The sequence below is a fragment of the Schistocerca nitens genome, chromosome 1 (genome assembly GCF_023898315.1).
Source record: "Schistocerca nitens isolate TAMUIC-IGC-003100 chromosome 1, iqSchNite1.1, whole genome shotgun sequence".
In the NCBI taxonomy this organism is placed as follows: Eukaryota; Metazoa; Arthropoda; class Insecta; order Orthoptera; family Acrididae; genus Schistocerca; species Schistocerca nitens.
The window spans coordinates 117,251,489-117,395,667 of NC_064614.1; the positions used below are offsets into that span (position 1 = coordinate 117,251,489).

The window sequence follows — 144,179 nt, forward strand, 5'->3', positions numbered from 1 at the left end:
GAACGGTTAGAAACATTTTCGACACTGGTCCACACAGATACACTTCTAAAGATGAAATAAATGTTTGACCTGTGCAAGTCGGTGCGGCGGTTAGCGGGCAGCTAGGTAGCGGGCAGCACGGCACACATACAAGCACGGCTAAGGCTCACACTACATCGGCACTTTCCATCTTCTTAGCGTCGTAATCTTTCCATCTTTGTGCCCCAGAATATAGCCATGCCAAGTAGTCGTCGGAATCGGTGCATCCGAGGCTCAATGGAAACCACTTTTCTTGGGTAGCCGCCTCGGTACAGTACGTGTTCCTCTGACCGATTCACCACTCCGACTCTTACTGATGCTCGCCTACTACTGACTACTGAGCCCGTTGAGCCGAACCGCGCCCAGTGTGCGTTTTCCCGCGCTCGCCTGCCTCCACCTTTTCCCACTCCCCTACAGGTAGGGTATTCACCACAGGTTTTCTACTACACATATCCTAATGCATTACCTACGTATGGACCAAGTGTTTAAATTACAATTTCCACATTTTACAATAGTTTTAACATTAAGTACACTTTCTTTTGATTATCACATCATTTGAAATCTAACACAATTAATAATATTAATTTCAAAAGTTGCTTACAGTTTCTTTAACATCACGAAAAGAGCAAGAAATTAAATCAACCATTTTTCACACTAATTTAGAGAAATTCATAAAGAAAAAATTATTATATGTACAGTTGTCGTTACACATGCCCCTGTTTCCAGAAAATTTTGCTTAAGTCCAAATTTTATGGGAACACTTAATCTTACAATTATACAGTGGTTCTGAATCTTTACTTAAATGTCCAAAAGGTTTACACTAAATATGTCCTTCTACTCCCTGTATATAAGTTTACACTCTTTTAACACTTCCAGAATAATTATTTATCATTTACTCAAGTGCCTTTTGCACAGTCCAACTTCTCATCATAACATTACTAAAATAGTAATTTAATTAATTCTTCTAATTTTCTCAAAGAAATAATTTAAATTTTGGAATACAAACATTTAACTACAAAAACAATTGCATATTTTGTACACACTATAAGATAATTTGTCGCTGCTTGCTTTGAACAGCAGTCCATTTCCTTACTTACTAAACAAACTACACACACATATATTCAAAAAAATTAACTACACATATTTGCTGCCTATTGTGCGGATTTGGGCAGTCCTTTTCACTTCATATTATCACATCTCCTGGATCATATTTACAATTTTCCATCGACTATTTATCTGCCCTCATTGGTATTTGGCAGTCCTTCATATCATGGTTCATACACTGCCCATTTTCATTTTTGACAGTCCCATCTTTTATCTGGCTGATAGCATTTATCCTTTCATTTCAGTCCCTTTCTCCATATATTTTTACAGTTACAGTACAACTGGTAATCTGAAACTCACATAACTACATTAGCACACTTTCAAGGGTATACAGACATTTACAAAGATTAGTTACATTTAGAATAACTTGGGTTCAGCATACGATACAGCACTATTACTCGTTTCTAGGAACATACAGTTTCAGGTCCACAATATTTCTTACATCTAAAGGTCTTTTGGATTTTGGGTAGATCAGCTAGTAAGCATTGTCGTGTGGAATATTCTGTATTATATATGGTCCATTATAAATATATTTAAATTTTGAAATTTCATGGTTTAGTTCACTAGACTTTTCGTGGGTTTTTAAAAGAACATAATCCCCAATTTTAAATTTCGAAACTTTTAAATTTTTATTGTGTCTTTTAGATCTAGATTCAGCTTTTTGCTTTGCCCTTTTTATCACCAATTCTTTCTTTTGATCCAATCCCAAACTTGTACAAGGTGGAAACTCTAGTTTTTCTTCAATTAAACTTTTACTATTTCTGCCTAACAAAATTTCTTCCGGTGGAAATCCTGTAGTTTCATGATGTAATGTGTTCATGACATTCTCAAAATCCGATATAAATCTGCCCCAAACTCTAAATCAACAAAACAATAATTCACTTTCAGGTAACACTGAGATACAGTAATAATAAAGTCATGCCTAATACTAATATACAAATACAGTATCCTGCCCCCAGTCTCTTTATTAACAAGGCAGTCTTTTAGTGTTCATAAAACAGTCACTTAAGTCTGGTGGCTTTTTAGGCCTCCTATTTTCTACATCTTTCACTAAGCCATTCAGATCTAGCCAACGTTTCGTTTCATCAGGTGGCTTTTTAGGTTTTGAAATTACAAAGTCTTTAGCAAGGTACAACAGTCCCTGTTCTTCCATCATTTTATCAGGTGGTTCTTTTTGTTCCTGTAATTCACACTCCTTCAAAACATCTATTAAGGCGTGCCACAGTATAGTATCATCTGGAGGTTCCTGCAAATTATGCCCCTGTTTTACATTACTAAATAATTCATTCGGTTTTTGCCCACTTCTATTCACTGTATCTTGCTCTGGAAAATTTTCACTAATTTTCTCATAGCCTCTTTCAGTAAAAGTATATTCACTTTCGTTTACACCTGCAAATTCATCGTCACTAGAGTCATCATTACTCTCTTCCTCACCATCAGATTCACTTAAGTACGCTACTTTTGAACAATAGGGAGATCTAGTACATTCATTTTCGTCTGTATTTGCGTATCTTTCATCATCCGAACTATCGTCGGAATCCGACCATTCCGGATCGCTTTCAGGTTCTAACATAAAAGCTTTTCTGAGACAGGCACTAAGTTCCTCCTCTGTATTGTCGCCAGGCTTGGATTTCAACTCAATCTCCTCTTTTGGCAATACGGCCTCATCCTCAGCTTTATTCACATCCACTGTGACTTCATATTCGGTGTAATCCTCGTGGACTTTGATTACTTTCAGGTAATCATCTGCCCCTTCTCCACGGTGCCTCTCGGTAGCAGCTTGTACCATTGGCGGACTGTTAGCAGATGTTATTTCTTCGTCAATGCTGAGCATTTCATCCTCCAAATCCTTCCTATCCTTAATCTGCATCCTATTGGCGGCACGCGTACTTTGCGCGGCGCTATTTATTCTCTCCTCTTCCAATTCGGGCCACGTCACCTTATCGACGTCCCTATCATTTCCTTTCCTATTAACTACCTTCTTCGCCTCATACTCCTTAAAATCCTCCCACTCACATTGCTTTAGGCCCTTGTACAGATTATCGATCTGCACACGCCAATCAGTTACTTCTGCTAATTCATCCTCGCCTTTAATTTCATTGCAAACACTGCTAACCGCATCTCTCTGTGTATTCACAGTTTCCTTTATCGTTTCCTTTGCCACGGAATTATTACTCATAAAGTTTTCATTAGCTCTGACGGCTATATTCGTATCTACTGCTGCCGTATTTCTAGCGGCTTCTTTCTTAACAGATGTTCTGCTAGGCTGGGCCGTTGCCCTCTGATGCTCCACTCGCCTGTTAACCTGTAGCGTTCTGTACGGCAGAAATGACTCATTCTGGCTCGCAGCTGACGCTTGTTTCGCCACCACACGCCGCGGCGTTCCATTCCTGTCCCTAGCCTGTCTCATTACATTACGGTCGGTCCAGTATCTTTTTTCAAATCGGGGCCGATATGTATTGTCCGCTTCCGTTTGGCCCGCAACGTTCGCGGAAATTAGTTTCCCGCGTCGTTATTATTTTGCGCGGTATACTCTCTACCGCGACCTGAATAATTTCCTCTACCTCTTCCTCTGCCTCTTCCTCTCTGTATTATATTGACGCGAAATCCATCGCCGTCATTTCGTTCGTCATTATTACGATTATTACGATGACCAAAATTTTGATAATTGGCACGACTTTCGCGCCAATGGTCTTCGTCTTCGACCCTTTCTAGAAATGCTTGGAAGCTACGATGATTGCTTCCTACGTATCTCTTTGAATCTTCTGGAAGCTTTTTGTATAGCTCCCAGATAATTTCTGAATCTGATCTTCTACCTCTTAAGTGTGTCAATTTTCGGTACCAATGCTCGCAGAAATCTTTCAAAGAATTTCTGCCCCTGTTATCATGAAGCTTGGCCATGATAAATTCGCGCCATAAATGATCCTGCTTTTGTTCGGACCAATATTCTTCCGTAAATCTCTGCCTAAATTCTTCGAACGTCATTCGTTATGTATTTAAATTTATTCCCCAGCGCTTAGCATCACCTGCTAAGGCGCTAATTACAACATTTATCTTTTCCTGATCAGACAAGTGCTCAGGAAATACTCTCTCGCAATTTTTGATAAAATCCAACGGATGCCACCCGTTATGTTTCTTGGCTGGATCGAAGCGTTCCTCGCCTTCTAACAGCTTTGTAATCGGTGTGCCATTACAGACAACACCAGGCCTATCTTTAATTTTATTCTCAAGGTCAAAAATTTTGCCTTGAATTTTCGAAGAATTTTGTTCACATTCGGTAACTCTCTCGCCTAAATCTTTTTCAGTGTCTGCCCTTTTCAACTGTGAAATTCCTTGTTGACATTCGTTTACGATCTCAGTTTTGAGACCGAAAACTTTTTCGTCTACTTTTGTTTCTACCAGGGGCTCTACTTTCTCTTGTATGTTGAGAATTTCAACATCGAACCTACTGTTAATGTTAACAATTTTCCCCTGCATAGTGTACATATTTTTGTTAATGGTGTCAATTTCAAATTTCATAGTATTTACCACAGAACTTAAATTACCCACCTTTTGTTCTACCTGTTCTATTTGTTTACTAATTTTAATTCCCTGTCCTTCAACCTGTGCTGTAATCCGATCACTCTGTGTTTTGAGCTGCTCTGCAACGTGTGTTTTAAGTTGATTAACCTGATTGCTGACTTGTTTTTGAAGTTGCTCATTTTGTGTTTTGAGCTGACGTCCCTGTGTTTTGAGTTGCTCGTCAACGTGTGTTTTAAGCTGTTCATTCTGTGTTTTGAGCTGATGGCCCTGCGTTTTGAGCTACTCATCAACGTGCGTTTTAAGTTGCTCATTCTGTCCTGCAATTTGTTTGGTTAATTGTTCAAATAAGTCATTCATGCTTAAAATTTTTACACTGTTTTGTTCTACGGAATCCTTGTGTTCCGGTTCTACTTCAGAAGTTTCTTTCGGTTCTTTCTTTATCTGTGGTGAATCAAACATGTCAGTGGATTCGTTCACGTACCCACTATCATCTACCAAGTCACCCTCTACTTCCTGTTTAGTCCCTTGCTGTGTTCGAGACGATCTCGACATTTCAATCTGTTCGTTGACGTGTTCATGGTATTGTATGTACGCCAATTGTCTTCCGCTAACGCCATCTGTTATCTGGCCACATAAACTCCGGCTACTGCCAGCCGCATTCTCCATTTCGCTTGGCGCATCTACCCTGCCTACGTTCCTGTCCATATTGGATGCCCACTACACCACACTATTATACTTGACGCTCACTGTAATTTATTTTACTGAACTTTATTGCTATTCGTGCCACTGAACATCCACTGTTCGATCTTTACGTTAATTTGTAATCGACAACAACTGGATGTCCTGTCACCGGGAAGCCACGTGTAACGCTACCGCCCTTTAACGGACGTGCGTTAGCTGTATAAAGCCTGTACTGTAATAAGTTCACGGGCTTCACCTTATAATCAAGGATTTTAGTACATAAATTGGCCGCGTGTACCTAATAGAAGCAAGATCGGACTTGTAATCAGTCAATAACTACAGCGATTCATCAAGCATATGTAAAGTATAATTGCTCGTTCGCATGGACAAGAAGTATACACAGTAGATGCTACCTATAATTAATGATTCGGTCGCCAGCCTACTTAGGCAATGAGTGAGCTTTTCCTTGTACAAGTGGGTGCATGTACAAGCATAGTAACACGTAGTAATGATGCGTTATATGGCAAAGTTTGGACCCGGAAAAATCCACTGAACTAAAGCTTTCTCTTTTTGTACTAATTTGGACGAGCTAAATTCACACAACACCACACAGCAATGATTATTACGAACTGCATTTCGTATATTGATCAGACTGAAATCGGGCATAGATTTTCCTAGAGTGCACAGTTTTGAAAACACACATACAATGTCACTATTGAACTTGGGAAAACAACACTAATACACTTAGGTTCAATAAAGGACTTAAATTTACTGGTCAAATATGACCAGCACATTTCAAGGTTTGAAAGAATGAACAAGAGAAGGGGGGGGGGGGCCTGAAACTGTTATGGTCGTTATACTGAAACTGTTAAGTACTAAAAGGCAAATTAACACTCAAATTTATCAATCAATGGATAACTACTCTTTTGTCTTACTTCTGAATAATTTAACTGTCATTAGTTCTGTTTCAAGTTAATTAAATAGCATCGCTAACTCAATTCAAAAAACTCTCTTTCAGTTTAGTCATACTTTTGTCTTTTACCAACATTTGCAATAATTCACAGAACTTTTAAATTTCTTTATATCAAAAGTTTGACTGCTAATAATTCTCATTTACACTAATTATAAACTTTCAGTTCAGGATACTCGGGTTGCGCAATACGAGGTAAGGATCCTGTCTAGGTCAGTGATCAGGATAATTCACGGCTAAGGCAATTCTGGTAAAAGTCACGTTATTATTGAACGGTTAGAAACATTTTCGACACTGGTCCACACAGATACACTTCTAAAGATGAAACAAATGTTTGACCTGTGCAAGTCGGTGCGGCGGTTAGCGGGCAGCGAGGTAGCGGGCAGCACGGCACACATACAAGCGCGGCTAAGACTCACACTACATCAGCACTTTCCATCTTCTTAGCGTCGTAATCTTTCCATCTTTGTGCCCCAGAATATAGCCATGCCAAGTAGTCGTCGGAATCGGTGCATCCGAGGCTCAATGGAAACCACTTTTCCTGGGTAGCCGCCTCGGTACAGTACGTGTTCCTCTGACCGATTCACCACTCCGACTCTTACTGATGCTCGCCTACTACTGACTACTGAGCCCGTTGTGCCGAACCGCGCCCAGTGTGCGTTTTCCCGCGTTCGCCTGCCTCCACCTTTTCCCGCTCCCCTACAGGTAGGGTATTCACCACAGGTTTTCTACTACACATATCCTAATGCATTACCTACGTATGGACCAAGTGTTTAAATTACAATTTCCACATTTTACAATAGTTTTAACATTAAGTACACTTTCTTTTGATTATCACATCATTTGAAATCTAACACAATTAATAATATTAATTTCAAAAGTTGCTCACAGTTTCTTTAACATCACGAAAAGAGCAAGAAATTAAATCAACCATTTTTCACACTAATTTAGAGAAATTCATAAAGAAAAAAATTATTATATGTACAGTTGTCGTTACATAATGACTATTACAGAGACAATCAGAGAAACAGACAATGTGGGAACCAAAATAATTATTATTACGGGAGACAGAATAACGTTAGACGCAACGGTCCAGCGCGCAGTTACGATTCAGGGAGAAATTCTCCACCACTTAACCGACAAGAAAGAAACTACAGGAACTACCGACATGACGACAGACGATGTGATCGTAACGACAGACCTGAATTGCATCAGAACTGGCGGGATTTAAACAGGGCAGGGCCCTCTCGTCACGGTGAATTTGTAGAAGTTAGGTCTCCTAATCCCAATAACGACGCGCGCCATCAAAGAGACAGACAATGACTCGCACAGCAGGCAGCTGCGTGCGGCCGCTGGCTCAGGGAAAAATAACATAGACGCTAACCTTGAGAAAATTTTTAGCATTCTTTACCGATGTGCCATATACCACATGATAATTCCACTGAAGCTGAAACTCTGCGTACTAGCAAGAGTAAAGGTTTACGCCACATTTCACATGTAAAACCGTTTATTGAAAGATAATCTGCTTTTTAACTTTGTCTTTGCCATACAACTTTTCACTTCACATTACTAGTATGCTTTGTAAGAATTAGAAACTGTTAACATGCAACAATGTTTGAAGTTAAATATCCAGTCTAAAACCTAGGGAACATTTTTAAACAGAAATTACGAATGCATTGTTATTGTTAACAGACGACACAGTGTTATTGTGTGTGTGCATTCTTGCTTGTTAGTTGCACGATTACGTAACGACTATAAGGCTCACATACTTCGAGCATATACAGGTACTGCTAATGAGATTTTAATGCAACATTTTCGTTTGCTTGAAAATACATCCTTTACTTGAAGTACTTTCTGTGGGATTAAAGATGACTTAGCATTTGGTTTCTTTGACAGCTACACGATTATATCGCGACGCTACTAATGAGTGACAATTTACAATGTTGCTTTTGCGGTGTATCTGTTTTATATCTGCACAATTTTTCTGAATTCTTCTGGAAAGTAAAACATGTTTTAGTATTTAACTTTTGTGGTATAGCTACAATGAGACAGCCTTTTCCATGGCACAACAATACGTCACAGCACAGTACTTTCTTCATCACAACAATAAGCGTAATAACTAAGATATCTATACGCAAAGCATTTCACTTTTGTTTATCATGAGGTAAGTACATTGACTTCTGCAGAACTTAGCTTTCGGAGGACGATAACTACGAGACTTCCACAGAGATTATCTTACAACATGACGCACAGTTTAGCGCTACAGGACACGTATTTGAGTGATTAATTTTGTACTTAAAACATTTATTTTTAAAGATTTTTGAATTGCAAAGAAAGTTTTCCGTGATACATTTCATTCCATTGCTGTAATCTGTAACACCTGAGGGTATAATTACATTAATCCTCAGGGGGGTACACACTTACTTTGTGTATCATGTGTTTGGCAAACACAAGGAGCCCTAGCTAATATGGTATTTGCTTATACAACTTTACACATCGGTACCATATTTCTCTAACACAGAATTACACAGCTATCTGATTATTTGACAGAGAAACAAACATTCTTTTTACTACGTCAGTGACAGATGTTTACGCAATTACACAGTTGGATACCTTCACACTTATGAAATTGTATTTTGTCTGTACTTTGTAAACTGTTCATATTTTTTCAGAACCATTGTGATACTATGAGAGCTTTGAATGATGTATTTGGTATGAGATCATGATTTTTAAAGTACGTTTGAGGTAGATGACACTATTGAAATGAGCAGAGAATATTTTTTAGGGTTTTGAAATTATTGCAGAAAGCTATGACGTTTTTGAGATTTGACTGAGGTGTTATGATGTTATTTTTACGACAACGATGTGTATTATGCTGTTGAGGTATGTTTATGATCAATAAGCTGATGCTATATAAGGAATGTGATTACGTGCTTATATGTATATGAATAATGAATAGAAGTTAGGGACTATGGTTTGTGAAAAAGGTTGTTGGAAACCAAGAATCGTACTTTAAGAGTTATGAAATGTGTGTATATGCGTGAATGTATCACAATGCTGGCGAAAATTTTTTGGACGCTGTTATATTTATAGGATTTTGTTTCTACAGATTTGTAACCCAAATTCTTGACCTGTGAAATATATTTATATGAGACTGTCACTGTAGCGGAAACTGGTGTCGTAAATATTTCGGTAAGAAAGTTCAGTGACCACCTGCACGTAATGCGTCGTGGGCACCCAGCTGAGCGGCCAGGTGTGCCAGCCGCCTTGAGAAAAAGCCATTAGGTGGTAGAAAAAAAAAAGGGGAGGCCATTATCCTCGCTATTGACGTTCCTTTGTAGAAAGCATCGCAAAAACGACACGGTCGAACTTGAAAACATATGATTACACTGTGGAGCTCTTAATTTATGATATTTCCTGAAATGAAATGATGAGAAACATTTCACATCTATTGTCTTTCTAGTTGAAAGATTGTTTACGGCACTACGAAATGCCATATGGCTAGTGAATGACGTTTCACGCCTTGCTTTGCTCATTTCGTTTAATATCTAGTTTCTAGCTGCACTGCAGCATTGGTTAAAATAAAATTTTATAGATGTACTAATATAAATATTTTCTGTCTACAGATCGAGTAAATAATAATTATTTCAAAAAAAAATGAGGGAGCACAAAAAGACATTTACCTTCACAGGAACTGCAATCATAGTTTTCTTTTCAAGTACTTGGTAATTTCTTTTGTAGAATAAATTGTGATGCATCACTCTAGTGTTAAGATGTGACATAGGTATTAGACATGGCCATTTTTAGTGTAATACTTTTTCTGCTTGAACTTTGTCATGTTTAGGTATAAGTTATGCTGTTTGCCAGGAATAGTGCTACTGAATTTTAATTTGTGTTACTCTGTTAAGCCAGTTTTACTACTGATTTATTTTTCTTGTTTGCTGATCATTGCCTTATATTAGTTGTAATTTATGCTGCTTGCTTCGCCATTTGTATTTTTGATCATTGCTGTTTGTGTTAATTGTTTTGTGCTGCTGCATTGCCTCGTCCCTTAGTTTAGCATCTGAGCTCAGTAGATTTAAGTTAGCTTAAGAGGGGGTAGACTATATAAGAAACTAACTATGATGAATTGGAAGCAAAGCATTGACAAGGTATATGAAAACGTTTTGGGCCAAAATGAGTATTGTACAATGAGCCATAATTATTTTGAAAGAAATATGGTTGGAATACAAAAAGGAGGTATAGATAGGACTTTTTGGGAATAATGATGAATGAAGGGAGATCTCCAAGAACAAAAAAGGTTTTGTTCGCAAAATACTGCAGTACAAAATGTTATATTGAAAACAAACCCTGCCCTTTCCCCCTGTGTTATTATGCTATGTGTTTGTGTACCCTTGTGTATTTCTTTTCTTCCTGTCTCTGTGTACTGTTTCATAGAAATTTTTTTCTGTTCTAGTACTAAGCTACATTCACTATGATGAGGAATACTGTTATCCTCAAATATAATTTGCATTAATAATATGTTATTTTCTTTGTAAAAATGTTTATAGACATTATTTATTCTGGTTTGTTGCTCACATGTGAAGGTGATGCTTCAAAAGTTCTTCTGATCTTTATGTGTTTACTTATGTCATAATTCCTGTAACACTGATGTATATGTTATTTTGATTCTTTTGTAAAGCCTGTACTACAAATGTTATCTGTATTATTATGTTTTTAATGATGTATTTTGTACCTTTGTAATTGTATTCTCATGTTATAAAATTGTAATTGACACCAGTTTATCAAACTAAGTAACTTGTAAGCATTCATTTCACTGCACACATTTCTGTTGGTCATAGTATATGGACAATATGTGAGAAGTAGGGACTGTTAGTGTTTGAACGTGTGTTAATAATTCAGTGAGGGACTGGATAACAGCATTGCTGGTTCTAAGGACAATTCCAAAAACTTTGTGAGTGCACAAGTGGTGGTTATGGACTTGCTATATTAGCCGCAAGACTCTTCAATGGTGATTGTGCACCTGCACAGTCACAACAGATGGCTGCTGGCCATCTCTACAAGGACTACAGTGGGTCTACATCTTTGATGATCCATCAATACCATTATTTCTACAAGGACTGCAGTGGGTCTGCGCCTCTGGTGGCCCACCAATACCGTAATCTCTACCAGGACTGCAGTGGGTCTGCTCTGTGATGACCTACCTACCAATCTTCTTCAAAACGTCGAATGACTCTGCTGTGGGTTTGCTCTGTTGTGGCCCATTACCTGTCAGCATGTCAAGAGTCAGCACTGTCTTTCCGTTGGAAGGACAACACTACTTCTTCAAGACTGCATGGAAATCCACTACTTCTGTGTGCAATTTCTTTTACTAATGAGACTTTGTGAAAAAAAACTGTAATTACTATTATGATGAATGATCAGGACTATCTTTATGGACTGTGAGAAAATTTTAGCTTTTGACCAACATTGTATCAATAAGTGTGTGCATTTGATTTCTTTGTTATTGTAATTACGATTATGAAAAATTTTAACAAATATGTATTGCCCAGTGCCCAAAACAATTTGTAAAATTTTTTGTGGGGGCATGGGGGCTATGTAAGTAGGCTGTTTAGGTTTTTTTATTGGTAACGCCACCTCTGTATGAAAATCACTGGCTGTGCTGTGTGCAGTCTGTGGCTGCTTTGCATTGTTGTAATACTCGCCATTGTAGTGTTAGGCAGCTGGCTGTGAACAGCGCATAGCGTTGGGCAGTTGGAGGTGAGCCGCCAGCAGTGGTGGATGTGGGGAGAGAGATGGCGGAGTTTTGAAATTTGTCATGAACTGCTATATATATATATATGTATATGATGATATCAAGGTAAATACATTGTTTGTTCTCTATTAATATCTTTCATTTGCTAACTATCCCTATCAGTAGTTAGTGCCTTCCATAGTTTGAATCTTTTATTTAGCTGGCAGTAGTGGCGCTAGCTGTATTGCAGTAGTGGGAGTAACCAAGATTTTTGTGAGGTAAGTGATTTGTGAAAAGTACAGGTTAATGTTAGTCAGGGCCATTCTCTTGTAGAGATTATTGAAAGTCAGATTGCGTTGCGCTAAAAATATTGTGCGTCAGTTTAAGTACAGTCGTGTAAAAATTGTTCAAAAGGGGACGTTTCAAACTGACACAAATGGCCACTCCTCCCTCCAAGGACGAACTCCTTACAGTGAAGTAAGGTAAACTGCATTCATACGCAGATAGCCTTGGTATTTCTTTTCTATGTAAATGGTGCTCTGAGATAAAAATAACGTCTGTATCAGGACCTGTTAACAATTCGTCTGCTTTATCTCTAATTTTACTATTATTTTGATGAAATAAACTTACTACGTCTTCTGCGTTCTCCATTTATTGAACTAACTTCCAACATTAAAGGAACCGCCTCTAGCAGCGATACCTCCCCCCTCGATTTCAGCCTGAAAAAAGGCCAATCCTTCTGCACACTGTCACCGGAACTTGGCCTCACTCAAGGCCCAGATCCAACGACATTACCGTCAGTTCTAAGCTTCACCAACCATCCCAAACCTACGCATGTATCGGCTATGTCTAGTGCAGGTGGCACCTCCGGAATGTGTGCAATTTCAGTAGTCGTCTTACAGCACTGTCATAATGAGGTTGATTGTAACGCCGGACCAGCTGTACAACGCGAACGTTAGTGGTATGAGTAGCAACCCTGTCGGAGTCACCACCTGTAATGCAAGCCCAGTCCCTACTAAGACTAGTCCAGGCCTCTAACACTATGGCTACCTGACTCTTCAGTAAAACCCTTACGCAAAGCCCCAAGGTCTTCTCTCACCTTACTGAGCCTAGCGGTTGGTTTAAAAATACTGGCTACTTGGTACTTCGTAGCTTATGTGTCCTGTAACTGTGTGCCTACACCGCACCCATGACTGCTACCTAGTAGCCACATTCTCTCTTCCTAACCTTACTATCTGACATAGGCTACCTAACAATGTGAGGTGTCTGTTGAATCTCAGCTGCTCCTACAAATGCTGCTACCTAGTAGCCATCTTCTCTCTTCCTAACCTTACTATCTAACATAGGCTTCTAATAATGTGAGGTGTCTGTTGCATCTTAGCTGCTCCTACAAATGCTGTATGCACTCTGGCAGTTCGCTAAAGCTATTCCTAACAGTCAAAGTGAAACTAACGGAACGCATTCTCTTCCTAAGGGCTTTACAGTGAATTTCGAGTTTGTATTTTGTTAGCGTCTGTGTCCATAGCCTCTGTAGTTCTTGTCTAGAAACCACAAACTTCACCTGCATCTCCACCGTCAGTCTATTCCTGTTACATGTCCTGTAGTTGCAAGAGAGGGCCTCGCTAGATTCCCCCTAAAGCTTTCTCTCTATGTTCATCACAGTGAAACCACATGCTACGGGGAACTTCACACACAAGACACAACTCTGGAAAAAAAGAAACTAGAGGAAACACGGAAACTTCATTGGCGCTTTCAGCTTATATACACTAAAGCGTCCAAAGAACTGGTATGGGCATGCGGATTCAAATACAAGGATATGTAAACAGCCAGAATAGGGCGCTGCAGTCAGCAACGCCTACATAAGACAACACGTGTCTGGTACAGTTGTTAGATCAGTTACTGCTGCTACAATGGCAGGTTATCAAGATTTAAGTGAGTTTGAACGTGGTGTTATAGTCGGTGCACGAGCGATGGGTCACAGCATCTCCGAGGTAGCGATGAAGTGCGGGTTCTCCCGTATGGCCATTACACGAGTGTACCGTGAATATCAGGAAATCCATAAAACGTCAAATCTCAGACATCGCTGCCGCTGGAAAAAGATCCTGCAAGAACGGGACCAACGACGACTGAAGAGAATAATTGAACATGACAGAGCTGCAACCTCTCCGCAAACTGCTGCAGATTTGAATGCTGGGCCATCAACAGGTGTCAGCGCGCGAACCATTCAGCGAAACATCATCGATATTATGGAGTCCTCCCACTAATCTCTTATAGGGTGCCTAAGCGATGCTGCTTTCTCGGATAGCTATACAATTCAAACAAATCACATTAATGGTTTTTATTACAATAAAGTAGATTGACAATACTTAACTTTGGGTTTCCGATCGTGTCGCAAGCGATGGGCGACATGCAATCAACAAATGTTCTTTCGCTATACACAATGTGGTTTCTAGTTCGGGTCTGCTATTGTCCGCCTCCTACTGTCCGGCCACGGCAGGCAGGAGTGGCGCTCACATTCTCTTCATATAGAGGCCGCGCCTGTCGTGGTGCGGTCTTCGTCACCATACTACTGGCTGACGTCATCTCACAACTTTCTGGCGTTCTTCATCTTCGCGCCGGCGCTTCTCGATCCTTCGGAACACATACGGGCTTTCTGAGCCGAAGGCCCTCTCGTGTACCCTTGACGACTGCACGACACAAAGCTTTACGCCTCGCCTGGAGCAGTCAACACCGACATTGAACTGTTGACTACTGGAAACCTATTGCCTCATCGGATGAGTCTAGTTTAAAGTTGTATCGAGTGGTTGGACGTCTGCGGTTATGGAGACAACTTCATGACTCCATCGACCCAGCATGCCAGCAGGGGACTGTTGAAGCTGGTGGAGGCTCTGCAATGGTGCAGGACGTGTGCAGTTGGAGTGATATAGAACCCCTGATACGTCTAGATACTACTCTGACAGTTGATACGTACATTAGCATCCTGTCTTATCACCTGCCTCTGTTCATGTCCATTGTGCATTCCGACGGACGTGGGCAATTCCAGCAGGACAATGCGACATCCCACACCTCCAGAATTGCTGCAGAGTGGCTCCAGGAACACTCTTCTGAGTTTAAACACTTCCGCTGGCCACCGAACTCCCCAGACATGAACATTATTGACCATGTCTCCACCCCCTTTCTGATTTATGGACAGACCTGCAGGATTCATGATGTCAGTTCCCTCCAACACTACTTCAGACATTAGTCGAGTCCATGCCATGTCGTGTTGCGGCACTTGTGTGTGCTCGATGGGACCCTACACGATATTAGGCAGGTGTACCAATTTCTTTGGCTCTTCAGTGTATAAGATATTTTTTCTTTGTTAGTCTACCACTTAACAAAACTCAAATGAAAGGTCTTCTACGACTAAACTGTACTGAAAGAAACAACTAAATCCTTGGAACAGTTCTTGGCTACTGGCTATCTCCACGTGAAGTTACTCTGTGGGAAGAAGAGGTTAGCGTAACAAGAAGCTCCCTAACCTGACTGCGGTAATTGTGTGTGTGTCAATTCAGAGGTTTCAGAATGAGATATGTGTTTTGAGCTGCAACAGCACTGAATGTTCGAAAAAACGTGTGTGTGTGTTTGTGTTTATTACCTGTTTCAGTTTTGTCCTTCAACGGACACTGCGTCATATTAAATAAACATTCAGAATTCTGCGCCCGCTTCTTGACATATTGCGTGGGAACATGTGTTTCGCGCTCTTCGGCAGGTGGCAGTTTGGCAATCTGACATTTCTCCAGCACCAGTGGACGGCGTCCTCAAATCGTTACCCTCTGTTACTAGCCGCGGGCTGCGTCGTCTGTCGCTATCAGTTTAAACTCAGAGGAGCGTTGCGGCCATGGTAAGACGTGTCTTGGCCAAAGATGGAAACTACCTACGCGTAACTGATGGATAGATTTCATAACAGAACAAATCACTAAACGCACTTTTACTCTCACGTGTAATTGATATGGTTCCTAATAATGGGAAAATTCATAATTAGAGTATATAATTACACCTTAACTTGATCGACGGTAATTTTCTCGCGCTCTTGTAAGGATGACTTAACAGTGATAAGATCAATAGTGGGCCTCCATCGTCGTCGGCTGATATCTGGCTGCGATGACTGTCGTTATTAAAGACGCTGTGAATTTTCGTTATAAAAGAGGCTGTGAATGTCTTGTAGGCCTGATTAAGGACACCATGCCGCAGACAGCGTTGCTTCTGTTGCTCCTAGCAGCGTCCGTGCGGTGTGCCCCAGGTGAGATCTGTACCTGTTTACATGCACACAAGCCGGCTGCTGTGGCCGAGCGGTTCTAGGCGCTTCAGCCCGGAACCGCGCTGCTTCTGCGGTCGCAGGTTCGAATCCTGGCTCGGGCATGGATGTGTGTGATGTCCTTAGGTTAGTTAGGTTTAAGTAGTTGTAAGTCTACGGGACTGATGACCTCAGATGATAAGTCCCATAGTGCTTAGAGCCATTTGAACCATTTTTTACATGCACACACACACTCCAATTCGCTCTTAATGTGAGTTTAAGAGAATTCATTCTTTATTGTTCTGTACATTAAGATTTCTTTAATTTACATATAGGGTATGAAAGGATCGGTTCCAAGAGGTGTGTGGGTGTGTAATGGAGAACAAGGTCCCTCACCTTCAAACCCCCCCAACCCCCCTCCAAAAACAAATTTTACTAAAGGCGTTCATACTTTTATATATGCCAGTTTCCAGATTTCTCAGCGAAGTTTCGGAGAGTGAAACAACATGAACGCTAACAGCCTGTGTTAAACACAGGGTAGTCTTTTGGATTCCAGAGAAATGTAGAAACATGGGAAGCAATACTGATCGTACGACTTCTTTTGGAAAGTATATTTAGGACAGGTAAACCCACGTTTGTAGCATTTTTAGACTGAGAGAAAGTTGTTGACAGTGTCGATTGGAATACCCTCTTTAAATTTCTGAAGGTAGCAGGTGTAAAATACAGGAAGCCAAAGGCTATTTACAGTTTGTACAGAAACGAAATGACACTAACAATGGTACGGGCTATGACGAGGAAGAAATTCTTGAGAATGGGCAGAGACAAGACTGTGGCCTACCCCCGGTATTATTCAGTAAGTACATTGAGGAAACAGTAAAGAAAACAGAAGAAAATTTTGGAAATGGAATTAAAGTTCAGGGAGAAGAAATAAAATCTTAGATGTTTGGCGATGACATTGAAGTTCTGTCAGAGACAGTAAAGGACTTGGAAGAGCAGTTGGACGGAATGGACAGTGTCTCGAAAGCAGCATATAACAAGAACATCAATAAAAGTAAAACAAGCGTAATGGAATGTAGTCGGATTAAGGCAGGCAATGGTAGGGGAATTAGATTAGGAAACAAACAGTAGATGAGTTTGCTATTTGGCAATATTTATATATATTGCGTGTGAGTGAAACGTGGCGGTAAGCAACAAGTAGAAGACGGAAGCTTTTGAAATGTGATGCAATAGAAGAACGCTGAAGATTAGAAGGTAGAACACGTAACTAATGTGAAGGCATTGAATAGAACAGGGAAGAAAACATATTTGTGGCACAGTTTCTCCAAGCAATTGATAGGGAAGACACTTTCTGACAAATCAAGGGAGCACGAAAGTTAAAGAAACGGCTATTCATACAGTCGCTTCTTACGGCTCCGTATTTCAGTCTCTAAGAAATGGCAAGGATACAAGGAAGCTGCAGGCTTTATTTAGCAGAGAATACTGTCCAGCCGCCTGCCTGAGAGCCAGCTCACGCGGGCAAGCTGGTGGCCAAAACGACTGCGGAAAACATCCCAAACGGGTGCAGATTCTGTGTAATGTTGATACAGGAATTTTGCTATGCTGAAATCGGTGCTAATATACAATGAAACCGGGTTACAAGCCGTGAGCTGTCTGGGGAAGTTAATCTTGCATTACTAAGCAACTGTTTCTGCTGGTAACTAGTCTAGGTTTACCACATTACCAATCAAACTAACATTGATTATAATCTTTTACAGTCATACAACAACCGGTAATATATCTATATATAAAAAAGGAGAATTTAAATAAAAAGAAAGAAATCAGTTTATATTTGCAAATTTATTTTAAGATTGATCATTGAAATTTCAGCATATTATACGTGAGTTATACTGAGCTGGTGCCTTATTTACGATTGTGAAAATGTGAGATTGGAATTTTACGGAACACATAAAATATGGAGCCAAGATTGGGAGACTGGATACAACACTGCATTCATAAAACAACACACAAAGAACATTGAAACACATGCAAAAGAAAGTTAACCACAACCAACAGATTCAAATTTTCAGTCAAAGAAATTACGTTCGTAACACAATCCTGTCCGTCATGTAATTACCACACACTGGTATACTAAATTCATATTAACTCTTTGTGAAATCTTCCCAAGAAGAATAGCTGAGGGCTACTTTGATGATTCCACCACATGCTTCACGTGGTCAACTTGGTTTACAGAAAGCGTATAACTCCACAGTAATTTTGATAATAAAATAAATTCGATCGAAAAGCAATTGACAAAAGAAAAACCTTGAACTGGTTACTAACGTCTTACTATTAACCTGATGGGTCAAACAGTTATATAAGCACGTGGTACTGGTCTCGCAAAGTACACCCCACGTGGGTTGAACATAAAGAAAAGTTGCTATATTGAAAATATTGTTAAGACGAGACGTTATAATCACACAAGCATTCGCATTTAAGATTGATCTTAGTTAGAGTTACTGACCAACACGTGGTTCCACTTTACTCACAAAGTAATGACAAAGCAACTACCGCAAAATAATCTGAACTTGACACGAGAATTACACTACGCTGCAATTTAAGGTAACCTTAGATATTTTAGAGCTAACCCGAAATAAAAGTGATTAAATTCTCAGTTAGGCTGAACTTAACAAATTCATTGTCCTACGGACTTAGCAGACACGCGCTTAGCCGGAGATCTTACCATTTCAGACGCTCGCCACTGCCAGACTGCAACTCCCTACTGCCCAGCGTGCTTCCTGAGGGTCGCTCACAAAGACAAACGGAAGGGGCCAGAGGGGCAGCTTCCTGTACCAACATGACAAGGGACGGACCAGACCATACTAAGAATAGAAACCTCTTTGCTTTTAGGAACCGTAGCTACCTGTTCCGACGTTGGTCCCACTGTTCTCTAGCAGACAGCCTTGTCTGCTACCCTCAAGCATGCAACTACAAACACATTTGATCATTCATCCTCTCACACAGAAGGGAAGGGGGATGACAGTATCTTATCATATACTGTATATCACAGAAAGCGGATGTACGTTCCGTATGAGACTGTGTGACATGAATTACATATTAACTGTGTTTTCAAGTGTAGTAGTGTGACAGATCGTTCTTGTTTACGTGTAAAAGTAACACGTTCCACTACTCAGTCTCCTCCCAGATAGTCAGAAACGCCACAGTAAATTTAGAAGAGGAATTTATTCAATAAAAGACAACAAATTTGAGAAATTAAACATGAAAGAATCCAACAGAGACCTTTCATAACCCCAACGCTCCGGGAAAAGACTGTGCAGGGAATTTTCTGGCCATGCTAGGACATTCCCAAGCAGGCTTCTCACACCCTACTTAAACCAAAAGTGTAAAGAAAAGGCAAAAGGTCACCAGCTACTTGCTAAAACACAATAATTTCAAACATCTTTACAATCTACCAATTTCAAAGAGAGAAAAAAAACACACAATCTGTGACACCTATTTAAAAGATCGTGTAGACCTAATTCGGTCAGCAAGTAAAAACAATGGTTCCTGTGTCATTAATATGAAAACAATTTCTGGTTGTTACCCTTATGGAGTTCACCAGTATTTGCTCCTTGCAAGAGCCAACTGATCACAGGCAAATTTATGACTGTTTATTAAGAAGCAAAATTTATGAAAATAGCAAAGGTGCCACAGCAATTAAAAAAAACGTGAAATAACATCAGTATTATAAAGCAGAACATTACAATGCACAATCCGCAAAAGCAAAAAAAAAATATAAGAGAAAAAACACGTTTTACAAAGCGGTTATCGCAAAAAAAATTCTATATCTTATAAAACTAATAATCTGTAGAATTAACCTAACTATGTGGCACTAATTTAATCACTCTACAATATTTCAGTTAGTTAGCAAACAATGATCACTGTGTCGTTATACTGAAACTACAATAATTGTGTGATTGTTACCCTTAAGGGGTTCCTCACAATAAATTTGCCCCATGCAAAGGCTAATCGATCACAGTCCAATGAGAATGAATAGCAATCTGACTGATAAACGAAGCAATGCCACTGCAATGAGTTTACGAAACAAAATATCACAAATCTAATACATAATACAAGAACAAACATTGATCAATAAAACAGTACAATAGTCAACATCTAAAACAAAACACCAATAAATAAAACACCTGCAAAATACAAGAGTCAAAGTTTAAAAATAAATATAGAACTCCTGCAAAATACAAGAGTCAAAGTTTAAAAAAAATATAGAACACCTGCAAAATACAAGAGTCAGAGTTTAATAAACACCAATAAATCGAGTCCCTGCAAAACAGACGAGTCAAAGTTTCTGTGACAGAAACACACGTATATGCATTGAACTAAGAACCGTATAATCACTGTTCACTGATACACTCACTAGTTCCACTGTGTTGTCGGCCGCGCTCCCAAAGTGTCCCGGTTGACAGCGTGTCCCGCTGGGAAACCCGCCAGTTTACAACTAGTCCGGCTGCTCCCGCTGTCTCTTAAGAGTTTAGCCGGTTCGCTTTCACGTTCACAACTGCATATACAGAAATTTTTCATCATTCTTATGTGATTACACAATGTCATACATAATACCACTTAGTATTGTCTTTCACAATTTTTAAGAACAAAGTGAAACTTAATTATTTTTTTTTAGAAATAATTAGATGAATCGACAACATAAAATAAAATTTAAATGACTTGACCATGTAAAAAAAATAAAAGTGAAATGACTTGACAATGTAAAAAAATTAAAATTAAATGAACTGACAATATAATATTTAAATCCACATCACTAATGTGGTTCATTTACGTTTTAATAAATCAAGTGCTACTTATTAATTCACTAAAATGAATAGGATTATCCCTTGTGCAAGTATAGGTCAGGACAGCATAGGGTTCACATGTTATTTACACACACACATGCACACCTGTTGTCTATTCTACAAACTAACTACCCATAAACATGCATTACTCATAATTCTACTTCTATCCACTCCTAGTTAAGCCCACAAGCTACTCCAATTCTATTTCAACACCGTGTATATACCACTACAGCAATGTTCTAATTCGCCCTCTTCTTGACGCTCGCGGCATACGTCTTGTCATATAATGAATATGGAGACTTTCCTTAAACATACACATTAAAAAGAACAATGGTTATTTGCACACCAAAACATTTATACCAGTACACACACCTGAAAAGAGACTCGCAATTATACATTTATCATACTCATATATTCACACATAAAACAGTAAGAAAATTTCATCTAAAATTACGTTATCACAAGAATTAATCACACAGATGGCTCTGAGAAGGTTAAAATGTCTGCACTATACAAGTTATACTACATTTTCTTACCCATTTTGCTGCGATTTCGTTCCTTCTTTAAGTTACCTTTCGCTTCCAAATCAGTTATTTCGCCTGTGGTGGTTATTCTGGATTCATTTCTCATGAATGGCAAAATTGTGGTCACCTCTATTCTGTAAAACAGTATCATCTTAACATATTGAACTTACAACAGACACAAAAGATTCGAATCCTCCTGTAGTTTAAATGACAAATGTTTTGCTTCATCCTTATTACCTTAAACCAAGCTTTCCTTCGTTCCCATAATCAAAATTATTTAATCATCCTCTACCTTCAAGAGGGAAATTTCCTCAGTACAAATCATATAGGCTGCAGTGCATCCCGCACCAGCGAAAACAGTAGGCTGTAATGCTCACAGCATCAGCAAAACACATAAACGTCGCTTTTCTGGGACAAGTATTAACGCAGAATAAGTTTTCCAGGCTTTGGCTCAACATCAATCAAGACTACAAGAAGGATCCATATTTCCGTTCCATTCTCCATTTGCTGAAAAACTGCTCGTATTTGACTACCACAATAATATTTCAGAGCCACGTAAATTACACAAACCACAATTCTTCTTTCACCTTGAAGGGAATCAATATACTTACGAAATCCACAGACAGCACTTTACGTACTCAGCTATAAAGAACAAAAAAAGACATATATCATCAATATTAACATATCATCGCATATTGGGAAGCCAATGGTTAAACAATCGTATTATCGCATCCTGTTTTCAAGATTCCAGATTTACTCATTCCTTTCTCAGAGTTCTCCTACCTTAAAATATTCATACAGCACGCATACTATAGTAAGAGATCCTCATTTATACTGACAGATATAGAATAGTAATAGATAGATAGTAGCACTGAAAGCAGAAAATCGGAAACAAGGCTACTAACAGCTGGGGACCTGGGTTTGCCAGACCCATAATACCCACAGATCGGATATTCCCCTGAGTTTGCATTAATTCAGCAACAATCTTGCTTCTCTCAGGAGCGACTCCATTCAATTTACACACAAAAACAAAAAAAAAACATGAACAGCATTTTACTCGTTCACAAGGAACCTTTTATGTTCACATTTGAATCAAACTAAATCCTAATTGCACAAGGAGAGAAAAAAAATTAAAATATCACTTCAATCAATCACATAGAAACATCTTTATCATTAATTTTTACCAACATAGTATTCAAAATGCATTTATCACAAATGTAAACTAATCAATTCATTCTCCTCTCTATAAATCCTATGTACTCATTTGCCATGTCGCTCATTTGTTCCGATTTGGCGCCTTCTGGGCTGATCATTTGTCATTGCCGGTTTCGTTCATTCCCATTTGCCGGATTATGTCTAGGGTTGGCCGGCCGAATTTCAACATCACGTGGTGCTCCGCCTACAGTCCTATTTCCACCGTATTCATCGTAGTACCGATTCTGGTTGCCGTACCTGTAGCGTTCACGATTCTGTCCACGTCCTCGATCATTTCTGTTGTTCCACCTGTGTTCGCGACTGTTACCCCAGTTTCTATACGGCCGGTCCCGATTATTGTTCCGTTCGCGTCGCGACGACCAGTCACGTCGTTGATTAGTAATACGGCCACGACTGCGGTCGCGCTGCTGTGCCCCGTAATAACTTTGTGCCTGATTAGGCGGGCATTCTGCTGTATTGTATTCCAACTCTTGGAGAAGTGTTTTAAACGTTTCCACGTCCTCTTTGCATCGTCCCGCAAGAATGACGTGGCGCAAGTGCATCGGTAGTTTGGTGATGCATATCCTAATTAGTTCCGCAGGCGCGTATGGGTCGTATAAAAATTGATTTGCCTGCAGCATGTGGTCGAATAGGCGTGCAGGGCTGCCGAAACCAGACTGGTTCAAATTTGGCAGCATAATTATGCCATGTTTGACCCTATCTTGTGCCGCTTCCGACCAATAGGCGGAGAGAAAGGCTTGTCGAAACTCCCGAGTGGAGTTGCAGTGACGCGCTGCCGACCTCATGCGACTCGCCGGTTCGCCTTCCAAATAGCCACACATATATTCTATCTTATGTGAACTTGCCCAGTCGGGAGGAAGACAGAACTCAAATTGCTCGAGCCATGCTCGTGGATGTATGCCTTTTTGAGAATTTCGGAATATCTCAAACTTTCTTACTGTAAGGAAATGTTTGAAATCAAATCCCCGCATTTCCTCCTGGCGAGGCCCTTGTATGTTTCTATTTGTCTCATGTCTGCCCCTCAAATTACATTCTTCCCTGTCGTCAAAATCTCCCTCGTGGCCGGAGTCCCTCTCTGCATTGTTCGTACGGCTATTTTTAGTGCTATTGGCGAGTTCGGAATCACACGCCATGCGGTTTTCTAGATGCGCCACGCGTTCTTGTAATTCGCCTGTTACAGCTCTGTGTTGCCTGTTCACTTAGAATTGTCCCTTCTGAAATTTAAGAAGCGAACGCACTTCTTCGGTCTCTGCGGCCGCTACCGGTGTAGTATTGTTCTCGCTTTCCGTCAGCTTCATCGTGCCTACAATGTCCGCTAATGCCGCAATCTTATCATCTATTTGTCTCTTGTCCTCCGCCCCAGTCTGCTTCAATTGTTCAACCTGCTGTTCCAACGCGTGGATCGCTAAACTGTTGTCCGCTATTGTGTTGCTAACGGACGTGGGACAATGCGTTTCCGCCTCTTGGACCCTCGAGAGTACCTGCTGGTGTTCCCTTTGGCATTCTTCCCTCAGCTCTTGGAGATTCCTAAGTAGCCGTTCTTCGCTTTCTTTAGACTCGGCCTCGCCACTCCGCTTGCTCTGTTCTAGGGCTTGCAGACAGTCATCGATTTGTTCAAATGTACGGCCTAATTCTTTCATAATATCACTTTTTATTCCACTTGCCAGATTGTTTATTCTTTGTGAGATATCATCGGACACTCTCTGCATCGACTTGTCGACTTTATTTGTCTGCTGGATTAGTTTTTTGTCTATTTGTTCGCCTAGCTCTCGGATCGATTTTTCTGATTTATGCGTCATTTGTTCGCCTAGCTCGCGGATCGATTTTTCGGATGATTCTTTTTGTTCTCGGAACGATTTTTCTGATGCTTCTTTTTGTTCTCGGAACGATTTTTCGAATTTCTCTGTGTTTTCTTTATTTTGTTGCAATAAAGCTTTCATGAGTTCTGCCAAATCAATTTGGTTAGTTGGAGGCAAATTAATTTCTGGCTCTGATGTGAGCCCGTTCGTGCTGTTTTGCATTTCGTCTGAAGTATTCTCCATTGCATTTTCGGAACCGCCTGACGCGTTAATATTGGAAATCAAATTATCCCCTTGGTCCATGTTGCTTAAGTTGTCGGACCGCTTACTTTTAGCTTGGTTACGTGTCAGCATTAGTGCAATTTACACCCAGTACGCAACACACTAATCACAATAAATGTGTCCCCCAAAAATTACGACAGTCACACGAAAGATACTCAACCTAGTACGCACTTTTTCACACGCGAAACAAATTTTTCTCTTTGATCGAAACAGTCGAATTTACAAGCGAGAGAAAAAAAAACCACACACACACATATAAAACACACAAATATAGAAAACACACAAATATAGAAAACAAAACAAGACAAACAACGCAACGCCGATCAACAACGCCGTGAATCTTTTGAAAGTCTGCTCAGAACAACGCAGAAGCTGTTTGAGAGCTGTAGGGAAAAAAAATTAAGATTATACAACGCTCGCAATCAAACGTATCAGAGATTCCAGAGTCTAGCGGAATCACAGAACAGGGTCGCCATGTGTAATGTTGCTACAGGAATTTTGCTATGCTGAAATCGGTGCTAATATACAATGAAACCGGGTTACAAGCCGTGAGCTGTCTGGGGAAGTTAATCTTGCATTACTAAGCAACTGTTTCTGCTGGTAACTAGTCTAGGTTTACCACATTACCAATCAAACTAACATTGATTATAATCTTTTACAGTCATACAACAACCGGTAATATATCTATATATAAAAAAAGGAGAATTTAAATAAAAAGAAAGAAATCAGTTTATATTTGCAAATTTATTTTAAGATTGATCATTGAAATTTCAGCATATTATACGTGAGTTATACTGAGCTGGTGCCTTATTTACGATTGTGAAAATGTGAGATTGGAATTTTACGGAACACATAAAATATGGAGCCAAGATTGGGAGACTGGATACAACACTGCATTCATAAAACAACACACAAAGAACATTGAAACACATGCAAAAGAAAGTTAACCACAACCAACAAATTCAAATTTTCAGTCAAAGAAATTACGTTCGTAACACAATCCTGTCCGTCATGTAATTACCACACACTGGTATACTAAATTCATATTAACTCTTTGTGAAATCTTCCCAAGAAGAATAGCTGAGGGCTACTTTGATGATTCCACCACATGCTTCACGTGGTCAACTTGGTTTACAGAAAGCGTATAACTCCACAGTAATTTTGATAATAAAATAAATTCGATCGAAAAGCAATTGACAAAAGAAAAACCTTGAACTGGTTACTAACGTCTTACTATTAACCTGATGGGTCAAACAGTTATATAAGCACGTGGTACTGGTCTCGCAAAGTACACCCCACGTGGGTTGAACATAAAGAAAAGTTGCTATATTGAAAATATTGTTAAGACGAGACGTTATAATCACACAAGCATTCGCATTTAAGATTGATCTTAGAGTTACTGACCAACACGTGGTTCCACTTTACTCACAAAGTAATGACAAAGCAACTACCGCAAAATAATCTGAACTTGACACGAGAATTACACTACGCTGCAATTTAAGGTAACCTTAGATATTTTAGAGCTAACCCGAAATAAAAGTGATTAAATTCTCAGTTAGGCTGAACTTAACAAATCCATTGTCCTACGGACTTAGCAGACACGCGCTTAGCCGGAGATCTTACCATTTCAGACGCTCGCCACTGCCAGACTGCAACTCCCTACTGCCCAGCGTGCTTCCTGAGGGTCGCTCACAAAGACAAACGGAAGGGGCCAGAGGGGCAGCTTCCTATACCAACATGACAAGGGACGGACCGGACCATACTAAGAATAGAAACCTCTTTGCTTTTAGGAACCGTAGCTACCTGTTCCGACGTTGGTCCCACTGTTCTCTAGCAGACAGCCTTGTCTGCTACCCTCAAGCATGCAACTACAAACACATTTGATCATTCATCCTCTCACACAGAAGGGAAGGGGGATGACAGTATCTTATCATATACTGTATATCACAGAAAGCGGATGTACGTTCCGTATGAGACTGTGTGACATGAATTACATATTAACTGTGTTTTCAAGTGTAGTAGTGTGATAGATCGTTCTTGTTTACGTGTAAAAGTAACACGTTCCACTACTCAGTCTCCTCCCAGATAGTCAGAAACGCCACAGTAAATTTAGAAGAGGAATTTATTCCATAAAAGACAACAAATTTGAGAAATTAAACATGAAAGGAATCCAACAGAGACCTTTCATCTGTCCTGGCCCCGCCTTCTCGCAGCGACCAAACCTATACGCTTCCTGATTCCACCGTCAGAACCGGCAACTCTCAGCAACCTGAGCAAGGCTAGGCACAAAGGGAGGGATCCGAGGAGCAAAAAAAAAAAGCTGCGCCGGATTAGCCGAGCGGTCTGGGCGCTGCAGTCACGGACTGTGCGGCTGGTCCCGGCGGAGGTTCGAGTCCTCCCTCGGGCATGGGTGTGTGTGTTTGTCCTTAGGATAATTTAGGCTAAGTAGTGTGTAAGCTTAGGGATTGATGACCTTAGCAGTTGAGTCCCATAAGATTTCACACACATTTTATTTCGAGGTGAAAAAAATAACAAACAGTGATTTTGTCAAACGTAGGCCAAAAATGCTCAAAGTAGTGGCGTTCCCTTCCTTTACGACTCGCTTAATTACAGATTACATATCTATGTTTACTATGGTAGAGCTTAGTGGAATGCTAATTAAGTTGTCGCAGTTGTGACGGTTTGTTGCTATTATAGTTCTTAAATTAACTGCATGACACATGGAAATTATATGTTTCGTACGAACCCTATCTTCATATTACGCATTTCTCTGAATTGTACTTAATTTAAAGTAAATTACTAAGTACCAATCTGAATGGATCTTGTTGAATCACATGTGCTTTTAGATTAGTTTCCCAGATCTCTTATATGGCTGTCATTCTCTGTGCGTGGACTGTTTCCTTTCTTCTGTCCCCTTGGTTTCTACTTTCTTCATTTTTTATTTATTTATTTATTTATTAGCAACCTTATTTTATTTATTTATTAGCAACCTTATTCTCTGGCTGTACTGCCCAACAGTTGACCTTCTGAACGAACAGTTTACTCTCACCTACTTCTTCCATTGCATCCATCTCGGCTCTGTCAAGTAGTTTTTAACTTGTTGAATCCATGGTACATTCTTTAATTTTCCTCTATAAGATAAAATATTCTGCGTAAACCTTGTTGAAGTGAGTTTTTAAAAACGGCCACAAACTTCAGGTCTGTTGCCAGATTTATTGACTTGCCTGTTACTTCGCAGGTTTGCACTTTGTATCCGGCCTCCATTTCCTCCTGAGCCAGGAATTGGCTTCATAATCCTTCGATATTCCTTTAGGCTGTTTTCCAGATCGCAGCTTCTGTTGATAATTGAAGTTTCGCTTGCATACAGGACTTCAGGTTTGGTCACCGTGTTGTAGTGTCTAACCTTTGTACGTATAACCATTCACTCACGTCACGTGAGTTTCTGCAGCAGATGTCTCAGTTCTTCCTTCTCTAGCCCCGTTACTTCTATGATCTCACCGACACAATTGAAGTGCCTGACCCTCTTGATCTGCCAGTACTTCCGAAAGCTAAATTTAAAGCAGATGAATTCAGTTTCTACAGACCAGATTGCAGTTCAGTGTTTTCGCCGCATTGTTTGAATTCCGCAAATTTACTGTCCCCTAGTATTACTAAATCGCCTGAGAAAGTCAAGCAAGTGAATTTGATGTCAGCTTCAGTCCGTCCGACGTGAGTAGGCTTTCAGAGATTTTGTTTTTGATTCTTTTTCCGATTCCCTAACTACGTTATATAGGATGAGATCGAAGAGGATTGGTGACTGTGCATCTACTAGGCGACAATCGGTTTTAATTCCAAAGAGCTCCGATAATCGACTTTACGTCTGCGAGTGCTTGGTTTACGAGGCTTACTGTCTTTGGGTCTAAGCCCTCCTCTCCTAGGACGTCAAAGAGAGTCGGTAAATCTGGTCTTTTATTATTATTGTTACATCAAAACAATGTATATATTCTACTGTTATTGTTATTAAAATCAGACCCCTAGCAAAATCTGAAACCCACGTCCCCCCTCCCCTCCCTCACTCCACCCTCGCCAGAAACTGGCACCGGACTTGCGTCTGTGAAGGATTCGAACCTGCGACCGTAGCAGCTGCGCGGTTCCGGACTGAAGCGCCTAGAACCGCTGGGCCACAGTGGCCGGCTCTTTCCCGTGTCTTAATCTCAGAGTAGCACTTGCAAATACGTCCTCAATTACTTGTCTCTGTCTTCCTCTACAGTTTTTACCCTCTACAGTTCCTTCTAGTACCATGGAGGTTATTACCTGAGGTCTTAACAGATGTCCTATCATCCTCATTGTTTTCCATATATCCCATTCCTTGCCGATTCTAGGTAGAACCTCCTCATTCCTTGCCTTAGCAGGCCATCTAATTTTTAAAATTCTTCTGTAGCAACACACCCCAAAGGCTTTGATTCTCATCTGTTTCCGTTTTCCCACAGTCCGTGTCTCACTACCATACAGTACTGCAGCCGGTCGTTGTGGCCGAGCGGTTCGAGGCGCTTCAGTCTGGAACCGCGCGACCGCTACGGTCGCAGGTTCGAATCCTGCCTCAGGCAAGGATGTGCGTGATGTCCTTAGGTTAGTTAGGTTTAAGTAGTTCTACGTCTAGGGGACTGATGATCTCAGATGTTAAGTCCCATAGGGTTCAAAGCCATTTTAACCATTTTTACAATACTACGCTCCAATTTGTTCCTCAGATTAAGGCCTATATTTGAAACTAGTGGACTTCTCTCGGTCAGGAATGACCTTTTTTCCAGTGTTAGTCTGCTGTTAATGTTCTTCTTCCCCTGACCGTTGTCAGTTATTTTGCTGCCTAGGTGGCAGAATTCTTTAAATTGGTCTACTTCGTGATCCCCAATTCTGATAAGTTTCTCGCTGTTCTCATTTGTGCTACTGCTCATTACTTCCGTCTTTCTTCGATTCACTCTCAGCCCACATTTTGTACTCATTAGAATCTTCATTACAGTAAACAGTTTCTGTAACTCTTCTTCACTCCCACTGTGTACAGCAATGTCATCAGCGAATCTTAGCTCTGATATCCTTTTACCCTGTATTTTAACGCCGCTCCTGAACTTTCTTTTATATCCATCATTGCTTCTTCGATGTACAAAGACTACACTCCTGGAAATTGAAATAAGAACACCGTGAATTCATTGTCCCAGGAAGGGGAAACTTTATTGACACATTCCTGGGGTCAGATACATCACATGATCAAACTGACAGAACCACAGGCACATAGACACAGGCAACAGAGCATGCACAATGTCAGCACTAGTACAGTGTATATCCACCTTTCGCAGCAATGCAGGCTGCTATTCTCCCATGGAGACGATCGTAGAGATGATGGATGTAGTCCTGTGGAACGGCTTGCCACGCCATTTCCACCTGGCGCCTCAGTTGGACCAGCGTTCGTGCTGGACGTGCAGACCGCGTGAGACGACGCTTCATCCAGTCCCAAACATGCTCAATGGGGGACAGATCCGGAGATCTTGCTGGCCAGGGTAGTTGACTTACACCTTCTAGAGCACGTTGGGTGGCACGGGGTACATGCGGACGTGCATTGTCCTGTTGGAACAGCAAGTTCCCTTGCCGGTCTAGGAATGGTAGAACGATGGGTTCGATGACGGTTTGGATGTACCGTGCACTATTCAGTGTCCCCTCGACGATCACCAGTGGTGTACGGCCAGTGTAGGAGATCGCTCCCCACACCATGATGCCGGGTGTTGGCCCTGTGTGCCTCGGTCGTATGCAGTCCTGATTGTGGCGATCACCTGCACGGCGCCAAACACGCATACGACCATCATTGGCACCAAGGCAGAAGCGACTCTCATCGCTGAAGACGACACGTCTCCATTCGTCCCTCCATTCACGCCTGTCGCGACACCACTGGAGGCGGGCTGCACGATGTTGGGGCGTGAGCGGAAGACGGCCTAACGGTGTGCGGGACCGTAGCCCAGCTTCATGGAGACGGTTGCGAATGGTCCTCGCCGATACCCCAGGAGCAACAGTGTCCCTAATTTGCTGGGAAGTGGCGGTGCGGTCCCCTACGGCACTGCATAGGATCCTACGGTCTTGGCGTGCATCCGTGCGTCGCTGCGGTCCGGGCCAAGGTCGACAGGCACGTGCACCTTCCGCCGACCACTGGCGACAACATCGATGTACTGTGGAGACCTCACGCCCCACGTGTTGAGCAATTCGGCGGTACGTCCACCCGGCCTCCCGCATGCCCATTATACGCCCTCGCTCAATGTCCGTCAACTGCACATACGGTTCACGTCCACGCTGTCGCGGCATGCTACCAGTGTTAAAGACTGCGATGGAGCTCCGTATGCCACGGCAAACTGGCTGACACTGACGGCGGCGGTGCACAAATGCTGCGCAGCTAGCGCCATTCGACGGCCAACACCGCGGTTCCTGGTGTGTCCGCTGTGCCGTGCGTGTGATCATTGCTTGTACAGCCCTCTCGCAGTGTCCGGAGCAAGTATGGTGGGTCTGACACACCGGTGTCAATGTGTTCTTTTTTCCATTTCCAGGAGTGTATATCCCTTCTTATGCCATTTTTAATCTGAGCATCTCGTTCTGGGTCTGCCACTCTAATTGTATCCTGTTGGCTCTTCTATATATTGTATAATACCCGTTTTACCTATAGCTTACCCCAATTTTTCTCAGAATTTCGAACACGTTATACCACTTGATGTAGCAGAACGTTCTTTCCAGGTCGACAAATCCTATGAATATGTCTTGATTTTTCTTTAGTCTTGCTTCCGTTATCAATCCCCAAGTCAGAGCTGCCTCTCTGATCCCCTTTACCCTTCCTAAAGCCAAACTGATCGTCATCTAACAAATCCTCGATCTTCTTTTCCATTCTTCTGTATATTAATCATGTCAGCAACTTGTAAGCACGAGCCGTTCAGCTTATTGTGCAATAATTTTCGCACTTGTCGGCTCCTGAAATATCCGGAATTGGGTGGATGATGTTTTTCCGAAAGCCTGATAGTATAACGCCAGTCTCATACATTCTACATAGCAACGAGAATAGTCGTTTTGTTGCCACGTCCCCCAATTATTTCAGAAATTCAGATGGGATGTTATTTATCCCTTCTGCCGTAATCGACCTTAAGTCATCCAAAGCTCTTTTAAATTCTTCTTCTAACTCTGGATCTCTTGACTCTCCTGTTTCGTCTTCTATCGCGTTAGCAGAGAAGTGTTTCTCCTCATAGAGGACTCCTACGTACTATTGCCACCTATCCACTCTCTCCTCTGCATTAAATAGTGGAATTCCCGCTGCATTTTTAATGTTGTGGTGACTTTTCTATATGCTGAGTCCACCATTCCGACGAACATTTCTTTTTCAATTTCTTCACATTTTTCGTGTAGCTGAGTTCCTGCACTTCCCATTTCTTCCAAAAAAATTCAAAAACACAAAAATTACTTTAACGGAACAGAAGAAGAGTTGAAATCACACAACTTTTAGGCCGTAGTGCTAAATACAGCAAACGACACTAAAGCTTCCGCAACCCAAGCTCTGTAAAACACGTCGGCGCAAGACACCAACCTACGACAGTGGTCAGATGCTCGCTGAGCATGTTTACGTTTGATGATACTGTCTGCGTCTTGATACACTCCGAAGATGTCTGCAGTATTGCGAAAGAGAAACGTTAGGCATTCGAATAACAAAAATTGCCAAGGATTAGTCATGATAACCAGACAGACGCTAGACTTCTACTTCTCCTGAAACCACTCTACTTTGTAGTTTGATCAGTAATTCTGGATGAAGTTGGATTCCAATTAACATTTGCACTCTTGTCACTTATATAATCAAAATTTCCACTATGGAGAATGGGGCAAATCATCTTTGTGTGTGTGTTTTTTCAACCTCAGTAAACTTCACAATTCTCATTCAATTACATTTTCCTCTAACAACTTCATCAGTTTATCTTACCAAGAAGAATTTAAATGCTAGTGCCGACTTCTTGATTAGAAAACCTTCGGTTTTCGTAAATACCAATTTAGGTCCTTAATTATGGGTATATTGCATCCCCCATCCCTAACTTCCAACAATTAATTTCGTGTTATAAACTTTAAAATGCAGTATAACATCAAAAGCTACAAAACCAACATCTTAAGGTGAACGTGGCATAGTTTATTTCTATAGCGTTGCTTTAGTATCAGAATGATATCTTACATTAGAACAGATCTTAAATGAGAAAAGTGACCAACTGATGTACATTATGTCAAAAAAAAAAGAAAAATTTAGAAGGTAAATGTAATAATTTCTGGAGATAAATTTCTGAACGAAAGACAAAAGAACTTAAATGTGTCGGCAATGAAGTCAGGTATTTAGATTTCCATATTACTCTAATGAACAAAATACACTACATACGATACAAAATGGAAACAAAAGAATCATTGGAAAGTTAACTACTTACTGCAGATGGAAGAGACTGCTTTAAATCTGATGTTATCAAAAGTAATCCTGTGCTTTATATAAACCACTGAAGACGTTATTAAAAGTAATCGTGTGCTTTATATAAACCGCTGAATACACGTCATTACAATATTAATAACGTTTATAATTTCATAAATAATTGCGAACGTTACCAGATGCCATGAAACATTAGTCTCATCGTGTTTATTAGAAACAGACTTTATTTAAGGAGGTGAATTTGAAAAATAATGGATCTTTGCTGGGAAAGACAGAGAGATATTCCATTTAAATGGCTTCGAGGACTACATAGCACCTAAACCATTATGGTCGAAGTTGTTTGGCCTACATTTTCCACACTATATACACAGGGGTGACAAAATCCATGAGATACTTCGTAGTATCATGCCGGACTTCCTTTTCTCCGGCAGAGTGCAGCAACTCCACAAGACATGAACTCAGCAATTCGTCAGAAGCGCCCTTCAGAAATAGTGAGCCATGTTGTCTCTACAGCTATCCGTAACTGCGAAAGTGTTGCGCTTGTAGGATTTTGTGAATGAACTGACCTCTAGATTATGTTCCATAAATGTTCAATGGGATTCTTGTCGGGCCGTCTGGATGGCCTAATCACCCGCTCAAACCGCCCAGAATGTTCTTCAAAACCACCATTAACAACTGTGGCCCGGTAACGTGGCACATTGTCATCCATAACAATTTGATCCTTGTTTGGGAACGTGAAATCCACGAATGGCTTCAAATGGTATTCATGCAGCCGAACACAACCATTTCCAGTCAATGATTGGTTCACTCAACAGGACGCACTTAATTCCAAGTGAACGCAGCCCACACCATTACTGAGCCACCACTAGCTTGCAGAATGCCTTGTTGGCAACTTGAATCCATGGCTTCTTGGTGTCTGCACCACGCTTGAACCCTACCATCCGGTCCTACCAAATCGGCAAATCGGGACTCTTCTGACCAGGCGACGGTTTTGCAGTCGTCTGGGATCCAACCCACGCGGTCACGGACCCAGGGGAGGCGCTGCAGGCGATAATGCGCTGTTGGCAAGGGAACTCGTTTCGGTCGGCTGGTCCCATAACCCGTTAAAGCCAAATTTCGCTGCAGGTTCATCGTACCTCCAATATTGATTTCTGCGGTTATTTCACGCAGTGTTGCTTCTCTGTTAACACTGACAACCCTACGCAAACGCCGCTGCTCTCGGTCGTTCAGTGAAGGTTGTCGGCCACTGCGTTGTCCGTGGTGAGAGGTAATGTCTGAAATTTGCTATTCTCGGTACACTCTTGACATCGTGGATTACTGAATGCTGAATTCCCTAACGGTTTCCGAACTGGAATGTCCCATGCATCTAGATCCAACTACCATCCCGCTTTCAGAGTGTGTTAATAATCGCCGTGAGGCCATAATCACGTCGGAAACCTTTTCACATGAATCACTTATGACTGCCCTTTTACACCTTGTGCGCAATATACTACCATTATCTATATATGTGCATATCACGTGATTTTTGTCGATTTAGTGACTGCACCATAGGTACGGAAGAAGGATCGGCAAAAAGTTGTATAATTATGATCGTAAATTGGTAGTAGATATCTCACAGTGTGGAGCAGTGTCGGAGAAATGTTTTTAAAACGCAGTTTCATTAACAAGACATACTTATCGATGCACAAGTAGAATACAGAATAAACGTCCAGTATTAGTAATGAACACTGCACCTGTGATTGCCAATAATGCCTGTATCTTCATTGTGTGAAGCACACACGGTAAAAGTACAATCCGTTGCAGGTGGCGCACTACTGCGGAAGGCGTCGGTACTACAGGGACGCATAGTTAACGGTGTCGAAGCGGAACCTGGGGAGTTTCCTTATCAAGTGAGTACTGATACATAAATAGCCACAAAAATGCTTTACAGTGTAAACTGCAAGTGCTGAAACGAAGATACACTCCTGGAAATGGAAAAAAGAACACATTGACACCGGTGTGTCAGACCCACCATACTTGCTCCGGACACTGCGAGAGGGCTGTACAAGCAATGATCACACGCACGGCACAGCGGACACACCAGGAACCGCGGTGTTGGCCGTCGAATGGCGCTAGCTGCGCAGCATTTGTGCACCGCCGCCGTCAGTGTCAGCCAGTTTGCCGTGGCATACGGAGCTCCATCGCAGTCTTTAACACTGGTAGCATGCCGCGACAGCGTGGACGTGAACCGTATGTGCAGTTGACGGACATTGAGCGAGGGCGTATAGTGGGCATGCGGGAGGCCGGGTGGACGTACCGCCGAATTGCTCAACACGTGGGGCGTGAGGTCTCCACAGTACATCGATGTTGTCGCCAGTGGTCGGCGGAAGGTGCACGTGCCCGTCGACCTTGGACCGGACCGCAGCGACGCACGGATGCACGCCAAGACCGTAGGATCCTACGCAGTGCCGTAGGGAACCGCACCGCCACTTCCCAGCAAATTAGGGACACTGTTGCTCCTTTGGTATCGGCGAGGACCATTCGCAACCGTCTCCATGAAGCTGGGCTACGGTCCCGCACACCGTTAGGCCGTCTTCCGCTCACGCCCCAACATCGTGCAGCCCGCCTCCAGTGGTGTCGCGACAGGCGTGAATGGAGGGACGAATGGAGACGTGTCGTCTTCAGCGATGAGAGTCGCTTCTGCCTTGGTGCCAATGATGGTCGTATGCGTGTTTGGCGCCGTGCAGGTGATCGCCACAATCAGGACTGCATACGACCGAGGCACACAAGGCCAACACCCGGCATCATGGTGTGGGGAGCGATCTCCTACACTGGCCGTACACCACTGGTGATCGTCGAGGGGACACTGAATAGTGCACGGTACATCCAAACCGTCATCGAACCCATCGTTCTACCATTCCTAGACCGGCAAGGGAACTTGCTGTTCCAACAGGACAATGCACGTCCGCATGTATCCCGTGCCACCCAACGTGCTCTAGAAGGTGTAAGTCAACTACCCTGGCCAGCAAGATCTCCGGATCTGTCCCCCATTGGGCATGTTTGGGACTGGATGAAGCGTCGTCTCACGCGGTCTGCACGTCCAGCACGAACGCTGGTCCAGCTGAGGCGCCAGGTGGAAATGGCATGGCAAGCCGTTCCACAGGACTACATCCATCATCTCTACGATTGTCTCCATGGGAGAATAGCAGCCTGTATTGCTGCGAAAGGTGGATATACACTGTACTAGTGCTGACATTGTGCATGCTCTGTTGCCTGTGTCTATGTGCCTGTGGTTCTGTTAGTGTGATCATGTGATGTATCTGACCCCAGGAATGTGTCAATAAAGTTTCCCCTTCCTGGGACAATGAATTCACGGTGTTCTTATTTCAATTTCCAGGAGTGTATTTCGATCATGTTTCGATTGCAGAAGATAATTGTTGCTATTGGTAATTACTTTGCTGCAGTACAACTCCCTAGTAACACTACTATCCAATAATGAATCTCTATTTTACTCAGAAAGGAGTAATAAATGTTTGAAGTACCTGCATCTGTACATCTTCCGCAGCAAAATCTGTTTGGAACTTCAATATTCGCCGCTATGTTAATATGCTCTGTCCGACCCGATAACTGAGTGGTCAGAGCGGTGATCTGTCCAGCCAAGGGGCCCGGGTTCGATTCCCGGCTGGGTTGGAGATTTTCTCCGCTCAGGAACTGGGTGTTGTTGTTGTCGTCATTATCATTTCATCATCACCGGTGGAAGGCAACGGGAAATCACCGCTTGAATCACTTCCCTAGACGCTCATGCAGTGGACCACTCTGACGAGGCTTTCCCCATGACAAGACCTGTCGTAAGGCAGAACACAAAGTCTTTTTTAGATATGCTCTGAAGATGACAAACTAATGTATGTAGGAAAATAACTGGAAACAGTTGGCAGAGACTAAGGTTTAATACATTCTAACAATGATGAAATAGAATCCAAGGGGCTAGGAATTTTTCCTTGCTCATAGATGTTTGTCACTATTAGTGATACAGACAGAGCTTCTGTTGTGAATTTTCAGGCTTTCCCAATGCATCTGTTACAATACATTTCAGAATATTTCGTCGGCACGAATCTTCGACATCCTCAGGTGGTGCTATACCTGCAACGCGCTGCATTGCATCGGAAATTTTCTGCCTTTCGTCCCATGGTCTAGGCAGGATATCTCTGAATGTCTTTAAGAAGACGATGGGGTGTGTGGATTTCTTTTCAGGCGAGTATACCCGAAACTGGGATACTTCACCAAGCTTTCTTCTAGAAGAATCGCCACTATGGTGGGTGTTCCCTGCACTCCGGATGGGAACTTACGGGCCCTACCTCATTTCAGAATGTTCGGGGATAATGATCACCCGACACATACAAGCTGCTGCAGGCGCGTCGCGATGTGGCGGTTTCTTATTCACCATAACCTCACAGTGCAAGTCCGTGACCTGAGCTGACACATGACACGCCACTCAGAAATGTAATGTCAGTACATGATTTATGTCTGCAAGCTCATATGGAGTGGCTTTCGAGTGTTGTTGTTGTTGTGGTCTTCAGTCCTGAGACTGGTTTGATGCAGCTCTCCATGCTACTCTATCCTGTGCAAGCTTCTTCATCTCCCAGTACCTACTGCAACCTACATCCTTCTGAATCTGCTTAGTGTATTCATCTCTTGGTCTCCCTCTACGATTTTTACCCTCCACGCTGTCCTCCAATGCTAAATTTGTGATCCCTTGATGCCTCAGAACATGTCCTACCAACCGATCCCTTCTTCTTGTCAAGTTGTGCCACAAACTCCTCTTCTCCCCAATCCTATTCAATACCTTCTCATTAGTTACGTGATCTACCCACCTCATCTTCAGCATTTTTCTGTAGCACCACATTTCGAAAGCTTCTATTCTCTTCTTGTCTAAACTATTTATTGTCCACGTTTCACTTCCATACATGGCTACGCTCCATACAAATACTTTCAGAAACGACTTCCTGACATCTAAATCTATACTCGATGTTAACAAATTTTTCTTCTTCAGAAACTCTTTCCTTGCCATTGCCAGTCTACATTTTATATCCTCTCTACTTCGACCATCATCAGTTATTTTGCTCCCCAAATAGCAAAACTCCTTTACTACTTTAAGCGTCTCATTTCCTAATCTAATACCCTCAGCATCACCCGACTTAATTCGGCTACATTCCATTATCCTCGTTTTGCTTTTGTTGATGTTCATCTTATATCCTCCTTTCAAGACACTGTCCATTCCGTTCAACTGCTCTTCCAAATCCTTTGCTGTCTCTGACAGAATTACAATGTCATCGGCGAACCTCAAAGTTTTTACTTCTTCTCCATGAATTTTAATACCTACTCCGAATTTTTCTTTTGTTTCCTTTAATGCTTGCCCAATATACAGATTGAATAACATCGGGGAGAGGCTACAACCCAGTCTCACTCCTTTCCCAACCACTGCTTACCTTTCATGCCCCTCGACTCTTATAACTGCCATCTGGTTTCTGTACAAATTGTAAATAGCCTTTCGCTCCCTGTATTTTACCCCTGCCACCTTCAGAATTTGAAAGAGAGTATTCCAGTTAACGTTGTCAAAAGCTTTCTCTAAGTCTACAAATGCTAGAAACGTAGGTTTGCCTTTTCTTAATCTTTCTTCTAAGATAAGTCGTAAGGTTAGTATTGCCTCACGTGTTCCAACATTTCTATGGAATCCAAACTGATCTTCCCCGAGGTCCGCTTCTACCAGTTATTCCATTTGTCTGTAAAGAATAAGCGTTAGTATTTTGCAGCTGTGACTTATTAAACTGATAGTTCGGTAATTTTCACATCTGTCAACACTTGCTTTCTTTGGTACTGGAATTATTATATTCTTCTTGAAGTCTGTGGGTATTTCGCCTGTCTCATACATCTTGCTCACCAGATGGTAGAGTTCTGTCAGGACTGGCTCTCCCAAGGCCATCAGTAGTTCTAATGGAATGTTGTCTACTCCCGGGGCCTTGTTTCGACTCAGGTCTTTCAGTGCTCTGTCAAACTCTTCACGCAGTATCGTATCTCCCATTTCATCTTCATCTACATCCTCTTCCATTTCCATAATACTGTCCTCAAGTACATCGCCCTTGTATAAACCCTCTATATACTCCTTCCACCTTTCTGCCTTCCCTTCTTTGCTTAGAACTGGGTTGCCATCTGAGCTCTTGATATTCATACATCCTTACATTTGTCCTCTAGCCATCCCTGCTTAGCCATTTTGCACTTTCTGTCGATCTCATTTTTGAGACGTTTGTATTCCCTTTTGCCTGCTTCATTTACTGCATTTTTATATTTCCTCCTTTCATCAATTAAATTCAATATTTCTTCTGTTACCCAAGGATTTCTATTAGCCCTCGTCTTTTTACCTACTTGATCCTCTGCTGCCTTCACTACTTCATCCCTCAGAGCTACCCATTCTTCTTCTACTGTATTTCTTTCCCTCATTCCTGTCAATTGTTCCCTTATGCTCTCCCTGAAACTCTCTACAACCTCTGGTTCTTTCAGTTTATCCAGGTCCCATCTCCTTAAATTCCCACCTTTTTGCAGTTTCTTCAGTTTCAATCTGCAGTTCATAACCAATAGATTGTGGTCAGAATCCACATCTGCCCCTGGAAATGTCTTACAATTTAAAACCTGGTTCCTAAATCTCTGTCTTACCATTATATAATCTATCTGATACCTATTAGTATCTCCAGGATTCTTCCAGGTATACAACCTTCTTTTATGATTCTTGAACCAAGTGTTAGCTATGATTAAGTTATGCTCTGTGCAAAATTCTACAAGGCGGCTTCCTCTTTCATTTCTTCCCCCCAATCCATATTCACCTACTATGTTTCCTTCTCTCCATTTTCCTACTGACGAATTCCAGTCACCCATGACTATTAAATTTTCGTCTCCCTTCACTACCTGAATAATCTCTTTTATCTCGTCATACATTTCATCAATTTCTTCATCATCTGCAGAGCTAGTTGGCATATAAACTTGTACTACTGTAGTAGGCATGGGCTTTGTGTCTATCTTGGCCACAATAATGCGTTCACTATGCTGTTTGTAGTAGCTAACCCGCACTCCTATTTTTTTATTCATTATTAAACCTACTCCTGCATTACCCCTATTTGATTTTGTATTTATAACCCTGTAATCACCTGACCAAAAGTCTTGTTCCTCCTGCCACCGAACTTCACTAATTCCCACTATATCTAACTTTAACCTATCCATTTCCCTTTTGAAATTTTCTAACCTGCCTGCCCGATTAAGGGATCTGACATTCCACGCTCCGATCCGTAGAATGCCAGTTTTCTTTCTCCTGATAACGACGTCCTCTTGAGTAGTCCCCGCCCGGAGATCCGAATGGGGGACTATTTTACCTCCGGAATATTTTACCCAAGAGGACGCCATCATCATTTAATCATACAGTAAAGCTGCATGTCCTCGGGAAAAATTACGGCTGTAGTTTCCCCTTGCTTTCAGCCGTTCGCAGTACCAGCACAGCAAGGCCGTTTTGGTTAATGTTACAAGGCCAGATCAGTCAATCATCCAGACTGTTGCCCCTGCAACTACTGAAAAGGCTGCTGCCCCTCTTCAGGAACCACATGTTTGTCTGTTAAATGCAATCTTCCATTAATCACAATCGTGTCTTCTGTAGAAACAAGAACTGGTTTTCTAATTATGCATTATTACATTACATTAGCAGTTGAGAGAATAAAAACTGGCGAAAAAAATGAGTCATCATATGAAACATTTTAAGTTTCACTATTATCAAATGCTTGAAAATATTACCATCACTAAAATCAAATGATTTTTCCGTACATTTCAAACAAGCTTCACATAAACTTATAACATTACCCATACTTTTCCTCTGTTTTCTTTCCCTGCCTGCAGAATTAATAGACCAGTAAGAATTCTGTTCCTTAAAATACTCACTAATTGTTATTTTCCTCTAATTTGAGAATCATTTTGTCAGGCAATTGGTAAAATTTAATGAAAAAAAGAAGAAAGATCTTAATAACGCATTCTATAGAACCACCACTTTGGAAACACTGTCAAGATAATCTGAACACTCTTTAACTTTTGACATATCTTGAAAGTGCGTCAGAGTCATCCAACAGTCTTGTGAGTATTAACAGTGATCATTAGTTTTAAACATTACATTTGCTGTGTCTACATAAATAATATCACAAGAGTTTTTAGAATAGTTATGGATCGCTTTATGTGGTGTTACTTCATCATTGCCCAATAACATTACCATCTATTCATTAGTAAATTCGGTATTCTGCAGCATGAGGAGGGAAATATAATAGGACACATAGATTAGGGATAGTGACTGTTATAAAATTGGAATATGTCTGTCATCAATAGCTTTCATTAAATCGGTGTTCAATTTCTATATCCATTTCAAAAATCACAGCAGAAAAAATAAGCTTTCCTTCACATAATAATTACCACGCACACTAACATGGACTAGGCATTACTGTAAGTAGTCCCATAATTCACAACACTTCTTTATCCAGCCCTTACATTTCTCTACTACACCACGTCCAGCTTGTAACTGACTGCTTTTCTAAGTCCAACTGCAAAGGTAGTTAATTTGTACTTATTAATGCATCACATCTGGACTATACACTAATAATTACATTCACAACTAGTACATGGTTAACAATACTGCTAAGAAAACTCAGCCACGTGGGGTAGCCGCGAGGTCGGAAGCGCCTTGTTACATTCGCGCAGCTCCCCCGTCGGAGGTTCGAGTCCTCCCTCGAGCATGGGTGTGTGTTTTGTCCTTAGCGTTAGTCAGTTTAATTTAGATTAAATAGTGTGTAAGCCTAGGGACCGATGACATCAGCAATTTGGTCCCATAGGCACTTACCAAAAATTTCAAATTTCAAACAAAACTTATTCCTTTAAACCTGGAATCTGTAAAGTACTTAGAAACATATTAAAAAGGTATTCAGTAGTACTCTTTTTCCAGACACGGAACACACGTTATGCCTCCTTTGATTTCTTCCTCACATTGTAGACATTATATATTCATAGCTCATCAACATTATGAACTCCTTTCATCTCTATTGTTCATTGATAATTACCCTACAGATTTTTTTTTCTTTTTTTTTGTGGTTACTCTACGAGATCTCATGATTCATTAAACTTGTGAAAGTATTTCTTTAAATGTTTATTATTCTTGGAATTCTATCCACGCACCTTTACCATTACAAACTCACCACCTTGGAATCCCACCCACCATTCAAGTGTTGAGTCGGAGGCTGATATCTCACTGTTAAGCACTTCATTCTGCCAGCCATTACCTTTGCTATCGTAAGAGGTTCTAAAGTTTAATTTCACCTTTCCTCCTCTAGACACCAATCTTACAAATCTGCATTACTGTCATTATTATAATTACCTTTAATATCCTTAGAGCCGCGCGGAGTGTCAGCGCGGCTAGAGGCACCTTGTCACTAAATCGTGCAGTCCCTCCCGCCGGAGGTTCGATTCCTCCCTCGCGCATGGGTGTGAGCATTGTCCTTAGCGTTAAGTTGGTTAAAGTAGTGTGTAAGTCTACGGACCGATGACCTCAGCAGTTTGGTTCCTTAGGAATGCACACACTCTGTTTTGTCCTTAGTAATTACTTCCAAGTCATCTCTCAGAGCATTAAACTTATTTTCATGTTGGTGTTCGCACTGCGTTTCCATTTCGGTATGTCCACACTGATGCCAGTTAAGTCATTAATTAGGAATTCAGTTTACAGTTTTTAAGATCCACACTTACCTTGCATTTTAACATTTCAGATTCATATCTCAGGTCTTTAATTTTGTACGCAAAATTAAATTTTAGTGCTTGGTACTCTGTGAGTTTCAATTTTTTCAATTGAATTGTCATGTTCGTTCAAAACAAGGTCACCATTTCTACTATTTCAGCTTTATGTTCGTCTCTGACCTGAGTTTTTTTCCCTGTGATTCCTCGATTTGTCTCTCAATTTTTGATTGTCTGCCTAAATATCCAACAGCCTATTAACAACTTTTTTAACTTACTGTTTTGTTGCTCAAATTTACGATCTAAATCTGTCTTCAATCAGTTTTCAGCTGACCAGATCTACAACTCTGCTGATCAATTTTACATTTTAAATACTGTAAGAATTCCATTGACACTTTATCTCCTTATATCTCACTTTAGAAAATTGTACACTATAAATCTTTTCTCCACAACTATTTTTAAGGTGCAGCTAACGGAAGTGGTAAAGGCTGCCAGTCTTGCTTGCAAGATGAAAGCACAGCTGACCATTTGCAGCATAGTGGAAAGGGCCGATTGTGCACCTCTGGTACAGAGCCGACTTGACGACCTAAATCAGAAGCTCAGGCGGTTCTGCGACCGTGTAGGCTGCAGATTTCTCGACTTGCGACAAAAGGGTGGTTGGGTTTCCGGTTCCGCTGAATAGGTCGGGTGTCCACTATATGGCTGTGTGGCGTGGACTGGGCGGTTTTTATAGGTTAGAGGGTCTCGGGAAAACCGAAGAAGGGCTTCAGCCACAAAGGGTGCAGGCCGAACACAGGAGAAACGTAGATACGGGAACCATCGGTATAACACTTGTAAATTGTTGTAGCTGTGTTGGGAAAGGTCCAGAGCTCCAAGCGCTAATATAAAGCACTGATGCTCAAATCGCTATAGGCACTGAAAGCTGGCTAAAGCCGGATATAAGCTCAGCCGAAATTTTTGCGAAGAACCTAACGGTGTTGCGAAAGGATAGGCTAAACACGGTTGGCGGTGGTGTGTTTGTTGCTGTTAGAAGTAGTTTATCTTGTCGCAAAATTACAGTAGATAGTTTCTGTCAGTTAGTATGGGCAGATGTCAATGTTGGCAACCGTAATAAAATAATAATTGGATACTTTTACCGGCCTCCCAATTCAGATAATACAGTTGCTAAAAGGTTCAAAGAAAAGTTGAGAGTTTGATTTCAAACACATACCCGACTCATATGATTATAGTTGGTGATGACTTTAATTTACCCTCGATATGTTGGCGCATAAAAAATCATTCGAAATTGTGCTACACGCATTCTCTGAAAATTATTTCCAGTGATTAGATCATGAGCCCACGCGAATAGTAAACGCATGTGAAAACACACTTGACCTCTTAGCTACAAACAATCCTGAGTTAACAAGGAGCATCAAAACGGATACAGGGAATGGTGAACACAGGGTTGTCGTAGCGAGATTGAATATTGTAAGCACCAAATGCTGCAAAAATAAAGAAAATATACCTATTCAAAAAAGCAGATAAAAATTCACTTGACGCCTTCCTGAGAGACAATCTCCACTCCTTACAAATTAATAATATAAGTGTAGACCAGATGTGGCTTGAATTCAAAGAAACAGTATCGACAGCAATTGAGAGATTTACACCAAATAAATTAACAAAGGACGGAGCTGATCTTCCTTGGTACACAAAATGGGTCAGAACAGTGTTGCAGAAATCACGAAACAAACATGCCAAATTTAAACACACGCAAAATATTGGTGGTCTTTTACAGAAGCTCGAAATTTAGCGCGGACTTCAGTGCAAGATGATTATAATAGTTTCCACAAGGAAAGGTTTTTCTTGAAACCTGGAAGAAAATCTAAAGAGATTCCGGTCGTATGTGAAATATGTTAGCGGCAAGAAACAATCAATGCCTTCTCTGCGCGATAGCAATGGAGATACTGTCGAAGACAGTGCTGCCAAAGCACAGTTTCTTAACACAGCCTTCCGAAATGCCTTCACAAAAGAAGCAGAAGTTAATATTCCAGAATTCAAACCAAGAACAGCTGCCAACATGGGTAACGTAGAATTACATATCCTCAGACTAGTGAAGCAACTTAAATCACTTAATAAAAGCAAGTCTTCTGGTCCAGACTGTATACCAATCAGGTTCCCTCCGGAGTATGCTGATGCATTAGCTCCATACTTAACAATCATATACAACCGTTCGCTCGACGAAGGATCCGTGCACAAAGACTGGGAAGTTGCACAGGTCACACCAATATTCAAGAAAGGTAGGAGTAATCCACTTAATTACAGGCCCATATCATTAACGTCGATATGCAGCAGGATCTTGGAACATATACTGTGTTAGAACACTATGAATTATCTCGAAGAAAACTGTCTATTGACTCACAGTCAACATGAATTTAGAAAACATCGTTCTTGTGAAACACAACTAGCTCTTTATTCGCATGAAGTGTTAAGTGCTATTGGAAAGGGATTTCAGATCGATTCCGTATTTCTGGATTTCGGGAAGGCTTTTGATACTGTAACACACAAGTGGCTTGTAGTGAAATTGCGTGCATATGGAATATCGTCTTAGTTACGTGACTGGATTTGTGATTTCCTGTCAGAGAGGTCACAGTTCGTAGTAACAGACGAAAGGTCATCGAGTGAAACAGAAGTGATTTCTGGCGTTCCCCAAGATTGTGTTATAGGCCCTTTGCTGTTCCTTATATCGATTAACGATTTGGGAGACAATCTGAGCAGCCGTCGTTGGCTGTTTGCAGATGACACTGTCGTTAATCGACTAATAAAGTCATCAGAAGATCAAAACAAATTGCAAAACGATATGGATTATAAACGATGGGGCAAGAATGGGAAGAGTGAGGATGAGATGGTGAGACTGGAACAAGCCCTAGGCCTAATCCTGGAGTGGCACGAGAAGAAAAAGGAGATTATTATCATTTTGCTACAATATGTTAAAACTCATCTTTTTACCAAAGTTCAGATTGGCTGAATATGAAGCCAAACTGACTGAAGATAGGTGAAATCATTAAATGCATTTTTAAATGTTTAGACAAATGCTGGACGCTAATTCATCAACCTCTCTACTTGCATCCAGAGCAAAAAAAAATCATCACCAAATAACTGTCACAAACACAACACTCGCACTGGCCAAGACATTCACAGCAGAGCACTGGGAAAACTAGTCAACGTTCATTGGTTGTCGGAGGATGACGTCATCACGGATGCGCAGAACGAGCCTAAACTCGATCACCATCGTTCATGGCTCCAACAATAGTGATACAAGAAGTTTCCCCCTCCACATACCGTAAAGTGGCTTGCGGAGTGTAGCTGTAGATGCTGAAGGTAATGGTGACGGTACGGCCTGTACAGTTCGACGCTGTACCCGATGTTCGGAGCCACTACACCTCTTTGTGTTTCAGGTGTCGCTGCAGAAGAACGCAACACACTGGTGCGGCGCCACCATCTTGAACCAAGACTGGGCACTCACTGCAGCTCACTGTGTCGAAGTGTGAGTATCTTTCTATGTGAAATATATGAAATAGTGGCAAATTTTGCGCCTTAATGTGCACTAACGCTCCCTGAGACGAGATTCAGCACTGAACAACGTTGGGCGATGCACAGCACTATTTAAAATTGTGGCTCGATACAGTCATACTGGAACTGAGCTTACACTTCTGCTTTCACGCACAGAAGCTGCACTTGCCGCAAGAAATAGTTGTGTAACTTGTGCTCCTTCAGTCTGGTAATCCAAACATTCGCATGTAATGCGAATTTTGTAAATTAAAACAGGTTGTAACGAAATAACATTGATGAAACAGGTGTTGTATTTCGCAGAATAACTGATGTACTTTACATGGCACTAAATGGATTAAGTTGAATTTACTCAGTCAGTCAGAGCAATGAAATCTTAAAAACGGTAGTACTACAAAAATTTACTTGAATATGAAAATAAAATTATAAGAATAATCAAATGTTGTAACGTTTACTTGAATGCGAAATTATAACGATAACAGATTCTCCAAATGCTGTCTAAACACCACTGGTACGCGAAAACAGAGCCACCTTTTGTTAAACTAAACGCAAAAAACTTTCTCCACCTCTTAAATACATAAAATCCTCTATGCTGTTCAGCATGCTAAAATTCTCTGAATTCTTCGTCGATTCCCACACTCCATCCAGTAATTATTGTAAAATACAACCGGAATAAGTTAAAGCTCGGTACAGCACATCATGTAACGCTCGCTAAATGTTAAAGTCAGACTCAGCTCTTGGTAATGAAGTCTCACTTGGCTCAGACTTTTTCCAAGTACGAACGAATATTAAAGTGCCTGTGGGGTTGCTTTCCGCCTAAAATCTGTCGCTTATACACGTCTCAAACCACTCTATCGGCTCCGCAACACGTTAGCTCAAGACCGATCAATACAGACGGATCGCCAGACGCATGCTGCCCAGAATGACCACTCGACTCAGAATGACCACGAGTGACCATTCGCTGGCATTTTCAGACCTTCGGTTCCCCCTCCAAAATTCACGACGAGCTTAAAACATAGAAAATGGACCCACAATTGAAAACAGACATAAGTTAGAAATACGTCCTACATGTGGAAACGAAAGGTCTTACTTTGACAGTCCCCTGCAGACCACACACATAGGTATATACATAAAAGTTTAAGCGTAATTAGTTAAAACTTATTTTTGCACAGACACGCTTACGACAAAATAGTAACAGATAAAGTCGTTGAAACATGGAAAACAATAAAGTTGGCCTTCTCAATAGATACATCTTCTCATGCTCTAGTCAGTGATGATATCAAATCATATATGCAAACTACCACTTTCAAAAGGCGAGTGTTTTAATACAGGCCGAATGAACATTCAATTAAATAAATTAGAAATTAAGTAAGACTCTACACATTTATTACATGGCTAACTAGATAGAGGCATGCAAGTTGCGATGCTACATTCATTTGATATGTAGCTTTGAAGAATACGTTGACGTGACATATTTATATAATTAAAAGGATATAAAAACCTTAGTAACCTGATAGATGAAATATGTAAAAACGTGTGTGTCTCAGTCTGGTTTCATAAGATCTCATGAAGCGTTCAACTGCTTTAATTGCAATTTTCTAATTTAATATTATTTGTTTATTGCGGGTACTTGTATAGTTTTTGTCATGTTCATAATATCTATATATGAATACATGCAGTGCAGTCCCATGTATATCCTGATGTGATTATTTTTGTGTTACAATGAAACTGTGAATTATTATTGAATTTCGAAATATTTCAGAGTAGTGATATTCTGCCGGCAGTTGCTTGGCTTTCTGTCACAGACCACTTGGCATCCCTTCACATTGGCCTCAGCAACCGAACCAACACGCAAAGTACCACGAATTGATAACATTTACTTGGCTGATAGCTTGCCAGCATATGCGCTATGTTACCACTTTCGCACACTGGAGACAGGATGATGTGAGACCATACTCTCTGTTTCTCAACATTATTATTATTTTACCAAATTGCTGAAACAGATTAGTGTTTTCACCTACATAACAGAGAAATACTTCACCGTTCTGTTGCAGTACCACAGACTGATCATTGTGTAGATTCTACAAGACTGTTTTATGTAGCATAACTAGATGATTGACATATATATAATTACTCTGCAATTCACAGTTGGGTTTTAGCTGAGGGTACCTAAAACTAATTTCAAATTATATCTCTGCTGTTCCACTCTTGAAAAGAACATGCAAAAATGTGCACTTAAATATTTTTTGCGAGCTATGGCTTTTCTTATTTTATCACCTTGTACTCGTCTTAGTGGGAGTAAACAAAATATTCCGGCATTCGAAGGAGAAAGTTGGTGATCGTAATTATCATATTTGGGACAGTATCTCCCCTATTTCTTAATAATAGGACACGAGCTGCCCTTCTTTGAACTTCTTCGATGCCTCAGATTGTCTTATCTGGTAAGGATCCCATACTGCGAAGAAGTACGTACTATAAAAGAGAATGGACAAATGAAGTGTAAGGAGTCTAGTAGGTTTATTGCACCTCCTGACAGACAACCAATAAACCATGATATTTCAATTTAAGTTGTTCGTAATTGTAATTTCCAGGGATTTATTTAGTGAATCGACAACCGTGATTTATCATGTAACCGAAATCTAACAGACTTTCATATGTATACATATTGAGCACCTATCAAATTTTATTGGTCAGAATTAACTGTCAATTTTCACACCATCCACATAGCTTATCTGAATTAATTTGTAACTCGTTTTGATCTTCTAATGACTTCACTAGATCATAAACGATGACATCTTCTACAGACAATCTAAAAGGGATGTTCACATCGCCTCTAAATTTTTTATATGCATTAACAAAATCAGAGGGCGTAAAATGTTCCTTGGAGAACCACAGCTATGATTTCGTTGTAATTAGATGACTCCCCATCAGTTACTATGATCTGTGATCTTGCTGACAGAACCACATCTCCATTCACACAGCTGAGACGGTACTCAGTACGTGTGCAGCTGAACAGAAGCCGCTTGTCAGAAATGGTGTCAAATTCCTCCTGAAAATCTAGAAATTTGTTACCCACTTGCGATCCATTGTCAGTAGCACTCATAACCAAGAGTGAATAAAGAGCCAGTTGTGTTCCACAAGAACGATATTTTCTGAATCCGTCCTGTTCACGGGTCTACAGACGGTGTTTTTCGAGGTATTTCATAATAATGGAACACAGTTTGTAGTCTACTTCACCTTGTCCGTTAATGATTATGCATCGATTTTTAACTGATAGGAGAAAAGTACAGAAAACACGCAATGTCACTGCAGCCATAACTGGCAGGAATAACAGGCCCACAGGATCTAACTCTAAAGTGGCCCTACTTGATGCTTTTACAGTTCGGTCCGGATGAGGATAGTTGGCCACCTGCATTGCCTGGTCGGCACTCTCTCTGACGTTGCGCTCCCGCTGGTGCTAAATACACAGCCTTTGAATGAAATTATGCACCTCTGAATAGGATGGTTGACCAGCAAATAAATATCTAACGGATCTAGTAAAAACAAAACTATATTGTCAAGGTCATGCCTCTTCCAATTCAGAACTATATTGTCAAGGTCATGCCTCTTCCAATTCAGTAGGTGTACATCGGTAACAGTTCCAAATCAAAGAGAAAAACATCTTGCCAGAGAATTTACCGATGCTTCACACCGTAGCTTTTACGATCTAGCGACCCCGGGCCGGTACCAAATAAAATGAGCTTCATGAAGGACTTTGTAGCAGAAGCACCATGATAGTTCTAGTACGGCTTACCATCTACACTACTACCGAATTATCTGCTACAACACTGAGTATATGCACAGTGACATAATAAGCAGAGTCCTACTTAGCAGTACTAATGTGAGACGCTAAGTATGCCTGACATAAGCTATGTTCCTCTGATCTATCCAGGTGTAAAACTGTAGTGACTGACACAGGGAGAAGTATCGTTTTAAATCAGCAATTAAAGTCATTTCCCACGAGACTGTTCATAGTTATTCACTGCAGACGTCTGGTGATCTAACAAAATAGGGTAATGTGTCGCGGAGCCTGAGCTACTATTAGCTGAAGTTCTGTCTTCAGTCAACACGCTTCGTGATCTGCCGAGAATAATGAGACGCTACCTCTATTTATAACTTTTTGTGGGATTGTGACGTCAGAAACATCACTCTTCCTTATATCCATAATTTAACTGCTGTGACAAGCCGCACCAGTAACTAAAACTTAAACTCACTGGGGAATCTTTTTTCTAAGAGTTTGCTTCAGGCCCAGAGCGAAGTCCCTACAGCTGCAGCAGAAGGGTGTCTTCTCACTAAAATTGCGTCTTACTTTTCAGTTTTAACGGAAGTATCCCTATGCCAAGTATCCAGAATGTTTCAGACGCCTCGGTTTATCCCTTCTACGTGAGTCATGCAGCCGACTCATGCCTTCTTCCTCACAACCCTTGTGTGACAATGGTCCAACATGGCTACCAATTCCCTCCATGAATTCTGATGCGCTATTCATTTTAAATTCAAGCGACTCTTGAACGACCCATCGGATATAGATGCGGTTTGCATCAAACAACTGCAAAATTGACAAAGCATATATCTAGGGCATGATCTAGAAGGTATTCCGTACTTCAACTTAAGAATTTTTGTGATGATGTGGTCGGAAATGAATGTAATTTGGGGAAAAACATGTCCCTGCTCAACTCACTCTGCATCCATTGCTCTTAAACCTGATATAGTCTTGGAAACTAATGCACAAATACAGACTTCATATGTAAGCTTAAATTTTTTAAAGTAACCACAAAATCGTATTCTCAAAGAAGTTTTTTCACCCCGTAGTGATGGTGCATTTCGAATTTTCCCTAACTTCACTTACACTGCACAGTTTTGGTCGTATCAAGTGGCACTTATCCAATTGCTATACAGATAAATAATATACACAAGATGTAATAGTTTACGGTGTGATGCACTGCATATACAATCTGTCACTTAGTGGGATATATGTCAGTTTTACCTTCCAAATAATTTTCAGTCGCCGTTCTTGAAGCCGAATGCGGTAAGGAACTGGTATGCAGTGCCACCAAACCATGCCGTGTTACTTTTTCTCCTTTTACAGTTGGGCAGGTGTTGGAAGAGAGCCCTCATATATTTCAGCTAAAGTAACGTCGTAATCAGGTTCCCGTTAAATCTTCTGGATTAAAACGACAACGTTTCCACAGCACAGCTAGTTTTACATCGGCAGATGATGCCGATGGCTCGTAAGCTGTAGCTCACAATAGATCGTAACATGTTTGTGTACGCTGGTTTCCAAAATTAAAGCAGCAAACCGCTACTTCCCAATCCTGTGTCTAATTCACGTTATAATCATACAAACTGACAACAGATGTCCGTACTATCGTATTCTGCACGAACACGGTCAACGGAAAACCACGCCAACGATGATGTCAGGGCACCTGTCAATCGGAGTAGTGTTTGATAGGTAGTCCCACATCCACAATCGCTGTGTACACAGTCACAGACGGTGCAATATGGCACACAGAAGGCGCCTACCAGAGCCCCTGCGGAGGAGGACCACAGGAAGAATGGAATTAGCCAGAATATGCCCATGCATGGCTGCCCTATCGCCACCATCTACCTATTCATGTGACAATATTTGGTCGCGGCCTATACCAGTTACACTTTTTCTAGGCTTTCCTATGCTTGCTCTTACTGCGAAAACTTGGGAAGCCTTTCCACCCTATTTACAACCTTCTTAATAGTCCTAGCAGAGTTCCATCGAAAGTAGCACCTGCGAAAGGGGTTCGGCCACTGCGATCACAGTCCTGAAAGAATTCCTTGGTAAAAGGGAGGATGCCCAAATTGTATACATACTGCAGCAAGGTCACAGCTAACTTCCGTGCACGTTGGTTCGAGACTGAAATTTACAGATCAGATGCCCGAGGCAGTTTGGTACGAGCGCTACTGTGAGACTGGTACGGGAGTTGCTGTTAGATACCACTGGTTGACAATGTAGTTTTCTTTCGTTTCACATAATACTTGGCATTATGGAACAATTTATGAAAGCCTTACCAAAAGATGATGTTAAGTTTGCGACAAGTTAAGTTTACGCAGCTGTCAGAAGCTAATCGAATAGGAATTTTCGTCGGTCCTGACATTCGGAAACTAACGAAAGACGCAACATTCGAAGACAAAATTAAATTCACGGGAAGGTCTGCTTGTATATCCTTTAAAGAAGTTGTGAACAAGTGTTTCAGCAACTACAAAGGCTCTAATTACGAGAATATGGCAAGAAAAGGAGGGAAAGTTATGGTTTAACGTATCGTCGATATCTAGGTCTTTACAGACGAACCAAAAGCTCGGAATGAGTCAAGAGTGGGGAACGAAATCGGCTGCACCCAGTCAGAGGAACTATCCTGGCATTTAGGGAAATAACTAAAAACCATTATCAGATGGCCGGACGCAGGTCTGAACCGTCGTCCTCCCGAATGCAAGTCCAGGGAGGTAACCACTGCGCCTCCTCACTCGGTGAGAAAACAGAAAGAACCGTGCTGGATAATTACAAACCATTAGGTGCCTCATTGAGCTGGAAACCGCGATTCCTGTAATCTCCCGAAGCTTTTCCCGTACAGTCTGTGTGCTGTGAGTGACAGACAGGGAAATGGTTCCATCAAAATACTAAAGAAATGGAACTGATCTTCCAGGGCCGATGGGATGGCGCAATGACATATGGCTACTGCTGGATGCTGCGCAGAAAGTAGCCTCAGGCAGTAGCCAAAAGGAAAAAAAAAGTTACAAACAGAGACATTCTTCTTAGTGCAGAAGATTAAGATAATTCATTATAATCTTTGGAGTACCTTAATTGTCAAGTTTCCTTAATAATATTTTTTAATGTACACGTTTCGTATAATTTTCTGTCTCGTTAGAATCACTTTGCGAAAAAGCCTTATGCAGCAACCGAAACCCTTTGCAATTCTGAACTTAATGTATCAAAAATATTACGATCCATTTAGATAGTCAAGGGAATGCAAAGTGTAAATTCCTGGAGTTGCCTGAGGCTGTCTGAGACGTGGAATCGTTTGTTAGCTACCTGAGGTGGACTTTGCCAGTCCGTACAACATTGTTGCAGATAATCAGACTCGCCAAGAAGAGACGAATATTGTAGTACTACCGTTTCACAGCTCTAGTTGAACAAAATATCGTTTTACAGATTGTACCATTTATCTGATCACCTCCTTTGCGGCGCAGTAGATGCCGGGCAGCGAGCGCAAAGTTGACCGTGAGATCAGAGCCCGGCTGGGCGGTGTGGCCGTGCGGTTCTAGGCGCGTCAGTCTGGAACCGCGAGACCGCTACGGTCGCAGGTTCGAATCCTGCCTCGGGCATGGATGTGTGTGATGTCCTTAGGTTAGTTAGGTTTAAGTAGTTCTAAGTTCTAGGTGACTGATGACCTTAGCTGTTAAGTCCCATAGAGCTCAGAGCCATTTGAACCATTTTTGAACCATCAGAGCCCGTGGCTCCCGTCTACTGCTACGGTACGACACGATAACATTTGAAATATAAGCAAATAAATTTTGTACTTACCCATGTCACGCAAGGAGATGCTGCAACTGCCTGCCATTATTTTCCACGCATTTCTGACATCTACCCAAGAAATTATTGTTCACATGATGTAATTCTCACTGAGATTTTGAATTAATTGACTCACAGGTGGCCAGCCAGAATGGCCGAGCGGTTCTAGGCGCTACATTGTGGAACCGCGAAACCGATACGGTCGCAGGTACGAATCCTGCCTCGGGCATGGATGTGTGTGATTTCCTTAGGTTAGTTAGGTTTAAGTAGTTCTAAGTTCTAGGGGACTGACGACCTCAGATGTTAAGTCCCATTGTGCTCAGAGCCATTTGAACCATTTGACTCATAGATGTTATTCTTGAGTTCCTGTATCGTGTGAGGACTTGTTGTGTGCATTTTGTCCTTCGGTGCACCCCACAAATAAAAAAACTTCTAACGGGCAAGGTATTGTTACTAATCACTCTTTCATCGAACATATCATGAATAGCGAACAAAGAAACATTTGCCATATGAGCCCCTGCCGAATCCTGTTGAAAAAATGCGAAACTTCGTTGTCTTTGACTCAGTTTATTTAAAAAAGTTCGCAAAATGTTTTCCACATATCTTTCACTTGTAACTGTATCATTAAAAAAACAAAACTGGACTTACTATTCTGTCACCACTAACTGGGCACCACACCCCTATTTTCTGATAATCGAGGGGTTCTTCATGATGCACAACAGGTCTATCTGCGCTCCATAGTCGACAGTTTTGGGAATTAACATACCCTTGAAAATGGAACCAAGCTTCATCTAAAAAAAAGAATGAGATAAGGATCCATTTCACCGACATGCACTTGTTTTTAAACCCATTCGCAAAACTTAACCCGTTGCACAGAATCACCAGGTCGAAGTTCTTGTGCTGCTGACACTTATTAGGGACCAACTCAGCACCTCTTTGTACAGATGTGCACGATATTTCTGTTAGCTGTTGAAGAATAACAAGGAGAAGGCCTCAGACACGGCCAACCGATTCGGCTCAAATTTGGCAGGTCGCTTGTGTACAACCTAAAACGAAAAAATCTCAGATATTTTGAGTCAACACCCCCGCAATTTTGAGAAAATCACCCCTAAATGTTATGACAACCAATCAACTAATAATTGGAGGGATCGATAGATAATTGTATATAGAACATTTTTCGTCATCAAGTATGGGGTCCGCAAACGCAAACTTTTCTAGAAATCGAGAAAAGAAACTTTTACAATTGCCGCTTCTGTATCCACAAGGTGAACGCTTTCAGCCGACAGCATCGATAGTGCAACGGGCAAGGTAATTGGCTGGGAATAGGAAAACCTGGGTTGGAATATGGACGAAACCTAGCGGATGTTATTCTTTTCGTTTGTCTTTTTCCATATCTCTATTTATAGGAATAGGAGGGTTAATAAGGTAAGTAAATCAATAAGGAATGATAACAATAAGGTAGGCAAACTAATTTCCGAAACGCTGTGAGTTAGTAAAGTATTAAACTTTTAAGCCTTGTCACATGAAAACAACTCCGAGTAAGAGTGCTGCGAATTCCTCATGAGGGATCACAGATAGCCAACCGCGCGACAACTTGTTTACAGCGAGGCACGGGACAGAATGCACGAAGAATTGCCTCTTCGTCATGTCATAGTTGTGAAACTGGAAGAGAGAAGGTGTCCAGCACGAGCCTTATAGAAGTCAATCGGAAAGAGTTGTTTTCCGCCATTAGGCTGTGCGAACCTCGAGAATACATGTAGTGATTTTTCCATCGTTAATGCGTCAAATGAAATACGTTTTGTGAATGAATACAGTGCCTGCCGTGTGATGTTTATTTCTATCGCTATGTTAAAAAATTTATTTCCAGGCTTCAGAATTGCAGTTTGCTTCTGGAAACCCAGCGAGAATTGCACAACCTCACAGATGTAATAACTATTCACAGCATAATTCATAATCAACTTTCAGCACCGATTTTTCAGGCAATGATATCGTATGCGTGGTACGCATCAAAATTAATTCACGAAAAAGATATATTTTTAAATGTAAACCAAGTTCGTTTTCCGCCAACTCTTCGGAAGGAATAGTGTAGCTGTCGAAAGATTGCATTCATTAGATGTTCTTGGTGCTGAGTATATTTGTTTCGAATGTTTATATGCCAAGTACCATCCATCTAGATGTTCGAACAAAAGTGAGGACACGTAACAGTGACTGGAAGAGCCATTGTAAAGTGACCTGGGGTAAGATTTTAATTGTTTACTATCCTAAGAGGTTTGAGAAATTTATTTGCCTACCTTTTTATTATCATTCCTTATTGATTTATTTACCTTATTAACCCTCCTTTCCCTATTAATTGAGATATGGGAAACTACAAATGAAAAGAATAACATCCGTTACGTTTCTTCCAGATTCGAACCCGGGATCTCCGATTCCCAGCCAGTCACCTTGGCCGTTGCGCTATCGGCGCTGTCGGCGAATAGCGTTGACCTTGTGGTTACAGACGCGGCAGTTGTAAACGTTTTTACCTCGACTTCTGGAAAAGTATGCGTTTGCGGACCCCATACCTGATGATGAAAAATGCTCTATTTACAATTATCTGTCAATCCCGCCAATTTCAGTCCATTGCTCGTCATAACCTTTAGGGGTGATTTTCTCAAAAACGCGGGGGTGTTGACCCAAAATATCTTAGATTCCTTCGATTTAGGTTGAGCACAAGCGACCTGCCAAATTTGAGCCGAATCGGTTGGCCCCTTGTAAGAGACATTTAGGGGAATTTTCCAGGCGGTATGCAATGTTATCGACACTAGCTTCTGTGAGCACTGTACGTCGTCATTTATGCTTCTTGTCTTGAACACTTCCTGTTTCACGAAATTTATTCACTAATTTGTGAGCTGCATCATGGTTCAAATGGTTCAAATGGCTCTGAGCACTATGGGACTCAACTGCTGTGGTCATAAGTCCCCTAGAACTTAGAACTACTTAAACCTAACTAACCTAAGGACATCACACACATCCATGCCCGAGGCAGGATTCGAACCTGCGACCGTAGCAGTCGCACGGTTCCGGACTGCGCGCCTAGAACCGCGAGACCACCGCGGCCGGCAGCTGCATCATGACTCGGAACTCGAATACCTGGAAACTTCTGTTCAAACAATATTCGAACAGTACGAGCGGACTGTGCGCACATACAAATCGTAAATAAACACTTGTGGAATTGAATAATTCGCTTTTGCCATGGTTGTGTTCGCAAGCTTGACTATTTCAATCGTCACGCCTGTTTCATTGCTCGAATGACACTGACCGACATGGCGCGTATCTTTGTACGACCTTCAGGCTAAAAACCCACAAAAAAAGGGAGGGGGGATAGTGTGGTCCCCCGGGACCCATTCGACCGGCAGGCGCGGCTTCAGTGGCAATACCCCGTGCAGGCGGTTATCAGATAAATGGAACACCCTGTACTTTTTACTAGCGACTTATTCGTAATCTCACGTCTGAAACTGTTCCAGTACAAAATAGATACATTTCGTTCGAAGAACGCAGGGATCTGTTTCGGATTTAGCAGTTTATAACCACAACTGCACTAAAGAAAAATGCCATCTTGCTTGTGGTCTGCTTCCAAGTTGAACTGTTGGTCCCCTCATAATTGGCAACGAAAATTTATATGGTAAGAGCATAGCACCTCCAATATGCCCTTGCCTAGTAAATGTCTGTGGTGTTCTAACGAACTATCGAGTTAAAGCCCACATTAGTCTTGCGTAATTTTTGTATAACACATTTACCTGCAATCCTGCGCATAACATAATCCTACAACACACACTGTGTGATTAAAAGTACCTGAATACCTAGTTGAAAACGTTCGTGGCACCCTCCATCGGTAATGTTGGAATTCAATATGGTGTTGGCCCACCATTAACCTGCCTTGATGACAGATTCCACTCTCACAGGCATATGTTCAATCAGATGATGGAAGGATTCTTGGGGAGTGGCACCCCATTCTTCACGGAGTGCTGCACTGCGTAGAGGTATTGGCGTCGATCGGTGAGGCCTGGCACGAAGTCGGCGTTCCAAAACATCCCAAAGGTGTTCTATAGGATTCAGCTCAGGACTGTGCAGGCCAGTCCACTACAGAGATGTTATTGTCGTGTAACCACTCAGCCACAGGCTGTGAATTATGAACAGCTGCTCGATCGTGTTGAAAGATGCAGTCGCCATCCCTGAATTGCTCTTCAACAGTGGGAAGCAAGAAGGTGCTTCAAACATCGATGTAGGCCTGTGCTGTGATAGTGCCACGCAAAACAATAAGAGGTGCAAAGCCTCTCCATGAAAAGCACGTCTACACCATAACACCACTGCCTCCGAATTTTACTGGTAGCACTACACTCACTGGCAGATGACGTTCACTAGGCATTCGCCAAACCCACACCCTGCCGTCGGATTGCCACGTTGTGTACTGTGAGTCGTCACTCCACACAACGTTTTTCCACTGTTCAGTCGTCCAATGTTTACGATCCTTACATCAAGCGAGGTGTCATTTCGCATTTACCAGTGTGATGTGTGGCTTATGAGCAGCCGCTCGACCATGAAATCCAAGTTTTCTCACCTCCCGCCTAACTGTCATAGTACTTGCAGTGGATCCTGATGTAGTTTGGAATTCCTGTGTGATGGTCTGGATAGATGTGTGCCTATTACACATTACGACCCTCTTCAACTGTCGGCGGTCTCTGTCAGTCAACAGGCGAGGTCGGCCTTTACGCTTTTCTTCTCTACGTGTACCTTCACGTTTCCACTTCATATCACACCGGAAACAGTGGACCTAGGAATGTTTAGGAGTGTGGAAATCTCGCGTACAAACGTATGACACAAGTGACACCGAATGACCTGACCACGTTCGAAGTCCGCCCTATTCTGCTCTCTCACGATATCTAATGACTACTGAGGTCGCTGATATGGAGTACCTGGCAGTAGGTGGCAGCACAATGGACCAAATATGAAAAGATATGTTTTTGGGGTTGTCCGGATACTTTTGATCACGTAGTGTACCTCACTAAGCGCTGTCCAACTGAAAATAGCTCTGTCTAACTGTACCAGGTTACACCTAGTTCTCTTCTGCAAAGATGTGACGCACTCTTGGTTCTTTTTGGCAGCAGCGAGGACACGTACGAGGTGCTAGCTGGTACCAACAGCGTCATCGAAGGGGGTACCAGACACACAGTGACAGACATCATTTCTCACGAGGGATACAACGCCAGTGATTCCTGGGTCAACGACATCGCCGTATTGAAGGTTAGTATTCCGAGTATTTTGTAATGTGGATTCATGCCGAGGGAGCTCATTAATGTTCGACAAAGGCTAAGCTACAATGATATAAACATTCAGTGCACAAATGAGACGGAGGAGGGTGGAAACTAAAAGGCGACTGCGGCCTTGCAGTAGAGACAACCAACAGAAGGACGGAGTAACTAATGAGAAGAGGACATGAGAGACAGCAGCGGACAGAGTTAGAAGCACACCAAAGTAATGTTACTGACAATAATAAAATCGTTACAACTTGGCTTCCAAATACGTGAGTTCATGTCTTCAGAGATCGATATCCAAAATTTATTGTTTTTACTTATTGAAATTTTCCTCTATACAAAGATTTTTCTCCAACATAAATACCCGGAAATAATTTCATATTTTACATAGGACCTTAATGTATCTCCTCAGGATGTCCTTCCAGGTGTTTTGATCTTGTATATCTTCTTCTCTTGCGCCAAGTCTTCTCACTGTCAATCGTACATTTTGGAGCCAGGTGGTCATAGGGTATCCTCTTATTTCCCTCTGGTTCCCATTCCAGAATCATTTTCTGAATTCTGGCTTCCTCCATCCTTCTTACATGCCTGTACCATTCCATCAATCCATCACGTCATGTATTCTTTCCCTTACTTCCATTCTCTTTATTATTTCGTCTTTTCTTACTTTCTCTTTTCTAGAAATCTTGCTGATCTTTTCAGAAGTCCACTTCTACTGCTTGCAGTTTTTTTTAGGTGTTTCAGATTTGTAGTCCAAGTCTCTGCTCCATAAATAACTACGCTCTCTAGTATCGATTTGTATATGATTTTTTTGGTTCGGTTTACTATATTCCTGGTCCATAAAATTGAGTTGCGCACCCCAATTATCTTTCTTCCACTGCTGATTCTTTTACTAATTTCTACCTCAGATTTTCCCTGCAACTCTAAAATTCATCCCAAATAGCAGAAAGTACTGACCTTCTTAATTTTCTTTCCGTCTATGCGTAAGTCATTTGGATCGTTAGTGAGGTATTCTGTTTCCTGGTAATTAATCCCCAGTTTCTGTATTCCATTACTAATTGGTTACACATAGAATTTGCATCTTCCCCGTCTTATGCTATAACTAACCAAAAACTATCCACAAAATAATGTCACATCGAGAGACTCCGTATTGCAAGTACCTAGGTGAAATCATCAACTCTACTGAGAGGGAAAATTCACCTATAGAAACTCAAGAGAGGCTACGGAAGAACACACTGTATCTATGACAAAAAATATCTTTCGACGCACACAAATATCAAGTATTACAATATTGTCATCAGACGAGGAGACCTGTATACGAAGATCTCAAAGCGAAAGAAAATCTCTATGCGAGCAAAAATCTCATGCTTCAGACAAAAAGCGACACCGAAAATATCCTAAAGAAAGGAACTCAGGATTACGAGAAAGATTTTCGGCCCGAACAGCAGTCTAAATCTCCGCTAAACAACAGAAAAATGGTTTAACCTCATGGTACATTTTCGAAAAATGAGATTAAAATTGGTGGCTACATCCAATGATTCTCATCGCCAGGACTTAACATACGGAACGACTGAAATTTAGTTCTGGACTCAGAAGAATTAGGAAGAGCACAGATAAATTTCTTGGATATTTTAGTCAAAAACTCATACATGCACAAAAACTGACAAACAGAAAGTGTGTCCAGAGAACTAAACTATGAAGATAGGAACAAAACTAACTGAAGGAAATATAGAGACTTGTGGCTATTTGGAGTCCCATCAACAAAATACGAACCAATTATACGCTTCTTGAAAACCCGCACCACACGTTGCCAAACAAAAATCTTGTTATTACTCTTCTCTCGGCCAGCAGGGGATTTCCAGCGGACCAATAGTGCGTATTATGAAGGCTGATTTGTCCATGATTTGTGGACGTGCGTTATCCTGTTCGGTTGTCTCTTTATTAGTTTTAGCTTCTAGTGCGCAACGTTAACACCGGTGAAGTTTCGAACCGTTCTGGCAGATGGCACAGCCGTAGTACAGCGTCAAAATGGCGTCTACACACGACTCACGTTACAAGCAGCGCGCTGTTGTTGAATTCTTGTATGCAGAAAAAGAAACCGTGGTGAACATCCATAAACGTTTGCGCGCAGTGAATGGCGATGCTGCACTTGATAACCCAGGAAATGCAGAAACAAAGCTCCATGATCAGCCATGCTCGGGAGTTCCTGTCACACCCACTGCTCCAGACATGCTAAATCGTGCAGATGCCATTATTCGTGCCGACCGGCGCATCACAACTCGACAATTGGCTCTACAGTCATTGCCAGCCGGTGTGGCCGTGCGGTCTAGGCGCTTCAGTCTGGAACCGCGTGACCGCTCCGGTCGCAGGTTCGAATCCTGCCTCGGGCATGGGTGTGTGTGATGTCCTTAGGTTAGTTAGGTTTAAGTAGTTCTGAGTTCTAGGGGACTGATGACCACAGATGTTAAGTCCCATAGTGCTCAGAGCCATTTGAACCATTTTTTTTCTACAGTCATTGGTCAGCATTGGAAGTTCGTCTGAAATGATCGAGACTCGGATATTCAATGAAGCGTTCACGATGGGTTCGACGAATGGTCACTGTGGACCACAAGATTTAAAGAAAGGCCATTTAATCTGAACTTTTGGAGCGTTTTGAGGCCGACGGACAGGCCTTTCTGTCACGGATCGTTACGGGGGATGAATACTGTTTCAATAACACGAGCACGCTGAGGATCTTTTGCAAACGCGTCGGTATTTGTACAAAATCGATGCAGTAAAATGAGAAAGAACCTAATCTTCGTGGTTAAAGATATTCTTTCTTTGAAGACGTTCTTGTCTGACAGAGAAGTGTCCTAAGAGAACTATCTCGTTAATTTTCTTTTATGCTACATAAATGGCTGAGACTAAGTTACTATTTAAATTTGTTGCAAATATGTGGGTATTTTCTATGCTTTTTATTCTGAGTGTAGCCTTGTTTTACCAGATGACCAACGTGGTTTGAATATTTTCTCCCATTCTACATGTTTCATGTTTAATTTGCAAATTATCAACAATGAGAACTCACTCCTGAGGCCGGTCGCTGTGGCCGAGCGGTTCTGGGCGCTTCAGTCCGGAACCGCGCGACTGCTACGGTCGCAGGTTCGAATCCTGCCTCGGGCATGGATGTGTGTGCTGTCCTTAGGTTAGTTAGGTTTAAGTAGTTCTAAGTTCTAGCGGACTGATGACTTCAGATGTTCAGTCGCATAGTGCTCAGAGCCATTTTTTTCACTCCTGAGTGAGCGCTCTTATTTGTACATAACATCGAATATTACAGAACATACTTCTATTAAGTTTCAAGGAAGTCACAGGATCTTCCGAAAAAGAGAAAAAAATACAAAAATAAATTGCAAGGCGCGAACCAGCAATCACATGTCTTTCACATCACAATTGCACAACCACTAGACAATGATGATGTTGCGGAATTTTTGAGTCGATGCTGTAGTTTACACCTCGCACAGGTGTAAGCGTTACGAGTGTACTACTCGCATACTAACTCTCACTGCCTCGCGGGGCAGTGATCGTAATTTACAGAGTCAGAGATGTTACGCTGCCACATGCTCTATTTTGATATTAATTCACTCTGTAAAACAGTCTTTCTACAGTCACTGCTTTCATATTTGTCCACGATACCTCAGTCACGATAAAAGCTTCATCGACACATTGGAATTTTAACTCAGCAGTTCGCATGCTGTAGCTTACACCTCGCACACGTGTAAGCGTTACGAGTGTACTACTCGCATACTAACTCTCACTGCCTCGCGGGGCAGTGATCGTAATTTACAGAGTCAGAGATGTTACGCTGCCACATGCTCTATTTCGATATTAATTCACTCTGTAAAACAGTCTTTCTACAGTCACTGCTTTCATATTTGTCCACGATACCTCAGTCACGATAAAAGCTCTATCGACACATTGGAATTTTAACTCAGCAGTTCGCATGCTGTAGCTTACACCTCGCACACGTGTAAGCGTTACGAGTGTACTACTCGCATACTAACTCTCACTGCCTCGTGGGGCAGTGATCGTAATTTACAGAGTCAGAGATGTTACGCTGCCACATACTCTATTTTGATATTAATTCACTCTGTAAAACAGTCTTTCTACAGTCACTGCTTTCATATTTGTCCACAATACCTCAGTCACGATAAAAGCTTCATCGACACATTGGAATTTTAACTCAGCAGTTCGCATGCTGTAGCTTACACCTCGCACACGTGTAAGCGTTACGAGTGTACTACTCGCATACTAACTCTCACTGCCTCGCGGGGCAGTGATCGTAATTTACAGAGTCAGAGATGTTACGCTGCCACATACTCTATTTTGATATTAATTCACTCTGTAAAACAGTCTTTCTACAGTCACTGCTTTCATATTTGTCCACGATACCTCAGTCACGATAAAAGCTTCATCGACACATTGGGATTTTAACTCAGCAGTTCGCATGCTGTAGCTTACACCTCGCACACGTGTAAGCGTTACGAGTGTACTACTCGCATACTAACTCTCACTGCCTCGCGGGGCAGTGATCGTAATTTACAGAGTCAGAGATGTTACGCTGCCACATGCTCTATTTTGATTTTAATTCACTCTGTAAAACAGTCTTTCTACAGTCACTGCTTTCATATTTGCCCACGATACGTCAGTCACGATAAAAGCTTCATCGTCACATTGGAATTTTAACTCAGCAGTTCGCATTGTGCTTCGTAAACTGTCCTGATAGTGAACATGTCTCTCCACTATTCCAATGTAGCACTCTTTATACCTCTGCGCGGAAGATTAATCCAAGACACGTAACATTTACATATGCTTTGTTCACTGTTTACACACTCAATAATACAACGGTAAACAGACTATGTGTCTGCTATTATAAACGTCGCTATGCATGCCCACGTACCAGTCGACAACCAACCTACATGTAGTCATGTTGAAAGTCGCTATTTATCGATACACATTCCGAGATTGCAGAATATAGTTACAGTTAAATCTTATTAAACATTTTACATTTTAAACATATGCAAATGTATTTCAAAATAAACAAACAATACTAAAATTTTTTAAAGAGAAACTGTAAATACTGCAAAAGGATAACGATTCAGTTTCTGACAGATGCAGAAAATATACAAACTGTGATGCATTAGAATATACGCAAATATAACATACATATATTGGGTTTCATATTATCTTCACAACATATATTTATGTTACATGTAAGGAAATTGCCGGCCGGAGTGGCCGTGCGGTTCTAGGCGCTGCAGTCTGGAACCGAGCGACCGCTGCGGTCGCAGGCTCGAATCCTGCCTCGGGCATGGATGTTTGTGATGTCCTTAGGTTAGTTAGGTTTAATTAGTTCTAAGTTCTAGGCGACTGATGACCTCAGAAGTTAAGTCGCATAGTGCTCAGAGCCATTTGAACCATTTGTAAGGAAATTGGTTAGTTGGTTGATTTGGGGGAGGGGACCAAACAGCGAGGTCATCGGTCCCATCTGATTACGAAAAAATGGGGAAGGAAGTCGGCCGTGCCCTTTCGAAGGAACAATCCCGGCATTTGCCTAAAGCGATGAAGGGAAACATGGAAAACCTAAAACATGATGGCCAGAAGCCGGTCTGAACCGTCGTCCTCCCGAGTGTGAGTCTAGTGTGTTAACCACTGCGCCACCTCACTCGGGAAGGAAATTTTTCTTGCTCAAAACGCTTTTCTTGCCATTGGCAGTCTACATTTTACACCCACTTTACTTTCGCAAACTTCAGTTACTTTGCTGCCAAGACAGCAAACCTCAACTAATACTTTTAGTGTCTCATTATTTAACTCCGCAGCTCATGGTCTTGTGGTAGCGTTCTCGCTTCTCGCGCCCGGGTTCGATTCCCGGGGTCGCATCGTCCCCTACGCTCCTCGGAGCATGGGACCTCATCATCTCATTATTTGATTAATTTTTTCTGGCTCATTCGTAACTTGATCGAGACCATACAATGAATTATAGTAATGAATATCGAATAGATATCAATTAAGTTTACGGATCGGTAAAGTATATTTTATACAGACTCTCGGCGCTTGAGCACGACATTTTCGTTAAAGGTCCGTTCATGTATTTTTATCCGCGTTTCTTCTGTCTGTGTTTTCACTAAAATCGGACTTCGTTATCAAACAGCACCCGAAGATGACGGTGGATCGAGCTGGACGACTTTTTGTTTAAAAGTACAGAACCTTTTGCCATGCCAAGTCACCCAACAATCTTACAGTGACTAAAGGCACAAAATAAAACTTACATAGGTTAATAATAATAATAATACATTCTGAAATAAAAACACAATTAAATTACTGCACTTACATTGTGACTTGAATTACGTGTGCCGTTTGGTTGCAACTCGTGAATATATAAATAAAATAATGTAGCATTAATGGCGGTGTGTCACATATGCCCGACCTGGATAAGGCCTAGAAAACAAAAGGTGCCTGTTAACCATCTGACTATCAAAAATCTTCAAATGTTTCCAGTGGCTGCATACAATATTTATACAGCCGTCGACTATATCTATGGCTCAAATTAATTCTTTTTTTTTATTACTTTTAATTACGTTTTCTGCTAAGAAAAGCTCAGCATGTAAATGTGCCTTTAAAATTACCTAGTTTAATTTAGTTCCACTAAATTCAGTCACCCTTGTTTACAAAAAAAAAAAAAAAAAAAAAAAAAAAAAAAACTTATGAACTAAGTACTGTTCATGCCTCCGCAGGTATCTCCAGCTTTTCCAATTGATGGCGTCACGGTGGCGCCAATTCAGCTCCCGGAGCAGGGAGAGGAGGTTCCAGATAGCGCCACCGTCACGGTCGTCGGGTGGGGAAAACTGTGGGTAAGAGCCCTTGTAACCTCCCCGCAGAAATAAAAGAGAAATTTATATTTAAATGTTAATGGACATCGTGTTAAACGTAACCTCCCAGCAGATTTTTGCAAGACAATATAAGTGTTAATGTGAATAGAGCCAAGTGTAATCTCCCCACAAATAATGTAAATGACCACAATTTTTTCGTAAATAATGTAAATGACTATAATTGAATGTTAATCGGAATAGAGCCAAATGTTGTTGAGCTCCCACAAAACATCGTTAAATTGAAATAAAACCAACTGTACCTTCGCTACAAAAATTTTGAAGAACAATGTCCCAATGTAAACTCGACACAAAAATTGAGAAAATAACATTAATCATTAAACCCACAATAATAGGGCAGCATCGCTGACCTTAGCCCCTGTGCAATAATTAATCTGATAAATTGATTCTGGGAGGAAAAGCATAGGAAATATTGTTTCAATTGGAATGATTCTTTTCTTAAAAACGATTGCTTTGAAAACAAAATTATTATTGGGGCATTTCTTGAACAAATTAATTACAATTAACATACATTACATTATCAGATATGCGCAATGCTGCTTCATTACCTTATTTAACAATATACCTCGTCCCGAACCTTGACCAGACATGTAAAGGGCGCACGCCGCCGACCCATGCCGACGCCCGCTCAGTACTACCGTCCACTCGCTACTACAATCGGCTGACTACTACCGACTCATTGCAGCTCGCAACTTCCTACTCGCTCTGCCGACTCCACACACACTACTTCCGACCGAGTCCAACTCGCAACTGAACTCTCGTGCGGTCAAGCGCAGACTAGCAACGATAAACAACTCTCTGGTCAGAGATTCTGTCATGCCTCGCCATCGCTGGTACTGAATACATACGCGTTTCATAACCCTCCACTGGGGGGGGGGGGGGGGGGCAAAAATTTGGCAGCGATGGTGAGTCATTTGGACTTGCCATGAGCAACAAATTTTTTCTTAACTAATTAACTTTACAATCACAGAATATTCAGATGTAGAACATGAAGTAAATGTGGTGCACATGCACCGAGTACAAAACATATTAGGCAATAACAAAATGTGAGTACAAAACATATTAACAAATGACATAAGTGCACATGCACTGTAAAATTCTTCAACGTTTTCACAACAAATAAACATAATGAGTACAAATCTCATTGACAAATGACATAAGTGCACATGTACTGTAGTTCAGAACATATCAGCAAATCAAAATGCACATACAATGAGTATAAATCATGTTAGAAAAATGACAAAAGTGCACACGCACTGAAAACCTCTTTAGCATTTTCACAACAAATAAACGTAATGGCAAAAAAATCATGTTGACAAGTGACATAAGTGCACATGTACTATAGTTCAGAACATATCAGCAAATCACAAAATGAATGTACGATAAGTAGAAATCATGTTAGAAAAATGACAAAAGTGCACACGCACTGAAATTCAGAATATATCAGCAAATCGAAAAAAATGTATAGGCCATGAATACAAATGATGTTAGCAAAAAAATGATTTTCGCTATGTTACAAGAATTAGGATAGGAAAGGGAAGGATTGCATCATGGTTGTAGCACTTTAGGTTGCACGCAGCTGCACTGAAAGTCCATATCTTTCCACAGAAGTACAACACCAAGTGAGACAATCTGAAGTTCTTTTCCCAGAAGTGTTTATCAGCGTAGCCAAGACACTGAAATGTCGTAGTAATATTCCATGTTATCATTTTGGCAGTACATCAGGTACACCAAACAGTGGGACCATAATAACGTCTCCATCGCTCACGGTGGTGGACAGCATGTCGTGTCAACACCACGCTCTTACAAGGCACAGCAACGTAGAATTAGTACAAAAACCAAATATAGTGCTCCATGATCAAGAGGATATACAGGACAAATGGATATTGCAGTAATTCAAGGTAGTTAGGTCAGAAGGTGAAGGACATTAAGTCACATACTAGTCTTCATTGGGAATTACATTAGTAGTTTACGGCAGTCATAGCCCAGTTATTGAACATTTCTGTACCATGTATGTAGTATTACAGAAAAATGTTCATTAATTGTTTTACAGAGAACATTGGCACTCATTCTCTAATTACAAATCATCAGAAGTCATTACTTAAAACAGGAGGTAGTCAATAACATAGTATTACAGAATAATGTTGATAATTAATCATTGGTCATCCCAATACAGTAATCAGTAGCATTCATTTCCCAGTTACAAAGCATTATTAATTAATCATTGGTCATCTCAATACAGTAATCAGTAGCATTCATTTCCCAGTTACAAAGCATTATTAATTAATCATTGGTCATCCCAATACAGTAATCAGTAGCATTCATTTCCCAGTTACAAAGCATTATTAATTAATCATTGGACATCTCAATACAGTAATCAGTAGCATTCATTTCCCAGTTACAAAGCATTATTAATTAATCATTGGTCATCTCAATACAGTAATCAGTAGCATTCATTTCCCAGTTACAAAGCATTATTAATTAATCATTGGTCATCCCAATACAGTAATCAGTAGCATTCATTTCCCTGTTACAAAGCATTATTAATTAATCATTGGTCATCTCAATACAGTAATCAGTAGCATTCATTTCCCAGTTACAAAGCATTATTAATTAATCATTGGTCATCTCAATACAGTAATCAGTAGCATTCATTTCCCAGTTACAAAGCATTATTAATTAATCATTGGTCATCTCAATTCAGTAATCAGTAGCATTCATTTCCCAGTTACAAAGCATTATTAATTAATCATTGGTCATCCCAATACAGTAATCAGTAGCATTCATTTCCCAGTTACAAAGCATTATTAATTAATCATTGGTCATCTCAATACAGTAATCAGTAGCATTCATTTCCCAGTTACAAAGCATTATTAATTAATCATTGGTCATCCCAATACAGTAATCAGTAGCATTCATTTCCCAGTTACAAAGAATTATTAATTAATCATTGGTCATCTCAATAGAGTAATGAAATTATGCACATAGTATTTATGCATTAATTATTCAAGTGACATACTATTCAGAGCTAATCAGTATTACTGAGAACTCTCTTAAACGGGTGTCATTATTTGGGACTGGTAGTACATTTTTTTGTTAGCAATGCATTGCTTTGGGTAATTATAGGGGAAAGCAAGAAGAGAAAAAAAAATTGCTTCTGGGTTGTTCCTGTAAATGAAAATGTGTAACGTCATTTGTCATGAGTCAGCTGTAGCAAGGTTATGAAACAAGTAGAGTATATGTAATCACATTCATAAATGACATAGATTTAATGAACAACTGCTTATAGCACATTAATTTCATAAATAATTTCTCCTGGAAAAATATATAAAAAAATGGATTATTAAGCTGAAAGAAGAAACGCATTTCATGCCGAAAAGTCGTGAACTTCGAATTAACAGGTAGTGAAATGTGTATAAAGATGTGTTCCATAGCTGTCCTTTCCAAAACCTTCAGTCATTATACTATGCAATATAACACCTGCTGTCAAAGCGAACTGCAACAAATACTTAAATAACTACATAGCATGAATACATAACTTCCACATTATCCTCATCTGTAAAGAAAAACTTCATTATCCATCACTTCATTATCTATATTATCATAACTCCATTATTATCATCACCTGTAAAGAAAAACTTCATTATCCATAGTAGCATTATTCTTCATCATTATTCATCAGCATTCATTATCATCTGCAAAAAATCACTTAATTACTCATTATACAACTATTCCTTATTTCTATCATATTTCATCACTAAAACTAAGATGTGTAGTTCTGTCTGACAGCCTGCATCAATCGCCTCGTATTCTGAAAGAAAAAATTAGTTAAGACTGCTATTCTACGATGTGTATAGTATATTCTTGTTAATGCTTGTTAATTCTGATCCATTTACTCTTCATCACGAAGTATTGCATTCTCTTTCGTTCATTCCGAAGGTGAAATTCCCATTTTATTTAATTTATTTCTTTCACGCATCATTTCTTTCTGAATTTGATGAACAAAGATTAATATCTTGCATTTACATCATATACTCACTAAATAATGACTGGTTTATGGTAACATAATTAAGCATACAGCATAACATGACAAAAAACGTAATATGTGAAAAAACATAGATAGTGTTCAGAGGCAAAAATGTACCCAGTGTATCACAATGTAGCAGTAAAGTAGTCACGATGTTGAGATATCATAAGGCAAAATGTCAAAGTCAACTGGTGTTTGCTATATTTTAACTATTTCATAGTGCATACAAACAAAATATGAAACAATCGTACATACATAAAAAATGGAAAATGTGCACAGTCTGATGTGTAACAACAAGAAATGCCTCTCTTTTTTCAGCTTGTATGTTGTGTAGTTAATAGAGGCGAGAATTAAAGACTTTAATGGATAGAAAATTTAATAAAATTAATATGTCACTAGATAACATTGCATAATTATTCATAAGATACGTAAGTTTCTCTGGAAAAAATGTGCACAGTCTGATATGTAACGACAAGAAGAGCGACCTGCTAACCTTACCTTGCCGGGCACTTGCCAAGAAAAAATACGATAATCATTAATAAGTAGTCACATAAATATAATTGCATAAGTGGTCATAAAATGTGTAAATTCATCTGGAAAAATATGCACGGTCTGATATGTAACGACAAGAAGAGCGACCTGCTAACCTTACCTTGCCGGGCACTTGCCAAGAAAAAATACGATAATCATTAATAAGTACTCACATAAATATAATTGCATAAGTGGTCATAAAATGTGTACATTCATCTGGAAAAATATGCATGGTCTGATGTGTCACGACAAGAAGAGCGACCTGCTAACCTTACCTTGCCGGGCACTTGCCAAGAAAGAATACGATAATCATCAATAATTAGTCATGTGAATATAATTGCATAAGTGATCATAAAATTAGCAAAATGGCATTATAGCATGTTAAATCATAAAGTGTCTTCATTCAATAAAAGGTTTGATGTTTGACTAATGGTGGTTGCCTTTGGATTTTCTGGTTCTCAAATTTTCGACGTGTACTACATTGGGGTGAGGAATGCTGCGAATCCGATATGGACCTGCGTATAAAAGTTCAAATTTACTGCACCTACCTTTTCCTTTGTTGGATAAATAGTGTGTACGTACTAATATTTTCTGTCCAATGTAAAAGTCACGGCGTGTACAAACCTGTTTTTGCTGTCTTCTCCGGCGCTCTGCGGCACGTTTGATGTTGTTCAGCGCAATGTCGATTATTTCGTGGTGTCGTAATCGACGAGATGTAGGAAAGTTTACTAATTCTGTAATTTTGTTAGGTGGTTCAACATTTTTCAGTATAACAGACGGAGATAGCATAGTGGATTCATTTGGAATGGAATTAATTACATCTTGGAATGAGAATATGTGTGTGTCCCAATCATTATGTCTTTTGTGGCAGTATATTCTACACAGTTTACCAATTTCTTTCATTAATCGTTCACAAGGGTTCGAAGAAGCATGGTACTTGGATATATAGATCGGAGAAATGTTTCTAGCTCGTAACATACGTGTCCATATAGCAGAACGAAATTGTGATCCATTGTCGGAAATTACTTTCAGCACATGCCCTACATGAAATAGAAAATGCTTTACAAATGCTTTCGAAACGGTTTTAGCAGTAGCTTTGCGTAACGGAGTGAAAGTAATAAATTTTGAAGTGAGTTCAACAGCGACAAAGATGTAGCAAAAACCTCTATTAGTTCTGGGAATCGGACCCAAAATGTCTACAGCGGCCATATGTCGTAATTTAACAGGTACAATGGGATATAATGGAGGAATATGTGAAGTTGTGTCTGACTTAGCTTTCTGGTAGATTTTACATGACGCTAAAACTCGTCGTATACGTTTCTCCATGTTGGCAAAATAACAGTTCTGTCTCAGTATAAGAAAACATTTTCTAGCTCCGTAATGTGCGTAACTTAAATGAGTATACCAGATTAATTTGTTAACAAGCTCGTCAGGAATGCATAATAACCAACTGTTGCTGTCAGGATCAGAGCGGCGAAATAGAATGTCATTGCGTACAGTGTAATGGTTTCTAATGGTAACATTATTCCTATCTTGCTAGAGGTGTTTAATTTCTTTCCACACGTTGTCTTTATTTTGCTCTTTTGCTATGTCCTGTAATGACGACGAAATGAAATTTTCAAATGCAACTTGTTGAATGTACATGACGCTGAAATTTGCTTTGCAGAAGTTGGTTGCGATGTCTTGCTGATTGTTGCTGAGAGAACGAGATAGTGCGTCTGCTACAATATTTTGTGTGCCGGGAATGTGAACTATTGTAAAATTAAATTCCTGTAAATAAAGCTTCCATCTGCTTAATCTGGCGTGTGAAAATTTAGCTAAGTAAAAATTGTATCGCTCTGTGATCTGTGTAAACGGTGGTGTGTCTTCCATAAAGAAAATGCCTAAATCTCGTAAATGCCCATACAACACATAACGTTTCCAGTTCTGTAACAGAATAATTTCGTTCAGCAGGTGACAGAATGCGACTTGCAAATGCGATGTTTTTAATTATTGTAGAGCCATCTTCTTCAATTTCCTGAAAAATATGTACGCCTAAAGCGGTGTTGGAACTGTCGGTGGCAATGGAAAAATTTCTGGTAAGATCTGGGTGCGATAAAAGTGGTGCATTCAACAAAGCATGTTTCAGGTTCATAAATTCAGAATGTGCTTGCTTATCCCACGACCAAATAGTGTTTTTACCTGTCAATTGGCATAATCTAGGTGTGTCTAAAGCAGAGTGATGAATAAATTTACGAAAAAAGTTAATTAAACCGAAAAAGCTGCGTAATTGTTTTTTGTCGTAGGAACAGTAATGTCACGTAGAGCTTCAAGTTTTTCCGGATCAGGCGCAATGCCTTCTGCTGAAATTACGTGTCCAAGAAATTTTATAGAAGTTTTGCCAAAGTGCGATTTACTGAGATTAACTGTAAGTCCTTGTGCATGAAAAGTTTGTAACAGTTGTTCTAGAATCAGATTGTGTTCAGTCCAGTTAGCTTCTGCAATAAGAATGTCGTCTACGTACGTTGTAATTCTGTCTTTAAGCTCTGGCGGAAGTATTGTGTTCAACCCTCGAATAAAAGCTGCAGAAGAAATAGTTAAACCAAATGGTAATTTACAAAATTGATAACAGTCACCAAAACAGAGAAAAGCTGTATACTTTCTGCAATTCGGATGAAGCTGAATTTGCCAAAATCCCGATTTCAAATCTAGTGTGGAATAAATAGCCGTACCATGAAATTTCTGTAGTAGTTCTTCTAGTGTCTGTGGTCGATCTGTTTCATCAATAATAATGTCATTAATGTGACGCGAATCAAGTACAAGGAGAAGTGAGCCATCCTTTTTCTTGACAATATGTAGCGGGTTTATGTACGGACTAACTGCCGGTTCTATAATTCCTTGGTCGAGCATATCTTGCAACTCTTTTTTAACTTGTTCTCTGTGGATATATGGAATGGGATAATGCTTTGCTTTAAATGTGTCGTGCTGTTTGACTTGAAATTCATACATAAAACCGGACATAGTACCAGGAATGTTGTCGAAAACTGGAGCTTGCTGTAAAAGAATTTTGTGTAGTTGCATGCGTTCGTCGTCTGTATTTGCACTGCTTTGTTTAACTTTATCAGAAATCATCTGCATTACGTCGTAGTCAGCTTCGTCTGGAGTCTTATAGTTATGTACGTACGTATCCGTGAACAATGTGGAATTACAGTCTATGCCACGTGATACGGAAATGACCTCTGTGCGATTAATTGTCTGTTCTTCTGCAGATAATGAGTGCTGAAATTCCAAAGCCAATTGTACATTCTCGTCCTTCAACATTAAATAGGAATTTTGAAAATCAATAACTGCGTCGTGTTGTACCAGAAAATTAGTACCTAAAATAACGTCTGTTGTCAATAAAGGAACAATCCAAAAATTTGAGTGAAAAGTATGACCTGCAATACAAAATGATAAATGCGTCTGTAATTTAACATTTACTCCTTTACTCGATACTGCTCCTTTTACTTTCCTTTTGCCTAATGGTAATGTAGGATAGGTATTCTCTTTGTTACACTCGTTGAAAGTTTCTTCATTTATTACTGACATAGGTGATCCGGAATCGATTACTGCTGAAAATTTCGATGAACCAATTTTAATTTCGATAACAGGGTGTGAAATGGTTTTCTGAACAACTGGTCTTTCCTGCAATAGAGTGTCTCGGATGTCGTCAAAAGTAATAACATTTTCGTGAACAACATTCTCCGTGTCTAAAGTAGTGCTTGTGTTACTGGAAGATGCGATCTGTACAGTATCTAGTCAGATTCTATCTGACGTGTTATTATTTTCAGGACAATTCTGTGGCATTTCGACTATTTGAACTGTTCTGTTATTTCTTCCAGACGTATTACGTTCTGGATGATACCTACTGTCGGGTTCATTCATGAGAATATGTTGTTGCTGATCATTTTGCTGTTGGTAAGACCGACTGTTATTATATGTACGCTGAAAATTTTGCTCATTATTTTTACGTCTGTCGTGATAGTCATTCCTATATGGTGCATTGCGATAGGAATTGAAGTACTGTGTTTTCTGCACGTAGTTATTTCCTTCCTGCCGTGCGTTACTATTTGTTGTACCAGGGACTATACGTCCACGCGGCGAAACATTAAAGTTTGGTTGACCTTGTGCATTACATTGTTGGTTAGGTATGCTAACCGGCTGGTTTTGTTGCCGTTGTTGTGAAAAACCTCTATTGTTACTAAAATATGGTTCCTGCTGCTGATAATTTTGACAATATTGATAATTAAAATTTTGTCTGCTATTAAAGTTCTGGTGGTTGTCGTTCCTAAAGCGTCTGTTACTTTTACTATTGAAATTATGTGGTTGATCGTAATTACTGTAAGTTTGTTGGCCTTGGTTATTATATGAAAAATTTTTGTTTATAAAGGAATAATCCGATTGCTGTACTTCCAGAAGCTGTAACAGATCTCTTAATGCCGAAATGTTTTCCTTTTGCTGACCCGTTAGAAGTGACACTCTTAATGATCGTGGTAATTTAGAGATACATAATTGAATAAGTGCAGATTCACTGTAAGGTTCACTTAGGTACTGGTTTTGTTGGACCATGTGCTCAAAAAATTGCGTGACAGTAGAAAAATTTGAGTTCTCATAATTTGGTAAACTAATTAATTGATCTTTAATTCCGCGCTGTGTCGTCTTCGACCAATACGCTGACAGAAAAGCATTCTGAAACTCTTCTACCGAATAGCATTGCCTCGCGATCGGTCTCATATGAGTTGCCGGTTCGCCTTCCAAAAAACTGCAAATAAATTCAAGTTTATGTGTTACGGGCCAAGTCGGTGGAAAAGCAAAGCTAAATTGTTGTATCCAATCTAGCGGGTGAATCTGTGTTCTGTCATTTTTAAATACTTTGAATTTTCTCACTGATAGAAAATGTTTGTAATCAAAATTATCGTCTCTGTATGTCGGAACCGGTTCAGGATTAAATGAAAATCTATTTGACTGGGACTGTTTGGAATCTAACTCACGTACTCTTTGTAGATTACCTAAATTATATGCGCTGCGTGAGTCTGACAAATGTTCACAAAGTGGTGTCTGCTGTGATGTGTTATTAACTGAAACATTTTTCATCTCTGTTACTTCTTGCTGTAAACCTGACAACTTTCTACGTAATGTATTATTAGATGAATCGATCTCATTGATTGTCTGTTGTAGATTTTGGAATTCAGATGTTTGATGAAATGAAAGCGGTGAAGTATCGTCTGATTTGCTGTAATTATTACTTTCAATAACGTCAATACGACTGGCCAATTCATCATATTTTTCAGTCAGTATTTTTACCTGATCATCGTTCTTAGTGTCAGAAGCATTAATCTGTTTTTGTATTCTACGTGTGGTTTCGTTCAATTTTTTAACGTCTGCTTTAATGACATCAGAATCATGTGTTAGTTCTAATTGTTCGAGTCTGTCTGTCACTGTCTGAAAGTCTGTTGTGTGTGTGTCTGTTTTCGATTTAAGATCGGAAATTTCGTCACGTATTTCTGTGTTCGACTGTTTGATGGTATTAATTTCATCGGACACTGAAGCAATATTGTTGTCTACGTATGTTTTTGCTTTCGCGAACAATTTACGTTTATCTTCTTGTCTCTGTGCAGTGATTGTTTCCATGACTTGACGTTTTACTTTATTTTGATCCTGTATAAATTTGCGGAAACGCGTATCACTATTTTGTAGGTGAAGATTAAAACGTTCGTCAATTTGAGTGTTCCGTTGGTCGAATTTCGCGTCTATCTTTGCATCCATTGTGCGCGAAAGTTCTGCTGTCATTAATTTAAACTCGTCGTGTAATTGTGTTGCTTTTTCAGAGCATTGTTTAGCGACTCCGCTAATTTCGTCTCTAAGTGTTTCTGTTGTAGCTGTTTGCATTTCCCTTAATTCTTGAGCAACAGATCTAATTTCTTCGCTACTTTTTCTTGAACAAGCCTCAATTTCTTCACGTAACTGTTCCTTATTGTCATGACACTGTGCAGCAACGGCTCTAATTTGTTCACTAAGCTGTCTGGAATTGTTGTCTAATTTTTCATTAAAGTATTGTTTGAGTTTTTCATTATCTTGTTTGCTATCTTCACTCTGTTGTCTGACCTGTTCACTAAGTTGTTTGTGATTTTCATTATTATTGTCTAGTTTTTCATTAATTTCATCAAGTTGTTTGAATTTTTCACTCTGTTGTAGCAATATTGCCATAATTTGATCCAAGCCATTATTACCTACTCTATTATCTGTGCTGTCTGATTGCGTACCTGCAATTGTCACGTTTTGTGTGACCATTTGGTCATTCTGTAATTTACAAAAAGGTTTGCCAGTCGAATGTACAATGTCAGTCACTATTTCGGAATTAAATAAATCCGTCCTACTTTGAGTATCCTGTTCATTTTCAATAGAAAGATTTGTCTGTTCATCACGTGAATTTAGCAGACCGGTTGTGTTAAGCTGGGCAGTGCTCATTGCAACAGAGCGCCCCGCGTCATCAACTGTCGTCAAATTAACAGAGGAGCCAATTGAGTTCGTTTGTTCATCATTAAGATAAAAATCATCATTAGTGGTTGGAACGCACTGATTGTCAGTGAACAGAGGATTGTCATCATTACATTGCGTGTCACAATTACTATCGGTCAAGTTGTTTAATTCGGTTATTTCACTCATTATACCTCGCGATGCACTATTAATAGTCTTTCGCGGCATTTTTACACTAGTCACAATTATTCACAAATGAGACAAAGACAATGCAAAATCCAACAAATACAAATACAGCAAAAAGCAACGAATTGCCGATGATCTGAGGAAAGAAAGTCACAAAATTAGTAAAAGCGTTGCGCCAAATCCTAATTATATTTAAGTATATAAGAGCAGATATCTGACTGTTTCTTAGAAGATTCACAAAGAAATACGATCCTGGCAGGGTCGCCAAGTGTAACCTCCCCGCAGAAATAAAAGAGAAATTTATATTTAAATGTTAATGGACATCGTGCTAAATGTAACCTCCCAGCAGATTTTTGCAAGACAATATAAGTGTTAATGTGAATAGAGCCAAGTGTAATCTCCACACAAATAATGTAAATGACAACAATTTTTCCGCAAATAATGTAAATGACTATAATTGAATGTTAATCGGAATAGAGCCAAATGTTGTTGAGCTCCCACAAAACATCGTTAAATTGAAATAAAACCAACTGTACCTTCGCTACAAAAATATTGAAAAACAATGTCCCAATGTAAACTCGACACAAAAATTGAGAAAATAACATTAATCATTAAACCCACAATAATAGGGCAGCATCGCTGACCTTAGCCCCTGTGCAATAATTAATCTGATAAATTGATTCTGGGAGGAAAAGCATAGGAAATATTGTTTCAATTGGAATGATTCTTTTCTTAAAAACGATTGCTTTGAAAACAAAATTATTATTGGGGCATTTCTTGAACAAATTAATTACAATTAACATACATTACATTATCAGATATGCGCAATGCTGCTTCATTACTTTATTTAACAATATACCTCGTCCCGAACCTTGACCAGAGATGTAAAGGGCGCACGCCGCCGACCCATGCCGACGCCCGCTCAGTACTACCGTCCACTCGCTACTACAATCGGCTGACTACTACCGACTCATTGCAGCTCGCAACTTCCTACTCGCTCTGCCGACTCCACACACACTACTTCCGACCGAGTCCAACTCGCAACTGAACTCTCGTGCGGTCAAGCGCAGACTAGCAACGATAAACAACTCTCTGGTCAGAGATTCTGTCATGCCTCGCCATCGCTGGTACTGAATACATACGCGTTTCACCCTCCACCTAATATCTAATTTCTGCAATCAATTTCTCATAAAGACCAACACCTTCCACACTTAAACTGCCACTTCGAGCTTGAGCTGTATTCTCCTGTATTCTCTATCTGCATATAAGCAGATAGATTTAAGGAAGTCGTTCGACATTGTACCACATTTCCGGATAATGACCAAGATTCAATCAGTCTGAGGTCTTCTTAGATACGTTTTCGGATCTAGAAACGTTTGACTAATAAACCCCAGCACTATGTACTGGGCGCCGAATGTTCAACGGTAACGGGTGTGATACAAGGAGGCGTAATAGGACCGTTATGCGCTCAGCATTCGGAAACTATTTATTAAACAAGGTCAGCAATGATATCAGACTGTTCACTGACAGTGGCGTTGTCTACAGAAAAATGTTGTCATTGGCCGATAGCACGAAAATGCAGATACAAGGTATAACACTTCAGCAGCAAACCGGTAATGGTACTCCAGTGAGAGGATTTTAAATTGACCCATGATTCGAACCCAGATTCTATTAGTTATTAATAAACTGCAGTTACATAAAAGAGAACCTTCGCCAGCCTAATTATGCAAAGTACTAACACTGTTCACGAAGAAAGTTAACTATTGCGATTGATTTACCTTATGCAGAAACTCTGTTTTGGAAATAAAGTAGAAGACAGTAGCACACTTTAGGAAGCAATGCAATAGTAGTTGATCATGAACAACAGTACAGGAACATTAATCGTTTTTCCAACAAATGCCTCTGATTGACACTTAGACTCTGTATAACAAAGCAGCAAATAAGTGTTCATTACTATTATATGAATGCGTGGTCGCTGTTTTTTTTTGTTGTTTTTTTTTTTTTTTTTTTTTTTTTTTTTTTTTGCATTGATATATCAGCTGCATCAGGACTTAATGCAGAATCAGTGGCGACGATTGAAAATGGGTGCCACATTGGAGGTCGAATCCAGGATTCCCTTCTTACTAGGCAATTGCGCTAGTCACTGCGTCACCCGTAGACAGTGGACGTCGCAGTTGCGCAGAGTATCTACGTACGCCTCCTGGCCGACCCACATACTCACCTAACGCCACCTGTTCATAGTCCCTGTCCGTGTTCCCCGTGCTCTGCTTTGAGATTCCCACAGGAGGTCAGACTTTATTGTGCTGAAAGTTATTTGCTCTGACTCGTTCGCTCATGAGCGTTAAAATCTTTGGCCGGCTTTTACTCAAAACCGAGTTTACTGTCCTCTTATGTCATGAAAAGGTTGAACTAAAATTATTATTACAAACAGTATGTCTCAGTGCACACATTTACATAAGGACAAAACTAACTGGCGTCCACTGCACAGGAAATAAAATCAAAACTGTTACTCAAAGACAACTACCAAAATCAAACTGTGCACTGCTAAAAAAAATTGAAACACTGGAATTACGTAGCAATACTGTGAAACGCCCACTGTTTACTGCCCCATTAAAAATCTAAATTACATAGAAAATGCTTAGAATTAGCGCAATGGAAACTTGAGATGAGGAACGAAAGAACCAGCAAAAATACGAAAAGAATCTCACCTTAAAAATTACGGCATATTCAGCAGCAACAGCACAGCATGAACAAATCGCGCCAGCTAAAATATGCTAAAGTAAATCTAAATTATCAGGAGAAAGTTTCGGATGATTTTCTCATACTAAAACAAACTTCTTACTTGAAACGAAAATACTAATCCGTTCATGACAATGACAATTCTGTATTTAAAACTCTTATGTCACAAGAACATAAAACTCGCACAAGCCATAGAAACTTTACTTTCTTTATAAAAGTCTTGCAAGGCAATGCTTTTAATATTATACCATTTGAAATGAATTAAACTGAAATAACCTAAATTGAGGTGCGGAGGTGGACTTTTCTATTGCAAGAATCGCTAACAATATCAGTAAGTGCCAGAAAATATTATTACCTTAAGAACATATCCATAATGCAAATCAATTTTCTCTGTTCCATAAATGATGCGTTGTAAGTTCTTCCATCAGATTAACAATTCGTAACAACTTTCTTCAGCAAAATCCTCCTCCAATATGCACTACACTCAAAACTTCTGCCAGTTTATTCCATGTCCAACAATGAACTGCTCTCTGCTCTACAACAGAACCAAAGATACACAATTTCAGAGATAATACTGTCAGTGCCATAAGTCGATTATTCCACAGATGTTACAGGCAACTGCTTCGCTCTCATAGCATGAAATTTCCACTCACTGTAAGGTTTTGGCAGATAAATGTCCAATCCGCCTATATACGTCCAAATTTCAGGGTATTCGCACTGGAAGTGGTGGATCATTGTCCATCGAGGCGAGTCGATTACGTGAATGTGTGGTATCCGTTCTTTTGGACATATTCACTCGTCGCCGCTGATTCTAAATAAAGCCCGAATGCAGCTGATATCAGTATTCCCCGTCACTGAAATAGTTTTCAGACGATTACGTTATTTTTACCAATTTTTATTTGTATTCCGAAGGATCATTCATTTCTTCACACTCTTTAGCTGAAATGGAAAGGTTGGTACTGGGATCTAGTACAGTTGCTCTTTATAGCAGAAAAATGATAGAGACTGACAAGTTCACTTCATTAATACTATAGGTGTAATGTGAAATTTAAATCTGGCTCAATAGTTAGCTGCCGGCCGATGTGGCCGAGCGGTTCCAGGCGCTTCAGTCTGGAACCGCGCGACCGCTACGGTCGCAGGTTCGAATCCTGCCTCGGGCATGGATTTGTGTGATGTCCTTAGGTTAGTTAGGTTTCAGTAGTTCTAAGTTCTAGGGGACTGATGACCTCAGATATTAAGTCCCATAGCGCTCAGAGCCATTTGAACCATTATGACTAAATAATTAGCCTGGGGAACCAGGACGTAATCAGCCACTAGGCTCAGATCATGGCTGAATTTTTTAGTGACAACACACTATGAGAAGAACCATTAACCATACACATATAAAATTATAAACACTGTTACTTCTAAACCAACACAACATTCAATCCTTCTGCTGGGCCTTGCCGGCCGGGGTGGCCGAGCGGTTCTAGGCGCTACAGTCTGGAACCGCGCGACCGCTACGTTCGCAGGTTCGAATCCTGCCTCGGGCATGGATGTTTGTGATGTCCTTAGGTTAGTTAGGTTTAAGTAGTTCTAAGTTCTAGGGGACTTATGACCTCAGCAGTTGAGTCCCATAGTGCTCAGAGCCATTTGAGCCATTTGCTGGACCTTCAAGTCTGTTACCCAGTAACTATTATGAACCATCACAGTGTTTTCAGGTAATTGTAATACTGAAATGAGATTTTAGTAGGAAGAATACTTTAAATAATCTCTTTTTGGTGGTGCTTTGGTGAAACTTTAACTATCCTTCCAAGAACATCACTTGGGGTACGTCAGACATAACGCTCACTGAATAATTATGAACTGTGGCATTCCACAATGTTTATTAATTGTAGTGGAAGAAATTTCCTGGCAGCTTAAAACTGTGTGCCAGATTGAGATTCGAACTCGGAAATTTTATCTTTCCCAGACAAGTGCTCTACAGGTTGAAGTAAAGTTGTGGGGACGGATCGTCAATGATGCTGGGCAGCTCATCAGTAGAGCACTTGCCCGTGAATGACAAAGGTCCCGAGTCTGAGTCCCAGTCTGGCGCACAGTTTCAATCTGCCGGGAAATTTCTTATCAGTGAGTACAGTGCAGAGTGAAAATTTCATTCCGTAGTGAAAGACAGTTGTTTCTCAGTTCAATAAAATCACAGCACTTGGATTGGGCCACAGTCTACATAAATGACTCAGGTTAAAATACGTGTGCACAACACGAAGTTTAAAGTACACAAACTTATTTATGAATAAAAAACCGCCTAACTGGTTCATGCAGTTGTATAGTACTGAACTGATCCTTTGAAATGAAGTTAGCGGCAGTGCACATCTCCGCTGGCTATTCAAAAAAATGGCTGCGAAAGTATCCGTGCCTCTCACTGTGTAACAAACTCTGAAAATTCTCTTCTTAAATCTGATTTTCGTTGTTGAGAGCTAACCAAAGTATCTCTTCAATAGTAAGCCAAATTAATTCCATAGTGACGGCTATATTATATAATCTTGTTGCTCTAATTGCTTCGTTCAGTTCACAAGATGGGAACACTTTGCCAGCTAACCACCACCTGATTCTTGCCACTTTCCAATTACCGCTAAGCCAGTTTCACTGCACAGGGATTTCCTCGAAGTTTTACACATTACAAGCCTTAATGCCCTATGCATGAACCAGTATTACAAGTAAAGTTGTAAAATTTATGTTTTTGTAGAACATTACTTTTGAAATTACATCCATGGAGTAAATGGACATAAATAATGAATGAAACATTTACCTAGATTATACTAATGAATGGTGTCTGTCCTTTCCGATATGTCGAAAAGAACGAACACATGCATTCATAATTGATTCGCTAGACTCAGTGTGAATACACAATTATGTCCAACCTCCTGTGGGAATCTTACAGTAGCGAGTATGGATGACATGGACGGCGACTGTGGATAGGTGGTGATAGGAGGGAATGTGGGTCGGCCGAGTGGTGTGTCGATATACTCCGCGCAGCTGCGATAAACCTTGAGTCTTGGTGGCGCAGCGGTTAAAGTAACTGCCTCGTAAGCAGACGATCCCGGGTTCAAATCCCAGTTTGGCACATTTTCCACTCGTCACCATTTATGTTGCATAAAGTCCTGATACAGCTGATGTCCATAGTCCCTTTCCTTATTACTTGGAAAGTAATTTACAAAGTATACATAGATGGAAACAGAAACTCCACTTCGTAGAAATAATCGCAGTTCTGATTAGATACATACAAATATAAGATAATGCACATACCAACGAACTGAAACTGAGGATAATCGATTTCAAGATTGGTGATAAGTGTCTGGAGTTTATTTCACCATTTAAACATTCATGACTAATACTAAGAAGCAATATGAGATGAGGAGAGAAACCAATAATGGGAATGGCACGTAGGAGACAGGTTTGTTGCAAGGATGCTGAGAAAGAGCGTTGCTGCTGTGAAACAAAACGCGTGGAGAATGCCAGTGCGACCCAATCTAGGCTACTATTGCAGTGTCAGTCGTCTTTGTGAAGCAGGCATGACAACAGATATCGAATGAATTCGGAGGTGCACTGCTAGGATTGTTAACAGCTCGGTACACACCATGTGTTAGTGTGACAGAGGTGCTCGGGGAACTTGACTGTGTCTTTTGGAAGGAAGATGACGTAGTTCTCGCAAATCTGTGTTGCGATGATTTAGACAACCAGCTTTCGAGTAAGACTGTGCGACCATTTTACTGCCGCAGTCGTGTATCTTACGCAGGGACCCTGAGAATGAGGCAAGAGAGCAAGATGCGTACACAGGCACGTAGACAGCCGTTTTATTTTTTAATAGAAAATCACTAATATTGGTACAGAGTACTGTCTGCCATTCACGGTTCAGTGGTTCGTGAAGTATATATATTGATAAAGACGTACACTGTTAAAGTGTGGTTGCTAATTTGAGCCATCTGATTGGAAACTCAGGTATTTCCACATATGTTAAATTTTGAGCAACAACAAAAGCTGTGGAATAAGTGAATAAAATATTTTTTATTTTACCCAAACACGTTTTAGCGCTCGCGGTGTTCATTTCACTGTTCAATTTACTTTTTTTCTGAGAACTGTTAGTACGTGTTAGCAGCTTGTGGAGGTTACATGAATTTCGGTTTGTAGCCGTTTAGATACACAAAGGACAGATGATTAGGCGTCAAATATTCCGTTAATTTACAAATACAGGTAAACAGACATGTCAAGGTTTGCCGCTTGTACGCCTATGTTAAGCTGAAAACTACGCCTAGAGTACTAATTTGGGAGAAAGCATTGTCATACCATTATTCACGTAAATCACAGGACGACATTAGTTATTCATGTTGGCAGTTTTATATCTCCCATCTATTCTGCAGCATGTCATCTACAAATAACGATTTTTTTTCTTTTCTGTTTTTCACTTACTTCAGACATGAAGTTGTTGTATTAAATTGCATTATTTAGTGATTTACTTTGGCTTTTTGAGTCTGTTGTTTTGATACTCTTATTTTTATAAATTTGACATAAAGAGATCCATGAGGCAGGCGAAGATTACTACAATTATCAGTAGTCTGCGAATGTTTGTTTCACACACAACTGGAGACACTGTATCTACGTGCAGCAATGGCTCCTGCATATCTAAGGATCGGTAAATTCCGAAACACATCATGTGAGCAATGAAGTGATTCCTTACCCGATCTTTGACTTTTACCATTGCGATCCAGTTAGCCTGAATGTAGAACTACTGATTATTACTTTTATTTTAGATCTTTTGAAACACTAACTTGTTTTGATATTGTTTTTTTTTCTTTTTTTTTTGCTTTTACGCATGCAATTAATGCACTTAATTAGAAAAATACCAGATTTGTCACCATTGTATGTACGTGTTGTTGTGGTTATATTATGCTCATTTGTTTCTCTGCCTGCTTGTTTGGAGAGTGACGTACAATTAACGCAGCGGTCACCGTCCTGCATACGGTTAAAGTCTGCCAGGAAGTTTCACAACAAAGAAGCACACTGACGAAAAAAAAGCTGCTACACCAAGAAGGAGCTCTGCAACATAAGGGAAAGTTGGTAGGTGTTTTTCTGCATCTGAAAGACAACGTCTATTCAGATTACGAGCCAGTCGTGTAAGAGTGGCGCTCGTAGTGTCATTATGAAGATGCAAATGAAGTTTGCTTTACATACGAGCTAGAACGGTCGTGAATGTTGGTTAACTTAGGGACTGGGCGTGGTGAGTGGACGATAGTCAAGAACGCACTTAAGGCGACAAAGAGCCCCATTGTCAACACCTCACTGAGTCTGAACGAAGTTGTGTAACAGGGCTACGAGAAGGTAGATGGCCGGCCGGTGTGTCCGTGCGGTTCTAGGCGCTTTAGTCTGGAACCGCGTGACCGCTGCGGTAGCAGGTTCGAATCTTGTCTCGGGCATGCATGTGTGTGATGTCCTTAGATTAGTTAGGTTTAGGTAGTTCTAATTTCTAGGGGACTGATGACCACAGATGTTAAGTCCCATAGTGCTCAGAGCCATTTGAAGGTAGATATTCCTTTTGTGATAATGCAGAAAGACTTGGCAGAAATGTACCCACTGTACGTGACTGGTGGCAGCGGTGGTAACGAGAATGTACGGTCTCAAGAACACCCATCCCGGACGGTCACGTAGTACTACCGAGTGAGAAGACCATTTCGTTCGGCGTATGACGCTGGCGCATCATACCGCACCTGAAGCAATAATTTGGGCAGCATTTGGCACCACGGTGACGCAACGAACTGTTACAAATCGATTACGTAAGGAACAGCTCTGAGCCAGACGTCTTGTAGTATGCATTCCACTGACCACAAAGCATGGGCATTTGCGACTTCAGTGGTGCCAACTGAGACCTCATTGGAGGGCGTGGTGGTGGTCTGTTGTATTTTCTTATGAAATCCGGTTCTGCCTCGGTGGCAATGATGGCCGTGTGTTAATTGGGAGAAGGCCAATTGAGGGCCTGCAACCAATCTGCCTGCATGCTAGACAGACCGGCCTACACCCGGAGCTGTGGTTTGGAGTGCGATTTCGTAAGACGGCGAGAGCGCTCTCGTGTTTATCTCGCGCACCCAGACTGCAAATATGTACATCGCTCTGGTGATTCCAGCTATTGTGCTGCCATTTGTAAACAGCATTCCGGAGGGGTGTCTTCCAGCAGGACAACACTCGCCCACATAGGGCTGTTGTAAACCAACATTCTCTACAGAGTGTCGACATGCTGCATTGGCCTCCTCGATCACCAGATCTGTCTCTGATGGAGCACATAAGGAACATCATTGGACTACAACTGCAGCGTCATCCACAAACAGCATTAACCGTCCTTGTATTGACCCTCCACGGGCATCAGGTACGAAACTTCGATACACAAACTGGCATACGTTACCTGTACAGCACAATGCACGCACGTTTGCATTCAACAATCTGACGGTTACACTGGTTATTGATGTACCAACATTCCACATTGGCACATCTCAAGCTTACGTTAACGGGCGATCTTGCAACATAAATCACTTAATATGTTACCTGGATAAGCGTACATTAAACTGAGATCTTGTAACATAACTTAAATATGTCTCTGGACTGAAAACCACAACAACAACAGATAAATATATTCCATAAATTTCTTTACATTAATTATTTTTTGGTATCGCAATATTTTTCCATCAGCGTAATTACTACCGTCAGACACATCATTATGAGTGTCCCTCAGTCATTTGAATACATGTGAATAGGTCACATAGGCAGCATCTTTGTAATAGGTATAAGTCGTAACTCAGATGTACAAAAATGATTTGGTCCATTCCATGTGCAGGAATTAGGAAAGGATGTAGATTTAAAATACTTTGATTAAAACCGGATCATGATGCCCCTGTGGTTGGGAACCAGTGCCACAGAAAATGCGGCCAGCCTCTGATGTTCAGATGTTGCTGTCAAATCATCTACCCTAAGTAGACGGATACCGTTGTAACCACTCCTAACGATGAAATGTTACACATTCGTAGCTTATTCGAGAACCTCATCTTCGTAAGCTTACTCACTGTGAAATACAAAGCAGGTGGAAATCTCACAAGCAACTAATATCGAAGTAAAATCGTGAGTAAGTGATCGCGCACTGCAGAAAATGGAACTCAGCGGCACCCAAATACTATTTTTGATTCTAATAGTTTGACAGGTACAACAGGAGCTTGCGTTGCATGCTTAGATATGTCAAGCTTCTAGTTACACCTTTGAGATGGTTCTTACATATGATTCCTTGTGTTTGTGTCATGGGTCCTGTAGAAAGAACGTGGTGCAGATATACAGGGCGTTCAAGATAGACTGCTCAGTGTTTACGGATGACAGGAATGAACATTAGAAACAAAAAAGTGTAGTAAACATGGGCTCTAAAACGAATACTTTGAGAGCTACGAGTAATTCTTGATATTCGATACTGTGAAACAAACCTCATCTACTGCAAGCCCTTTCTTTCCATATTTTGGGATGTGGTAGTGTGGACCAAAAAAAGAAAAAATTTCCCGTAAACATGTGCTCTAAAATGCATACCTTAAAAGTTACGAGCACTTGTTCCTTTGAAGACTTGTGTTTCAAAGTAGCGAAAATGAACAAGTGCTCATAACTTTTAAGGTATATATTTTAGAGCACATGTTTACTGGACTTTTTTTTTGTTTTGGTCCATACTACCGCTTCCCAAAATACTGAAAGCAACGAGTTTACAGTAGAAGAGATTTGACTTTCGGTATCGAAGATTCAGAATTGCTCATGGCTCAGAAGGTATGAGTTTTAGAGCTCGTGTTTACTTACCTACAAGGTCTACAACTTTTCTTCTGCCTTTTTTTTTCTCGAAGTTCGAGACTTTATTGTGAAAAACTTACAAAAAATTTACGATTCAAGGTATTGGCCTGGGTTGGCCACTGTTTTCTCCTAGCCTTAGGGCAGCATACGAATCCAGCAGTGTATAAACTCTGCATCTTTTCAGGGGAACAATGAATCGATCCAATTTTGCACTTGTTCATATGACCGCAAGTGCTAGTCAGCTTGGACGTGCGTCATAGATCGAGAAAGCTGGCAGTCAGAGGGTGGAATATCTAGAGAATACAGCGGGTGGGGTAGATCTTTCCATTGCGACGTTTCAAAGTATGTTTTGACCTGGATCTTCAGCTTGGAATCGTGCACTGTCATGTTGCAAAATCATTTTTTCGTGTGTATCGCTGTAGTGCGGCCGTTTGTCTTTCAGTGCTCGGCTCAAACACATCAGTTGCTTTCGATAACGACCTCCTGTGATTGTTCCCATCGCTTGCAGTAGCATCGAAAGCTTTCTCTCTTTCACAACCGTGCCGGTCTTCAACGTCAAAACCACCATTCTTGAAGCATGGAAACTATTCTCTGCGAAGGTCTGTCACTAACAGGCATCTCATCATAGGTCTTACCCAGATTTTTATGAGCCTCAGCCGCAGATTTCTTCATATCAAAGCAGAAAATTTAAACCTCCCGCAGATGACCAGAATTGGGCTCATAAGTTGACGTATTCAGTCATGAATAACTTTATGATGCAATCAAAAATCGACTGATATTTTGATGGCGTTATGTTATCAAATGTCTAAGTTTACTGTATGACACTTAAGTCGAACGACTTGCACTACTACTTTCCACTACTACCGTCTATTGCAAAACGGCGGAAGAGTAGTTGTAAACGTTATATTTTGTTTCGAATAATCATTCCTGTCACACCTCTGAATACTGTGTTTCCTCCTGGAACACCCTGCATTCAACGTCGAAGATTCGTATGACCTGTGGTTTATTATTGAAGACACCATTAAAGTACTCGACATCTAGGCTACGGATACCGTTATAAATGTAGTTCTTGTAGGCCGAAGAAGGATTTAGTTAGTCGTAATTTTCTTAAAGGAATCTGAGAAAGATTAGAAAACGAGGGCAATGTAATTTGGATGTCCGGAATCAAGTTTGAACCCGCTGTATCGAGTGTGAACCCGCTCTATCCTCCCACAGAGAAACACCTCAACACTATTACAACTCTCTTGATGTCAACTAATTTACATTGCCTCTTAAATTAATTGGCATTTGACAGCGAAGGGGGATCCCAACAATAAACCAATGGGAGCTGTACAAGCATCGTTGGCTCACACTCCGTTGCCACTTCCACTCCTCAAAGCATCGCACATTGCAGTTCTCAAGTAGAACACTTTCTAGACGCGCAAAGTTTCGCCTATGACAAGGAAAAACGCTTAACTCGAGCAGTACATCTACATCTTCATCTACATCCATACTCCGCAAGCCACCTGACGGTGTGTGGCGGAGGATACCCTGAGTACCTCTATCGGTTCTCCCTTCTATTCCAGTCTCGTATTGTTCGTGGAAAGAAGGATTGTCGGTATGCTTCTGTGTGGGCTCTAATCTCTCTGATTTTATCCTCATGGTCTCTTCGCGAGATATACGTAGGCGGGAGCAATATACTGCTTGACTCTTCGGTGAAGGTATGTTCTCGAAACTTTTAACAAAAGCCCGTACCGAGCTACTGAGCGTCTCTCCTGCAGAGTCTTCCACTGGAGTTTATCTATCATCTCCGTAACGCTTTCGCGATTACTAAATGATCCTGTAACGAAGCGCGCTGCTCTCCGTTGGATCTTCTCTACCTCTTCTATCAACCCTATCTGGTACGGATCCCACACTGCTGAGCAGTATTCAAGCAGTGGGCGAACAAGCGTACTGTAACCTACTTCCTTTGTTTTCGGATTGCATTTCCTTAGTATTCTTCCAATGAATCTCAGTCTGGCATCTGCTTTACCGACGATCAACTTTATATGATCATTCCATTTTAAATCACTCCTAATGCGTACTCCCAGATAATTTATGGAATTAACTGCTTCCAGTTGCAGACCTGCTATTTTGTAGCTAAATGATAAGGGATCTATCTTTCTATCTATTCGCAGCACATTACACTTGTCTACATTGAGATTCAATTGCCATTCCCTGCACCACGCGTCAATTCGCTGCAGATCCTCCTGCATTTCAGTACAATTTTCCATTGTTACCACCTCTCGATACATCACAGCATCATCTGCAAAAAGCCTCAGTAAACTTCCGATGTCATCCACCAGGTTATTTATGTATATTGTGAATAGCAACGGTCCTATGACACTCCCCTGCGGCACACCTGAAATCACTCTTACTTCGGAAGACTTCTCTCCATTGAGAATGACATGCTGCGTTCTGTTATCTAGGAACTCCTCAATCCAATCACACAATTGGTCTGATAGTCCATATGCTCTTACTTTGTTCATTAAACGACTGTGGGGAACTGTATCGAACGCCTTGCGGAAGTCAAGAAACACGGCATCTACCTGTGAACCCGTGTCTATGGCAGTAACTGAAGTTCATGACAGACTTCAGACATGTTTGTAGATTTCACAGAAATCTATGCCGTATGTGAATTTCATAACTTTTACGTAGTTACAGCAGGAGATAAGACTTTAAACTTCATAAAAAAGTACGTTAAATACTGATTTAAAAAATCTGAAGTTTTGCGTACCAAACGGAATGCGATACGAAATTTTGGATCACTCAGTCGCCGAGAGAGGTATTTTGGTACTCAATGAAAGTAAAAGCTATTTCAATGAGTTCAATAGTTTTCTAGATTATGTGCTATGTTTCAAATTGTGTGTGGAAGCGAAAATCTCCTTCTTTTTCAAAAACGTTAACGTAACTCCGATCCTAATTAAAATTAGAAACAGGTACTTGAGACGTTTAAAGAAGTTATAAACATGTATTCCACTCATGAATTTCAGAAATCTTAGGTCATTTTTGTCGGTGATAGAGATTTTAAGCTGTGCGGGATTAACCGAGTGGTGTAGGCGCTGCAGTCATGGACTGTGCGGCTGGTCCCGGCGGAGATTCGAGTCCTCCCTCGGGCATGGATGTGTGTGTTTGTCCTTAGGATAATTTAGGTTAAATAGTGTGTTAGCTTAGGGACTGATGACCTTAGGAATTAAGTCCCATAAGATTTCACACACATTTGAACTTTTTTTTTTTCTTGAGAGATTTTAAAGCTTTTTTGTATCGCTGTGGAGTGTGGAGCAACGTGTTGGCTCTCCGCAAAACTGCCACAACGTTCAAACTTCGAAACTAACATGTGAGATGACAACTAATTTAAATTGGACTGTAAGTCATGATGTCCTTTATTATTTACTTCTATGTTGCATTAAAAATTTAGCTTTGCTAATGGAAGGGATGTTATATGAAATTCGTGAAATAGATTTTCGTGCATAAATCCTAAGTTTTGAAAACTGGAACATATTACCAAGTCTCTGGTGTAAGAGAAGTCTGTTTTTTTCCACAGTACTTTGGACCGTATCCATATGGCCTGCTCAAAGTGAATGTACGAACTTGGGCGCAATGGCTGTGCGAGTCTGTGTACGCTGACATCAACTACAGCATCTACCCTACACAGATCTGTGCAATTCTTTTCGAGGACAGGAAGTACTACGACGCCTGCAGTGTAAGTAAACGGCAAGCTGGTGGTGAAAAGTACGTATGGGCGAGGAAGGGCCATTATTCTGTATGACTGACTTTTGTAGTGTGGGGGAGAGTGTTGTGTCTGGAGGATAGTGTACCTAGGAACACATCATGTTTCCTGGTTAGTGTTTCAATGTAGCGACTGATTCTAGAGTCACTTGAAGAAATGTGTACTACAAACATCCATAAGCAGTTTCTGGGACTTCCTATTATTTTTGTTGTTTCTGCGACATGAGGTTGTGTTTTGTGTAGGTTTCGTAAATTTTATGTGTTTCACAATTTTGAGCGCTCTTTAATGGATATCAAAGTTATTTGGTGGATATTGTTAATTCTTAAGTTACAGAATTCTGTGTTGGGTAAAATTCCTTGCATTTTTAAAGCTAGTTACATAACATGTGAAGTCACACTTTGTCGGTTGTGAACCATTTTATATCTTGCAACAAAAGAAGACCTTCAACGACAGAACTTGATATTTGCAAAGGGATCGACGCCAGAGGTCACATTTTCCCAACCACTGCACCAGGCCCACACTCTGAAACGCCTGTTGGTGGCAGCGGAAGGAGGCGGGAGAGAGGATACCAAGCGACAAACAGCAGATAGCTGGTGAGCTGTACGCACCTGGAAAATCGGTCATGTTTGCTGTTTTAAGAACGAAAGCAAAGTGTCGTGTCAGTGTGCATGCGCCATGAACAAAGCAAGACGTAGAAAGCATGAGAGGACAAGTGTGAGCAAAGGCACATTGGTGACACGACCTGAGGAGCCAACCAAGGGCAAAATGTTGGAAGACGAATTGGGAATCCCCAATAGCAACGAGCTCGTAATTGACACCCCCATCACCTCCAAAGAGGACGAACAGAAGACCAACGATCACATGACAACACAGCATACCATCTATGTTCTGGCTCTATCTATTTTCATCCAGTATCAGGACAGAGACTGGTGGGACTTCTTCGGCACCCTCGGAGACACTGTGAAGGGTGAAATCAGCACCAAATACCTTGACAATGACGCTGTACCAGATGTATGTACGAATTCTGCTCTAGCTATGAGTCTGTCAAGCCTCTTCTTGTCAAAACGACTTTTCTGGCACCAGAGAAGACGCGACCAAAGAAGAGAATGACAGCAGTCAAAGCGTTCTTCAGGGGGCTACTGTGGCTGTACAATGAAGACATAATCTGCAGACGGCTAAACTGCTGGGTTTGGAGAGGTGGTCATAAGGCTACATAACAGGACCAATAAGAAGAGGCGACCACTCTTGGACTTGGCTGTAGACTTAGCTGAGAACCAGCAAAAAAGGGAGCCAAACAAGTCTGTGAGCTGAACAAGTTGAGACTCTCCTGGTGGGACTCGACACTAAGCCACGTTGCTATAAGTGCCAAGAAGAGGGCGATATGGTCAAATACTGCCGTAGTCAGCGAATGTGTGTCAAGTGCGCAGACAAGCACGCCAGTCAGGCTTGCCCACATAAGGAAGTACACCAGCCAACTGCATTCGGGAGGACGACGGTTCAATCCCGCGTCCGGCCATCCTGATTTAGGTTTTCCGTGATTTCCCTAAATCACTCCAGGCAAATGCCGGGATGGTTCCTTTCAAAGGGCACGGCCGACTTCCTTCCCCGTCCTTCCTTAATCCGATGAGACCGATGACCTCGCTGTCTGGTCTCCTTCCCCGAAACAACCAACCAACCAACCAGCCAACTTGCCTCCACTGCGGTGGGACACATGTCGCAAGCTTTTGCGGCTGCAGAGTGTGTGCAGCCCGAGACAACGCCAGTGAGATGCAATAGAGGAAGGAGACATCCCAGGACAGCTCGGCAAACACTGACCACACCAAGAAGTGCTATAGGAAGTGAAAACGGCCCAAGAGCAGACTGGAGGCGAGGTGGAAGTGTACTCCCTTCCCACGCGGTCGGATGCGCCCCCCCCCCCCCCTCCTACCAGTGAGAGTGGCGAAGGGGGAAGGTAACTGCGCGAAATAGAGTGGAGGCAGTCGACCAGACTCCTGAGAAGTCAAAGTCGCTGTAGCCTCGCAACAACTGTCTGCAAGAAGGACGACCCACGGTACAACATCGACGACGCCCTACACGAGGCTTTAGGATTATGCTCAACAAGGATATGGAAGCGGTCTTCCTCCTGTTGAGAGAGGCTTACCATCGCCACTCACACGTGGAGACATGAGCAGCATAGACAGGTGCACAAACTTACCTCGCTGCAGCCCACCATCACTACAACACCAAGAGATGCAGATTCCCCTGCTGGACGTGAAGAAGCATCAGCTTGAGACATGAGACAGGATGAAAGAGATGGTGACCAACTGTGAAACACAAAAGCCGGAAGTCAACAGAAAAGACAGCACCTCAGTTACCGAAACCGAGAAACTGATCAAGTAGTGCAAACCATTTAATTCATCAACAGCTATAACTGTCTAATAGACATAGAATGGCAGAAGATTCAATCCCAAACGAAGAGGAACAGGGTTACAAACGGCAGCGTAAGAGGAGCTGGTCTATGAATAGCAACATAGCTGGCTGCCACTACAAGGAGGAGGGCAACGCCCAGCAGCGTAAATCCACAACAAGTAGGTGACTTTGCTGAAGCAAGCTGATGACCCTTAAAAACTGGAGCGCTACAAAACCAACAAAACATGGTCAAAACACCACAGCACCCCAACAGGTGGAAACCCCAACAGTTATAGCCAAGGTTTTCGGAGGCTTCCCCTTGGCTTTAAGTCGAATGACAGAAGTATCCATTGCAACTCCTCCTACAGTCTCAATTGGGAGACAGTAGTGAGTATAACCCCACCTCCTCTCAAATATATATTAAAAATGAAGAAATTCCTCCAGCTGTGTTTAAGGTGTAGATTTTATTAGTTTCAACGTTGTAACAACGTCATCTTCAGGTACGTACACTTGTTGACGTCAGCTGTGTGCAGCTGATACTAGAAGTCAGTGGTGAGATACGGACATGCTCCGTATGGAAGGTGGTTAGTAACTGACTTCTAGTCAACTTCTGACGTCAACAAGTTAGTAACAACCTTCCACACGAAGCACGTCCGTATCTCACCACTGACTTCTAGTATCAGCCGCACGCAGTTGACGTCAAAAATGTATGGGCCTGAAGATGACGTTGTTACAACGTTGAAATTAGTTGCCAAAATAAAATCGACACCTTAAATACAGCTGGAAGAATTTCTTCATTTTTAATATAAATTTGTACCAGCTAACGTCCCACGGTCCTTCATTTCAACTATGGATGTACGTAGAGCCTCTAAAATACTCCTACTGGAGTCACCGCAAACAAAATAAATATGGAAACAGAACAACCTTATTTAAGACATTCGCCGTGAAAATGCGGATTTGGATACACTAGTAAGGCGTCCTCCATAAGAGGAAGGAATGAAATGTGCCAGAAAAAAAGTCTGTATCACCCAGAGTCTCACACTGGCAATGGTAGCACTCGCTTCGCTCGATCGTCGGTGCAAGGGCCGCCTAAGGCTGTATCTCTTTTTGAGAAACAAAAACGGAATTGTTGTCTCGCCGGTGGAGAGGGTTGTCAGTGGTGGTGTCATCACCAACATAGTCACCGTCAGTGTCGTCACCGGTGCAGCGTGTGCCGACCCTGTGTACCATAGGCAACTGCGTTTGCCACTAGCTGACACATGCACACGAAGTAGGTGCTATAGCATATTAAGTTACTCTGATCCAGAAAATTGTCGCTGAAAGCAGTCTGTAGTGTTTTTACGAACGGAGCTCGCTATGCCAGACAATGAGAGGCCTGGACAATGCCGACACAAACTACAGTTCAAGAAGAATTGGTACACATAAATGTGTCCTATATGATCATAACCCACTTGGTCATCTCCAGAGATGTAGATAAAGTCCCGTGAGACCAACAATCCTGTACTCGCCTCAGAGAAATCCACCAACTGCGGTAACACTCTGCATCCAGTCCTCTTGGTGAAGTATCCAGGGGATAAGTCGTGGGAAAAACTAGAAGGTGCTGTCACAGAAATCGCATGAGGAGATTACTGCGCAAAGGCATTGAACTTTGACTTCCAAGGAGCGCATGATGTGGTCACGAAGTTCCTGACTGTACACTTCGTAGCTGAGACTGCACCCAGGGACCCCAGATGGCGTGAGACTGTGATGGAGACTAAATGTGACTTTTCCTTGCTCGTGATGACATGGGAAGTTACTGAGCTGCTGAGCAATCTCGGGTTCTATGGAGTGGGAGGCTTTCGCAAGGCGACAGACAGGAACCAGTCACTGGTCTAACTGCTAGCTGTTTGTAGGCCTAATCTGGCACAGAGAGAACAAAGACATAGTGCTTGTCTGGAGGCTGACGCGATTCAAGCTAGAAGTTCCCCAGACAAGGAAAGAACTGTAGAATGTTTCACTGCCAGGAGCTAGGCCACTTGGTGAAGTACAGCCGACACGCTGAGGCATGTGTCAAGTGCACGCAAGCACATGACTCATGCATCTGGTCCCACCCACACGTCGCTGCACTGGTATGTGTCAGCTGTGGCAGCAAATAAACGTCCATGGTTCACAGCTGCCCACCTGTTAGTGCTGTGAAAAGAAACCAAGATGAAGGCGTGAAAAGAAGACCCACATCACCAGAACTCCGTCTCTGCTCCACTATGAAGACTACGAGTGCTCGCTACATAAGCAGGCGAAGCCAGTGACACCATGGAACACACAGCCCTCAGCGAGAGGACGGCAGAAACAATAAGACTGCTGTTGGAGCAGCTCAAATCTGCCCTGATGGCAGCATGGAGGAAACACTCCATCTGATGTCTCCCTTCACCACTGTGGCTTCACCACCCCCTGCTACCATTACAAGATGTGAGAAGTTGCAAATATAAGAAGAATGCGGCGAGCAATGTCAGCCCTTGCAAAATTGCACCGAGCTGATGAGGCTGCTACATAGCCTCCAATGGACGCCTCTACACCAGTCCATGCCAAAAGGTCAACAGGAGAGTCATTGTGAGACGCTTCCAGTGATGCCCATGCCGCAAAGCCACAACTCTTCTCATGTGCGTCCAGACACAGAGGGGTAGTGTTAAAAAGATGTGCCATTCAAACGCAGCCTATGACACCAGAGAACAGGGAAACGGTGGGTCCCATAAATGTTCAGCCCCAGGCAGGTCTTCCCTCAGGAGAGGGTGAAGGATGCCACATCCAAGTCACCTGCTTCCTCAGTCACACCACACTGAGAGGCTGGGATGAACCACAGCATCAAGAGAAAGTAATACAGGGCGAGATGGATACCATCTGCAGATTCTACGATCCTGGAGGCTGACCTGGCACGCCATGATACCCCAAAAGCGAAAGAAAAAAGCAAGTATAGAACACTACCTAGAGACAGCTGGCTGGCGAATTTCCATGTTCGAAGACAATCACAGCCATGTCCCCCAAAAACAAATAAATTGTGTCCCAATAACCCATCTAAAGCCAACTTAGACACCAGGACATGGGGCACCGGCGAAACCGATAGTCCCATTCAACAGCACATAAAAAAATCACTTACTTACTAGGAACCCCTGAAGATGGCAAGAAACTAGCTTGCTGAAATATCGCACCCTTTGGACGACAGCACCCACCCATATACCTGAGAACTGTTCAAAATTGAAAATGTAACAGCAACAGTCTAGGCCATATAGAATACTTTATTTTAAAGAACTGTGATCGGTTTCGATCAATGTCCGATCATCCTCACATTGTGACATTCTCATTGCTGGAGTTGGTGGCACGACCCACATGACTGTCTGGTGTAAAGAGCACTTGTTCCATAATAACGATGGATTATAGCAGGAAATTGAGTATTTAAATATCGCGTTTTGTTTGGTATCTTTAATCCTCCTCCACTTTTCAGTTAGGTGGGTAAATACACTGGCAGAAAAAAATTACTACACCTGGAAACACGATGTCGATTTTGATCCGATGTCAGCATATGCCGTCTGGGGGGGCGGGGGGGGGGGGGGTAGCAGATGTACTGATAATGGTTTCATCATTGTCCACTAACAAAGTGGTATAGTTACCAGAGACCACCTATGTCTACGCTGTAATTGGGAATGTTCACAGCCAGAAGACTCATAGTGTAAACGTGTGAAACCAGCAGGCAACCATGTTCGGGAGACACGCTCGTGCTTCCTGCAGCCATCTGAGCGAGTTTGTAAGGGGTCAAATTGTGGCCTACCGAGTGGCAGGATGGTTCTTTCGGAGAACTGCCACCCAGTTGGACATGCTGCATCAGTAGCGCAACAATGCTGTTATCAGTGGTCGCGTGAACATTCTCACACCTGTAGACGCGGTTCTGGATGTCCACGCAGCACAGACGAGAAACGGCGCAATGTAAGGACAGATGCCACTTCACAGACAAAAGGGCTTGTGAGCCCATAGCGTCAGCACGAACAGTTGCGAAGTGGTTATTAGCAGAGAGACTATGGGCATGCACACCTCTAACCTGGCTTCCACTATCGCCTCAGCATCGATGTACTCGGTTCAGCTGGTACCCTCAGAATATTATATGGCGCGCTGTCGTCTTCAGTGATGAAAGCAGATACTGCCTGCAAACAATTGGTGGTCGTTCGTGTGTATGACATAGACGTGGTGAGAGCTGTCTCGTAGAGCGTATTCATCTAAGACACACTGGCCCCACCCTAGGTCTAACGGCCTGGGATGCAATAAGCTGCACCTCTTGTTCACCTTTGGTGTTTCTAGTGGGGACGCCAGCCAGTGCTCGGTAATGCAGAATGTTGTTAAACCCGTTCTTTTGCGATTCGTGCAAAAGGAAGGTGATGGGTTCTTCCACACCCTCCCTGTGAAAATCAGTGTACCCTACAAGGTGAGCAGCAATTTACTTCCCCAGCACGATCTACGTACTTGTCTCTAATCGAACACATATTGGATATGATGGCACGAGAAGTGACTTGTGTGACTCGTCAACCAACAACTCCTACAGAACTAAGTGAACATGTCGAGAATGCGTGACAGGATGTATCCCAGGACAGTGTTGGCCATCTGTATGACCAAATGGATGTTAGAGTCAGCATCTGCATTGCCACCTGTGGAGACTACACCATGTTCTAATATGGGGGTTAAGCATGGATCAATACCTGATACCTCAGAACCACTTGTGCTATTGATCTGTAAAAGTAATCGTTTCATTTATTCCACACATACTGTTCGAAAAATGAATCTTGAGTGAACTGTATATCTCTAAAAGTTTGTACTAATTTTATTTTTCCTGGCAGTGTATGTAAAGATATGAGAAATATTACAATGTATGAATGCTCTTTATATAACTGCATAATTAATTACATTTACGCTTTGTAGTCATTGGAGAAATACGTTTCAGTATGCGTTACTAATACATAATAAAATCTAAAACAGGCTAATAACTTGGAACTTTGAGTTTCATCTTTCCTTTCAAATGTGACAAACGAAAATTTCAGTACATATGAAATCGAAGTATAATCAGGCGATGTAAATATCATCAATTGATTTGAAAAATGAATTTATGCAGAAGTAAGCTCAAATTTCTTTCAGGAATGTGTAGATTACCAGTTTTATTCGAGTCAATAATGTTAGATACTTTTAATTTTTGGACTATTCTATGTTTCGACTGTAATCATTATCTTGATTGAAATACTGAGATTTATATTTAGGGAAGTGAATAACATTTGATCCCAATCACTAAAATTTTTACATTGACTGGAAATAAATGTGTATTACGTTAAGAATGGTCAGAATATACCTTTTTAAAACATAATTTTTTAAACATGCTTAGGTAACTTTATCAGGTTATCTTTGCAGGGTGATGAACATGCTTAGGTAACTTTATCAGGTTATCTTTGCAGGGTGATGGAGGGGGTCCGCTGCTCTACGAAGGAAAGGTTGTGGGGCTGGTGTCTTGGGGATACTACTGTGGTGAGCCTCCCTACCCCTCAGTCTACACACGTGTCTCCAGCTATGTGGACTGGATCACTGAGAGGACAAATGGCTTACAGCTGTATCACTAGCGACGTAGGATTTGTACTTGTTGCAGTTCTTAAATACTGATAAATATAATGTTGCAGGTTATTTTATAACAATATGTTATCAAAGATAAGTCCGTTAGCAGGTGACAATAAAATTTCATCCGAAGTTTTGTTTGCAGCTATCTTGTATTCAGTCTGTGACACTGGGTCAAGCTCATTCACATTCGTAAAACTTATCCGTATATTGTAATATATATCGTTCAGTGCTCACCTTGCTCTTATAATGCCCTACCTTACTTATTTGTCCATATATTACCGAGAATAACTATTAAGCTATAATAACTATTTCATAGTTTAAACAACGTTAAAATTTGCAGAAATATCCAGTGCATTATATTTACAGATAAATAGTACTTATCTTGCAAAGTTGGTCCCAGTATCTGTAATGGTTCCTTTGTTCCTGTTTAACCTGCCGAAAAGATTTCGACCAGTGTCGTTCAAATGACAAGTTACTGGAACATTAGTTTGCTTTTAACCATTTTCTTCTTCTTGTTCTTCTTCTTCTTCTTCTTACTTCTAGAAACAAATTGTATCATCTCGTATTTCACGCTTTTCAAACATACATTGTGCAACTTTCTTGAGCCATACAAGGAACATAATCGATCAAAGCGCAACATTTACCAAACTCAACAGATGTTACGCCCATTCCACCCTAACTTATCGAACTCTAAAGCTATCAGAAGCAACTCTTAGGCACTTGGCGCCAAAAATATATTATATATTATGAAACTGGCTTCCAGTACCTTCTGGAACAGGACATAGTCCAAGTTTGTATAAACACAACTGTCCTAAGTGATACTGTTTTTCAGATTTTATTTATACATTGTTTTTTAGACATCATTATTTAAATACAAATTTATAGGCCTCATGATCAATAACAAAGGCTGCAAATTTTGACTATAAGAAAAATAGTAGCTTCCTGTTATTTTATAAAATCGATTTCATTTTTGATGGTAAAATAAGAAATATTATAAATGAAGACATAAATTGTGTTTGAATGAAAACCGAAGAGTAACAATATTATATTTACTGTAAATTTGTTTTTGCTAGTGTAATTGTGATTAATTATTTTCAAGGTACAAGATCGATATTATTAAATATGTCGATATCAATAATAAAAAGCACAATAACAGGAAAGTAGTTATTTGGTAACCAGATATGTTGGAAAACATCTATACATGATAAGTATATAATTTAAGTAAGAAAATTAACCCAAGCACAACCAAAATTTATACTGACTCAAACATTACAGTTAACATATGAAAGTTCCGAGGAGACTAGGTTCACTACACATTGTAACATGGAAACAATTAGAGGGTTAGCCATCAAGTTACAGTCATCACCTCGAAAAATTCGATGATGTGAACATGAAACTTTGTGAAGGTGTTAGTTCATCTGTACATGTTCATCCTTCAGTGAGAGACATTTTTCACAACGATGAATGTCGTGGCAGAGACCTTGGTTGTAGATGGATGCATTTGGATTCTACAGAAAACATTGTCATTGTGGAAATATCTATAACGCAGTTCTTCCCTGGCTGTAGAGAGAGGAGGACGTCAGTGGTTGCAACGTCAGGAGAATACGGGAAGTGAAACAACATGTGACAGCACAAAGAATCAGTGGGCGTGACTGAGTCCTACTTAACACGCACTTGGTTTTACACAGAAATTAAAACTGAGATATGCCTTGCCTGTTTTAGATCTATCAGGGTCAAGGAAAGCAGAAAGAAAGCTGTGACCAAAGAAGTGGACAATGCAAAGAACAAAGTTCATCGGCAATTTGTTACTTCAGGAGGTGGGACCCAATGATTTTTGTAATTACCCTTTTTTTTGGGGTCACCAGTCTTCTGAATGGTTTGATGCTGTCCAATACGAATTCCTCTCCTGTGCCAACCTCTTAATCTCAGAGTAGAACTTGCAACCTATGTCCTTAATTATTTGCTCGATGTATTCCAATCTCTGTCTTTCTCTACAGTTTTGCCCTCTACAGCTCGCTCTAGTACCATGGAAGTCATTGTCCAATGTCTTAACAGATGTCCTATCATCTTGTCCCTTCTCCTTATTAGTGTCTTCCACATATTCCTTTCCTCTCCGATTCCGCGCCGTACCTCCTCATTCCTTACATTATCAGCCCACCTAATTTTCAACATTCATCTGTAGCACTACATGTCAAATGCTTCGATTCTCTTCTGTTCCAGTTTTCCCACAGTCCTTGTTTCACTATCATACAATGCTGTACTCAAGACATACATTCTCAGAAATTTCTTCCTCAAATGACGGCCTATGTTTGATACTAGTAGACTTCTTTTGGCCAGGAATGCCCTTTTTGTCATTGATACTCTGCTTTTGATATCCTCTGTAGTGGGAAGAGGTAGAAGGCACTGTGTTAAGACTCGTCTGAGCTTTCCAAGTAATTTATTGTTTCCAACTACAATGCTGCTGTTCCTCTTGGACAGCATCACTGGGTCCTGCAATGCTGAGGACACCACTTTGCTGTCTGTGAAACAGCTTGGCATGGAATGGCTGCCTCAGCGACCCGTGCGCGCACTGCTCTGTGTCGGCCTTGTACCGCAGCGGAGTTGTGGTGTTGTAAGGATGCCGGCAGTTGACTCCGTCCCTGCTGATTTAGCGCCGCTCGGTGTGAGCCGCAGGCAGCCAGCCGCGTGCTTCTCGCCGGCGTGGCTGAGATCGCGGCGACAACAAGCGCCCGTTATCCGGAGTCCGAATCTGCGGCCCTCACCTCAAGATGACTCTGGCGTGTGTGGAAGCCAGGGCGACTGCCCATGGTAGTGAGCCATGGAGTGGCCCGCCGCTGGCTGGCTATGGATCCCACATCGGCCTCAGAGAGTCGAACCAGCGACCCGCCGTAGGCTGGAGCGCTGGCGCCCCGTCTGCTGCTGCGTGTAGCTGGTGGTGTGACACACACCGCTGTCCAGGAGAGCTGCCACACTTCAATGAATGCCATTAGAAACCCGCACCTATTTATATGCAGCTGTGTGCCTCTGTTTTGCCATACGCGCTGCTTCACCTCACGTACTCATAACACGCTAGGTTGGCGGAGTGGGCACCTTCTGCCTGTGGATTGTGACATGAAAAACCACTATGTATACTCTTTCAGCCTCTATTCTACTTCGCAACTCACTGCAATCCAGCCCGCACCTGGCTGTAACTTGTGCTCAGAATATTGCACAAAACTAACTTTCCCTATCCTAAATGATGGTGCCGCTACACCCCCTTCCACTGTCAGTCATTGGTTATTTTGCTGCCTAGGAAGCAGAATTCCTTAACATTATCTACTTCATGAACATCAATTCTGATGTTAAGTTTCTAACTGTTCTCATTTCTGCTACTTCTCATTACTTTCGTCTTTCTTCGATGTACTCTCAATCCATATTCTGTACTCATTAGACTCTTCATTCCATTCAGGTGATCATGTAATTCTTCTTCACTTTCACTCTGTACAGCAATGTCATCAGTGAATCGTATCACTGATATCCTTTCACCTTGAATTTTAAATCCACTACTAACACTTTCTTTTAGTTTCATCATTGCTTCTTCGATGTACAGATTGAACAGTAGGAGCAAAAGACTACATCCATGTCTTACATCCTTTCTAATCCGAGCACTTCGTTCTTGGAAGTCCACTGTTATTATTCCCTCTTGGGTCTTGTAAATATTGCTATAATACCTGTCCCTCATAGCTTACCCCTATTTTTCTCAGAATTTCGAATATCTTGCACCATTTCACAACATCGAACGCTTTTTACTGGTCGACAAAGCCTATGAAAGTGTGTTGATTTCTCTTTAGTCTTGCATCCATTATCAACCGAAACGTCAGAATTGCCCCTCTGGTGCCTTTAACTTTTCTAAAGCCAAACTGATCGTCATCTAGCACATCCTCAATTTTGTTTTCCATTCTTCTGTACATTATTCTTGTCTGCAACTTGGATGCATGAGCTGTTAAGCTGATTGTGCGATACTTCTCGCAGTGTTCTGAATTCTGTGGATGATATTTTTCCGAAAGTCAGATTCTATGTCGCCAGACTCATACATTCTACACACCAACGTGAATAGTCGTTCTGTTGCTACTTCCTCCAATGATTTTAGAAATTCTGATGGAATGTTATCTGTCCATTCTGCCTTATTTGATCTTAAGTCCTCCAAAGCTCTTTTAAATTCTGATTCTAATACTGGATCTCCTATGTCTTCTAAATCGACTCCTTTTTCTTCTTCTGTCACGTTAGGTAAATCTTCCCCCTCATAGAGGCTTTCAATGTGTTCTTTCCATCTATCGGCTCTCTCCTCTGCATTTGAAAGTGGAAATCACGTTGCACTTTTAGTGTTACCTCACTTGCTCTTAATGTTACTAAAGGTTGTTTTGACTTTCTGTGTGCTGAGTCACTGTCTGACAATAATTCCTTTTTCGATTTCTTCACATTTTTTGTGCAGTCTCTTTATTTAGTTTCCCTGCACAATCTATTTATTTAATTTCTCAGCGACTTGTATTTTTGTATTCCTGAAGTTATCTTAACATTTTTCTACTTTCTTCTTTCATCGATCAACTGAAGTATTTCTTCTGTTTCCAATGGTTTCTTCGCAGTTACCTTCTTTTGTACCTATATTTTTCGTCCCAGCTTCGTTGATTGTCCTTTTGGGATGTGTCCACTTGCTGTATCTATAGCCTTAGCGAACTTCATGCGTATCTTGTCATCCTTTAGTACTTCCGTATCCCAGTTCTTTACCTATTGATTCTTCCCAATGTCTTAAATTTCAGCCTACTCTTCATCACTACTAAATTGTTATCTGGATCTGTAACTGCTCCTGGGTACGCCTTACAATCCAGTAAGTAATTTCGGAATCTCTGCCAGATCAAGATGTAATCCGACTGAAATCTTCCTGTATCACCGGGCCTTTTCCAAGTATACCTCCTCACTTGTGATTCTCGAACAGACTATTCGCTATTACTAGCTGAAATTTATTACAGAACTCAATTAATCTTTCTCCTCTCTCAATCCTTGTCCCAAGCCCATATTCTGCTGTAACTATTTCTTCTACTCCTTTCTCTACAGCTGCATTCCAGTCCCCCATGACCATTAGATTTTCATCTCTCTTTGCATACTTGGTTACTCTTTCAGTATCCTCATATAGTTTCTCTATCTCTTCATCTGCAGCTTACGACGTCGGCATGTATAATTTAACTATGCTGTCGGTGTCGATTTCCTGTCGATTCTGATAAGGACAACCATATCACTGAACTGTGCACAGTGACACACTCTCTGTCCTATCTTCCTGTTCATAACGAATCCTACGCCAGTCACAGGATTTTCTGCTGCTGTTGATATTATCCTATACTCATCTGAGAAGAAATCATTGTCTTCTTTCCATTTCACTTCACTGACTCCCACTACATCCAGATTGAGGCTATCCATTTCCCTTTTCAGACTTTCTAGCTTCCCTACCACGCTTAAACGCCTGACATTACATGTCCGGGACTCGTATAACATTATCCACATGTTGGTTACTCAGTCTTTTTCTAGTTGTCAACTGGAAGTCGACAGTACCATCCCAGAGATCCGAATGGGGATCTATTCCGGAATCTTTTGCCAATGGAGGGTGCAGCACGCTGCTTGGAGCGCGCTGATTCGCCCACTTCTGCAGATTATTGAGGCCGTTGTCTATGTCACAGCTACTCACATAACACTGACACCATACAGGGCATTAGACGGCAGGCGTAGATCATACAGTGCCGTCGACCACCAGATTGCCAACTTCTGTAGGGAAATCTCATGGACATCAAAGAGCTGTGCCTGAGTAAATCCAGCAGCTCTTCTCTGAATGGAGAGGGTAATGCCGCGTTACGGTGTGGCCTCTCCACCACAGATAGGCTGTAAACACCACTGTCTGTTCACAGATGCATGTTGGAGGTAATAGTCTTCAGCAGGCCTCCAACATACTACAACAGGTTGACAGTGTGTCAAACACCATCGATTCAGCTCTCAGCAAGCTGGAGGTAGAAATCCTAAAGACTTCAGTGAATCTGATGTTGGCAAATCGCAGCAACCAGGTTCAGCAGACAATGCGCGCAGTAATCTCAAAGGCAGAAGTAATCTAGTGAATGGATGGCAGCACATCACAGGATCTGCATCATAGCTGGCCCATTGCATATAGGCTCGGAAGCCTGAGTATTTATTGCTGTCCATCTGTGGCAAAGACGTTATGTCCTGTTGAGAATGACAGTGTGCTGAAAGGGTTCAACCAGAGGGAAGTATTACCTTAGCAGATAGTGTGACAGTCCTGTGCTAGTATCTCTGACGGTTTGTTCTGCCAGCCCTATGGGTAGCTTGTGGCATTTGGAGCTGGGCATTTGGTGTTTGGAATTCAGTGTGGTGACTGCCAAGGGACAGGGTGATCACTGGCACGCTGTGTGGCTCACGGATAGCTTAGTGCGTTTGCTGCAAGTCGTGTTTTCTGAGGCAGAGGCTGTTTGCTGGGACGGTGCCCGCCACGAACTTCATCTCCGCTGGGACTGCAATTCACTGCTTACATGTGCAAGTGCAAGAATTTATCATACACTTGGTTTATCCCTTATTATTATTCATCATCGTCATAAGTTTCGTAAATTAATTTAAAGCTAACAATTTACCACTTGTTGAACCTTTCTCAGTGATTAACGCTCCTTAAGTCAAAATATTACTAATAACATGGATTTCAGTACTACATGGTGGTTAGAAACCTTAAGGTGTTTTGTTTGATCCGATTAAAGAGCGCTAACTTTCACGATATATGACCATTGTTTCACCTGATAATGTAGATAATATCTATTTGATTTAGTGTTGAGAAGTTTGCATTTTCATTCTAACTATGCAAAACCATGATATTCGTGGCAGACTTTCTATCGTTGTTTCTCCTTTATTGTCTGTGAATGATGTGTCTGTTTTTTTTCTATTTTTTGAATACAGAACTTAAATGAGCTTATGTTTCATTTATTTTGGTCAATATTTCGTCATTCCTGATCGTTCTATTCCCTCGTACATGAGGCTACCCACTTACAGTGTGTCCTAGTTTCCTGGGTTCTTTAGCATTCTTCACCGCACCTCGATATAACAACAGTAACTTCAGTGCTTCAGGCTGGCGCTTTTCTGGCATTTCAGCAGGCTGATACGTGTTTTTGTGGAACATTTACTAGTTCTTAAGGCATCATGGTGTGCTGTCAGAATGCATTATGATCCTTCCTCATGGAGGTCATGTTGCTAAATCCACATTTCCGACTTCTCCCTCGAGTGAAGCGAAGCAATAGCCTTCCGTTATTTGCAGTATTGTCTTTTAGCACTTACATCGATTAGAAATAGGTTTATATTATGTAACTGTGTATCTGTAATTAGGAAGTGTGTATTCTTTGTTTGTTAAGGTCATTGATTTGTGACAGGAAATGAGAGTACTGTAATGTATATATGGAAAAAGCTAACTGATATTTAATAGGTGTATATTTAGAAGGAAAACATTGTATATTGGAAGCTGGTTAATGCTTAGGGCATTTGTATTGTAAAATGTGAAAGATGTAGGGAAGTACCTCCACAATGGAAGTGATTTGACCCCATTAAAAGGTGGTTTTGGCGGTCGAACTGCGAGACTACTTGGGTGGGAACGGTAGGCAGTCAGTAGCTAGCCACTGCACGGTCCACTCGTCGGTGCCGAGGGAGGCAATTGGTAGCCGCTTTGCAAGGAATTTTGCCTAAGATGTACATTTGGCTGTTGCATGGTACTTTCTGCAATAGGGAATGGCTCTAACACATTAAAAACCGGTCGCCAAGAAGAAATTGTAAAGAGCATTCAAACATCAATAGCCGTGAGTACAGTTAGCCGCCACGTCGCTTGTGACCACTACTTCGCCACTACTCCAACAATTTCATGGCTACACATATGTATCAGAGCATGGGCCAGTTAATTTGTGTGAGTGATTTTAATAATAATCCAAGTGCTATAAACCTGTGTTTAGAGCGATAATTTTTATCCTGATCATGAACCTATGCAGGATCTCCTCCTAAGTGTTCATAAAACCAAGTATCTTCTTTAAAATTCACTATTATTGTTTATGTAAGTTGGTCAGATGTGCAAGGATTATTAAAATTGAAGCTAATTGGCATTTTACTAAAATACTCTCAAATTATTGCAAAGTATCCTTTTGCAAATATTCAGCACCAGACTGAGTAAATGTTACTGTCTAAACTACCTGCTCAAAGGTGATGAAAAAGGCAAATAAGTTACACTCATTTGAAACTTAATTTAGCTGTAATTACTATCATGAACGAATTTTTGAAGTTAATTGTTGAATAATCTACCTTGTAAAGTAAAAACATAAACTATTTCAAATGATGCTAAGAATTAAATTTAGTTGAATTGAATGTTGCTACAGAAATAACACAGGCCAACGATTGAAAAACTATTTTGCTGAAAATACCTTGTTCTTATGTTTTTTAGGGAGGGAAATCCAAATATGATACTTTAAAAAACTGTATCACTCACCATTTCTTCACATTTTACAGTTAAATTTATTAAATTAAGCGATTTTTAAAGAATTTAACAACTTTTATATAGTTAAAATAATTTAAAAAGGATGTGTAATGAATGTAGATGATGTTGGTAGCACTGCTGAAAAATATTTGCTGGAAAAAAAATGTCGATTCTGTTTTTGTGTTAACAGATGGTGTTTTGTTTACTGTCAACCTAATCTCACTTGCCCATTTCCTATACATGTGCTCAGTGCAATGTCTAATTGTGGTTGTAAAAGCTCTGATGACAGTTTGTGTTATATTTGTAGTGAATTTGTCATTAAAAACACCAAATAATCATTACAGACTTTGTGAGAAAGGTTTATCTATCATACTTTTGATCTAAACTTGGTGATCAACATAGATCTTGGACACTGTGTAAGGTATGTTATGTGTGTGTTGAAGATCTGAGAAAAGGGTCCAAAACAGAAAAAAAAAGCCTTTAGATTTGCTGTTCCTATGATATGGTGCGAGCCAAGAAATCATTCCGATGATTGCTACTTTTGCAGTGTTGATATTACTGGTCATAATTCGAAAAACAAGAAGGTAATAAGCCTTCCATCCATCATCTGACCAGTAGAGCATGGTGTAGATTTGCCGGTTTCTGGACCACCAGATGAGTTAAATTCTATTCCAAAAGAACTATTTTCTGATGTAGAATATGATTTAGATGAACCAGATGATGATGAATTCCATTGTAATACAGGAAGTCCAAGCATACACATGTATATATAGAAAGAGAGCAGCAGTTTTCCAAGTTTTTTCAAGAAGCAGGTGATTTAGTGTACTGCTCAGACATTCCTGGTCTTATGAATAAGTTTGGTATTCAATACAAAAGGAAGACTGGAGGCTGTTTATTGATAAATCCAAAACTAGTTTAAAGGCTGTTTTATTACACAATGGTAACAAGTATGCATCTATACCTGTTGGTCATTCTGTACATACGAAAAAAAACTATGAAAACCTGGAAATAATGCTAAATAAAATAGGCTATTCTGCTCATGGTTGGATGATACGTGGCGATCTAAAAGTAACATGCATGCTTCTTGGTCAGCAAGGTGGCTTTACCAAATTTCCATGTTTCAGTCTTTAAAACCTTGTAGATCCAAAAAGTGTACTCCTACCACTTCTACATATAACGTTAGGCCTCACGAAGGCTTTGTCTAAAGATGGACCACGTTTTAAGTATCTCTGTCAAACGTTTCCATACCTTTAAAAAGCTAAACTAAAAGAAGGCATCTTTGTCGGACCTTACATTAGAAAATTGATGTTTGATGTTAACTTTGAATCCATAATGGCCTAAAATGAGAAAGAAGCATCGGTACCATTCAAGGAAGTCGTTCAAAGTACTTTAGACATGAAATACACAGAATATGTTTCTATTATAGCTACAATATTCAAGAAGTTTTAAACTTTAGGATGTTTAATGAGCCTGAAAGTTCACTTTTTGAACAGTCACCTTGAGAGCGTTTCCACCACGACATGAAAGTGATGGAAAAACGCTGGATCACCAACTTCACCGAGAAGTTCAGCAAGCGACTCCTCGTAGACAAAGCTACACAAGAAACTTCGATGAAAAAAGAGAAAGAAAATACAAACCAATTCCAGCTGACAACTGAAACCTCTACTAACACATATCATTGTTTTAAATAGCTTATTGTAAATATAAACCATGCTTACGTTGTAAGAAAGCGTTTCATTAATTTCCCCATTTTATTCTATACAGTAAAAAGCATATTGCTCGAAAACTATGGGTGATACAAAATAACTAAGGCTAGATTAGGATTCAGCTCCTAAAAATCTAAATATCAGCTATCAAAGTAGAAAAAGTTTAACAAAAGTTTTCGGTGGCTAGTCTAATCATAGAGTTTGACTACTGATACAATATCAGTTTATGGGTCCCCCATATTCTTCTCATATTAGTAAGATAAATGGACTATTATTACTACTGAGGAAATCTGATATATTTCTATAAATGGGAATATTTATTTTAATTGTGGTATTTATAGATCAGTTAATTCAGAAGCCCCTCCTGGCCAATTTTAGTTCTGCATCTCTTGCAGGAACATTTCAATACTGATCTAAGAAACAATATTGAGTGTAGATCTTATTACTGTGAGTTTGGTACGATTTTGATTTCTACGATTAGAACTACTGACAGCCTTGGGAGAGCCAGCCCCGACAAGCTCTACCATCTGGTGAGCAAGATGTATGAGACAGGCGAAATACCCTCAGACTTCAAGAAAAAAATAATAATTCCAATCCCAAAGAAACCAGATGTTGAAAGGTGTGAAAATTACCGAACTATCAGTTTAATAAGTCACAGCAGCAAAATACTAACGCGAATTCTTTACAAACGAATGGAAAAACTGGTAGAAGCCAACCTCAGTAAAGATCAGTTTGGATTCCATAGAAATATTGGAACACGTGTGGTAATACTGACCCCACCACTTATCTTAGATGATAGATTAAGGAAAGGCAAAACTACGTTTCTAGCATTTGTAGACTTAGAGAAAGCGTTTGACAATGTTGCCTGGAATACTCTCTTTCAATTCTGAAGGTGGCAGGGGTAAAAACAGGGAGCTAAAGGCTATTTACAATTTGTACAGAAACCAGATGACAGTTATAATAGTCGATGGGCATGAAACGGAAGCAGTGGTTGGGAGGGGAGTGAGGCAGGGTTGTAGCCTATCCCCGATGTTATTCAATATGTATATTGAGCCAGCAGTAACGGAAACAAAATAAAACGTTCGAGTAGGAATTAAAATCTAGGGAAAAGAAATGAAAACTTCGAAGTTTGCGGATGACATTGTAATTCTGTCAGAGACAGACCTGGAAGAGCAGTTGAATGGAATGGACAATATCTTGAAAAGAGGATATAAGATGAACATCAACAAAAGCAAAACGAGGGTAGTTGAATGTAGTCGAATTAAATCGGGCGATGCTGAGGGAATTAGACTAGGAAATGAGACACTTAAAGTAGTAAATGAGTTTTGCTATTTGGGGAGCAAAATAACTGATGATAGCCGAAGTAGAGAGGATATAAAATGTAGACTGGCAATGGCCACGAAAGCGTTTCTGAAGAAGAGGAATTTGTTAATATCGAGTATAGATTTAAGTGTCAGAAGACGTTCCTGAAAGCAATTTTATGGAGTGTAGCGATGTATGGAAGTGAAACGTGGACGATAAATAGTTTAGAGAAGAAGAGAATAGAAGCTATCTAAATGTGGTGCTACAGATGAATGCTGAAGGTTAGATGGGTAGATCACGTAACTAATGAGGAGGTACTGAGTATAATTGGAGTGAAGAGAAATTTGTGGCACAACTTGACTAGAAGAAGGGATCGGTTGGTAGGATATGTTCTGAGGCATAAAGGGATCAACAATTTAGTACTGGAGGGCAGCGTGGAGGGTAAAAATCGTAGAGGAAGACTAAGAGATGAATACACTAACCAGATTCAGAAGGATGTAGCTTGCAGTAGGTACTGGGAGATGAAGAAGCTTGCACAGGATAGAGTAGCATGGAGAACTGCATCAAACTAGTTCAAATGGCTCTAAGCACTATGGGACTTAACATCTGAGGTCATAATTCCCCTAAGGCTTAGAACTACTTAAACCTAACTAACTTAAGAACATCACACACATCCATACCCGAGGCAGGATTCGAACCTGCGACCGTAGCAGCAGCGCGGTTCCGGACTGAAGGGCCTAGAGCCGCTCGGCCACAACGGCCGGCTGTATCAAACGAGTCTCTGGACAGAAGACCACAACAACAAGCAATACATTTATTCGCAAATGAAATTTATCCCACTCGTCCTATTCCACTGTCGAATTTCCTAGTAAAACTCAACGGTGTTGCGTATATTGTTAATAATATCAAATACAGCATTACATGAAATCTGACTTTCTTACATCTTCAGTGCAGTAATGTGATAGCTATTATTAAGTTTTATGAACTGATTTTCTCTTTTATGATGTCTACAACGTCCTAAGAATTAGCATACAAACCTCAGTGTACTCTACAAATGTACTTAGGTGTTTTGTAACAGGTTTGTCATTAGCTTTTAAATTAAAGGATTTTTTTTATTTTTTTCCACATTCACGAATATAATATTGCTTGGGGTCTGCGGGTACATTAGTATATCTCTTTTTCTTTGTAAATATATGTGGTATGTCCCTGTTTTACATTATTTTATACACTCTTGAAGATCTCATTATGGTTGTGTGGAGCAAAAAGTACATCTTATCTAAAAAGCTCCTAAAAGAGGCCACCAAGTTTCTTGTCGCCACGGCGACGGAATCCGCAGTCCCACTAGTAGTCACTCTGCAGTCTCCAGACAAGTATACGAGGCATTCGGCTGCAACTGCCGCACTGTGGCAGACCGCCACCGACCCACTGCCGTCCACTGACCACGCATACTAGCTGGAACAGCCCTTCTAGACAGCCACGGAGACGTCGCGACAGACGTGGAACACAGAAAAAAAATCTTGACACAACTCAAACCATCTGCTGTAGGGGAAACAGCCAGTAAGGTGGTGACTTAAATCTAGAAATTCATCACCACACCCAAAATGGCAAGGGAGAAAATACCGTCTGTGCACTTGGACGACACCCCCCCCCCCCCCCTACAGTGACGGACCTTGCCATAAGAAAAGGCGACGCGGGGATTAAGGGGACACGGAGAGTATGGAAATGTGTCAACAGAATCAGATCGGGAGTTGCAAGAAGGAAAGACACCTTAACAAAATGAGGCTTCTTTCCCGTTAACAGCTGTGTGACTGCGGCGAATTCCAAACTATAGTGTACCTCCCATAACCCCACTAGGGCTGACATGTTCAGCTACTGAACTAAATGGAGGAAACGTGGACCGATACTGGGTTGATATTGTCTAAGTTACTATGTCTTGTAAATTTGTGCAATGCGTCTGTAAGGTGTACTGTTAGTATTTTTCCTTTACCTTATTTGTCTGTCGACATAGCATACTCTTTAAAAAATATATGTGTTCCTGACACGAAATAAATAAACAGATAATAACAAAGATTTCTTTTGATGGAAGCTCATGGAGACTGAATGAACATACTCTATCCCCAAAGCAAGATATGACGTACCTCGTAAAAAATTAGTGTTTTTAGATATGTGAACCGCAGTGAGAAGTAGTAGACTCATGTTAGATAACAGACACATCTTGTGATATGTCTGCGTAAGCAGAAGAAACTAACGACCAAAGTCCGAAAACAATTTATTGGACTGTTCAATTAACCAAAACAAATTCTCCAAGTATAGCACCAACACAAAACAGTGATCCGTCTTCGAATCCCAACTACATACAAGAATAACATAGAAAACAACTGAAATAATTTCCTACTAGTCTCCGCCAGAGACTTCTCAGATACACCAAGCCTAATCCAGAGATCAGCGAGGAGATCCAAACTGGGCTGCCGGGGTGGCAGCTATCCACGTCTGCTGGCGGTCGATGAACTGCCGATATGCGGCCCAGCGCCAGCCTTTATAGCGCTTTGGCGGATGAGTTCCTCGGAACTATTTTCCATCACGTGGTTTGATGTGTGAAAATAGTTCCGGGATCAGCAGCGACCTCTTCCTTATGTTTATGTGGGCCGGTAGTGGCCCCTGGTGGCCGCTGGAAGCTTTGCTGTGTTGTTGTTGTCGTTGTTGTGGTTGTTGTGGCCGTTCATCAATGTTGCCTGTCGGTTGTGTAGTGCTTCGGTGTGCCTGCGAAGCGGGCAACCCGCGGCTGCAGACTGTCAGTTTGTTTGCTGACACTCTAGGCGCCGTGATGTCTGGTGGAGAAGGCCACAGCACTTGTCTTTAATACAGTTCCACAGAGAGAAGTAACATGTGCTCAGATCCAGAGAATACGGCGGCCAATCGAACTTCATGCCAGTGACCTCTAGGTACCCCAGAGACAGAATGCGGTCCCCAGAGTACTCCTCCACGGCATCAAACACTCTCCTGCTTCGATGGGGTCGAGCTCAGTCTTGCATGAACCACATGTTGTGTAAATCAAGATCACTTTAGGTAAGGGGAAAGAAATCATCTTCCGAAACCTTCACGTACCGTTCGGTAGTCACCGTGCCATCGAGGAATATTGCACCGATTATTCCGCGACTGGACATTGCTCATCACATAGTCACCCGTTGAGGGTGAAGAGACTTCTCGATCGCGTAATTCTCAATCCCCCAAATGCGCCACTTTTGTTCAGTGATGAACCAATTTAAATGCAAGTGGGCTCCGTCGCTAAAACAAACCATACCGTGCGTACTAATTTCCATCACGCCTCGCCGCCAACCGTGCAGTTTGAACGACCTAACGCAAACCGTTCAGATGTTATGACGATTTTATTTAATATAGTTCAGTAATGGCCACCCTGTACATACATGCATACATATACACTGGTTTTAATTGTTTACGTGAAACAATGGATAACGTTGTCCCAGGAGGAAAGTAAAATTATTATAATGTCTCAGTCCGACCAAGGTTTCCAGTAGGTTGTCCTTGGTCGCCAAGCGAATGGCCGAATTTCATTGCTGATCCCCGTGTATGAGGTGCCAATTGAGTTCCCTACGCTTCACTCCTAATTTATTGAAAGATTTGTCTGCTCCCACGAGGTATAAATGAAACATGTATAAAAAAATTAGAAAAGGCATCAAAATACGCAAACGACTCAGCTTCCGATACGAACCAGGTTGTCTCAAAAAGAGCTGAGTACAGTTATCCAATCCAGATAATTAGCAAGGGACGCCCTCGGCAGAATGAACTAAGTACGATAGTCACTGTTTTCCTCTTGGTTTGCAAAGTAGAATACGTAAGGCAAATATCGATTGATAGTAGTGAATTTCCCCTTTTATTGGACAACGTTTTCTCATAATATGGGTGACGTTTGTCTAACAACAAAAAGGCTTTATCACGTGGGTACGTTATTCAGTACCATGTAGAGAAATCAGGAAATACATCATATCACTTTGTTGCTCTTAACATTTCGAGCTGCACTGGAGATAACAAATTTCTGGCCCATAAATATATCAGAAGTGAGACAACACTTGCTGGGCGATAACGCTGGCGTTCTGAAGACTGACATTAAGGAACTGACATCACCAGCTCTCTCAGTTCATGTTGCTGCCAGACTTAGTTACCACCGTCAGGACCGTAAAACGTAAATGAATCTTATCAAGCTGGACTTTAAGTCTGATTTTAGCAACCGGGTATCGTTATCCTCAGTACACTGTTCTCAGTACAAAGTGCAGAAAGTTCTATTTTGATGCTGATTTAACGGATTTCTTTAGACAGACGTTTACATTAATACACAGATGTGATAGATGTACAATTTATATAAAAAAACGAATAAACTGATTTATGTGAAATTCTTCTTTTTTTTGTGCTGTTAATTAATTGACGAAAATTTCAACTAAAGCAACATTTTGCGTTTCTCATACTACTGAGTTCCATGTTTGCTATGTTTAGAGACAAATAAATCAGTATCGTGGAATATTTTCTATTATATCCCATCATTAATGTTCTGTGGGTTAATATACTTTTGTAGCTCATAACTTTGAAAGAGATGTGGGGAATAGACTTTCGTAGCTTATAACATCGAAAGAGAATACCTATTACGCAAAAACGAACGGTGGGAATAATATGTAGAGTTCCACCAGCAATCTTGTGGAAGCAGTTATTCAAAAATTTAGGTATTGTGTTTATTCTTATACCCTGGAGTCCACTAAAGTTCTACGTAGGTCTGTCTGGCTGCCCATTCTTCTAACCGCAGGTCTCGCCCTGATGACGTTGCTGTCCTTCGTGAAAACGAGGAAGAATTACAGAACACGAATTGATAAGAAACCAAAGAAAGATGTAACTATGAAGGAACAGCAGAAATGAGATTAAAGACGATCAACAAATTACAGAACATGAATTGATAAGAAACCAAAGAAAGATGTAATTATGAAGGAACAGCAGAAATGAGATTAAAGACAATCATCGAAGTTGTGGACCAAATAGAAGAAGAAGTAGAGAAGTCTGCTAGACTGGAAGCAAAATATCGCAGGTTGACGAAGCAATTAGGGTATAGGAAGCAGACTAGCACATGAAAAGAGAGCATTGCTTGCTCCTAGTGTCAATCGTATCTGTCGATTATGGAAAGAATAGTAAGAATAATTAAGTCGTGGAAAAACAACAGAGTATCTGGCGAAGATGGAATTATTGTAGAAGTATGGAAATTGGACCGCACAAAAAACGCACCATAAATTAACAGAGTAATATCAGAAGTCTGGAAAACTGAGAACATCCCTAAAGAATGGAAAAGAACCTTGATATATCCACTCCACAAAAAAGAATCACACAACCATACTAAACGTTATACGATGCTGGAAAACTACAGTTAAATTTTTTTGATTTCGATAAAGCTTACAATTCTGTTGACAGACAGATGCTGTTTAATAGCCTAGAAGAACCAGTAGTCGGTACAAAAAGCAGACTCATTTTCCAGTAAACCTTAACAGGAGCCACCTGAAAAGTGAAATTCTTGGGAGAAAACTCACTCTCATTCGAAATTCTCACAGGAGACCAACAAGGAGTCGGCTTATTGTCACTCTTGTTCAACACCATAATAAAAAACCCTTTCAGACAATGTGAAAAGTTCGTCGAAGATGTCCAAATTGGAAAAGAGAAAGGGAAAAGAATCGCTTTGAAATGCTTCGCCTTCGAAGATGATCCGGCTAATAAACGACAAAGATGAAGGCAAATAAGCACTAGGTAAACTGGATAAAATGTGCCGAAGAGCCGGACTCCACATTTCCTTTGAAAAAACTGAAGATACAGATACCAAAACAACCGGAAAACTCCCATTGAAAGCACAGTATGAAATAATCTCACGGGGCTACATCTACTTCTACATCATTGCTCTGCAATTTACAGTGGATTACCAGGCAGAGGATCCATCGAATCACCTTCGAGCTATTTATCACCCGATTCACTCTCGATCACGACGCTGGAAAAACGAACACTTAAATCTTTCTCTGCAATCTCTGTTCGGCATCTAGACGTTTCCCGGACCGTTATCAATTTGTCCAAACGTTCGTTATCTGACGATAAGACATCTGTGCTTGCCAAGGGAGGAAATTTTGCTGTTAGTCCGCGTTTTGTGCCCACGGAAGAAATTATAGCCAGTGTAGATGCAGGAATTCGCAGTGTGGATTCTGTAACAGCTGAAGAAATCCGTATAGAAACAGTGAGAATATTAGCCAATGCAAAACCGCCGAAGAGTAATATAACGGTGGATGAGAGAAGAGCTTTAAAACTCCAGAATGACGACGATAGTATTTTGATTCTCCCAACTGACAAAGGAAGCGCAACGGTGGTTATGGATGTGGCCGACTACCAGAGTAAAATTACTGATCTACTGGATCCGCAAGCATATAGGAAGCTGAATAAGGACCCCACTAACAACGTTCTCAGAACTGTGTCGCGGTTAATAAAAAAAGTCCTCCATTGAAGAGAGTGTACAGAGAGGTCTCTGCAATTCGGTTGCGCTACCACCGAGGCTTTATGGATTGCCCAAAATACATTAAGAAAATGTGCCGTTAAGACCGATACTAAGCGCCTTTGGTTCGCCCACCTACTAGTTAGCCAATTTTTTGACTACGCTGTTAAAACCACATGTGGGCCGTTCGGGCTCCTATATAAAGAATTCGACACATTTCATCAGCAGATTGAATGGAATAGTGGTCCAGCAGGAGGACATATTGGTCAGCTTCGATGTGGTATCGCTGTTTACCATGGTTCCACTTAATGATGTATTGGAACAGCTGGATCGAATTTTTCCTGCCGATATTTCAGAACTGTTTAAATGTTGTTTGACGACCACATACTTCAAGTGGAATGAACAGTTTTATGAGCAAACGGATGGCGTGGCTATGGGAAGCCCCCTAAGTCCCGTAATTGCAAACTTCTTTATGGAGAAATTCGAAGAACAGGCCTTAGGTATTGCCAGCAAAAAACCAAATGTATGGTTCCGATGCGTGGATAACACGTTTTTGCTGTGGAGACATGGTAGGGAGGAACTAAGCCGGTTCCACGAACATCTGAACAGTATAAACTCGAGAATTCAGTTTACAATGGAGAAGGAGGTAGACGGAAAATTACGTTTCCTCGATGTGCTTGTTTTTAGAAACGAAAATGGTAGTTTGGGCCACTCGGTATACCGCAAACCCACGCACACGGACCGTTATTTGCACCGGGATTCGAACCACCACCCACAACAGAAGCGGGGTGTTATCAAGACGTTAGCGGACAGAGCTAGAAATATTTGTGAACCTAAGTTGCTCAAAGCTGAGATGGAACATCTCCACAATGCACTAATGATGAACGGATATTCGTCCGCCGAAGTAAAACGTGCGTTGAGGCAGCCACGCAGAAATCATACTGACTTACAGGCTACTGCAAAATCTAAGGTTTTCCTGCCGTTTGTTAAAAATGTAACGGAAAGAATAGGGAGGATCTTGACGAAGCGGAATATTACCCTAATTTACAAGCCCACCAGGAAGATACAGGAATACCTTAAGCCTGCCAAGGACGCTCGCAAACCATTGGTAAAAGCTGGAGTGTATAGGATCCCATGCAGCTGTGGAGATGTTTATGTGGGTACCACTAAAAGAACTGTTTCTAAACGTTTGGAAGAGCACAAGGAAAATTGTAGAAGAGGAGAAACGGAACGATCAGCTGTTGCGGAGCATGCTTTCCAGCCAGGGAAGCACAATATTCGTTTCGAGCAGACGCAGATACTAGCGGCCACAAGCGGATATTACAAAAGGCTCTACAGGGAGGCAATCGAAATCGCTAAACACCCAAATAATTTCAACCGAAAGGAGGAGGGCGTGAAATTAAACGGTATATGAATGCCGGTGTTAAAGAAGATGTGTACCACCCGTCCACTACTGGGTGATGGCAAGGCGATCGGTGGCGACGGACAGCGGCCAATTGCACTGACGTTTTCAAAACACGTGACGTCACGCCGCGGCGTGGGAGCACGCGGACACGGAATTTAACGGCAGTCTGTAGCGAGCCAGTGGGTGTGTTGGACCTTCCATCGAGCTACGGACCCCCTTGAAGATGTCTCCCGCAGTCGGGGACGAAACGTTGGGAATTGACACAGAATTCATCAACCGACCACGGCATAACGGCCCGGATAATTATAATGGACAATCTCTGATTTCTTTATTTTATTACGATGATGATTACTGCTTATGTAGGTGGGCGCCAACAAAATATTTTAACACTGTGAGGAGAGTGTTGGTAATTGAAACTTCATGAAAAGAAGCTGCCGCAACGAAAATGAAATCATCGCAATTGACGTATTATATCCGTGGTGCTCTCTGTAGTACATAGAACTTTTTCGATGTCCTCCGTCAATCCTATGTGATGCGGATCCCACACCACGCAGCAATGCTCCAGAAGGGCACGTACAAGCGCAGTGTAGGCAGTCTCTTTAATAGACAAGTTGCATTATCTCAGTGTTCTGCCAATAAATCGTAGTATTTGGTTTGCTTTACCCACAACGTTATCTAAGTGATCATTCCAATTTAAGTTGTTCGTAACTGTAATCCCTAAGTAAACAGTTGATTTACAGCCTTTAGATTTGGGAGATTTATCGTAAACCGAAATTTAGCGTTTTTATTTTGGTGCTCATGTGAATGACCTACATCTTTCATTACTTACAGTCAACTGCCACTTTACGCACTATCTTGTCTAAATCGTTTAGCAAGTTTTCGATCAACTGATGACTTCATAAGACACATCATGTGCATCACTCCATGTTCTTAGGAGAAACCAACAAAACCACAGGGCTGAACACAGTGTCCAACACAGGAAGAGTATTACAACTGCAAAAAGCGTGCAAACTGAAATGAAATCACTATAATAAAGGGGCAATATTCGTAATGCATGTAATGAAGAACTACGAAACAACAACACGGTTGTTTTACCAGAAGCCTTGTAAGCGGCAGAAAAGGCAGAAATATGAGGGATGACAAAAATTCATGACAGAGAAACAAGAACCTAAAATTCTTAGAAAAATATACGGCACTATTCTCCGACGTGGAACTCGGATAAACCGACTTTTAAAGACACTCTACGAATGCCCAGACATCGCAGGAAAGTTTAGAAAAAGATGCTTACAGTGAAACGTCTCTGTGGAGTCGTTTCATTACACTCTTGTCTCACTGGATTCTGTGCATCGTATTCTGTCCACCGCCTGACTGCGGTTTAATTTATTAACTCTCCCAGAAAGACTGGGCAAACAAACTAAGGCTTATTAAATTATATTATGTTTGATTTTTTTGTGTTCCATAGGAAATCATGACCCGTATTTATTACGTTTTTCCGTTCACCTTACCCTATGTGTGCGTGAATGTGACTGAAAGAGTGTTTTACGTGTGGTTTCGGCTTTCTTTTGTGGGGAACGCTGAGTTGGTTGTCGTCTGCTAGGAGCAGGTGACGTTTGCTTCTCATTTGGAGGGTAGCACAGGATGACCTACTTAGGATCCCAGTACCTGGACAGAGAGGTTTACCCCTTTTAGTCTGAGGTTGGTTTGTCTGTCAGGTTGCTTGCGGAAGCTTACCCCTCTGGTAGCTTCCGTTGCACCGGTAGTTAGGCGAAGCTCGGTGAAGAAAGGACTCACTGCAGCCAGCGGTTTGCGAGTACAGTTCGTAGCTCCTAGAGAAGGTTTCTGCTGATAGGAAGTAGGTCTAATTAGAACTTCCCTATGTTAAATTCAAGGCATATTTAAGTACTTCAGCTTAACTGAATCGTGTGTAGTTATGTATTTTCGGAATGTGGCATAATTATTTTGTTGAAATTCGGCGATGATGGTGGTTGAAATTAAAAGTGTGGAAGTTGCTTTGTTCCTTTCGGACGGTCTTGGGTATGTAGATGGAATGATTGAATTATTGTGATCCACTTCCGTTTTGTGTGTTTTCCTTTTTAATTGCGCGATTCTACAATTTTTGGCGAATTATTTAGTTAAACTTTTTTATTCAGGCACCAGTCATGTGTATTCATAGGATGTGCATCAAATTCAGTGATGAAATAAATGTGCTACGTAAAAGATAAACTCTGTGTCCTTTATCTTTTTCACTGATGCCAGTTTTCAAATTAATTTTCTATTCTCTGATTTTTTTTATATACGACATACAATGCTGTTCATCTTGTTAATTTCTTTAAAAAATTGCGTTCTTCTAATTAGATTCTTAATTTAATTACACTGATAATTTCCAGTTCGGTCTTTGCTTAATTGTTAGGAAGGGCTTGAGCTGGTGACGACCCTGTAATTTTTAAATTTATGGTTGTCCTTGTGAAATGGCTTAACCAGAAATTGCGCACAAGGGTTACATCCCCATTACTTTTGGTACATAACGTATGTCGAGCCTTGGTTAGGATCCGTTTACAGTTCTACATACATACTTCACAGCAGTTCTACGTACATCTATGTAGGATGGATGAAAACCAATTGAGAAAAGTTTTAACATCGTCAATGTCAGTAAACGTAAGACCAGGTGGATGAAAGAAACACAACAGGACCTACAACAATTGAAAGTTTCAGATGAAGAAATTGAGGACAGAAAACAATCAACCATAAAATCAAACACAAAAACCTTGAACAAGTCTGAACAAGAGTAACAACAGGGAAAAAATGGACAGACAACATGAAGTAAAAAAGACAATTAATTGATGAACAGGTTTTTGGAAGAAAAGGAAAAAGAAGGAAAGGAAATGAACCTATGATTGGCGTAAGTTCAAGCTTCTCCTAAAGAAGGATAATCGAGAGTAATATATCAATCAAATGAAAGGTCTTCTGAGGTTAAACTGTTCTGGAAGGAGCTACTAAAGTCTTGAAATGTACTAATTTATGTATTAGCATCTGCATGCTCGGTTATTCTGTGAGACTAAGAGGTTGGTACGGAAGATGGAGTAACAAGAACCCATTTAATAATGCATTAAAACTAAATTAATACACTGGAGGCTAATTCTAAGTTTTAGAAAGACAAAAGGATGCAACCGTTGCACAACTGATGTCAGTGTCTTGAGTCTGTGGGATGAGAGCTTACAGGAGTATGAGTCATTAGCAGCACTCTAAAGCACAGACTTTAAGAGCAGCTCTCCAGGTGAGAGAAACGGGCTTGTCCAGATTCACCAGAGTCTGGCGACGAGCGACGCGGAGTTGGCGGACCAGCAATCTGACTGACAACTCTTCTGAATACAAAAAACATGGGATTTTAAAGGACTGTACCGACGCACTATTTCTCCCTCTCTATAACTGGTCCGCCAGTCCACCGACAATTTACAGGTATTGGCTAATGTGACGTGGGTCTCTGCACCTCTCGGTGGCCTCTGGCCAACCACGTTCAGGCCCATTCCCTCCTACTACACTGTAGGTGGCGATGCTTCTGATCTTTACGTTAACGAACTCCAGTTTTGTAGAAACAGCCTTCACCTGAAAGCTAAACGTCACTGCCCTTCCTACTGTGGCGTCCAATAACAGTTTTCTGCTTCACTTGGCTCCCCCGGCCCCTCACCATAACAACGCTCCCCCTCCCCCTCCGAGACCTTTAGTGAGTGGTAGCCGCGGATGCTGCACTCTAACCTTTGTAACCCCACTGTCGTCTCTGTTCTCAGGATCATATATCAGGCTTGCTACCTACACTAAAACGTGCCTGTTTTGACTGTCTTTTACTGTGACTCTTTACGGCAGCGTCTAGGCGGTGGATAGAGTTTGCCAGTTAATTCTCTGAAGCCAAATTTCTACGGCTCTCTGGATTGTCTCCCTCATTTACCATCTTGGAGTGCTCTCGATGGCTTCCAACAGCCTTAAGGTTAACGATGTATGAGTAAATACATCGTCAGTATGTAACAAGACACTGCGCCATCTTCAGTAAACTTCCAGACTTTCGCGGGCACTTCTTGACAGATTGCCTGAGTGTGCCTCTTTCACGTTCTTAGACCGGGGGCTGTTTGACTGACAATCTGACATTTCTCCTGGTCCAGTGACTCGAGTTCTCAAAGAATTATCCTTCGTTACTGAACGTGGATTGCATTGTCTGTTGGTAACAGCTGTAACACAGATAAGTATTACGTGAATGAGACACTGTATCTTAGTTAAACGAGGGCACTGATGGATGGATATGGTAACAACACAAATTACTGAACGCAGTTTTCGATTCATGGATATTGATATGTTACCTGATGATAACTTATTGAGAACTTAATTATTAGAGCATATAATCAGACATTAATTTGTTCGAAAGAAGCTTTCTCACGCTCTTTTAACAGTCGCTTAAGAGTGATAAGACTCCTTTTTGGAAGCAATATCGTCATCGGCTGATATCTGGCTGCAATGGTTCCCAACAATAAAGACGTTGTGTGTGCTGTAGACGCTTTGAGAACACCATGCCGCAGACAGCATTGCTGGTGTTCCTCGTACTATTGTCCGTGCAGTGCGCCACAGCTGAAATATGCATCTGTTCACTTGTGTATCGACACTGCATTTCCCTCTTAATGTGAGAGGAAAGGGATAGTTTCTTCATTATTCTGTACATTAAAGTTACTTTATTTTACGCATGGTGAATAAACAACTAGTCTCTGATCCAAGAGCGCAGGGGGGCTTGGTTTCTTGGGGGTCATAATCCCAATCCCCTCTTGCCACCTCAAAAATTTTACAAAATGTGTTTATATTTCTGCTTAAGCTATCTGATCAAAACTGTCCGAAAACCTCTACTTGTGGATTATTGTGTCATGGGTTGGTCAGAAGAGTTCGGCCACCTCGAACATGTGAACTAGACATTGGATGTCTTCTGAGTAGGTAATCCGACATGAAGACTTCAACCCTTCTAAAATTGCTCGAGTGGACTGCTGGTGGTGTGATTGTGAAGTGGAAACGCGAAATCACGACAACAAATAAAGCATGACCACGCAGACCTGATGACCTGACAGACAGAGACCGTCGAACAGTGTGGAAGGTGGTTGTGACAGTTGCATGAAATCGCTGGAAGACATCACTCTTGAGTTCCGTACTGTTACTTCCAGTCCAGCAAACACAATGATTTGAGCGTGAGAAATTAGAAAGACGGGGTATAATGGTCGAACGTCTTCTGCAGTTAATGATAAACTACGCTTGAGGTGATGTGAAGAGCTACGTGACTCGTCGACAATGGGTAACTGGAAACGAGTCCTTTGGAGCGATGAATCATTCTGTACCAAGTGATAACCCAGTGGAAGGGTTAAGGTTCGCGGTTAGTATGTAATCCCCTTATTGAACTCCACGAAACGCTAAATTAAGAAGACTATGATCACATACTGTGTACTGAGTACAGCGGAAGAACAGTTCGGAGACGATGGTTGTACCAGCATTACAATGCACCCTGTTATAAAGCAGCATCACTGAGGCAATGATTTGTGAACAAAAACACTGCTGAAATGAACTGGCCTTCCCAGAGTCTTGAGCACAACCCAATGGAACATCTTTGGTATGAGATACAACGTCGACTTCGCTCCAGACCCCAGAATCCCTCTTCATTACCGTCTCTGTTTCGGCTCCTGAGGAAGAATGGGCAGCCACTTGTCCACAGACATTCAGACACTTAAATGAAAGTATTCCCGGCAGAGGTGAAACCACCATAAACATGAAAGGTGGACAAACTCGTAATAATATCCACTAATATATTGCTGTCCAGACATTTTTCATCAGTGTACTATGTGAAATAAGAGGAAAAACTTAAAACATAAAAGAAATAATTGTTTGAGATAAAAATGTAAAAAACAGACGGAAGAACCAGAATGTAAGGGCAATAAAATAAAATAGCCATTTGGATTTGTGTGTATATGATAAGCTGCATGCAGTACAAAATGGAAATAGAATCACCATCGCAAAGTAACAGTTTATGGGAGATGAAAGACAATGCTTTAAATCTGCTATAATCGAAATTATTCTCTTGGTCTATATAAACCACTGTAGACATATCACTAGCACAAGAATGACGTTTATAATGTCATAAACAGTAGGCATCATAAAGCACTAATAACGTCGTGTTCATTAGAAACTCGCTTTACTTAAGGAAGTGAGGAATGGGAGGGAAACGTATGGTTGCTGGGAAAGACATACAGACATTCGACCTTAGTGATCTGAGGGATTACCTAAACCATCATGGTCGAAGTCGTTTGGTCTACATACTCCACAGAATACGGTGAATGCATCGTAGTGTGAAGATATTGCTCATTACCAGAGATTACTTTTACGTTTTTTGTGGATAAATAGGTGGGAAACGAATTGATCATTTCATAGTACCATCAAAAAAGGTATCAGACGAAAAGAGTCAATTGTATAAAGGTTAAGAGTTAGAGAAGGGACAGGTCGAGTGAATTTCAAAGGTAGAGGTCATTACAGAGAGCGACAGCCCCAGATGGAAAATGGAGCCCCACGACAGAGAGGGCATGTGCATTCAGAAGCTAAGAGAGTGTGTACTTTTCAACAATGTGGTACAAAGGGGGAAGGACCATATCACAACATGCATAAATGTCAAAGATCCGAAGTTGTCAACCAAATGTGCAACCGTTCCATGCAAAATGTTAACATCTACATCTACATTTATAGTCCGCAAGCCACCCAACGGTGTGTGGCGGAGGGCACTTTACGTGGCACTGTCATTACCTCCCTTTCCTGTTCTAGTCGCGTATGGTTCGCGGGAAGAACGACTGCCGAAAAGCCTCCGTGCGCGCTCGAATCTCTCTAATTTTACATTCGTGATCTCCACTGGAGGTATAAGTAGGGGGAAGCAAAATATTCGATACCTCATCCAGAAACGCACCCTCTCGAAACCTGGACAGCAAGCTACACCGCGATGCAGAGTGCCTCTCTTGCAGCGTCTGCTACTTGAGTTTGCTAAACATCTCCGTAACGCTATCACGCTTACCAAATAAATCTGTGACGAAACGCGCCGCTCTTCTTTGGATCTTCTCTATCTCCTCCGTCAACCCGATCTGGTACGGATCCCACACTGATGAGCAATACTCAAGTAAAGGTCGAATGAGTGTTTTGTAAGCCACCTCCTTTGTTTATGGACTACATTTTCTAAGGACTCTCCCAATGAATCTCAACCTGGTACCCGCCTTACCACCAATTAATTTTATATGATCATTCCACTTCAAATCGTTCCGCACGCGTACTCGCAGATATTTTACAGAAGTAACTGCTACCAGTGTTTGTTCCGCTATCATATAATCATACAATAAAGGATCCTTCTTTCTATGTATTCGCAATACATTACATTTGTCTATGTTAAGGGTCAGTTGCCACTCCCTGCACCAAGTGCCTATCCGCTGAAGATCTTCCTGCATTTCGCTACAATTTTCTAGTGCTGTAACTTCTCTGTATACTACAGCATCATCCGCGAAAAGCCGCATGGAACTTCCAACACTATCTACTAGGTCATTTATATATATTGTGAAAAGCAATGGTCCCATAACACTCCCCTGTGGCACGCTAGAGGTTACTTTAACGTCTGTAGACGTCTCTCCATTAAACTTAATGATTTGATAGAATTTTCAGCCATGGATTTCTATAGCCCTTTGCCAAAGATAAAAGGAGGTTCTGATATATTTGGAGGTGTAATGGAAAGGTAACTTGGTGCATGATGTGAGAAGTTTGGTAACATAATGAGACATTTAACTAGTAACTTCAGTGATCAGATTTGAGTTGTTATAGCACACTATGGAGCAGTAACCTCTAAGACATATAAGTTAAGGAAGATGCACGCAATGACAGATTTTAAAGGAATTTACTGTTTCATTAGGTGAAAGTGCATTCGAGAACTTACCATAATTGGGCTGAATAGTTTTAGAGTCATATACAGACAAATTATAAAGACATTTGAAAGTGTGTGGGGCGGCGGGTGGAATTTTTTTGTTATATATAAATATGTTTGTAGAATGTAGAAACACTGCATTTCCCGGCCGATGCACCATATGTGCGGCGGCGGTTAAATGTTCCTATTATTTAGAATGTTAATTATGCTATCTTTCGCCGTTCTCAACACTGGCTCTCTAACTACAATATTGGCAACCAGAAAGTGATTAGCAAACGTGAAGCCTGTAATTAGAATTCCTAGTGCCCACTTCATCTGAGAATACACTTATAGTTACAGCTTATAGCTCTGAGGAATTTAGGAGATTGTCCGGGGTTTATAATCAAAAACGGTCGTGAAAAGAAACGTTCTGTATTCTGAAAGTCACAGATGAAAACAAAAGAATCCACACAATCTAACTAACAGAGCAGTTCAGAGTCTAATGCGCTGATGCCACTATAAATGCCCAAATTAAATGTTTAAATGAATGCTCGCCATAATTTGATGATTAGGTTCATCAAACGCCACGCTAAATAATGGTAGAATGTCTGTCCCACGGCGGCAAGTGAAAATACGACAATACGCAAACTGAAGATCGATAATTAAAGTCATCCCAGAATTAACACTTCACTCGAAAATGATTTCATGGTTACGCCTATCTCGAGTAACTTAATACGGCATCCGAGGCGGTTTGTAGCAATGATACCGACGCGACGCGACTCCCGACACAGATGGCGTGCTGTTCAGCGTCTGGAGAGAACTGGGGCCTTCTTCCTCGCGCAGCGTTCTTATATATAAAGCCGCGGTGCGGACGGCTAAGGGAATGCCTGATCAAATCGGCTCTCCCGACTAGCCGCTGGGCTAGTAATGCACCACATTAAGTTATTGAATAAATCATAGCTTCTTTTGCTGATGGACGATGAAGCTCAAAATTTAAATGTGCATTCAACACACAGGTAAGTAATCATAATAAAAGTTTGACGTGGCTAAGTTAAATATTTTGGGCGAGAGAATTAATTTAATTACACTGCACGCAGTAGACGAGCTCTGAACTGGCCCTTTGGAGATACGCTATCGCTATAGTTTTATAGGTATTCAAATGAAACTTCTCACATCCTTATGGTGATAGCGGATCTCCATTCTACTTAAATATAAACATCCTAGCCTTATTTATTAGCCTACTTAATCTATCTTGCTTCCTTAAGTTTTAAGACGAAAACCAGAAAATCATGAATTTCCACTAAAATTTTAATTTGTGAAACCCAAAGTACTGTTTTTATTAAATTATTATGAAAGATGAATCTAAATATAAATTTTTAACTTTTTAGCTCTTTTCTGTTGCGCCAATGATTTTTACAGAAAAACGTCCAAATTTCGAAAATGGCTAAAGTTATCGGACTGATATTTAACACCTATTAATTTAGTATTACTCCTGACATGCTAGAAACGTTTTAGGTTATTTGCTTGATTTTTAAAGTATTGCGCAACATTTATGACGTCAGAGCTAGTTACAGCGGACTGGCTGGCACACAATGGAAAGACTGATGTGAATTTACTACAGCGTGAGTAGGCTGCTTCCCTACAAGTGGGTAATGAAAAGTGTTATTTACTGTAGATAGAAACTATCAAAATATAGATGAAGGTTTCTCGGTTCTCCAGCCGGGTGATAGCGTTGATATCCCGCGACGTTTCGGGAAGTGTCATACTACCCATCTTCTGGCGAAGTTTACGCCGGGAAAGCCTACAGTCACATATCAAAATATAGTTTCAATTAAAGAGTATAAATGTATTGTAATTACTTGTTTTCTTCTAGATTTTTTAAACTGGAGCACATGGTACAATACTTATTGCTAATTTTGAAAACATAAAATTATTTCCTCATTTGAGGAATTCTTGAGCATCATTTCTCAATAAGGTATTGTTTTCATTATTGTTGGGTAAATTTCATATTAATGCATGATATATTTGACAACTAACGTGTCTTGTCATGAATCGTATTTTCAGTATTCAAAATGGATGCACATAAAAAATATATGAATAAAAATAAAGTAAAATATTATTGTCGTTCACATGGGACTTTCGATTTATACAGCAACGATTACGTCCTACCGATCTGTGGCCAGAAGAACGCAAAGGAGGGTAATATTACTATCTACAGAAGCCTACACTAAGCAGGAGGACGTACACATGGCAATTTTATGACTAATGGAAATAAGGCAATTACGCCGCCAACATTAGCAAATCGCCTCTGTCGTCACTATGCAACTGTCACAGACACAGACAAGCTGCAATCGGTCTTCGCCCTGTAAAGACTTGAAGCATTTCACATAGATACAAATGAAATTAATTTTTGCTTTGCGACGAACTTTTCTGAATATCTGCTTTTCTTAAATAAAATAAATTTTTGCAATTTGTATTTACAACTAGTGCTGACGTTGTCCCACCATAAACAGAAGTCAAAACTATTTCCAGCTTTCTTCACATTTTATTGTAGCTATTATTGCGTGTGTTTTACGTATTCTTTAGGAGGGATTTGTTTTCAGGCATGTGTGTAGTGTTTTTATCAGACGTATTTACGTGTTTGTTGTGGCATGTGTTAGCCCGTGTACATTAAGGCGTCCGCCATTAATTATTGAATTCCGCTCGTCCACTGTTGGTGCAAGGCACGCTATAGGTTGGAATTTTGAATCTGACACCTGTCAACTACGTAAACTGTTTTTACATTCAATAACACGAAACATTACGACATTCTCATGACGAAGTGCTAGTTTATTTGGCTCTTACAGTTATAGCTGAAAAAAACAAATCATAGCCATTTTCTTAATTGTTTACGAATTTACTTACGGAAACTGCATGTGTTAAATTTTTATGGTGTTTATTGCCAGAATCTGATTTGGTTACTTTCGTTAAGTTTGGAAGTAAAGTGAGTACTTTTTGAGTCTAAACAATGGGAATTTAAGGTCAAAATTACGCAAAGTAGATCTCGGAGGAGTTTTCGTGAAATGTCGCTCGGTTTGTGTCAAGACTGAGTAACACAGCAGGTTAAGGGGCATATGGCTTAATTTCGTTCCACTACTGAGTCATTTTCTTCACAATACACACCAAAGATTTGCAAAAAAGGCGGATTCTGATGATTATGGATTATAGTGTGGAGCACTTGCAACAGTTTCGGGGGAATATTTTAAAAAAGCAGTATCCTGAGCACAACATAATTATAACTGCATAAATGGAAATTCACATAATACAGTTGTTGTTGGAGTTGTGGTCTTCAGTCCTGAGACTGGTTTGATGCAGCTCTCCATGCTAATCTATCCTGTGCAAGCTCCTTCATCTTCCAGTACCTACTGCAACCTACATCCTTCTGAATCTGCTTAGTGTATTCATCACTTGGTCTCCCTCTACGATTTTTACCCTCCACGCTGCCCTCCAATGCTAAATTTGTGATCCCTTGATGCCTCAGGACATGTCCTACCAACCGATCCCTTCTTCTAGTCAAGTTGTGCCACAAACTTCTCTTCTCCCCAATCCTATTCAATACCTCCTCATTAGTTATGTGATCTACCCACCTAATCTTCAACATTCTTCTGTAGCACCACATTTCGAAAGCTTCTATTCTCTTCTTGTCCAAACTATTTATTGTCCATGTTTCACTTCCATACATGGCTACACTCCATACAAATACTTTCAGAAACGACTTCCTGACACTTAAATCTATACTCGATGTTAACAAATTTCTCTTCTTCAGAAACGCTTTCCTTGCCATTGCCAGTCTACATTTTATATCCTTTCTACTTCGACCATCATCAGTTATTTTGCTCCCCAAATAGCAAAACTCCTTTACTACTTTAACTCTCTCATTTCGTAATCTAATACCCTCAGCATCTCCCGACTTAATTCGACTACATTCCATTATCCTCGTTTTGCTTTTGTTGATGTTCATCTTATATCCTCCTTTCAAGACACTGTCCATTCCGTTCAACTGCTCTTCCAAGTCCTTTGCTGTCTCTGACATAATACAGAACAAATGCAAAATCTTTGTAATGAACTATGGTGCCTGTCATTGTCAGTAATACCTGTATGTTCATTATACAAAGCACACACTGTGAAACCTCGTTGGAACTCCGGTTATCTACTACAGCCTCTACAAATACTAACTTGCAGCAACCATGTACTTCAATTTCACTTCAAGATAAGCTACTTGTAACATTAAAAAGCACGACGCCACTAACAGAATTTAATCTCTCCTTTCGGAACCCCGTCAGGACTTTGGCAAAGACTTCGGCTGAACTTATCTATGGCTTTAGCCAGCTTTCAGTGCCTATAACGAAACATCAGTGCTTTCTATTAGGGCTTGGAGCTCCAGTTCTTTCACAACACAGCAACGACAATTTGCAAATATAATACTTAGATCTACATTTGTCCTCTGTTTGATCTGCATCCTTTGAGACTGTATCCTTGTTTTTACACTTTCACAACCGTCTAACCCATCCCTTTCTTCATTGTATCTTTTTGAGCTGTAATATAGATAAAGTTGTAGCGAAAAATATATTAGAAATAAGACGATACTCACTGGCCGATACCAGCGGCATCCTGAAGAGGGACATTAACGAACTGACATCATCAGTAACCTCAGCTAAAGTTGCTACCTGATTTAATCACTACCGTGAGAACAGCAACAGTGTAATTATTTTGCAGTGGGATCGGAGTGGGCTACATTAAGTCTTTAGACCCCGCCAACAAGAGAAAGTTTTGTTATTGTTAATTTGCGGAAGACTTCGTAGTCAGGGACGCCACAGCATGGCTATATCATTCTGAAGATAAAAAACGCTCAGCTTTTTTATTTTGTGTCATGAGCACGTAAAGGTACAATACGCAGACTAATGTAGATACAAAAACAAGGCAAATAGACACAAAACTTACAGCTAACAAAAATACTGCACAAGTTTATAAGACATAGAAACACAGACAACATTAGAACAGGTCGTGCCACGTTTCGTGCGTTTACGTTCTCCGTTATTAGTTGACTAGTTAAACACGCCGAGGTTAGTGGTCATCATAGAAGATACGCTACAGTTTGCAGTTCGCCGCTATCTCACACATCACAGCTGTGAATGGGAAGGAATCCTCGTTTTGTTATGAGCCACATCCGATCTGACTCTGCTGACACACTTCGATGCCTTCCATCCCCTCTCCGCGCCTCCTAATAGCTTTTCTTAAGGTGAGATCCATCCCTGGAGGTCGTCCGAGCGTGCAGAGCGTACGTATTTGCTCCCCTGCTGTCTTGCGAATGGTGCTGGTTTCACTGACAGTACATGGAAAGCCATTTCTAGGTTTATGGCACTGCGTTACCGGCTGTTTCATTTAAGCAGATAATTTGAGCTGTATCATGCTTCTACATATTCCACGTCTAAGGCAGTGTCTCTGTGGCTAGCTGGTGGACCTGTTCCAGCCAGTACACATAACACTGTCTCCAGGAGTGGCCCGTTGGCAGCTTGCCACTATGGAACAGTTAGAGTTGAGTGCTTCGTCTACTTCTTCGCCAACTGCAGAGTGACTACAGACTGGGACTGCGAATTCCGCTTCCGAACAGCATGACAGAGTGGCCGTGGTGGAGGTTTTTACAATAGTTTAAGGGGACGTGTACGTCATGGCCTGTACTTTTTACTAGTATTATGAAAATTTAATAAATAAAAAGTTTAACAGATATTGGAATGAAGCTTCAACCAAGTAGTGAGTATATGGTGGCCTCTAAGTAAAAATTTGAAAACTGTGGAGTATCTACAGGATTGAATATTGATTTTTACCTTACGAACTAAATTAGGTGTAATTTTGGTTTTAGGTAGACGATACTTCCACGCTATTGAAAACAAAGGCCAAAACAAATTTTATTCTTTTAATCATTAACTTGTTGACACAGTAAAGTAAGAGTGTTTACCAATTTGTTGTTTTGTGCATTAAAAAAATGTTTTTTAGAAATCGTTTTTCTCCTAATAATTTAAGAAATTATGACATGCACCATTTCAAAACACGTAAAATATTATTGATAATGTAATTCTTTGTGCAGGCAAGCACTATATTATTCTTTGTGCATTTTTTTGCAGCTTTAATATTGCACGTCATTTTCCTCTCAATGATAACAAGTCAAAACATTCCAGCCCCATAATCTTGTTGATTCTGAGTGTTCTTTCCATCCCCTTTGGTTTTCTTTTTTTCTTTGTTATTCTGGCCTCCGCTGTCAGGCTTTCAGCGTCCTTTTCAGCTACAGCGACACGCTCCCTGTCCACTCGTAGCAGCTCACTTCTCATGTTGCCCCCAGTTTTGATGCCTAGTCTTCTTAAGGTTTTTAATCTGCTTGTTACTGCACCACTAAAACACATATGACATCCACCGCACCAGCCTGAAAACCTGACATGCCAACCAAAACTCTTTTTGGCAAGCATTCCCAAATCCAACTACTGAAGCTTTCATTCGGCTTCTGTGTTTTATTACGTAAACATTTTTCAATGAGTTTAGACTCTGAATGATCTCTATTTATTGGCGTTAGTTCTACCATAACATTTTCTGGCACGGGGTGTGCATATGTATGTTTTTGCACATTTGCTTCGCAACTACTGTACTTGCACCACGAAGTGTTTCCTTTTGGGCAGAGGTCATGCTGTGGATCCCCGTCATTAGATATTCTGTGGAACAGAGTTACCCAAATTGCTTTTATCATCTGACTGACATTTTCGCTGTTTCTCCTGATGGCTAGACCATAACATTCTATGAGGTTTTCTATTTCTAATTTCTGATATTGTGAGTCTGTCTTGCCCCCATTCTTTTCTATATATGTCCTACACATTCCATTTTTTACATTTTAGTTTCCTGTTAACAGATAACAACACTATTGAAGCCTTTAGAGCCACCATCACCAGGATAATAAGCATATTGCACACTACGTCTAATAACTGATCTACTAACAAAATAGACACTGCCCCCTTGCTTTCCATATCACCACTGAAACCGTCAAAGTTTTTGTCACATTTGTGTTCATTTACCTTATTGGACTAATCCTGGCAGTGTTTTATCAGACATTAACTGTCCAGCACCTCGCCTGTATCTACAGAGGTATCTATGACAATAAATTCAGTGATGTACGGCCCTCTTCTGCCAGGTACCGTCCAATGCAGCAACAACATCAGTAGACTGACAAATATCTACAGATTCTGAAACTTCCTGGCAGATTAAAACTGTGTGCCCGACCGAGACTCGAACTACAGATTCTTTCCCTGCCGTCTCCATAGATGCTTCAGTGACGTCTGTTAAGAAATTATGCAAACGTTTATAAAACCTCTGAAATTTGACAGGTGGAGGTGGGAGATCCATCATAGCACAGAATAAATGGCTGCTTTTCTTTCCTTCCCAATAAACTTTTGTGGCATAAGCAAGACGAATATTCACTTCACTTATTTCGTACATTTTACTGGAAATATTATTGTACATTTCATTATCTTACACGCTTGACATACCACTACAATTTTGTTGCATAGGACTCTTCTCTTACTTATGTCCTCACTAAAGGTATCGGATTTTTCACTATTACAGTATTTACATTTAGCAACAGCAAAAGCTGCTATGAAAGCTTTCAGTTTCAAAGAGGATGAGAATTTAGCCGCAATAGGAGACTGAAATGCAGTCTTTAATGGTACCACCGGCCACATTCAAATCGACGTTAACGTTATACCTCTGCGAGGAAGTTTTGAGAAAGTTGGCCGTGAGATGACCTAAGGAAAACAAATCAATCAAACTGGCATTCGTTTCTGAAACAGTCCAACATAGTACAACAGTAAACGGTGGGCCAGGAACAGACTTTCTCCCATCACAAACGCATGTAGTGACATTACATATTAAAAACGGTCGCCAGCCTAATTAGGCATTCTTGTGTGAAGTAAAATGATGTAGCAGAAGGCAGTGCTGAGGCTTCCTTGACAGACACACTGAACTCTTTCCATATATCTGTTCTTACTACAACACAGTAACCTAACCATGCAGATATTTGTGCTACTAACACACAAATGGTCAATGATATAATAAACAGTAACATATGCCTCTCAACAACACGTACCTTAAATCAATTAGGTGTAACAGTTTATAAAATAATTACCGACGCACATGAAACTAGTAGCAATACTGAACAAGTAAAAGCTTGAAATGATTCTAAATTTAAATCAGGGGGTCTGATAATGATCTTAATCTATAACTTCATTGCGTAGTACAGGGTCTCTAGGCCCGAGCATTAATCAACTTGAATTAGAATAGATGAGACAGCAAATAGTTCTTTCTTAACTCCGTTTGAAGCAACTAAACAGAATGCAAATCTAACTACACAGGCTCTGAAGGAGCCTTTGCATTGCTTCATTAATTAACGAGCCTAGTACTTGAGGGCCCTTAAACTTTCATGGTTTGAAGAACCATGCTCATTAACAAAACTACAGCAGTATGTATGACAAATGGTAAGTTGCAGCTCGTGCTCGTGCGGTAGCGTTCTCGCTTCCCACGCCCGGGTACCCGGGTTCGATTCCCGGCGGGGTCAGGGATTTTCTCTGCCTCGTGATGACTGGGTGTTGTGTGATGTCCTTAGGTTAGTTAGGTTTAAGTAGTTCTAAGTTCTAGGGGACTGATGACCATAGATGTTAAGTTCCATAGTGCTCAGAGCCATTTGAACCATTTGAACCATTTGGTAAGTATTCTTACCTTTAATTATTAGTTAAGTAAAGCACAACAAACTATAACTCTTTAAAATAACAAATGTGCTTTCATAAGCAGCCTTTTCACCTATTCAAAAGTATAATTGGCTGTGAAAATGACTACACAACATTAAATTCAAGTTCAACCACTTTCTCATAATAAATTAGGACACTCGGAATTAAATTTCCGAGGATAGGATTCCTGTACGGGTTTGTGACGTGCGATAATTACGAGTGTATGATAGAGCTTTTAGCAACACCACGATTATTATTAAAATCAACCAAATTTCACAAATACTTGGTCCATTTACAGAGTGTCAAAGATAAACAATTTAGTGGAAGGCTGGTGATACTGGTGGCGTCATTTGCAGAAGCTGTTAACACGGTGGTGGTGCAGTCATAGCAGCACTAGTGGCCTCGCTCTATTACTGATCTTCTTGGCGTCGGAATTACAATTTTATAGGACCAAAAACAATGTCATGATAATAGTATCATCAAATGCAGCATCCGAGGCCCATAAATACTGTTCTCAAGCTCATCTGTCTTCAAAACTCCAAGAATATGAGCCACAATGATGCGCTACTGCTAGCGAGATGTTAACCACAGCACTCCCCAGTTCACACAAACGTTCAGCAATCAAGTTAAACCCTGCAATTGCTATCCAGGTGCTGATATTGATGTTTTGTAATCAATACTAATGAATGAACGGTTGCAGTTCAGTAAGTTACAGGGAACGTAGCTGACGCTTTGAAACTAAACAAGTCGAAGGGACTGCAAATGTAGACTGTCTTGAAAGAATATAAAACAAAGGGAATAATAGCGCTTCAAAGGATTACTGATGCGGAAAATCGATGGAATAGCTTAAAATACAGTGGAAAGAGCACTAGGATGCAAGCGACGAAAAAGAGGTAGTGCTGAATATCACGTGAGATACAGACGTTATTAAATTAACATCTTAAATGTATGTTATAAGTGATAAGGAACAATATAACTCTCTTATAAAATAAATTATCGACAAATGCAGAACTGAAGGTGGAAAATTGCCATGAGATAGATACAAACTGAAAGTTGGTACCTGTAACACAGATGCTGCAGGCAGATAAATAATCACTTGAGGGAACATAGAATGAGGAATGCAATGATCAGAGCTGAAAAAGTTAATTGGATGAAGGAAGCAGAAAATATTATTAGAAAATGGAAACAATACTTGGAAACTTCATAGCTGCTCAGGAGAAATTAGGCGTGTTGAAAATGTGTGCAAAAAGATTCGTTTTTTTTAATTTCAAATACCTTTGCACAAACTCGAAAGGAACAAATGCCTACGCATTGATAAAATTCCAGCCCAACTCTTGTGGGCATCAAATGTGTGATTCCATTTCGGTTCCGCGTTTAGCCGTAGTACTTCCATTAGGGAAAGGAAGGCAGGAAGATTAGAATTTAACGTCCTCTCGACAGCACAGTCATTAGAGGCGGAACACAAGGTCGCTTTAAGAAAGGATGGGAAAGGAAACCGGCTATGGCATTCTCAAAGGAACCACCCCAGCATTTACGTGGATAGATTTAGGCAAATCACGGAGAACCCAGATTTGGATGGCCAGATGGGTATGTAACCCGTCATCCTTCCGAATGCGAGTCCAGTGTGCTAACCACTGTGCCACATCACTCGGCCCTTAGGAAGAGTGTGCTGATAGATTATTGCTAAAACTAAAAATTTTCTGACATAAACGAATTTAAATTCATATGTTGAATATTCGTATGACTGTGGCTTTGTGTGGTTTTATCTGGATTTTTATATACGTACTGTGGGAAAGTGGTCAATTTTACATATGACAGAGGATTTCTTCAGAGAAATGTTGTAATTATTGAGGGTCTGAGAGTATAAGTGGTACAAGTGCTTGCCGATGCAAACAGAATAAATGACTGCCGAAGTTAAACAGCTATATATGAATTACGTGAATTTCTATCGAAACATCGGAATTTTTTCCTAATGGTCAGCTAGTCCGTGTATATCTGTAGTTGTTGTGCGGGACTGTATCACTTCTCTATTCATTTTTATAATACATTGGCAATACTTATGCTCCTTGCGTCTTGAAACTCTTTAGAGTAAAACAGGTGCAAGTGCTTTCTTCTGATGATTTTTTTGGTATAACGCAAATGATACTTATAGTACAATACATGTTCGTTATGAAACAGGAATACGTGCGTAATGCAAAATTAATATAACAAGCTGAAAAACAAATGTTAAATTGCAAATAAAATAAAAATAACAAAACGAAAATATATTGGTGTGATTCCAACACGTACAAGAGATTATTCACTGTCACTTTCTATAATCTCCCAACAGTCAGTGCCTTAATGCAGACTCATTTCCTTCTGCGGTATCTCATGGAGAATGTCCTTCCTGCGGCAGCACTCGTCATGCAGTACTACTGTGTTGTGTATTTTTCAGTTGTCCTCGTCTTCTTCTTTGACCACGTCTTCCTTCTTTCTCGACGCCCTCTTCTTGCTTTCAGGGAAATTGCTGTCTGGGAATGGGATATATTGTTGTAGAGCTTGTAAGTAGGCTGTTTAGGTTTTTTTATTGGTAACGCCACCTCAGTATGAAAATCACCGGCTGTGCCGTGTGCAGTCTGTGGCTGCTTTGCATTGTTGTAATACTCAACCATTGTAGTGTTAGGCAGCTGGCTGTGAACAGCGCGTAGCGCTGGGCAGTTGGAGGTGAGCCGCCAGCAGTGGTGGATGTGGGGAGAGAGATGGCGGAGTTTTGTAATTTGTCATGATATCAAGGTAAATACATTGTTTGTTCTCTATTAATATCTTTCATTTGCTAACTATCCCTATCAGTAGGTAGTGCCTTCCATAGTTTGAATCTTTTATTTAGCTGGCAGTAGTGGCGCTTGCTGTATTGCAGTAGTGGGAGTAACCAAGATTTTTGTGAGGTAAGTGATTTCTGAAAAGTACAGGTTAATATTAGTCAGGGCCATTCTCTTGTAGAGAATTTTGAAAGTCAGATTGCGTTGCGTTAACAAAATATTGTGTGTGGAAAGTCAGATTGCGTTGCGCTATAAATATTGTGTGTCAGGTTAAGCACAGTCCTGTAAAATTGTTCAAAGGGGACGTTTCATATGTCGACCCTTAGCCTAGGATACCTCACTGGAATCTTCTGATTTTTCTTGTAGTTTGTGTAATTAGTGTAGCTTTTGTTTATTGCTAGCGCGTAATTGTAGAGAGAATTTCCATTGTAGTTGTAGTTTTTCATTGTTGTACAGTGAAACAGTTGTGGTATGCATGTAGATTTGCACCAAGTATTTCGCAGCTGCAATTAACTAGATATTATTTTCAGTGTTATGTTAATGTGTTCTCTTATTTTTGCTCTTCAAATTGAGGTTTTCTGTGTTGTCGTGTGAAATACTGTGACAATAATGGCGTGTGAAAAACGTAACACTAGGCTCCAAAGTAAATTGAGAAATGACAGTGAAGACGAAAGCAATATGTTAGCGCCGCAGAATAATGAATTAACTAATGTTAATAGTAGTAATTTGGTAATTGCGCATAGGGAAATGGAGCGGGTTTCAAACAATGGCGTGGACAGTGAAACAATTAGTGAAGAGGGAAGCATTATCGATCGATCGGTCGGCAATAGCTCGGCTCAGGAATCCGAAATGACGCGACACGATCTCGCAAATACTGTAGATTCAGGTTTTGGATCCTCACCGTTTTCTCAAATAAGTCAAGACACATTTTCTGCTTGTCAAAATGTGAATGTTTCCGGTGCAAATTCACTGCCGAAAAGCACTGAGGAACATGTTCCAGACACCAGTGCATTGTTATTACAATTAATACAACAAATGGGACAAACACAACAAAAGCTTCAAAAGTTAGACACAATGGAACAAAATCTTCGAAAGTTAGACACAGTGGAACAAAATCTCAAAAAGTTAGACACCACACTTGAACAAACACGTGAGGATTTAACTAATGAGTTACATCACATTGAATCGAAATGTCAAAAAGTCTGTAATGACGTAAAAACACAAATTTGTGAGCATTTCCAACCTATTTTTTCGCGTCATGAAAATGCACTACAGAATCACGAAGCAGCCATAAAAGAACTGCAAACTACTGTTCATGAAAATCATGAGACCTTGCAAGCTAAATTTGACTCAGTTGCATCTACCGATTCGGTTATGCAACTTGCAAAAACTCAGGAAAACTTGAAGGACACAGTAGATTCGATTTCAACACAAATGGACACTCTGAAACTTGGTTCAGAAAAACACACTGAGGAAATGTGTTCACTATCGGAGAAAGTAGGCGAACTTTCGGATCAGGTCACTAACTTATCTACAAAGGTAGATGATGATCTGAATGGCACAAGACCTGTAGCCTTCACTGACACAGAAGAGTATGAACAAATTAGAAAATTCAAACAAAATCAAAATCAAATCAATACACAGTACAAAAGAGAAATCCGTGAAGTACAAGATCAGCTGACACAGGTAATACAAGAATTACGTATTTCAGAGGACACTCGCGCCCCAACACGGGAAGAGGGACTTAGAAATACGGAACAGCCACAAAATAATAACACAGGGCATTTCGGAAGTTATGAAAGAAACTGGCAATGCGCACCGAATTTTGAGATGGAACGGCCGACACGACCTAACAATGAGCGATATGCGACTCGCCGACATGATGACTTTGACTATAAGCTGTTCATTACTACACATAAATTCAAAACGTTTAAGAATTCTGCCAACGACATTCATCCACAAGCGTGGCTCGATCAATTCTCTCATTGTTTTCCCCCCAACTGGTCATTAGAACACAGATTAGAATTTATGTGTGGCTATTTAGAGAATGAACCAGCTGTAAGAATGCGTTCGGTCATTCACGATTGTCATAGTGAAGGAGAATTTTACCATGCCTTCCTCTCAGCATATTGGTCTCAAACCACACAAGACCGAGTAAAACATGGCATCATAATGATGAAACATTTCGAACAATCTGAATTCTCCAGTCTTGTGAAATATTTTGAAGACATGTTGCACAAGAATCAGTACCTGTCAAACCCATACAGCCCCTCAGAACTCATCCGCATTTGCTTAATCAAACTGCCTGAACATTTGCGACACATTATTTTGGCAGGACGTTGCAAAGACGACATTGAAGCATTTCAAGGACTCTTACAAGAACTGGAAATTGACACTGACAATCGCGGAACGCACGAGCACAACAATTACAGATCACATCCGTCGCAATTCCGCGATGAAAGAAATAATAACTGGACGCGACAAGGCTATTCTTACAACACAAATCGTGACCGAAACAGACACCACCCGTATAACAACCGTTGGCAGAGTAGTAATAATTACAGGGAAAGATCACCTCTCCGCGGTAATGACTATCACAGAGACAATCAGAGAAACAGACAATATGGGAACCAAAACAATTATTATTACGAGGGACAGAATAACTTTAGACGCAACGGTCCAGCGCGCAGTTACGATTCAGGGAGAAATTCTCCACCACTTAACCGACAAGAAAGAAACCACAGAAACTACCGACATGACGACAGACGATGTGATCGTAACGACAGACCTGAATTGCATCAGAACTGGCGGGATTTAAGCAGGGCAGGGCCGTCTCGTCACGGTGAATTTGTAGAAGTTAGGTCTCCAAACCCCAATAACGACGCGCGCCAACAAAGAGACAATAGGCAGTGACTCATACAGCTGGCAGCCACGAAACGCACGTGTGACACTAACGACGCAGCTGCCGTAGCAAGTAATTACGTAAAAATGGAAGACATTAGGGACATCTTACTCCAAGAACACGACGTAAAACATAACAACATTGCATATCCTGTGATTCACATTACAGTAAATGACGTAAAATTTACGGCAGTACTTGACTCTGGCAGTCCCATTTCAGTAATTAGTGAAACAGCTTTTAGAAAATGCAACATATCGAACGATTGCCCCACACTTCCGTTACGTAAGATTAAATTACAAGGTGCAATCTTTGGAAAAAGTGTAGATGTACGCCAACAAACCTACTTAGAATTCTTTTGTCAAAGCCACAGCTTCTCTATGAACTTTCTTATTGTTCCATTATTGTCGACGGAAATTATACTGGGAGTAGACTTTTTGAATAAATACAAAGCAATCTTAAGCTTTCACGATGCTGAAATAAGTTTAGAAAAAGAAGGTAAGTCAGTAGCTTTGAATTTTGAAGATTGGCTCTCAAACCATGACGAAGAAATTAATCGGCTTTACCTCCTGTTAGACAACAGTTCGGAATTTTCGACGGAACTTGACACTAACAATCACTCTGCAAGTACTGGCAGGGGTGATATCGACGGCGCATTTGATACTAATGAGTTAATTCAGAATAAAATTCAAACAATTGAGAATTGTAATGACAATGATAAGCAAGACCTTTTTGAGATTTTACAAGCACATTCCACAGTTTTTACTCATAAAACAGGAACAATCAAGGGATTTCAATACCAATTTCGTGTTCGTGAGCATACTAAATTTTGTGTTAGACCATACGTAATTCCGGCGCATTATAGGGACCGTGTTAGAACAGAAATACAATCTATGCTTGACGAGGGCATTATTGAGCCTGCAGTAAGCTCATACAACAATCCATTACATGTTGTTGAGAAGAAAAATGGATCAATCAGGCTTGTCTTAGATTCGAGACAAATTAATACTATCATTATTCCTGAAACAGACAGGCCGCAAACGTTGGAAGAACTTCTTCAAAATTTCAATGGTGTAAATGTGTTGTCTTCCATTGATCTCAGATCCAGCTTTTATCAGATCGAACTTCATCCAGAATGTAGAAAATACACAGCTTTCCTTTGTTTCGGCGTTTGTTATCAGTTTCGGAAACTTCCTTTTGGTTTGAACATTTCTTCAGCAGCATTCATTCGCGGGCTAAATTCCATATTACCTGAGTTCTTAAAACGTCACATCACCTTATATGTGGACGATATTCTAATAGCAGAAGCTTCATGGGAACAACATAATCGCATCCTCAACAGTTTGTTACGTATTTTTGCAGAATCTGGAATTACAGTTAACTTGGAAAAGTCTGAATTCGGTAGGTCAAAGGTGAGGTTTTTGGGACATATTATTTCTTCTGAAGGCATTCAGCCGGATCCTGAAAAATTAGAAGCAATCAGAGCCATTCCAGTTCCATCCACAAAAAGACAAGTCCGCAGTTTTCTAGGTCTCGTAAATTTTTACCGTCGTTTTCTGAATATGCAAATCCTTGTTACACCAAAACTTTGTTCTCTCACTGGAAAAAATACTATTTGGAACTGGGACGAAGAAGCACAGTTGGAATTCAATTCTTTGAAAGAATCGCTACTTAATGCGCCAATTCTAGCTCATCCAGATCTGTCACAAGATTTCTGCCTTAGCACGGATTCTTCTAAAGTCGGTCTTGGTGCCCATTTATTTCAAGAAGCCACAGAAAATGACACTACTGTTCAGAAAACCATTGCTTTTGCTAGCCGAGTGCTAACAAAATCTGAAAAAAATTATTCCGTTACTGAATTAGAAGCTTTAGCTATCGTTTGGGCATTTAACAAATTCCGTTTCTTTCTTTCTGGTAAGCACGTAAAAGTATACAGTGATCATCGTGCATTACAATTTCTTATGTCTTCAAAATTAAATCATGACAGGTTAAAACGTTGGGCATTGTTTCTGCAAGAATTCCGCTTCACAATAGTCTACATTCCCGGCAAGGAGAACATTGTTGCGGACGCACTGTCACGCGCACCGGCTGGGCTTGAGAAAAGTAACACAGAAGGCAACCTCGAGAAAAATTTCAGTATTCTTTACATTCAGAAAGTCGCCTTTGAAAA

The 144,179-nt window shown here is 40.8% G+C and overlaps 2 protein-coding genes across 2 annotated transcripts; both read left to right on the top strand.

The window, feature by feature from the left end:
- The first annotated feature begins 46,059 nt into the window (after positions 1-46,059).
- LOC126194670 (mite allergen Eur m 3-like) lies at positions 46,060-92,129 on the top strand. Its single transcript, XM_049933280.1, has 5 exons — positions 46,060-46,068; positions 46,633-46,721; positions 59,462-59,600; positions 66,376-66,492; positions 91,905-92,129. Exons 1-5 carry the CDS (start codon positions 46,060-46,062, stop codon positions 92,127-92,129), a joined length of 579 nt encoding a protein of 192 aa, XP_049789237.1.
- Positions 92,130-92,765: 636 nt separating this feature from the next.
- On the top strand, positions 92,766-100,102 carry LOC126195437 (trypsin-1-like). The gene is made up of 2 exons (XM_049934392.1): positions 92,766-93,101; positions 99,941-100,102. Exons 1-2 carry the CDS (start codon positions 92,766-92,768, stop codon positions 100,100-100,102), a joined length of 498 nt encoding a protein of 165 aa, XP_049790349.1.
- Positions 100,103-144,179: the final 44,077 nt, after the last annotated feature.

Excerpts from the sequence above, each read along its gene's own strand:
- LOC126194670 (XM_049933280.1), top strand. Across the intron at positions 59,601-66,375 it reads ACGACATCGCCGTATTGAAG|GTATCTCCAGCTTTTCCAAT; the intron begins GTTAGTATTCCG and ends ATGCCTCCGCAG. Across the intron at positions 66,493-91,904 it reads TCGGGTGGGGAAAACTGTGG|TACTTTGGACCGTATCCATA; the intron begins GTAAGAGCCCTT and ends TTTTTTCCACAG.
- LOC126195437 (XM_049934392.1), top strand. The coding sequence starts at position 92,766 with ATGAACAAAGCAAGACGTAGAAAGCATGAGAGGACAAGTGTGAGCAAA. Across the intron at positions 93,102-99,940 it reads ACAATGACGCTGTACCAGAT|GGTGATGGAGGGGGTCCGCT; the intron begins GTATGTACGAAT and ends TTATCTTTGCAG.